Here is a 144179-nt window from a genome sequence, read left to right on the forward strand (position 1 = left end):
GCTTTCGAACTGCTAGGTTGGCAGAAGCTGGGATGAGTAACAGGCGCTCACTCTGCTACGCGGCACTCGGTATTCGACCTGCCAAACTGCCGATCTTCTGATCGACAACCATACACACAGACACACAGGGCTTTTTTTGTCATAGAACGCTCAGAACGGAGTTCCGGCACCTTATAGCAGTGTTTTTCAACCACTGTTCCGCGGCACACTAGTGTGCCGCGAGATGTTGCCTGGTGTGCCGTGGGAAAGATTTTAAAAAAAAATGTCAAAAGCTCCTCCCCACTTTCCCTCCCCCCGAGTTGGGGCCGAGTGAGGGAAGGGGCAGAGGAGACGTCGGCAAAGCGAACCGCGGCGGGAGACGGCGGAGGCCCCTTTGGAGCTGGCCGCTTGGTTTGCCTCCTCATTAGGTAAGGCACCCTCAGGCCCCTTTAGAAACGGCTGGCGTCGTAGTCGCCTGGATCCAACTGCCTCCATTCCCGTTCTGGCGGGCCCGGGGTCCACTTTCTCCACGCCTGATGCCCGCGAGGGGCTTCCCGGCCATCATTCAAGGACACATTTCGGAAGAAGCGGCCTCGGAGACCTGCTTTCCCCCCCTCCCCCGGTCTATTTGGGAGAAGGGCCGTCCGATTTTTCCAATATCTAAGATGCTGGAGGGGGAAATGATTAGTTTAAGGAGCAAGACCCTCTCCGCTCCGGGGTGGGGAAATTTGGGGTGGGGATTCCTTGCCTCGTCTATCATTAAGAGTTAGGGATTTGATTTTTTTCTCCATATTCGAAGGTCGTGGAAGGGGAGATAGTGGAAAAGAAAGGAAGGAAAATAATGTTCCGACTATGTAAAATCGAGATCGGTTTTGGAGTTTCTGCTTCTTGAAAGAGACCTCCTCTCTGGATGAGAGATGAAGGTCCTCCATGTTTAGATTTTGGTTTAAGATGCTGGCTGCATTTGCTTTCACAGTTGAAAAAGGCGGCTGTTTTTTAAAAAAAACCAAACCCAAACCCAAAAGGGGTCTTCTCTAACATTTTTCATGCAGAAGGAAGTGCAGAATTGGGGATCCTGCTCTTGCTTGCAAGATTTGGAAGTATCATTTGATATTGGGAAATACTGATCTGAGGGATCTGGGACTGGGCTTTGGAATAACAATTCATTTCATTCATAATTAAGGTTTTCTCAAATCTCTGAATCAAAATTTAGTAGAGCAGACTGTTATCTGCTCTACTGCAATAATTACAAAACATACCATTTACCTCATGCAGGGTTGGAATCCCAGTCAAAGGAATTTGTAAAATCTAACAAAATGATCAGCTAGCTATATTCCAAGGGCTGCTGTCTGTGATTTTTAAACTTACTGTATTATTATTTTTCTGTGTCTGTGTTTCCAGAATGTGGAAGAAACTGGTGCATCTTTGTACCTTAGGCCTATAGTCAATATAGGCACAGAGTTAAATTTTTTAACATTTTCTAATGGTGGAGTGCCTCGTGATTTTTTTCATGAAACAAGTGTGCCTTTGCCCAAAAAAGGTTGAAAAACACTGCCTTATAGGGTAGGCAAGGCGAGTTGTATGACGTGTGAGTTCCGGCACGTTTTTCTTTTACAAAAAAAGTGTGTATGTGTGTGTATGTTTCATCTCTTGTAAAACACAAAATGTGTGGTTGTTATGTGTGTGTATATACGACACACAGCCACCTTCACTCCAGGCAAGACTTAGGAGATTAAACTATGCTCTTCTGTTAAGGGAAGGATGGTTCTTTCGTACAGGAAGGGAATGCTGGGCAAACATGTTTAAAATCTCCTTTGGAGAGATTCCTAATCTTTTTAATTTTCCATGTAACAGTGTTGTTAAGACCTTTTCGAGAGGGCTTGAGAGCAGTTCCCCACCCTCCCAACGACCCTCCCAAAAGATGTTTACAATTATATGCTACAAGCAATGAGGAATAAAGGAAGATGGGATTAAAAAAAAATTACTATCACCAAATAATTTTTCTCTCTGTTCACATATCTGTCCGTAGATGTAATGCAGACAAACACGCGAGATAGTTCCTTTGTGATGTATCAAGTTTCTATTTTTACAGACTGGGTCATTTTTGGCTTTGGATCAAGCAACCACTTTCCTGTTTTTATTTTTACAATTCCCTTGCTGCAAAGGTTGGGGGAGACTACATACATGGGAGAGACCGTGAAGAAGGAAAACAACTTTGCTCTAATAAGAGCATTCTGAGACACCTGAAAGACTAACATAGAATGTTGTCACATACTGGTAGTCCTTGACTTAAGAGCACAATTGAGCCCAAGATTTCCATTGCTAAGCAAGACAAGTGTTAAGTGAGTTTTGCCTCCATTTAAAACCTTTCTTGCCCCAGGTGTTAAGTCAGTAACACGGTTGTTGAGTAAATCTGGCTACATGCCAGATACCAAGCGTCTGAATTTTGATCACATGACCATGGGGATGCTGCAACAGTCAGTGTGAAAAAAGTCACTTTTTTCAGTGCCGTTGTAACTTTGAACAGTCACTAAGTAAACGTTTGTAAATTGAGAACTACGGTACCTGTAATGATTACGCACCATCAAGTCATTGTTGACTCTTAGTAACCATTGAGGTTTTCTCCATGATGGTCTGTCCCTACTGAGTTGTCAGCTCTCATTACTACTCTAACTGGAACAATCTTTTTTTATTATTGAAAAGTTTTACAGTACATTTTAAGTATACTCCATCCCTAGTATTTCATTAGATGCATGGAATAGAGGCAAATGAAGGGTGTCCCGTAAGACAGAAGTTCCACTGCTAAAAGAAAGTGGTGGAGTTAGGCAATTCGGAGGACATGAATGAGATCTAGTTGCATAGCAGAAGCATAGGGAAAGCCAGCCGGGGTTGATCAGATCAAATCTTGAATAGGCCATTGCAAGCCTATATTCCCTTTGTTGCGACAATCAGATAAGAGAAGCCATAGCCCCTAGCTGCATAACGGGATCGAGAAAGGAACTGCCTTCTCAGGCTGTAAAGGTGACAGGAGAATTGTATTTTCAGATTTGTAAAATTCATGTCAACAACTTTCCCAGACAGGAAACGTGACCAGGTGAGTTACTTCTACTTTATTGCATCAGAGTCTTGCATTGTCTGACAGTACAAACCTCCCGCCATCTTTTTCACAGCCTGAGAAGTCAGGGATGTTCCCTTCTGGGTTTCTTTCTCTGCCCTTTATGCAGCTGGGGGCTATGCCGTCTCTTATCTGATTGTTCACTAGACAGCATCTCTTCCTTCCCTCCCTCCCCCTCCCCGAGGTCATTGCCATATACCAGGGGTAGGCAACCTTGGCTCTTTTATGACTCGTGGACTTCAATGCCATATACCATTACCATTACTTGAGGACAGAGAAAGTTTTGCCCCAATTCTGTCTTCTGTGCTTCTAGATAAAATATTAGGCACTGAAATTTGAATACAACTCCAAATCTAACTCTAGTTTTCAGCTGCTGCTGTCAGGCTCACGTTAGTCTCTGTCTGACTTATCATGCTCGTCCCTGTAGATGTATGTGTTCAGCACGCACAGCCCTCCAGGCATCAGTGGCCTTTTGTAACCTTAAGGTATGTCTCACATTGATGTAATAAAACTGCAGTCTCAAAGGGTCTTTACTCCTGGTGACTTCAAAGACTCTTTTCTGGAATCCTGGCAACAACAGGGAAGTGACTTGCTCCTAATTCCTTAACTTCACCAGCCGTCCTGCAATATCCATTTCCTGTTGGTTATTCTTCCATGTAACTAACAGGATTCAAGTCAAACTGGTAGCTGGGTCTAGATTAGGAAAGGAGACCAGCTAGTAGCAACACCTCTCCGTGGTTGGAGATATGCAAGCTATACGTCAAACTTGGGTCAAAGCCTCCCACTTCGTAGCTGGTCCATGCATATTTTTAGAACAGAGCCTGCTTCATTGCTGCGGAGAGGGTAATCCTTTAATGAATACACACCCACAAAGAAAGGCTGAAAGTGATAAAATAATTGCTCTTATTACTCAGAGCAACAGCATCCCCGTGGTATTAAGTGAGTTGTTTACTATTTCTCAGAGTCACAGTTGCAGTGGGAAAGTTACATGGCTAGTCCACATGAACTAGGAAGTCAAGCAAAGTAGTTATGTAAAAATAATTATAACAATATTAATTCAGCATCTGAAAGAATAAGCAGACTCCAAATAACTTCTGTGATGGGACCTTGTCAAAAGTTAGAATATGTTGTGGAAACCCCAGTTACAGTAAAAAGAAACGGAAACTTTCACACAGCACGTTTTTTGTTTTGTTTTTTTAAAACAAGGGACAATCACTGGCTACGTAAACTGTGCTAAGCCATAAATGGCATGGGGAATTTTAAGCAGAGCATGATGCGTGACTAACTGGACCAGTGTCTAAAACATCTAAACACAACTTTAGAAAATGCCTAATTTGACTCTACTGGTATTCCTCTCTCTCTCTCTCTCTTTCACATGTGTGCACACATGAGAAGCAATTCTCTATAAAGTAGAAACTCAGGCTTTGACCTCAGTCCCAGAGCCACCACAGCTACTCAAAAGGGCCTCCTTGCACCTTTCCGTTCCCCAAGTCGTGCAAGTTTTGGGGAATGGTACAATTGCCCCAATAACTTACCACTCCCCAGGATCTTTCTGTTGATAGCCCCCTGTGGCCTTGGTGAATGCTCTTCCAGAGCCTCTGAAAACTATGCAAAGCATGCCCCATTTTTGCCCAATTTTTAGAGACTCCAGGGGCAGGCCATTCAAGAGCACCTCCCATTCTCACACAGCCTCCACAGCCTAGAAAATCAGGCGAGGACGGGGCCTGCTTTTGAGAATAATTGTTGATGTTGGTGAAACGTTGGCACATCCTCAGAAATGTCCTGACACACGTATCATAGGTGGACCATTTCTGGCTTAGCAGGTGGACACAAAAGGAGCTATAGAGCTGATGGTTTGTGCTTCCTCTTGTTCTTTCTTTTTTTTTTTTTTTGAAAAACAAAACTCTGAGCAAGGTTGTAAATAATCCTCTGGAGAGTGGTACAAATCAACTTTTGAAAAAAAAGGGAGGGGGAAACAAAACAGGAGCTGACCAGCAAACCACAAAGCATGTAAGCGGGGTTCATTTGTAAAATGGATTTGGAATGCTTTGAACCTTTAATAAGCCATGTTCAAAACAAACCATGGCTTCTTAACAGTGTTTTTTTGTTTGTGTGTGTGTGTGTGTGTGAGAGAGAGAGAGAGAGAGAGAAATGAGACAATCAGTTGTTGGGCCCACTGTTGAGCCAAATCAACCAAGCTTCCCTGTTATTTAGTGCAAGATAGATCATTGACAACACACTCAATCCCTGCCAACAGAGTAAGTCAAATAAATAAATAAAATATATGGTACGAATGTCACCTGAAACCAAGATCAAGTCAACTTCAAGCCCAATATGGCTAACATTCTACTATATTAAATGATGATGGCTCATCCTCACGGCCAAACTGAATTTGGAAAAGGAAAAGACTACATATGAATGTCTATAGAGGTTTAAAGTAAAGCCTTAAACAGCTCTGATTTACAAGACAACCCTCAGCTGGAAGAAGCCAAAGGAAACCAGGGGTTTTTTTCCTCATAGAACGCTCAGAACGGAGTTCCAGCACCTTTTTTGGATGGAACCTTGTAGGGTAGGGCAAGGCGGGTTGTATGACGTGTGTGAGTTCCGGCACCTTTTTCTTTTACAAAAAGAGCACTGAAGGAAACCTTTCCTATGATGCTGTGGAGAAAAGCCACAGCAAGGTTTTTGCAGCTCATTTTATTTGTAAGTCCGTAATTATTTAAGCTCCATCTCTGCCTCCCTCCCTTTTCTTTACAAACACTTTTAACGTTTGCAGAAAAAAGAGGTTTAATCCACAACATGGCTGCCACCTTGTGACCAAAGTCACAATTACAATTACAAGTCTACGTCTCCTATCTAGGACTTAGGACCTAGGGCAGGGGTAGGCAACCTCGCTCTTTTATGACTCATGGACTTCAACTCCCAGAATTCCTGAGTCAGTAGCTGACTAGGGTACTTGTTTGCTAAAAAAAACGGAGGGGAAAAATACCGGATTCCTCTCCAACTCTCTTCATAGCCCCCTCCAAAATCTTTACCATTCTTTTAAAACATGGAACATACAAAAATTGTAGTGCAACCCCATTATTATTATTATACACAACATTGGTAAATCAGAGCTGCCAGTTCCTTAGATGGTGTTGGTCTTCATGGTTTGTCGCATAGTCAGCCAGATGTTCACATTGGATTTGTCATTTTAGTCCACCTATTAAGTCCTTTTTAAAGACCTGGATAGGCAGATATTGTTTAATTTTATGAAAGGGATCATCAAAGGTTTTAAGCGGGGGGGGGGGGGTTGTCTTCAAACTTGGCCTTTTATGACTTGTGGACTTCAACTCCCAGAATTCCTCAGCCAGCATACCTACCTGGCTGAGGAATTCTAGGAGTTGAAGTCCACAAGTCATAAAAGGGCCAAGTTTGAAGACCTCTGATTTAAGCTGTTCCAGTAAAGCTGCCTTTTGCAATTGACTGAGGGTGATTTTGTCAATACCAACGGTGTTCAATTAGTGCTCCAGTTGTTTTGGGACTGCATCCAAGGCGCCTATTACAGTACTATTGATACTATCTTTGTCTTCTTTTATCAGTTATTCTAATTCTATTTGTAGATCTTTGTATTTGATGACTATCTCCAGTTCTTTCTTTCTTTATTCTGCTGCTCCAGGTATTACAACCAGCCACTATCCAGACTGTTTTGTCTTTCTTATCATAATTATTAAGCATTGTTGCTACTTTGTGATGCTGTTGTTTGTAGTCAGTCTGTGTGATCTTGCAGCAGCTAACTGGGTGGTCCACTGTTTTTTCAGCTTCTTTGCAGAGGTGGCATTTTCTATTGCTTTCTTCTCAATTCTGGCTTTGTTCTTAAAGCTTGGTCTTGTGCAACCAGAATTAGGCCCTCTGACTCTTTCTTCAACTTCCCTGCTCTTAGCCATTGCCAGGTCTTGTTATCTGCTTTGCCAATTAAGGGGTTTTGTGTACCAGCCATGTAATACTTTGCCTTGCCATTTTTTAAAAGTTATTCTTAATTTATTAACTCTTGTAGGCTAATTTGGTCTCTCTGGTATTCAGTAAGCCTCCATGGTATACTAGCTTCAGTGCCCTTCAGTTATTCTTCCAGCGTTCTTTTTTCTTCTTCTTCAACTGTCTGGTGTACTTGCAACATTCCACACCCATGTGTGCTCCTTGTTGACAAACAATGCTGCACCAGTGAACGGCACGACTCATTGTCTTTTTCTTTCTAGTCTTGCTATCTTATTAGTTCTGCTTGAGTTCAATTCACTTTTCTAGCTGTGCATCTAATAATCGGAATTGCCCCAGTATTAATTTCCTTGAGGGTATTTCCTCCAGTGAGTTTGGATTTTAAGATCCTCTTCACTCTTCATGATGTATTCACGTCTAACCTTCTTCTTGACTTCAGTCTGCTTGATGTTGTCAACTTGAAGGGTGCCTAGGTATTTGTAGTCGTCTTCTTCATTCAGACTCTTTTATGTTATTTCCATTGGATATTTTCATTCTTTAAGCTCTCGCTATTTTTCCTCTGTTGATGGTAAGGGCACATTTGTCCAGACCAAATTGAATTGCAAAATCTTGGCTGCATATATAGACAGCATTGAGCAACTATTCTATTTCAGATTATTTTTTCTATACAGCTTCAGATTGTCCACGTAAAGAAGGTGGGATAGCCTGGCAGGGATTTTTGATGTTTGATAGTCATGGCCTAACTTGTTCGGTATTGTTGACAGAGGAATCAATGCAATGACAGACAGCAGTGATGATAATGAGTGTCCTCACATTGCTGTTTGCCATTGCATTGATTCCTCTATTAACAATACTGTTGTTATTTTTGTTGGTTGCACCGTCAGTCAGATGTTTAGACTGAGCTTGGTATTTTTATCCACCTATCGAGTCCTTCCCAAGGACCTGGGATAGGCAGATGTCGTAGTTTAAACATATAAACTTCCAAACCTCAGGAAAAACAACAGAAATCCAGTTTCGCCAGGACTCCACCAAAATTATAATTCCATACTTGACAGTTCCAGTGTTCCACCCTGAACGTTGTCTATCTACCTCTTGACCACTGAAAAGTTGTCTGCTCCTGAAATCATGTGTGTCAAAATGTTTTGCAACCATCATAAATATGAACCAGTAGTTAAGCATCTGATATTTTTGATGGCATGACCATGGGGATGCTGCAGTAGTTGTGTGAAAATAGTCGCCTCACTTTTTTCAAGTGTCCTTCTGCCTGTATGTTAGATTGGATTTGATTACAAGCACAGGAGCTGTTAGTCTCTCATCATGGTTAACCAATAAGCTCATCTAAAGTCAACAGATTTCTAATCGTCAAAGCTGATTAAAAAAAAGAATTAATAGATGATAGATGTGGCTGTTCCCAACAGCTCGTCATTCAGGGGAGAAGTTAAAAATGAATCTCGGGCATGCTATGGCTTTGAACAGCCTCATAGACCTGGATGTAGGTGGTAAGAAATAGTCATTCAATTTGCACTCCAAACAAATGTCAAGGACTGGAGTCACATCCAAAATAATTTCAACAAGGAGGGTGAAATGAGTCAGAAGAAAAAGGAAGCAAGCTAGCCATAAATGTAAAATTCTGCATTGAGGTAGGAGCAAATGAGATGCACAGATGTGAATCAGGTAAAAAATAAGTGTGAAAATAATTTAGGGACTTTCAATAGGCCACACATTAAGCTGAATCAACAGTGCGATGTGGTTGCTAAAAAAGATCAAATGCCATTCTAGTACAGCATAGTATAGTTTCCCCATTTTAAGATGTGTGGACTTCAATTCCCAGAACACCCCAGGCAGACTGCTCCATTGGGGTCCCAAAGCCAGCCAGTTTTCAGGCCCTTTTGGAAGGCCAAGAGGGGAGGTGGGTCCTCGAGGGCTACAATGTTCCAGAGAGTGAGAGCCATGGCAAAAAAGGCTCTTTTTCTGGATCCTGCCAGACAAAAGTCCTTGGTCAATGGGGTTTGCCGCATGCCCCTTCTGCAGGAGTTGGGAGGGGGGGCAATCCCATTGGGATTAGACGGTTCCTCAGTTAGTTTGGACTCAGGCTATAAAGGGCTTATTGTAGAAGAGCAGACAGAGCCGAGGGGTGGAATTAAACATGTTCATAAGCTTAGAGTCCTTACCTGGCCATAAATGATTCAAGTCCAGCTCCCCTTGAATTCCACTGACCCTTATCTAGCACTGATTCAAATTTATTTATTTATTTATTTATTGATTGATTTTTATTTTATCACATTTATATACCGCCCTTTCCCGAAGGACTCAGGGCGGTTTACAGGGTGAATTAATAAACAAAGATACAAAAGTTAAAAACAGATTAAAAAAATTATATTTGTCCCTGCATAAGTAAAACCCCAGTTAAAATTAAGATTAAAGCTAAAATTAGAATTCTCAGCCTGGGCCAGAGAGCTCGAAGAGCCAGGTCTTCAGGTCCCGTCGGAATGAATGGAGGTCGGGGGCAGTCCTCAGCTCCACTGGCAGCTGGTTCCAAAGGGCAGGCGCCCCCACTGAGAAGGCCCTATCCCTGGGTGTCGTCCGCCGGCAATCTCTTACCGGTGGCACCCTGAGAAGACCCTCCCTGTGGGAGCGCACTGGACGAAGGGAGCTTGATGCCGGCAGCAGGTGTTCCCTCAGATATCCCGGACCCAAGCCATTTAGGGCTTTATAAGTCATCACCAGCAATTTGAACTTTAGTTGACTAGGTTTATTGTTCAAGCCCATATTCAAGAATCTAGTCAACTGAAGTTCAAACTTGAATAAGCACCAGATAAGTGTCAATGCAATTCAAGGGTGGCTGGATTTGTATCAGTTGTGGCAGTGTAAGGACTCTAAGCTGACAATGCATTTAACTCCACCCTCAGCTCTGCCTGCTCTTCTCCTCCACTTTTGTCGTCTTTCCCACTGCTGCACTGAAGCATATCCCACTCACTTGGTTTGACAGAAAACTCTTAGCAACGTCCACATTATATCTATCTTGTGTCTGCTGCCTCTGTTCCCAGTCACCACAGCCCCCTGGAAACCCTCCAAGATCTTGGGTGACCATGCCCAATGCAGTTCACTTCACTGGAGGACACTTCTGGATGGTGCTGAACTCGGGAGGAACAGGCAGCTATAAAGCTGGAACAGTTGAGGGCAGCCTGAGCTTGAGTCACTCATGGGCTGGGGAGGAGATGAATAAGCTTCATGGGAACATAATAGGAAGAAGCAGGTTGCCAGTGCAGGCCTGCTTTGTGGTTAGGTTAATGCCCTCTAGGAATGACAGCTATGATTTTGGAATAACTGTGGGGCCATGGCTTCAAAATAAAATGTGCGCCACAATGGTTTGCTAATGCTTGACCTGGAACATGAGACTCAGCTAGTAGGTTCAGATTACAAGGAAGCGAATTTAGACTAAACATTAGGAAGAACTTTCAGCTGCCCTGGATAGGAGAATAAAGACTTTAGATGTCATCAGAAGATTGGATATAAGTCAGTTAACTGAATAGCAGAATAACAGAGTTGGAAGGGACCTTGAAGGTCTTCTAGTCCAACCCCCTGCCCCCATATTATTCTGGATAAAATGGCTGTCCAGTCTCTTCTTAAAAACCTCCGGTGTTGGAGCATTCACAGCTTCTGGAGGCAGGTTGTTCCACCGATGGTTTCTGTCAGGATATTTCTCCTTGATTTGTTTCCCTTGATTTTTTTCCAGTGCTGTTGAAATGTCGAACGCTCACTAAACAATGGTTGTTGAGGACTATCAATATTATTTCTTAGCCAAGCACCCAGGCAATGTTGCCATCTGAAAGGCTCCCTCTGTTCTGCTAACCTCCAAGTCAGCACCCAAAAAGCCAAGGACCACGACTTCATGCTATTGCTTTTATTGCATAGGGTGTTTTTGCTTTGCTGTTGTTTTACGGAGTTGTAGAATATTCACTTTAAACATTATTTAGCTGACAGGCAACACAGCAGAGGCAGCTGGAGACAAAATGTTTAAACTCTACAATACATTCAGACAGATAAAACACCCCAAATTACTCCCCCCCACCCCTCCATTTTCTTCAGTTGTTATGTGCTGAGGACAAGATTCCCACAGCTGGAGAATCAGAAAGATGCCTTGGCTAAAAAGGAAGGGGTGGGTGGGGCTGAGACTGGAACAGCCTCCATTACACAGTTGATGACTCTCTAGGAAGGAGACGGAGTAAGGCAGGAGGAACTAACAGGCAAGGCTGAATGAATTGAGGGACAAAAATACATAGATGCTGTGGAAAGAGAGAATTATGCCTGTAATTAAGATGTGCCTATCCTGACAGCGCCAGATTCTGGATTTTACAGTGAAAGTTTTACAGCGAAGGGCCAGAAACGCAAAAAGCAGCATTTGCTAATGGAAGGAGATGTATTGATGCCATTCACTCCTCCTCGTTTTTGCTCACAGTTTCTAAAGCAGCTTGGTACAAATTCTTGGCATCTTCAAAAGTTGGCCAAGCCACCTGGGAGCCAGAAAAACTTCTGTGGTTTTCTCCCCCCCCCCCCAGATAATGCAAACAACAAAGCCTTAACACAAACCAGGGCTAAAAAACAGGCAGTTTAAATGTCTGACCTAGAAAAAACATTACAACCCATAAACAAATAAGCAACCACTCTATTCAAAACGGGCAATAAGCAGTTTGCCAAACCCAGTTGGAAGTTTATTCTAGATCATGATTGAAAAACTGTGTTTTCCACTTGACCCTTCACATTGCTGAACCTCAAAGCCCCTTGAGTTTATCTTTCAGGCAGAAAAAAATAAAAATAGGGGCATCCTTTGCAACTGATGGGGTCTGAACATTGGCTAAAATTTGTAAGCCAAAACTAGTACTTAAAATTGAGCTACAAATGAAACAGCCACAATATGGAGGTTCTGTTTCCAGATTGTGTCTAAAGGCCGCTTCAGAAACAAGAATTATAGTAATCTAATCTCAGTGGGAGCATTGTATTCCAGAAACTAAGCAAAATTGGAGATGGGGGGGGGGGGGAATAAAAATCTTTTACCAATTGGAGATGAGGGCAAAATAAGTCTTTTGGGCTATGCTAACCAGACAGAATTGCATCAGAAAAGCAAGCTTTTTTCCACTGTCGAAAGGGTAAGATAAAAGAATAAGATTATATTTGTGACCATTTACAAAACCTCCGCAAACAGAAAGGGCACAAGCCAAGTTTTAATTCACACAAACCTAATAGGGCCATCCAAAATGGAAATGACACTGTCAGTGTGGAAATGTTTCCTAGGGTTGGCAGTGGGATTGCAAGAAAACAAAATTTCAAATGTCATCTACTGAGACAGCCAAAAGGAACTAAACCCACTTCCTACTCAAAAAAAAACTACATTTCCCAGCATACACTGCAACCATACAATTCTAGCAGCTGTCAGCAGAGCTATTTTATTCTTTTCACAATGTATTCTATTCCAACTGCAAAGTATAACATAACCAGCTAAGTATTTGGCCACCCTTTTAATCTATATTTCCTCTTTATTTCTTGGGAGTGGGGATGCAAAATTATTTCTAAGAGGTATCCTAGTCTTCCTCCTCCTTTTTCAGCTTTACTTAATTTCAGCAACCCTGGAACACAAAATCACACGTGGGAGGGGTCATACCAATGCTCCGGAGTGTGTGATAAACATGAACACCACCCCAAGTAATGAGACAGTCTGGGATAATTTGGGAAAGGAGACAAATAAAAACTTCAAAAAACAAAACAACAACAAAAAAAACACAAAAACCCACAGAGAACCAGTTTGGTGCACTGGTTAAAACATCAGGCTGGAAACTGGAAGATTGTTAAGTCCTGCCTTAGCCACAAAGCCGGCTGGGTAACCATGGGCAAATCATAGTCTCTCAGCGTTAGGAAGGAGGCAAGGGCTGAGAGAGAATAATTGCCCCAAAATCATGCCTAGAATTCAGTCTTCCGATAATTAGCCCAAAGTCACCCAGTTGGCTTTCATGCCTAAGGCAGGCCCTCCCTTTTTCTTTTTTTTTAAAATCCCACAACCATTTTATAAAATAGATGAGACAGAAGAAAAGAGTGAGGGGCAATGTTTATCCATTCAAATAATGAAATAATGAACTGGGATTTAATTCTCTCCAGTAGAATAGAGCCAACATCATTCGTTCTACATAACTGTTCTATTGTGGCTGCTAAAAAAAAAATCTATGTTGTTGAGCAACCAATCACTCAAGCCTTTCTAACTACATTCTTCTTAATGAATTAACATTTCCTTCAAATAACCAGGAGGAAAACAAACAATTCCCCGGAAGACTTGCTAAAGGATTCTGGAAGCCCCCTTTACAGAATTAGTTATCGGGGTCTTCTGATCAGAGGTCCTGACAGCTCAACTAGGGGAAAAACTGGTTTAAATGTGCCATGTAAATAAGCCTTGATTGTGTAAAATAAAGGTTTTAAATCAAATAATAAATTAATTTAAATTAAAAATAAGCCTTCAGATGGTCCCTATACCGTTACCAATTTGCAAGTGTTGCAGGATTTTTTTTTAAAAAAAAAATATGATTCACATTTTTGCCATTACCCAAAACGTCTGAAACTGCCAAGAGGCAGGAACATGAATAAGCTCCATGTTGAACTGTGTACCAATTTTCAAGTGGTCTAACAAGGGATCGGTCTCTGGGAAGAGAATTTGGCTGGGAAAACAAAAGATGGAAAGAGAGAGCTCAAAAAGAAAGAGAGGACGTATAAAATGAAAGAAAGGGATTATTGAAGAGAATGGTTGGAAGGAAAGGAGGGAGGGAAGGGGATGGAAGACATGGAGGAAGGAGGGATGGATGGACAGAAGAGGGAGGGAGGGACGGAGGAAAATGGGGTTTCACTGTGAAACCTTAAAAATAGCTTTCTTACAGCAAAGCACAGAGGAAGAAGGTACACAGCCTTGCCTGTTATCATCTTTATTTTGAACTGGGCTCCTACCCTGCCCCAAGACCCAGGAGGGGCTTATAAGGCTAGCAGCAGAGGTATTTTCACACATTCTGGACTTCCACAAAATTCTACATTAGGCTAGGGCAGGGGTAGGCAACCTTGGCTCTTTTATAATTAGTGGACTTCAATTCCCAGAATTCCTGAGTCAGCTTGTCTGACTCAGGAATTCTGGGAGTTGAAGTCCACGAGTCATAAAAGAGCCAAGGTTGTCTAACCCTGGGTTAGGGCAAGTGCCAGCACCCAAGCACAGAGAGCATGTCTAGGAAACTTCTCAAGACAGTTAACTGCCTTTAAGAGAATAAAGACAATACTGCTTGCACGAGGTGGGTCCAGGAAAAAAAAAGAGATCCCTTGATGGATCTTCCATGCCACCAGTGCCAAAATTATTCCTGAAGAGGTTAGAGCAGAAACACTCATTAATGCAGCAGAAGCAGAGCTGTATTTTAATGTACCTATCAAGGTCCATAACCCCAAAGGGTCCCATCATTGTCCTTCAAAGCTTCTCTGGCCCTCTTGCCTGGCTGTTGGTGGCCATCCTTTGCCATATGGACAAGCAAGACAAGCTCCAGCCTTCAGGACAACGCATGCACATTGAGAAGAGGGGCAGCCCGATCTAGACATCTGGATGAAAACATCTTTTTTTTTCTTTTTTTCAAAACACTACCGGAAAAACTTCATGTTCATGCTACCAGCTGGTCCTAGCTGTTTCCCAGTGGCCTGAATCAGGACTGTAATCCTGAACATTCACTGGACGTTCAAATGGGATAAGCTGTCTTCAAAGGATACCTTAGGGCAGGGGTCTTCAAACTTGGCCGTTTTATGACTTGTGGACTTCCAACTCCCAGAATTCCTTAGCCCAGCACCCTGGCTGAGGAATTCTGGGAGTTGAAGTCTACAAGTCATAAAAGGGCCAAGTTTAAAGACCCACGCCTTAGGGGAAAGCAGATTGCACGTTCCAGTTCAGTGTTTCTCAAATCTTGCCAATTTGAAGATGGGCGGACTTCAACTCCCAGAATTCTCCAGCCAGCCCTTCTGACTGGGGAATTCTGGAAGTAGAAGTCCACATGTTTTCAAGCTGCCAAGATCGAGAAACACTGCTCCAGCTCTGTCCCCAACCTCTCCATGCTGATGGGAAAGATTTCTAGTGATGGTGCAACCACATTCAGGAGAGTAGAGTTCCAATTGTCTCTGAAATCAAGAATCCCACGAAGTCTCATGGAGAGGTATACCTCAACTCAGCTAGCAGTTGCACGCCCATTTCAGATGTTTCTCCAACAAGAGAGAATAGGGATGAAGGGGCCAAACACCAGCACCCCATTATTCCTTCAGCAGGTTTTACCAATACTTTGTGGTAAGTATTCAACCCGTTTTCATAGCCAGGCTCTAGCTAAGGAACTTTTGTGCATTGTGCAATATTATTTATACATATTACTGCAGTTGCTAAAGAGCAGCAAGACTTCCGGTGGCGCCGCGGCGCCGAAGATAGCCGTTTCGGGCTGTCCGCTTCGCAGCTGTGTTTTTCCACCGAAAACAGCGCCGATCAGCTGTTTAGGTGGATTGGAAGCCCCCTCCTCGGGAGAAGAGGAGGGGGTGAGGCCCCAGGTAGGGGTTGAGTTCTCCGGGGCCGCCTGAGCTGAAAGCTTGGGCGGCTGAAGGATTGAGCTCCCCCGCAGCCTGGGTTGCTCCGAGCTGCTTAGCGTCTCTGTTCCGGGATTTTTGGAGCAGAGCCAGGCGTTTGCGACCACCCCTGCCAGAAGGAAAGACTTTGGAGTAAAAAGGAGCAGGCAGAGCGGTACAGGAGGTTAAGGTGAAGAGGATTTTTATTCTTACTCCCTAGCTCAATGGACTTTATAAACTTAAAGTGAAAGTACGCAACAAGTGAAAGTGGGGAAAGATGGCGGCTAAATCTTCCTCTAAAGTTCTTCGGAGTGCGGGAACTTCCCCGGTGCAACAGACATCGCTGCAAGCTTTGCTTCCTCCTGCACCTCCTGTGGCATTGACGCTTAAGGACTTACAAGATGCCTTTGCAAAGCAATCCCAGGTAATGTCAGAAATGATGGGTGATAAGATGGCAAAGTTGGAGGAGAAACTGGAGAAAATGGAGGAGAGGATGGAAGAGAAGTTTAATGTAATGGAGGAGAGGATGGAAGAGAAGTTTAGTGCAATGAGGGTAGACATCTTGTCTACAGTGGAAAGTGTGGCTGAATGTGTGCAACGTTTGGATGAAAAAGTGGAGGATCTTAGTCAAAAGAACTCTATATTAGAAGTAAAGGTACTGGAGAATGAAAATTTAAGGGATAAAATGGACAGAGAATTGAGCCTTGTTCAGTATCACCAGATGCAGTATGCTATTAGAATCAGGGGCTTAAAAGAGAATCCTAAAGAAGACTTAAAGCAGCTGATTTCTGAGGCTTTGGAAGCAGTATTGGGCCAGCCAGCATCTGAAATAGAGGGATGCATGGATAAAATTTTTCGTGTAAATTCATGGATTGCAAGGCAGAGGAAGCTACCTAGAGATGTGGTGGTTTATTTTACAAAGAGAGCAACTAGAGATGAAGTTATTCAAGCTGCTTATGATACTAAAGTTGTGGTCGCTGAGCAAGAAGTCCTGGTTCTAAAAGAGATTCCTCCAAAGATTTTAAGGAGAAGGAAAGATTTTGCATTTCTCGTACAGGAACTTAAGCAACGTGATATTAAGTTCAGATGGGAGATTCCAGTCGGATTGGTGGTGATTTATTTATTTATTTATTTATTAATATTTGTATACCGCCCTTCTCCCGAATGATGCACGAAGGTAAAAGATATCGTCTGGTTACTGTGACTCAGGCGCGTGATTTCTACAGCAATGTTTTAAAAGCAACCCCTCTATCACTCCTGGAAGCTGCAAAGGGATCTGGAGAGGGAAAACCTCAAGAGGCTGAAGGTGGACAGACAGAGGAGAATGGTGCTGGAGGGGATCAAATTATAGCTTCATCGGCTGCTGCTGGAGAGCAGAGGTTGACGCGTGCCGCTTTAAAACAAGCAAGACAAGTACAAGAGCAAGACCAGCAGAAGTTTATGGAACTTTCAAAGCGTACTTACAGTGAAGCTGTGGGAGGAGCGCGGCCCAAAGAAAATACAGGGGCTATTGAAGACGTGCTCCAAAAGCTTCGGGGCGCCACGCATGGTGACTAAATTTCTAACCTGGAATGTTAATGGATTAAACTCACCACAGAAGAGAAAGAAAGTTTTTCAATATTTAAAACAATTTAAGATTGATGTTATATGTTTGCAAGAAACGCATATCAGGGTTATGGACCAAAAGTATTTATCGAACTCAAGGTTGGGCACGCAATTTGTTGCTTCTGCGATGAATAAGAAAAATGGAGTGGTTGTCTACGTTAAAAGTACTCTAACAGCGGAATTAATTGAAGCAGATAAGCAAGGAAGATATGTTATGATAGATTTGCTGTTAGAAGGTAAAAAAACGCTTCTAGTTGGACTGTATGCTCCTAATCAACAACAAGCTGATTTTTTTAGTTTACTTCATACAAAGCTTACTCAATTGGATTACAAATCGTTTATTTTTATGGGGGACTGGAATGGTGTTTTGGACGTACAGATGGATAAGGCTGGTTCTTTTAAGCGTGTTCCGAGTCATGCCAGATTGCCTAAATCTTTTTTTGAAATGAAGGACGATTTGGAACTGCGAGATATTTGGCGTGACATACACCGACATGAAAAGGATTATACTTTTTTTTCTGACAGACATCAATCTTTTTCCAGGATTGATTTTATTTTGCTGACTAATGATTTTTTTTCTAGGATTAAGAAGGTAAAGATCTGTGCAAGAACTATTTCGGACCATAGTCCAGTTTGGTTAGAGATCAATAAGGACAATAGGGATAGGCGCTCGTGGCGCGTAAATGAGAATTTGTTTAGAAATCAGAGAAATGTGGAAGAATGTAAACAGCAGATGAAGGATTTTTTTGAAATTAATATGAATAAGGATACCTCTATGGACATGGTTTGGGATGCTAGCAAGGCCTACATGAGAGGGGTGTTGATATATATGAATAATAAATACAGACGTACTTTGGAAGCCAGAAGGAAAGAATTGGAGAATGAAATTAGGGAAAAAGAAAAGGCCTTAATTTTGAACCCATTGGATGTGAAGACTAAGGAGGTTATTAAGCTATTAAGAGGACAATTTGATAAATTGATGGCTGATCAAGTGGCAACCAATTTGCGGTTTGCCAGGCATAATACTTTTTGCAATGCTAATAAGCCAGGTAGATGGCTAGCTTACAGACTAAGGAAAAAGCAAAGGGCTTCTAATATAGATAAAATTGAACATAAGGGAAAGGTTGTGTTTCAACAGGATCTTATTAAGAAAGCCTTTGTGGATTTTTATTCTAAATTATATGCTAAGGAGAAGATTAATGAAAAAGACATTGATGTATATTTGGAGAATGCTAGCATCCCGGTTCTTACGCAAGCACAAAAAGAGGAGATTAACCAATTGATAACAGAAGAAGAAATTCTTATAGCAATTAAGGAATTGAAGATGGATAAAGCGCCAGGTACGGATGGTCTGACTGCGGTTTACTACAAAAATTTACAAATGGAGTTGATAAAGCCGTTAAAGGAACTGTTCCAGACAATTCAGAGAGGGGGAAAGGTGCCTCCGTCTTGGAGAACTGCTTTTATCTCTTTGATTCCGAAGGAAGATCAAGATGTTACTCAAGTAAAAAACTATAGACCGATATCACTTTTAAATACAGATTACAAGATATTTGCTAAGGTGTTGGCTAACAGATTGATGAGGGTTTTGCAACAGGTGATTCATGGGGATCAAACTGGGTTTATTAGTGGTAGGCAAATGAAAAATAATGTGAGGCATATAGTTGATGTGTTAGAGTTTTTGGAAAGGAACAACCAGATCCCTGCGGCGCTAATTTTTTTAGATGCTGAAAAAGCTTTTGATCAATTGAATTGGCAATTTTTGATGAAAGTTTTAGATAAAATGAATTTTGGGGATAAATTTTTGCAACCAATTAGGGCATTATATCAAAAACAAACTGCCCGAATAATAGTTAACAATAGTTTGACTGAAGCATGTAATATTGAGAAGGGCACAAGGCAAGGGTGTCCGTTATCGCCTTTACTATTTGTGTTAACATTGGAGATATTACTGGTAAAAATACGGAATTCGGAAAGAATTAAGGGTATACAAATTAGAGATCAGGATTATAGATTGAGAGCGTTCGCAGATGATCTGGTTGTTACGGTGACCCAGCCGGAGAACTCTGTTGTGGACCTGATGGAGATAATAATGCAATATGGGAGGGTTTCTGGATTTAAAGTTAATGCACAAAAAACTAAAATTCTGGCCAAAAATATGACAGTATCGCAAAAGGCTCTTTTAGAAGGATTAACTGGATTTGAGATTGCTAAAAGGGTCAAATATTTGGGGGTGTTTTTGTCACCCTCTAATACAAAGTTATATAAAAATAACTATGAAAAATTATGGGGAAAAATTCAAAAAGAAATGGAGAGTTGGGAAAAATTGCAATTGTCTTTGCTGGGAAGAATCGCAGCAGTGAAAATGAATGTCCTGCCTAAATTTTTATTCTTATTTCAAATGATACCGGTTCTTAAGAAAGATTCTAATTTGGAAGAATGGCAACGGGGTATCAATAAATTTGTTTGGGCAGGGAAAAGGCCACGAGTTAAACTTAAGATTATGCAGGATACTCGTGAAAGAGGTGGTCTCAAAATGCCCAATCTTAAATTATATTATGAAGCTGCTGCGTTAGCAGGAATAAGTGATTGGATTAATTTGACACAAGAGAGATTATTAAATCTTGAGGGCCATGACTTGTTATTTGGCTGGCATGCATATTTGTTGTATGATAAGAAGGTAGATAATGTGTTTAAAGTGCATATTTTAAGACAGGCATTGTTGAGAGTTTGGAAGAAGTATAGACATAAGTTAGACTGTAAGATGCCATTGTGGGCAATTCCAAAACACGCAATAGAAAACATAAATGTTGGCTTCAAACATGACGTGACTACGTATAAGGAGATCTTAAGCTTGGAAAGAAGTGTATGGTGTTTAAAATCGTATAACCTCTTGCGAGATGAGAAGATTGTTCAAACCTGGTTTCAATATACTCAGTTACGGGCCAGGTGGAAAGAAGATCAGAAAACTGGTTTTGCAATGACTGATGAAAATTTGATAAAGCAAATTAGAAATCAGGGTCCAGCACATATTAAACGGATATATCTTGCATTGATAGAAATCGACTCAGAAACAGAACTTGTTAAAGATTGTATGATAAAATGGGCCCAGAATATCCAAGAAGTTATTACAATGGACACGTGGGAAAAGATCTGGGTGAGGAACGTAAAATTTACACAAGCTCAAAATCTAAGAGAGAACTTTTATAAAATGTTTTATAGATGGCATTTAGATCCTAAAAAGCTTGCAAGTATGTATCCGAATTATCAGCCAAAATGCTGGAGGTGTGGTGGCGAAGATGCAACATATTTTCACATATGGTGGACCTGCAAAAAGGTCAAGGCTTTTTGGATAAAAATTTGGTGGAATATGCAGATCTTTAAGCAAAGGATAAAGTTTTGTCCGCAATTCTTTTTGTTGGGTATAATTACAGATGCTACTGTTGTGGACACTAAGTTGATGTTGAATTTAATTACAGCAGCAAGACTTTTAATAGGTCAATATTGGAAGAAGGAGGAACTGCCGACTATAGAAGAATGGACTTTAAAGGTTTCTGACCTGGCAGAAATGGCAAAGATCTCGGCTTATTTGAAAGATCATTCGCAAGATCGTTATATTATGGAGTGGAAAAAGTGGATTGAATATATCCAGAACAAATATGGGACTAAAAAGTTTTATTTAGCATTTGAATAAGTCTTCCTTTCTATTTTTTTTTCTATATGAAATATTAGTATTGCTTGTAGTTATCTTATATGAGCTAGAGAGTGATAGATTTAAGAATTTATTGTTGGTAGCATATGGATGCTTATGATTGTTCTTTGTTTTTATACCCTGTACTTAGCTCTGGGAAGTCGGGGGGGGGGGAGGGGGAAAGGGGGGGAGGGGTAGGGAGGGATAGGTAGGGGAGGGGGGATTGTTAAAGATAAAATGTATTTTAAAACTTTTCAATAAAAAAAAAGAGCAGCAAGCAGCTGAGGGGCAATTGTTCTTAATATGCTACACACACACACACACACACTTTGAGGTCCTCTCTATATAGTCCAGGAGAGTGAGGGATTCAGACTTGCATTACTCTTTCTTTCTCCTTCCATCAAGCATGGCTGTTAGCAGAAAATTCAAAGCACCCATTAGGATGCAACTTGAAAAGCAGGAATTTGTGATAGCATTCAGGAATGGATATACACGGAGTCCTCGACTTAAGACCAGTCACTTAGCGACTGTTGGAACTTACCACAGAGTTCGAAAAAGCTCATTGCAACCTGAATTTCAAGTTCTAACATCTGCCTCCCCCAAGATCATGTGACTGTATTATGGGCACTAACAACCAGCCTGCATGTAGTCATTTGCAAGCCCCTGCGGTCATGTGACCACAATTTATATCGTATTTGCTGAAAACCAGCCTTTATTTCTAGTTTCTGGCAAAAAAACAGCCATAGCAAACAATGGGTTTGCTTAACAACCGTGGCATTCACTTAACAATCTCCCCTCCGCAAAAAAAAGCTTGTAAAATTGTCCGTGATCATGTGGCAATCCAATTTATGACCATCACAACTGAAATTGCAGGCTCAAGTACGGTGCTAAGTCGAGGACTACCTGTATGGGTCACTCTCCACCCAAAATCTCCATATTACGCTGGGTTTGCTTCACTTCCAGCAAGCACTCCCTAAAATTAAGGAAGGGAAGTTGCTATTTTGTTCCTGTTGCCGTGCTGCCAACATTTAACAAGGACACACACACACACACACACACACACATCGCAACTACATTTAATCAATGGATCCAAATCTACTTTCTGCTCATCCTTGCTGTAGACCAGCCGCATCAGGATGCTTGCAACTGTGGCAAGTACAAAGCCACACCAGGTTTACTGCATGGTGGCGGTGGTGGGGATAGAAACTAACTCGTAAGAGTAAAGATTGAATTGGGAATACTGGGTCTTGAAAAGACAAGATGGAGCAGGGATCTAGTAGCTCTCTTCAAATGCCCCAAAGTATCACGCAGTATAAAGTCAAGACCGCCTTACTCGCTGGACGGGGGGGGGGGGGGAAATAAGATATAAGGTACAAGGAAGCAGATTTCAACTTAACATGAGAAAAAGGTTTCTTCTTAACAAGAAGAGATAAACAGTATTGCATGAAGCTCATGAGTAAGGAAGGTGATGGCTGTTCTTTGCTAGATGCTTTCAGCTGGACCGTACACAGCCTCCTGTCAGGGATGCTTAAATTTGGGTGTTTTGCACTATGGAAGGGTTGGACTTGGGAGGGCCTAAATATCTAAGCTTCTATGATCTGGTTAATGAAATACATCTCAAGGTATCAGCTTCTGGCCTTGTCCTCGTTTTTATGGGCCGGATTCTGTGCTTTCATAACTGGCCCCTCTTTTACTTTGTCGTGGTTTTTGCCTGTTCAGCCCTCTTCTTGCAACTCTCCCAGAAGGCAGGCAAACCACAAGGAACAGCCATCTCACATGCTTTCTTCCAGCCTGGAGCTAGATGACAGAGCCGAGGAAAGCTAGAGCAATAGGATATGTCCAAATTTGCACGGCACACGTCCCAAAACGTCCACACGAAGGCCTCTTGCCTTCACATTTATCTTTCCCAATGTTTACAGCATAACCCACGCTCAAATCAGGGAAGGCCAAAGAAAAAGGTTGATTCCTGGAGTGTTTATGTCCACAAAGTTTTCTTGGAAGCACTACAGAAGCAGTTTGCTGTTTTTCTCCCAGATTCAGGATATTTTCTCCAGCTTGCCTAAAGTTTTGGCTTTCCAAGGTGGTCTCTCACTGAAGTTATTAATCAGGCCCTCCTGCTCAGCTTTTTGAGACCAGCAAGTTTCTACTAAAGTTGGTATAGAAGCTGAAGTGAGTTGAGACTCAGTCTAAACGATTACTTGCTGTAGGGATTATCGCTGTATGAACTTGGGAAAAGTTGGACAAGAGAGATGTTAACCAACTTTGGTCTTCTGGTTTGAAATTAATTACAACAGAGAAAGAGAGGGAGAGCACATATTATCAGCTTTGTCTCATATGCAGACACTTATCTCTTAAAGTTTGGGATCATTTAATTAATTGGTTGTTAGCCCCCACATGGTGGGGAGGGGAAAAAACAACCACCTTAACACAATTCTTCCCACAAGAAAAATCCAGTTACATTCATCCAGTGTATTCCTAAAATGAAGTCACCTTCAAGCCATGATATGAAAGGGAGGCGGTATTTTAAGCTCCCTCTAGCATACCATAAGCTGGTTAGAAATCAACAGTTGTTAGGTTGCAGAAAACGGGGCCCTCCTCCTTTCCTTATATGGCTTTGGTCATCCATGGAGAGGAAGAATAGCAGGACCACCCAAATGCAACCCTCCTGTAAACTAGGAGAGAAGACAAAACAATTGGCCTTAATTAACTTATCTGAAAAAAAGAAAACAACAACAACAACCAAGAGATAAAACACTCCAACAAATAGTGTTTAGCAAGTTATCCCTATATTCAAAGTCCAGTTTCAGGGGCGTTCCCTTGGCTTGTATTTAGGCTGGGAAGCCAGGGAAACCTGCGGTCTTCCAATATTGTTCCTTTGCCCCAGCCCATTTGACCAGCAATCAGGGATGGGTTTTGTAGTCCAGCAATATTTGGAGGGACCCAAGCTTCCCAACACGTTTATATGGTGCAAGAGTGCATGTCAAGAGTGGAACCGTCATGGCCTCTACAGTAAATGAGTCTCCCTTGCTCAGTCCCCATCCTCTAGCACTTTTGAAATGTGAGCAAAAGGTGGGCAAGACCTTGGAATAGGAGACTGACTGGCCTCTTGGAGAAAGGGGACAGAGGAATCCCATTTCACCAGTGGAACATACAAGTTTTGCTTAAAGGCAAAGTCCAGTGTTTTAAATCAAGTGCTGAAAAATCAGGCTAATTTGAGTTTCAAGGACTAAAGGGCAGTGGGAGCCTTAGCGTTCAATTCCTCTGGAACGTCTTGAGCTAAACCACCATCCCAGCCCTACAGCTTTAAGTAAACCAGGATTTTTAAGGGACTGGCAAAAATATAGGGTAGATAGACAGCTGCTCACTGTCTCCAACCTTCAATAGTGGGAAAGGCTATTGGCAAGATGCCTCTAAGCCCTAGAGCAGGGGTAGGCATCCTTGGCTCTTTTATGACTCGTGGACTTCAACTCCCAGAATTCCTGAGCCAGCCATGCTGAGGGAAAAGGGAGAGGTTTCCAAGCTGAACCATGATGGCTCAAGAATTCTGGGAGTTGAAGTCGAGTCATAAAAGAGCCAAGGTTGCCTACCCCTGCCCCAGAGGAAGAGCTAACTTAGGGTTGGAAAATTATGACAGAAGCAAATGCTGGGTGGAATTATGGAAACCCCAGGTCAATAATTGAGATATTAAAAATATGTATGAGGGCACTACATATGTGTTCCACCTCACTCAAACCAAGAGACTTGGAGCCCAGTGGCTTCTGAGTGAGGGAAAATCTTGAGGCAGCCTGTCTAGGCAATGAGTTGAAGGAAGTAAGTCACCCTTAAGATTACTGCATGTCTTGGAAAGCAATGGTCAAAACAATCTATAGATGCATTAATAGCATACAAGATGTATGTGCTCAAATGCCTAGAAGGGTAATGAGTCATTTTAAGCATCTTGCCCTCTAGTGGCTGGAGAACAGACTGAAGGAAACAGAAGTCAAATTAGAACTGTTAGTCTCTGTAAGAGAATTAACACAACCCGTCAGAAGGTAGTCAATTTAGTCTGGTTGAGCCCAGTAACTAAGTTGGCAATCCCGTGATGGATTTGTCCCTGAATGGGCCCATATTCCACCTGTTCCCCATCAATGGTAATGATTCCCTTGTGAGTGAGAGGTTCTATGCGGAAAGCTCGGACAGGCAGGTGTGTAAAATAAGGACTCTCATGCTCAAAATGAGTGCCTTTCTCCATAGCTAAGAAGAGGCGAATCATGCTTGCCCGGGAGATACCTGCCCTGATAAAGCAAAGATGGATAAGACCATCGTTAAAGCCAGCGGTGGGCATGGTGAAGAGGTCTGCTCCTAAATGAGTCTGGTAAATGGCCAAAACCAGCACAAAATCGTCCTCCACGGTCACCCAGGACTTGGGCACCGGTTGTTCAAGCGGGGCCAGAAAGTCATCCAGAGGGCCATGCATTTGCCGGGCAGAAGGCAACTGGTTTGATAGAACTTTGGGCAGATCGGTGTGCTGGGACTCCTTGACAACCGTCACTTCTGTCAGGGTTTCAAAATTGAAGTTGGATGCTTGGAAGCTGGAAGAAGAAGAAGGCGGGGAGCTAGGGGAGGGGGTGGGCTCCTCAGCTGACTCCATCTCACGAGAGCAGAAGGCTTGGCGCTCCTCGCAAAGGCCCATGTCAGAGACCGTGCGGTGGAGGGGCAGGTGCTGGAAGGGAAGGCTCCCACTGGCGGCTACGGTGATACTGCGCAAAATCGGCCAGTGAGTTGCACAAGCAAGAGCAGGAAGGTAGGAGAGCCGGCCTCGGTAAGTAGTGAGGGAAACCAGGCGAACCATGGTCCCCAAGGTGAACCGGGCTGGGCCCATGTGCCGGTACTTCTCACTTTCAATGTCCACATCTGAAATGAAGCCCCAGGCCACACTCAGGAAAGAGAAGACACGAGCGCCTGAGGTGGTGGTGATGGAGACCAGGTCCAAGGGAGAAACTGCCCCGTGGCAGAGCAGAAGGGTGCAGTTTGTCAGCAGCTCCTGGCCCAAGACCTGTTCAAACCTGGCCAATGGGACAAAAAAAAAACACAGACAGAACAATGAAAACTGCTCAGAGTCATTTGCCAAGTGGATGGATGGCAGTCCGGTCCAGTCCAATCCAATCAGATCCATCTATCAACCTCCATCTCTTTGGAAGGACAGAAAGGGCAGGACAGCATCACTGAACAAGCATTTAGAAACAAGGTACAGGTAAGTCCTCGACCTACGACTACAACTGAGCCCAAAATTTCTGTTGCTGAGCGAGAAAGTTGTTAAGTGAGTTTTGCCCCATTTTGTGTTCTTTCTTGCCACAGTGAATCCCTGTAGTTGTTAAGTTAGTAACAACTACAGTTGTTAAGTGAATTTGGCTTCCCCCGTTGACTTTGCTTGTCAGAAGGTTGAAAAAGGGGATCACGGGACCCCAAGAAACTGGAACCGTCATAAATATGAGCCAGTTGTCAAGCATCTGCATTTTGAGCACGGGATTGCGGGGCCGCTGTGACAGTCACGGAAAAAGTGGTCACAAGTCACTTTTTTCAGTGACTTTGAACAATCACTAAGCAAACGGTTGTATGTCGAGGACTACCTGTACAGGAAATCTGCTTTTACCTGCAAATTTAGGAAGTAAACTAGGTGGAAAATTGTCTTACAGCTGGAGGATGCACTCGGGATTTTAATTTTTATTTTTTATCTCCGGGAGGGCTGCCTGCAGTAGTCATTGACCGGCATAATTCAATATTTGTCATAATATTTGATTCAGATGATATATCACTTGCTGTTACATCCCAAGACGTACATATCCCTACAGGGAGAGAAATCTGTCTTGAACAGTTCATTCCAGTCTCGCATGCATTGGGAAGTTGTTATTATTATTTATTATTAAATAAGAGGGGATTTTCAAAATTCTAGATCTCAGAAACAATTGCCATGCATGTGGGCTGAAAAGGTATATATCAGTTCTTAATCACAATATTTTCCTGGGGGGGGCACTTAAGCCTGTGTGAGCTTTTTCTATGCAAATCTAAAGGAACAATTTTTATTGTAAGCAGCCCAGAATCACAAGGTAAGATGGGTGGTGTAAAAATGTGATAAATACATAGATAAAGGTTCCCCTGCACATGCGTGCTAGTTGTTTCCAACTCTAGGGGCCGGTGCTCATCTCTGTTTCAAGGCTGAAGAGCCAGCGCTTGTCCGAGGACGTCTCCGTGGTCATGTGGCCGGCATGACTAGACGCCAAAGGCGCACAGAACGCTGTTACCTTCCCACCGTAGTGGTCCCTATTTTTCTACTTGCATTTTTTACGTGCTTTCGAACTGCTAGGTTGGCAGAAGCTGGGACGAGTAACAGGCACTCACTCTGCTACGCAGCACTCGGGATTCGACCCGCCAAACTGCCGACCTTCTGATCGACAAGCTCAGCGTCCTAACCCACTGAGCCACCGCGTCCCTTACAGGGAGGTTAGGACCAACATTTTCATCCGTTTTGGCTTGGGAGGAGAGTTGAGTAATTACAAGGAAAACATGAAAATGTTAAATTCTTATAGAGACTTACTTCATCTATTTTTTGTCCTTTTTCAAACTATTTAAAAAAAGGGGGGGGGAATCACATGTTTTTATAAGTATAGAATGAAAGGGAAAAATCTCTGGATCAAGCTCAACTTCTGGTAACACACTTTTTCTTAGTTACATTTCAGAAGTGGGTTGTTTACCGCCTTCATTCTGGATCCTGTTTGAACATTATACTCCAGCCCTGCTATTTGTTGGCAATCTCCCATCCAAGTAGGAGCCAGGCCTGGCCCTCCTTAGCTAAGGATCCAAGACATGATCACCCAGGTAGTACAAGGTCCTTACAAGTTACCAGTATTAGGAGGGTGAAACATGGGGCAGAGCAGGAGTTTTTGCAGGGTAAAAATTAGTTATGACGTTCATTACCTCACACCACAAAGAGGGCCCATTGATGCAAATGCTTTTCTTTGCCCTCCTAAATGCAAATGTACCTTCTCAAACAGGGCATTTATCTAATTAATTACAGGACTAGTTTCAAAGCCGCGTACTGCAAGCTTGGCTTGTGAAACGCAGGCACCCAGAAGCTGAAAGTTATTATTTGTGGGAGAAGAAAGAAGACTTTCTGTGCATGCTTCCTGATACTCATACATGGTTTAGCTTCTCCTATCCAAGGACTGAACCTTAAAGAACACAGGATTCAAATGCTGGCAATTTCTGGCTTGGGTCAGAAGTGCAAGGCAAGGATCATGGTGGGCAACGGCCACCCCTTCCCAGGATTTTAGAACAGAACAGAATAGCAGAGTTGGAAGGGACCTTGGAGGTCTTCTAGTCCAACCCTCTGTTCAGGCAGGAAACCCTATGCCATTTCAGACAAATGGTTCGCCAATCTCTTCTTAAAAACCTCCAGTGTTGGAGCATTCACAACTTCTGGAGGCAAGTCGTTCCACTCTCAGGAAATTTCTTCTTAGTTCTAGGTTGCTTCTCTCCTTGGTTAGTTTCCATCTGTTGCTTCTTGTCCTGCCTTCAGGCGCTTGGGAGAATAGCTTGACTTCCTCTTCTTTGTGACAGCCCTTGAGATATCGGAACACTGCTATCATGTCACCCCGAAGCCCATCTTTTCAATAAAGTAGACATACCCAATTCCAGCAACTGTGCCTTATATGTTTTAGCCCCCAGCCCGCTAATCATCTTTGTTGCTCTTCTCTGTACCCTTTCTAGAGTCTCAACATCTTTTTTACATCGTGGTGACCAAAACTGGATGCAGTATTCCAAGTGTGGCCTTACCAAGGCATTGTAAAGTGGTATTAACACTTCACGTGATCTTGGTTCTATCCCTCTGTTAATGCAGTCCTAGGCTGCGTTGGCTTTTTTGGCAGCTGCAGCTCATTGCTGGCTCATATTTGATTGTCCACTGGGACTCCAAGACCCCTCTCACAGTTACTATTATTGAGCCAGGTACCACCTATACCAGTGATGGCGAACCTTTTAGAGACCAAGTGCCCACACTGCAACCCAAAAACCACTTATGTATCACCGGGTGCCGGGTGGGCATGGCCCATCAGGTGGGTGTGGCCAATTGGGTGGGCGTAGTTGTGGTGGTAAGGGCAGAGTGAGTGGGACTAAAAAGTTCAATCAATTCCTACTTTGCAAGATCTTTTTTTTCCTGTGAGAAGTTGAAATTGATTGATTGAACCTTTTTTTTGCACATGGTGGCGAAGGCCTAAAGCGTAAAGGTTTTATAAAACCCAGCTGAAGGCCTAGGACTGGGGCAATGGCACGCGCACCCACAGAAAGGGCTCTGTGTGCCACCTGTGGCACGCGTGCCGTAGGTTTGCCACCACGGACCTATACTATACCTGTGCATTTGGGGGTTTTTTGCCTAAATGTAGAATCTTAACTTTTTTCACCACTGAATTTCATTTTGTTAGATAGGGCCCAATGTTCAAGTTTGTCAAGAGCCTTCTGTATGTTAGAATAGAATAATAACATTATTGTCACTTTGAATGTATCCTAATCGGCATACATTAAAATGAAATTTCGTTGCATTCAGCTCTCAAAGGGTCACCACCTACAATATACACTACATAAATATGCCATAAATATGCCGTATAAACAAATACGTACATACAGAAATATGTATATACCCACATATATTATATGACACAGAGAAATAACTGTCTACAGTAGTTTGGGTTATGTATACATGTTTATGGCAAGAAAAACAAATCTTGTGAGTTTACCAGACAGATGCCATAGGGCAAGGATAGGCAACCTTGGCTCTTTTGTAACTCGTGGGCTTCAACTCCCAGAATTCCTGAGCTAGTGGTCCACGAGTCATAAAAGAGCCAAAGTTGCCTACCCCTGGCATTGGGAACAAAGCTATTACAGAATCAGGTACTCCTGCTATAAATACTTTGAAACCTCCTCCCAGAGGGCAGCAACAGAAACAGACCATAAAGTGGATGTGTGGGGTCTCTAACAATGCTTTGAGCTCTAAGCACACGTTAAGCCTGTCTTCTGGAGTGTTGGCTACTCCTGCCAGCTTTGTGCCATCTGCAAATTTGATGAGTTCCCCATCTATCCCCTCATCCAAATCATAGATGAAGATATGGAAGAGTACTGGGCCTAAGCCCCACTGCATTATATACTGCTCAAAAAAATAAAGGGAACACTTAAACAACACAATATACTGTATTTAATAGTAGGATGTCTTATCTTGTGTTCCCTTTATTTTTTTGAGCAGTATATTTTAGAGAGGGTCTCCCACTTACCCAGCACTACAGTTAATAGCTGCTGCCATGGCATTCCCAGATCCGCAGGGAAGAATCCCAAGAGGCATTTTAACTGCTTCCTCCCAGTCAGGACGTTCCATCAAACCATTAATAACCTGAAAGGAAAACAGAGAAGGGTGAATATAGGTAGCCCTCGACTCATGACCAGTCCCTTAGTAACCGTTTGAAACTATGACCTACAGTATCTAGGGGTAGTTATGATCCAGATTCAAAATTACAATGGTTGCCCCTCCCAGGATCACATGACCACACTTTGGGGACTTAGCAACCGGGCCACATTTATAGTCAATTGCAGTGCTCTCTGATCATAGTGAGCAGATTTTACAATGGTTTTGTGAAAACCGGCCTTTATTTCTGGGTTTTCTGCAAATCCAGCCCATGAGGAACCCATTCAGAGTTAATGACAATGAAAGTGTTCATAAAATTGTGTGGCCATCATGACTTACAACCATAATGGGCAGGCTCCATTAACTTGAGGATTACTTCTACTTCTAGTGCAGCTCTTCATCCAAAAAAACCCCGAGACCACACAAGCGTAGTAGGAAATCCAGCACTGCTGTTTTATATCTTCTTCCAAGGAATCCTACAGGGTTGTGGTTTTTTTTGGTAAAACCCTCCTGATCAATCAACAGGATTCCAAAAAGCAACATTGTCCTCTGCTGCGGATATGCAAAAACACAGTGCATCTTTCCCTGATCTTATGCCCTTCCATTATGTGTAGTCCTTGACTTCTGACTATTTAACAGTCATTTGAAGTTAGCATGGTGCTGAAAAAAGTAAAACCTGTCCTCGCACTTATGACCGTTGCAATGTCTCCACGGTCACATGAACAAAAGTCACATGTTTAGTCACTGGCATGTAAAGGCAATCCCCGACTTATGACCACAATTGAGCCCAAAATTTATACTGCTAAGTTAGACACTTGTTAAGTGAGTTTTCCCCCATTTTATGACCTTTCTTGTTACAGTTGTTAAGCAAATCACTGCAGCTGTTAAGTTAGTAACACTGTTGTTAAGTGAATCTGGCTTCCCCATTGACTTTGCTTGTCAGAAAGTCGCAAAAGGGGAATCTCAGATGACCCCGAGACACTGCAACCGTCGTAAATGTGAGCCAGTTGCCAAGTGTCTGAATTTTGATCATGTGACCGTGGGGATGCTGCAACGGTCCTAAGTGTGAAAACGGTCATAGGTCACTTTTTTCCATGCTGTTGTAACTTTGAATGGTCACTAAATGAATGGTTGTAAGTCAAGGATAACCTGTATTTACAACAGTTACAGAGTCCCAAGACCCCATTATGCCATTTACGACCTTTTCAGGGGGACTTCCTGGCAGAGTAAAATCAACGGGGAGAAGCTGGATTCATTTGACCATGTGATTCACTTAATGACCACGGCAAAACAAAACCTGTGAAAATCAGGTGTGACTCCCTTAACGGTCGCACTGTTTAGAGATGGAAGTTCCAGTCCCAGCTGTGGCCGTTAAGCCGAGGACTTCTGCATACGGAAATTATAATCCAACATATCTGGAGGGAAAGGTTTGAGCTAATGTAGGCAAACACCCATTTCGGGAATATTTACATATGATCTCTCGGTAATATTTCTTTAGGAAAAAGATATAGGGAAGGGCATACAAAACAAAATTAAGGAAATTCCAGTGTTTTACAATTAGCCTCTTTTTTCCACTCCCATTTAGACAGAAGGTGGAAGGAGGCCTTCTGTTCTCCAAATCCCACCCAAACAGACCAGAAATTGTTTATTTTTTCCCCAGTTTTAAGGAAAGCAACAAAGGAGTTCTACAGGTAACTGGAAGTGAGTAGGAGCAGGTGAGAGATCTATGAATTGTCTTTTTGAACTTAGAACAGAATAGAACTGGAAGGGACCTTGGGGGTCTTCTAGCCCAGCCCCAGGGCTCAAGCAAGAGAACCTATACCAAGGGTAGGCAACCTTGGCTCTTTTATGACTCATGGACTTCAACTCCCAGAATTCCTGAGTCAGCTGACTCAGGAATTCTGGGAGTTGAAGTCCATGAGTCATAAAAGAGCCAAGGTTGCCTACCCCTGGCCTATACCATTTCAGTCAAGCGGCTGTCCAGTCTCTTAAAAATCTTGAGTGATGAAGCACCCACAAAATCTGAAGGCCAGCTGTTCCACTGGTTAATTCTGTTGTTGTTGTTGTTTGAACGATACCTCATGAAGAAGTCCATCTCCTGAAATGACCACAATACCATCCCATTCATCTAAAGTGAGGCTCTGCACCAGCTCCCGGGCGTGGTTCTGTCTCTCTGGGGGAAGACAAGGACAGGCACAAAATTAAGTAGCTGATCTCCAAGTCTCTTTCCTGACCTGACAGCTTGCTTCAGTGTCTGGTGTCTTGGAGACAACTGTGACTTGTTTTCTGTGAGAAGGAAGTGGCTATTTATAAGTATATGGAATGAAGACGTGGTTGCATTAATTGCTGAATGGTTGACGCTACTGCACAGTGTTTGTGACTGGCAGTGTGGATGAAAATCTGGGGCTATCAAGTAAATGGCTGTAATTTCCACATTTTGCTGGACCATTAATTCTAATCATATTTTAGTGATTATGCAAAGCTTTGGGTGAGGTGGTTTGCGTTGATGACTACATGCAATGTCAGCAGCAGGAAGCATAATTATTTTCTGTGGCGCTGAAAGCTGGAGAGAAGGACAGAAGTGGAGGGGAAATTGTGTGTGTGTGTTTTTTTTTAAAAGGTCTCCTAGGGAAGGCTTGGCTGGAGAAATATTTTCCACCCTCCCTCCAAAACCTCACAGCTCCCCCTCTCTTGTATGCTGTAAGTGTTCTTATGGACATGCCTGTTCTCAAGTGTTGCAAGACCTTCATGTTTAGTTGGTGAAAACTAGTATATCTAGATCAGGGGTAGGCAACCTTGGCTCTTTTATGACTCGTGGACTTCAACTCCCAGAATTCCTGAGCCAGCATGGCTCAGCTTGGAAACCTTTCCCTTTCCCCTCAGCATAGCTGGCTCAGGAATTCTGGGAGTTGAAGTCCACGAGTCATAAAAGAGCCAAGGCTGCCTAACCCTGAATTCTAGATCATTCTGCAGATGTTAGTCAATCCTGACCTCTGGAGAACCCTGAAGGAAAGGCAGATATAGCAAATTCTAATATCTAATCCTGAATTTTGACCTAATTCACAGATGTTTATGGATTATGCTCCACAGAACTATCTATCATGATAGTTTCCTTGTTTTCTACAAGAAACCACGATCCACCAAGCAGGTCGTCTTGTGAAAAAAACCTATTATAGCAAAATGTCACTGAATCCAATGGATCCTCCTGGCGGCCTCTATATCTTTTTTAAATATGTGGGTGGCTCTAGAAGGCTTTCAGTCCCCCTGGATGAAAACAGTGTTGAGTTTAGCAGCTGGATTTTGAGTTTTCAGAAAAGGGGCATCAAAACTTAGAGCCTTTATTTCTTTAGAGAACTGTTGGTTGCGGCCGCCACTTCTACACATAAAATGAACTAACTTTTGTTTGGAGATTGATTCCACTATCTTTCCAAGATTAACCTGGTGAAAGCATGAACAGTAAGCACACATCTATTCTTCTGTTTTGATGAATTTTGAAGCATCTTGGTTTAGTTTACCAATAAAGTAAGTGCACTAACCTGAACTCCCAAAAGAGAATGCAGGTAATCTCGATTTACAACAGCTCATTTAATGACTGTTCGAACTCACAATGGCACTTAAAAAAATGACATAACCATTTTTCACACTGATGATCGTTGTAGCAGCTTCATGGTTGCGTGATCAAAATTGATGCCTGGCAACTGACTCATATTTATGACGGTTGCAGTGTCCCAAGGTCATGTGATCACCTTTTGCGACCTTCTGACAAGCAAAGTCAATGGGGAAAGCCAGATTCACTTAACGATCGTCTTCTAACTTAACAACTGTGACAAAAAAAAGGTTGTAAAATTGAGCAAAATTCACTTAACAAACGTTTCGCTTAGCAGAAACGCTGGGCTGAAGTATGGACATAAGTCGAGGGCTACCCGTAATAAGATTTTATTTCAGTAATGTTGGGTTTTCCTCTCCACCTCATGGTCAACATAGGATGTTAAAAGTTAACTCAGTTCATATTACATTTTGCACAACCCACACTTAAGTTTTCCCTACTTCTAACTTTCTCCTTTCAGTAGTGTAATCCAGTCAAACCTGGAGCACTTCTGCTGTTCTCGTGGCTAAAAAAACTGGAAATGAGAAATCCCTACCACTTAACATCACCCGGATCACGGGTGTCAAACTCGCCACATCACGTGACGTATCACGACTTTTTTTTTTTGCATTGCTGGAGCTGGGGAAGACGCGGCCTCCGTATGATGCAACTGGCCCACGGGCCGGCAGTTTGACACCCCTGACCCAGATAAATCAATCAGAGATCTACTCCACAGATGGCCCAGGGTGAGAGCAGTAGAAATCCTGTTACTGTGGTCCAAGAATTTACGGTCACTCAACTATTTTCTTCAGTTCCTAGAGAGCTCTGTGACCATAATGTTATTTCTCACTACTTCGATATATAAAAGAAACAAACGCTGAACGGAGATTGTACTGAGAGCTTTGAAATAAGGAAAGGCACAAGGCAAGGATGCCCTTTATCCCCCCACCCCCGTTATTCATCTTCACTTTGGAAGTTTTAAATCGAAATATAAGACAAGATACAGAAATTAGAGGGTTGAGGATAAAGGGTGAAACATATAAACTACAAGCATTTCCTGATGACTTAGTATGGCATGGGTCCGGAGTACCTTAGGGAGCACCTGCGGCCGGCATCAACTTCCCTCCGCCCAGTGCGCTTCCACAGAGGGCCTCCTCAGGGTGCCACCGGTCAGAGAATGCCGTCTGGTGGCCCCCAGGGGGAGGGCCTTCTCTGTGGGTGCGCCGGATTTGTGGAACCGTTTACCGGTTGAGCTCCGGATGGCGCCCGACCTTCGCTCCTTCCGGCGTGATCTAAAGACCTACTTGTTTGAACAAGCCGGCCTGGTCTGATGGGTTTGGGTTTTATTATTGCTTTTAACGTATTGTATTTATTGTTGTATTGTATTGGGCATTCTGTTTAATCTTTTCTTAATTTTTGTATCTTTGTATTTTAGTATTTATTGCCCTGTTCACCGCCCTGAGTCCTTCGGGAGAAGGGCGGTATACAAATAAAATTATTATTATTATTATTATTATTATTATTATTATTATTATTATTATTATTATTATTATTATTATTATTATTTATTTTGGAAGAACCCTTGGAGATGATCCCAAAATTGTGGGGGAAAATAGAACAATATGGTGAAATAGCGGGATTAAAAATAAATAAAGAGAAAAACAAGATAATAGTTAAGAATCTTACGGATAAGCAAAAAAGCCAAATGTCAGAAGTAACAGAGGTACAGATAGTGAAAAAGGTAAAATATTTGGGTATATATTTATCAGCTAAGTGCTCAACAATAAAAGAAGATAATTACATAAGGTTATTGAAACAAATAAAGCTAGACTTGGAAAAGTGGAAGAATTTAAAACTGTCATTATTAGGAAGAATTGCTACAGTTAAAATGAATATATTGCCTAAGATTTTATTTTTGTTTCAAACAATTCCGACAAAACTTGGGAATTTTTTTTTTCAAGAGTTGAATTCATTATTTTTGAAGTTTGTATGGCAAGGAAAGAAAGCTAGAATAAAGATGAAAACCTTGCAAGATACTAAGGAAAATGGAGGCTTTGGCCTACCTGAGTGGGCTTTGTATTATCAAGCATCTGTATTAACATGGGTGAAAGAATGGATAATGCTTAGGAACAAAAGGTTGTTATACTTGGAGGGACATGACTTACAATTGGGGTGGCACGCTTTTTTGTGGTATGGGAAAAACAAAATCCATAAGTATTTTCAAAATCACTGTATTAGAAATGCTTTGATAACAGTATGGGGAAAAATTAAAAAGAAAATATACGTAAAAATTCCAGGGTGGTTATCAACAATTGAAGCTTTTTCACACACAAATTTGTTAGATTTTGAAAAAACTTGGACATATAGAGATATTTTAAATATTGATGGGACATTAAAATCGAAACAAGAGCTGGAAAATCAGGGTATCAACATGTCATGGTGGATACGCTTACAAATACAAAATAGATATGAAACTGTATGGATTCTATAAAGATTAAACTGTATTTGATAAGATATTATTAACTTCTGATGAGAAATTAATTAAGAAAATATATAATTTTTTGTTAATTTTAGAGATGGAAAGTGAACAAACTAAAGAGACAATGATAAGGTTGGCGAAAAACTTTGGTTATAATATAGAATTAGAAAAATGGCAAAAATTATGGGAGAGAAATAATAAATTGACAATGTCAACTGCGTATAAAGAAAATCTGTATAAAATGTTTTATAGATGGCACTTGCCTCCAGCAAGATTAGCAAAAATGTTTAAAAATGTATCAGGTAAATGTTGGAAACGTAAAACATAATTTAGGTACGTATTATCGTATCTGGTGGACATGTGACAAAGTAAAGGCCTATTGGAAAAAAATACATGCTTGGCTAGAAAAAATATTAGGAGAACATGTAGTATTTAATCCTGAATTTTTTTTATTAGGTATAGTACCAGAAAAGATTAATAAGCAAAACTTATATTTGGTTTTACATATTATAACCGCAGCAAGAATAAGTTATGCGCAATGCTGGAAGAATGAACGAATACCTTCAGAAGAAGAAGTAATAAAAAAAGATACTGGAATGCGCGGAGATGGACAGATTAACTATGAGGCTGAAAGATAAAGAAGAAACAGAATACTACCAAAGCTGGAATTTATTCTACAAATGGCTAGAGGAGAGAACCCAAGAGTAGGACTTGATTATGTATTAGCGTTTTATGAACCCAGATCACACGCTGTTTGAAAAAATAACATATGTATGTAGAGAAAAAAATAAAATAAAAAGCTTATACAAAAAAAGAAAAGAAACAAACACATTAAGATAAGCAGGATTTTGTATGTGTGTGTTTTTGAGACTTGACTTGACTTGATTCCTAGTGACTGCCTAGACAAGTCCCTGACATTTTCTTTGCAGAGTTTTTGGAAGTGGTTTACTGTTGCTTGCTTCCTAGGATAATCACCCACCCACGGTCACCCAGTTGGTTTCATGCTTAAGGTGGGACTAGAACTCACAGTCTCCTGATTTCCAGTCTGCTGCCTTAACCACTATAAGAAACTAGTTAAAGGCAGGATTACTAGTAGAGCAAAGGGTATCATTATCCTCACCACCACCACCACCGGTATCCTGGAAAATCGCAGTCATTGAATATATCCACAAATCAGCTTTGCATTCTTGTTCCACCCATGACGGCTTCAAAACATTAATTCCTTAAAAAATAGGTCATGGTTTGTTTCCTGGGCCAACATCTCCCATTCTGCTGGCCTTCTGATGCCTATGGACTGTGACTCTCAGAATTCCGCCTTGCAGGGCCAATGGGATTCAGGAGACCAGCATGGAGAAGGCTGTCAAGAGATAAAGTCATCCAGTCACCTTTTTTCCCCATTGGAGCTTTACCTGTTTGGATCAAGTTGAAGCTGACATCTGCCTCAGTGATCATGGGAAGGATGTGATTCTGACACCACTGTAGTGCGTTACCTTTGCCCCCAAAGGGGTTGAGCAAGAGGAGCAGGCGGCGGGAACGTGGCAGTAGATTACAGCTAATCTCTGAAGGGAGGAAAAGACAACAAGAAGATTAAGCATTTGCATTGAGCAAATTAGATAGATGATAGATAGATAGATAGATAGATAGATAGATAGATAGATAGATAGATATAGATAGATATAGACAGACAGACAGACAAGCTTTATTGTCATTTTTTACTATGAGCACACTGGCATACATTAAAAATGAAATTCTGCTGCCTGCTCTCAAAAAAAAAGTATGTATACATATACCCATACCCATATATATATTTCCTCCTCGGGAGGAAAGCAATGGCAAATCTAGACAGCACACTAAAAAGCAGAGACATCACCCTGTCAACCAAAGTGCATATAGTCAAGGCTATGGTCTTCCCAGTTGCAATGTATGGCAGTGAAAGCTGGACCGTAAGAAAGGCTGAGCACCAAAGAATTGAGGCCTTTGAGCTATGGTGCTGGAGAAGACTCCTGCGAGTCCCTTGGACTGCAAGGCGATCAAACCGGTCAGTCCTAGAGGAGATCAACTCTGACTGCTCTTTAGAAGGCCAGTGTTGTGATTTAAGGTCAGCCTGTGGGTTCGGCAGTTGGGTCGGACGACTCAGAGGAGGAGGAGGAGGGGGGTGTTGAAGAGCTTGCTGAGGGGGTTGGACAGCTTGATGAGAGCCCTCAGCCAGGCCCCTCTCACCTGGTCACGACGCAGACCCAGCTGTGTGAGCCTGACAGCGTGGATAATAATAATAATAATAATTTAATTTGTATACCGCCCTTCTCCCGAAGGACTCAGGGCAGTGAACAGGGCAATACATAATAAAAAACAGAATACAAAAATTAAAAAGCAATTAAACCATTATGCCCATAATAATTAATACATATTAAAATTAAAACTATTTATAAAAACCCAACCCCATCCCGTCAGACCAGGCCAGCTTGTTCGAAAAAGAAGGTTTTAAGATCGTGCCGGAAGGAGCGAAGGTCGGGGGCCATCCGGAGCTCAACCGGTAAGCGGTTCCAAAGGTCTGGCGCGCCCACAGAGAACGCTCTCCCCCTGGGGGCCACCAATCGGCATTCTTTGATCGGAGGCACCCTGAGGAAGCCCTCTCTGTGGGAGCGCACTGGATGGAGGGAAGTTGACGCTGGCCGCAGGTGTTGCCGTAGGTAATCCGGACCCATGCCATGAAGGGCTTTGTAAGTCATCACTAACACCTTGAACCTCACCCGGAGAGCAACCGGTAGCCAATGCAGCTTGCGGAGCAAAGGTGTAACATGGGAGTATCGGGAAACCCCCAAGACAACTCGCGCAGCTGCATTCTGCACCAGTTGGAGTCTCCGGGTGGACCTCAAGGGCAGCCCCATGTAGAGAGCATTACAGTAGTCTAGACGAGAGGTCACGAGCGCATGAGTGACTGTACGCAAGGCATCCCGGTCTAGATAGGGCCGCAACTGGCGCACCAGGCGAACCTGGGCAAAGGCCCCCCTAGTCACAGCTCCAATATGCTCTTCCAAAGAGAGCTGTGAATCTACAAGGACCCCCAAGCTGCGAGCCCTATCTACGGGGGGTAATAACTCACCCCCCATGGCCAAAGATGGAATAATCGGAATTTCCCGGGATGCCGGCACGAACAGCCACTCAGTCTTGTCAGGGTTGAGTCGAAGCGTGTTCCTCCCCATCCAGACCCGGACCGCCTCCAGGCAGCGGGACATCACGTCGAGGGCATCACTGGGGTGGTTTGGGGTCGAAATAAAGAGCTGGGTATCATCAGCATATTGATGATACCCAACTCCAAAACCACGAATGATCTCACCCAGCGGCTTCATATAGATGTTGAACAGGAGAGGCGAGAGAACCGATCCCTGAGGAACTCCACAAATGAGAGGTCTCAAGGTCGATCTCTGCCCCCCTGCCAACACCGACTGCGAACGTCCCAGAAGGTAAGAGGAGAACCACTGGAGAACCGTGCCTCCCACTCCTAACCTCCTGAGACGTCGCAGCAGGATACCATGGTCGATGGTATCAAAAGCCGCTGAGAGGTCTAAAAGGACTAGGACAGAGGAGCAGCCTCTGTCCCGAGCCCGCCAGAGATCATTCACCAGTGCAACCAATGCCGTCTCCGTGCTGTACCCGGGCCTGAAACCCGATTGGTACGGGATGAAGATGACCCACAGCTGGCCCTGTTCAAGGACGCCCGACGCAGGAGGCAGTCAATCAGGAGTAAACAGAGGAAGGCAATGGGGCTCCTCGGAAGGAGGCAGAGAGAAACCACACCCTGAACTGTATTTAAGGGGGAATGCGTGGGAGGGCTGGTTTGCTGAAGGCAACCGCTTGAAAATCTCCTGTTTCTTGGTTTGTGTCTTGTTCTATTTGTTTTTGTAGCAATAAATTTGGCAGGCGTAATTCCAGCCTCTTGCCTTCTTGTAAAAGGGGTTGTCCCTGCCTTTTCTGCAGGGCCGGTAGCAGGCTGGTACAGAACAGCCAGATCCTGAAGTTGAAACTCAAATACTTTGGCCACCTAATGAGAAGGAAGGACTCACTGGAGAAGAGCCTCATGCTGGGAAAGGTGGAGGGCAAGAGAAGAAGGGGAGGACAGAGAAGGAGGTGGCTGGGTGGAGTCACTGAAGCAGTGGGCGTGAGCTTAAATGGACTCCAGAAGATGGTAGAGGACAGGAAGGCCTGGAGGAACGTTGTCCATGGGGTCGCGATGGGTCGGACACGACTTCGCAGCTAACAACAACAACATGTATATATTAATCACCGTCAATTTTGAATACATAGCAGAAAAGAAACTTGAGAGTTCAAAGGATTGATACTATATGGAACAAAGCTGTGACTGAATCTAGATGTTCTGCTTCAGATACCATGCAGCCCTCTCCCAGAAGGTAACGAGAAAAACCGGTCAAGGAGAGGATGCGTAGCATCCCTAACAATACTGCGGACTGTACTCAAGCTCTCTCTCTCTCTCTCTCTCTGTGTATACTGCTCAAAAAAATAAAGGGAACACTTAAACAACACAATGTACTGTATTCAATAGTAGGATGTCTTATTTTCTGTTCCCTTTATTTTTTTGATATTATGGACTTACCAGGATAAGCAATTATGGTTTTAACAGGATAAGCAATTATGGACTTATCTTCAATCTAGTGCAAAGTACAAAAGTATAAAAGTATAAAATACAAGATCCAGTCCTATGATAAAATCAGCTTCGCATACTGTACAGATTAATGGACTATTAGCAAAAGCTCCTGATATTCTAATCTGTGCACACACCCAGGATAAGTCAAGTGGATCCCTCATAGAAGGGTGGGAAAGGGCAGAGAAACTAATTGCTATGAGAGAAGAACAGCAAGTTTCTAAAATTTGGTCACAGTCAACGTTTAAATTTTTAAGAAAGCACGGTGCACGTCTGAAAGGGAAAGAAATTTAGTCGGTTATGAGGACGAATTGATGAAAATCTGCATGCAGGCAGTCCTCCACTTAGGGACACAAACTCAGCCCAAAATTTCCAATGCTAAGCGAGACAGTTGTTAGGTGAGTCTGGCCCCAATTTACGACCTTTCTTGCCATAGTTGTTAAGGGAATCTCTGCACTGTTAAGTTAGTAACACAGTTGTTAAGGGAATCTGACTTCCCCGTTGACTTTATTTATTTATTTATTTATTTATTTATTTATTTATTTACTTACTTATTTATTGATGGGATTTATATCCCGCCCTATCTCCCGAAGGACTCAGGGCGGCTAACAACAAAACATATAATAAGTACAGAAAATAAGATAAAAATAAAATTAAAATCATCTGTGCAATAAATTAAAATTAAAAACTGAAAATAAATTAAAAATTGTAAATATAATTAATTAAAATGCCTGTCAGTCCAGGTCAGCCTGGTGGAAAAGGAGTGTTTTGAGGCCGCGGCGAAAGGATTGGCGATTTTGGGCCATCCGAAGCTCAGGGGGGAGCTGATTCCATAGGGCTGGCGCTCCCACAGAGAAGGCCCTCCCCCTGGGGGTCGCCAGCTGACATTGCCTAGCTGACGGTACCCTGAGGAGGCCTTCTCTGTGTGAGCGTACTGGGCGATGGGAATTTGTTCCCGGCAGCAGATGGTCCTGCAAGTATCCCGGGCCTAAGCCATGTAGGGCTTTAAAGGTAAGTACCAGCACCTTAAATCTCACCCGGAGGGCAACCGGTAGCCAATGCAGCTCAGGCAGGAGGGGTGTAATATGGGAGTATCGGGGTGCTCCCATCACAACCCGTGCAGCTGCACTCTGCACCAGCTGAAGCCTCTGGGCGGTCTTCAAGGGCAGCCCCATGTAGAGAGCATTACAGTAGTCTATACGGGAGGTAACGAGTGCGTGGGTGACTGTACGTAGGGCATCTCGGTCCGGAAAGGGGCTTTGCTTGTTGGAAGCTAGTTGGGAAGGTTATAAATGTTATCCCATGACCCCGGGACACTGCAACTGTTATAACATATGTGCTAGTTGCCAAGCAACCAAACTCCGATCACGTGACCATCGGGATGCTGCAACAGTTGTAAGGGTAAAAACCAGTCATAAGTCACTTTTTTCGGCACCACTGTAACTTTGAATGGTCACTAAACAAGCAGTTGTAAGTCAAGGACTCTCTGTACAGTATTACATTCACTATGGGATATCTTCCCGGAATGCAAGGAAAAGCATCACATCACTTCAGCGTTTGCTCTCAGGTAAACTTGCTAAATTCACATTTTGGGAAGCAGAACCTGCCGTCTGGTTCCCCATGAAGGCATCCAAAAATGCCAGCACAGTAGTTATAATAATCCTTCCACATCGTGCAAAACTTCCTGCTCAAATTCCACCCACGAGATAAAAGCAGCTTTTCCAAACCGCAGGCAAGAAGGAAATGCTGAAAAAGGAAGGCTGCAGTTCCAAATAACTGATTGATCTTCTCAGGATCTGCAGCTAATCTGCTAATTTTAAGGTCACAGACGCTCAGCGTTTTTTTTACAGCCCTAAAACCTCACAGCATTTGAAAGCTGTCTGAGTGGTATTTTTCAATACTTTGCCCTAAATAATGACCTTTCGTGCAGTGGGCTTGATCTCTGAGGATGCTACCAGGCTGGCTGTATGCACCGAATTGCATCGTATTTACACACATGGATCTATATATCTACATGTGCACTGGTGTATCTGTATGCGTATCTATTAAAAAAGTCAGCCTCTATCTATCCAGTGCAAAGTGAAGGCATCTCTACTGAGAATTGTGAACTTCAACTCCCAGAATTCCCCAGCCAGCATGGTTGGCTGGGGAATTCTGGGAGTTGAAGTTCACAGGTTTTAAAATGGACAAGGTTGGACACCTCTGCTCTAGAATCTGGGTTTCCCACATTCTTATTGTCCCCACATCCATTGCAACTGTTGGTTTAATTCTTCTGACTTTTATTATCATGACCTTGTATTAATCTATTATTGATTTTAGGGAGGAAGGCAAATCTCTTTATTTCTCCACTACACTATCCATTAGTATATATTCTTAAACCCAAGAAAACAAAACTAACCACCTTCAGTTCTTTGATGCCTAGTCTGAATTTGCTAAGAGCCAGTTGGGATAGTGGTTAGGTCATTATGCTAGTAACCAGGAAACTGTTCAGTTCAAGTCCTGCCCGAGGTAAAACTCTAATACTATTTTGATTTCAGCTGTCATCTATTCCAGTCCTGCCCTTTTAATATTATATTCAGTATACAGCTCAGTAAACATTAGGTTGGGGTGTGCCCTCATTTCATTCCCTTCCCTAAAACCATCCATTTCTCCAAATTCAGTTGTTAGCGTATGTTCTTTTTCCATAAAGAGCTTCTTCATAAGAACAATAATATCTCCCAATAAGTTCAATTAGCCTTACAATAGTTTACATTTTAATATGATCACAATTCTTTCTGTGCCAAGTTTACATCTTGGCTTTTGTATGTATATATCAGTTGTTTGTGGTTAAGTTTTGAAATTATTATTAACACTGATTTATTACTTTTAACTTGTAAATGTTAACGTTTTTTAATTTTGTTTTTAACTGTGCTTTTGGTCATGTTTTATACTTCTTTATTAACTTGTTTGTAAACCGTCCAGAGTCACTTAAGTGAGATGGGCGGTGTAGAAACTTGACAAATAAATAAAAATATTATTCTATGTTTATTATTGTATGTTGCCCAGTCACACTGCCTGAGTAAGGCAGACTTATCCATCCTCCTTATATAAAGAAACATCTTTGCTCTTGTGAAGAAAACAAAGATGAAACTTCTGTTTTATTTATCCTGCATTAGCTCTCTGTTCTAACATTTTTCTGAACCCTGTCTGGCTATTTGGCATTTCTTTCTCAGTACACTGTGTATTCTTCTTTGCGAGTTCTTCATTGAAACTTGACTTCCATGAGGAATTAGTTCAATAATGTGCATACTTTTTTCACATCTCATTTCTTTGGTATGGCTATGTAAGAGAGTATTGGTTGCATGGACTTAATTCACAATGGTTGATAGAGAGAGGTTAAAAATTTTAACTCTCTTTTGAACTGATGATGTTACCTAGTTTGGGTAAGGAAACGTCTGGGAGAAAACAATCAAGCTCAGAGCGCACCAAGGACTCCAAAACTCATTTCTTGCAACTTTACACATTCCATAGTAATTCATCTGAGCTTAGTGATTTATTATTTGATAATAATTTGATAATTTACTTAATTCTTATATGACAATAATTTGACATTAGAGCAATTGTCTATAGTAGCTTATTGTCTAAGAGTTGTCACTGCTTCAATATAACATCTCTCTGCATATGATTCTGTCGTTTCTTTCCTGAAGCATTTTATACTCTAGTACAGGTAGTCCTCAAGTTACAACCATAATGGAGCCTGCCATCATTGCTATAAGACTATGAAGGTTGTAAAATGGTCATGTGACCAATCTGACTTTATGGCCTTTTTTTGTGGAAGCCCTGACTGGATGGTGGGAAATGGAAGGATTTATACTCCTTGCAGACAGCTGGTCATTTGCATCCTTTGAGAAAGTCCACATTTTGGGAAAGAGAGGACCGCTGGTTTGAAAGAGGGGCCAAAGAGGCCATCTATGTCAAAATTTGAACAGCCCTTTCTCCACAGAGGGGGAGGGATCCCCCATCATCTATCTCCAGTCTGCAACACAGTCCTTTCAGCAGCTCCAAGAAGGCTCCACACCCATTTGAACCACTCAGGTGATCCTGAAGACACAGCTAAGCCTCCAGGTAGCTTTAACGACTCGCTAAAAGAAGGCAAATGACCAGCTGTCTGCAAGGAGTATAAATCCTTCCATTCCCCACCATCCAGTCAGAGCTGAAGAAGCTTCTTGGATGAGAAGCGAAATGTCTTCAAAGAAAAAGAAGAAAGTCTAGCTGTCTCATCTTTGGGAAAACTATTCATGTGTTTGTTTATAGATTGTCCTCAACTTATGTCATATCACCCCAGGCACTTGGTCACATTTATGGCCATTTAAAGCATTCTTTGGTTTTGTGACTGCATTTTACAACGGGTTTGCCAAAAACTGACATTTCCACTTTTTGGCAGCGAAGCATTGACTGCTGCAAGAAAAGGCAGTAAAATCAGATCAGTCATGTGACTGAACTGATTTGAGACCGTCACGATTTAAAACTGTGATGGGCAGGCACCATTAAGGTCGTAAGTTGAGGACTACCTGTATTATGACCATTAGTTATACTCCTGTCCCTCTTTTTTAAGACCCTGACTTCCTACAGTAGAGAGAAATGGCAATACGTGAGCAGAAATCTCAATGTAAGCAGCAGATAACATCCTTTAGCTGCCCTACAGAGGGAAGCCAACAGAAGACAGTTTTATGGAGCAGGGGGATTGTCCCGTCGCAAAAGGGGGGGTCCACATTTTCCCAATATTGGGGCCATTCCTGACAAAGGACTCTGGCTGCTGCTTTGAAGGGGAAGGAAAGACCTGAGGGATCACTAACAAGGAATCAAGTACTCCTAACTACATTTGCAGCTCCTTTGAGCAATAAACCGTGTAGCAATAGCACTTAGACTTATATACCACTTCACAGTGCTTGACAGCACTCTTTAAGCAGTTCACAGAGTCAGCCTATTGCCCCCAACAATCTGGGTCCTCATTTTACCGACCTCGGAAGGATGGAAGACTGAGTCAACCTTGAGCCAGTCAGAATTGAACTGCTGGCAGTTGGCAGAATTAGCCTGCAATATAGCATTCTAGCCACTGCGCCATCTGTCGTGGTATTATTTAATTCAAAATTTATTTACTATTTAATTCAAGATTTATTTGATATATTTGTAGGGCCTTTAAAGGCTATGCAACCTCAAAAGGTGGTTGACACGTTACTAGAATTAAGTCATAGGGCAATAGCCTAAAATACACAGTCCATAGAAAAGAACTGAACAACTGGACTCAAACTTCCAGATAAAGTTTGCCAGCTGATTCATGCAGATGTTCAAAAGCAGAGAAGCTACAATAGAGATCTGAGGCAAAGTTCAATGACTTTTCCTCAGTCACTGGTATCTCACCTTCTGGTTATCTGAGGAAATTTCATTAGATTTTTTATATTGATAATGATGATAACTTTATTGTCACTTTGAATGTACACCAATCGGCATACATATAGGGGTGAAAGAATCTCCAAAAGCCTGGTTCTGACTGAATGAGCTTTATTTTTATTGATTTAAAATCACATTTACGTGGCTGTCCCCCTCACAAGAAGCAACTCTGGGTAGCTTTGTCACAAGTTATAAGAAATATATGGGGTGGGGGTCCAGAAATAACCTGGATCCAGAAATAACCTGGATCAAAAATGAGGGTAAAATCCCACAGTAGGAACAATGATGAAAGGATTCACACACACCAGTACATCTGAACTAACCAGAAGAAGGATAGACAAAGCAGCTGTTTCCTGCAATAATTTTACTCCTTCCTTGGACATTCCTTATCATGGTACCTTACTAAACAGATAATAGAACTACAGAACTTGCTGAACTCACAAATCATATTAAATACTAAATCACATTAATGATTTGCATGTGAACCACAACCCACTGTGGTTTACAGCTTTAGTTACAGTATGCCATTAAATCCTACTAAAATCCCAGTGATTTAATAACCCCAGGTTAAAGTTTCCCACATCACATTTTGCAACCTACACTGCATGCCCAAAGAATGCCACTGAAATTGCAAAGCAATTTTCATGCAATGCAACTTTTTGTAGCTCTACCACAAGATCAGGAGACAGGTGCTTAATTCCTATACAGGGAGTCCTTGTCTTACCACCATTCGTTTAGTGTCCATTGGAAGTTACAAGGGCATTGGCTGAGGAATTCTGGGAGTTGAAGTCCACAAGTCATAAAAGGGCCAGGTTTGAAGACACCTAATTTATATCCTCCTCAACAGATCAGCAGTTTTACTTAATGAAGTGCAGTTATTACTCAGAAAAAAATTGTGTTTTTCTCCACCCTCCACCTAATATGATGTGCACAACCAACAACGTCTCCACTTCTGGTTTCTTTTCCCAAATGCCTGCTCCAAATAAATTGGCATCACCATCTCTTGCTTAGGCTGATAGGCCAATAGGTCTGAATAACGTTGCAGCCCAAACGTCATTGTCCCTGAACCCACCAATAAACTCAAGTCCCAATATACAAAGCAAGAGCAAAGAGTTTTATGGATCGATACCCACGGATTCAGCAATTCTTCCAAGGACAGAAGATGCACAATAGATGCAAACCCTTCAAACGTTGGCAGCAACTAGTAGCTCTTAATGGGACAGAAATGGAAGCTCTCCTGGAGACTCTGAGAATACCATGAATAATGCATTGGATTCAGGGCAAATCAATTTGATCACCCTCAAGTAACTGAACTATCCCCATGTATTATATAGAGACTATTTAATTATACTGATCCCCATAGACAATATGATTAAATACGATTGAATTTAAGTGCTGTTTCCTCTTCATTCTGGCACTGCCCACCTCTTTCCTGCTGGCCTCTGCTATTTTTCTGCATGCCACACAAAGATCAAGAACGATCCTTGTGGAGTGTGTTTGGAGACTAGAGAAAGAAGATGCAAACAGCCCTTCTTGCAGCATTCTTTCCACCCAAATTCTGCTTTATGCTCTATAAATACAGGTAGTCCTCATTTAATGACTATTAGTTCAGTGACTGCTCGAAGTTATGATGTTGCTGAACAAGTTGTAGCTATGAATAGTCTTCAAAGCTCCAATAAATCCAGTGGTCACATGATCGTCATCTGGCGTTGTGACTCAGTGTCAGCCTGTGGTTTCGGCAGCTGAGTTGGACAATTCTGAAGAGGAGGAGGGGTTTGGAGAGCCTTTGGTGTTAGAGGGAGGTTCTGATGCACCACAGAATTCTCAGCCAGGCCCCTCCCGTCTTGTTCCTCCTCAGACCCAGGTGTGTGAGCATGAAAGTTTGGAAAAAGACGATCCACAGCTAGCTCTGTTCAGGGACGCTAGAAGCAGGAGGCAATGTAGCAGAACTGAGCAGAGGAAAGCAATGAGGCAACTCAGGAGAAGGCAATGAGAAGCCACGCCTTGGGACTGCTGTTAAAAGGGGAATGCGTGGGAGGTGCTGGTTGCTGAAGGCAACCGTTTGAACAGCTTCTGATAAAGTCTTGGTCTGTATTTGTTTAACTTTTGTTTGAACTTTTTCGTTTAGCTTTTGCAAATAAATTTGGTTGGATTAGTTCCAGCCTATTGTTTATAAAAAGGGGTTGTCCCTGACATTCCAACAGGGCCGGTCGTAGGCTGGAACAGAACATCTGAGGACCCAGATTGTTGGGGGCAATAAGATGACTATGTAATAATGCCGCTTGGGGGGGGGGGGAAAGCCCTAATAAGCAGGCATATACATAGAATGAAGGCTATTGCTAAGCACATTGGTTTGTGCTTAAATTGTAAGCCGCCCTGAGTCTTCGGAGAAGGGCGGGATATAAATGGGATTAAAATAAATAAAAAAATAAATCTGGGCACTCGGCAACTGGCTTGCACTTATGACAGCTGCAGCATCCCAAAGCCAAAGGATTGCCATTTGGGCAACCTTTCCTCTCAACCAAAGTCAATGGGGAAGCCTGTGGGGAAAGTCACAGGTTGTTCCAGTAGGGTGCTCGCGCTCTCCCCAAGTCTTGCAGCACTTTGCTAGTTACCTAACATCCTCCCCTGCCTGACAGCAGCCATTACTTGTTTGCTGTCCAAACCATTTAAAGGTAAAGGTAAAGGTTCCCCCGCACATACGGGCTAGTCGTTTCCAACTCTAGGGGCCGGTGCTCATCTCCGTTTCAAAGCCAAAGAGCCAGTGCTTGTCCGAAGACGTCTCCGTGGTCATGTGGCCGGCATGACTAGACGCCAAAGGCGCACAGAACACTGTTACCTTCCCACCGTAGTGGTCCCTATTTTTCTACTTGCATTTTTTACGTGCTTTCGAACTGCTAGGTTGGCAGAAGCTGGGACGAGTAACAGGCGCTCACTCTGTTACGTGGCACTCGGGATTCGACCCGCCAAACTGCTGACCTTCTGATCAACAAGCTCAGTGTCCTAACCCACTGAGCCACTGCGTCCCTTCCATCATTATAATGCTATAATTATAAGCTGAGTTATTTGGCACTTTGTAAGTAACAATCGATAGCCCTTTTTTTTCTTTCAGCATGCACAGGTGTTGCTTTCCATCCAGCAAGCTTCAACACAGTTGTGTCTTCATGTAATTCAGTTCACATTCTTGACATATAAAATGTATCTACAATACAGCTTTTTCTGCTTTGCTGCACGGATTTTAGCTTAGAGGGGAGATCAGCCCCCAGGGTTTGTTTCTGTTTTGATTATATGTACAGGGGGAAAAAATACCAATTGACTATTATTAAACTATTGTTTTCTTCTCCTCGCTTCATCTTCCATGGACCTTTTCCAACTGGGCTGCTTAGTTTTTTCTTTTTCTTTTTTCTTCAGCTTTTTTCTTTGCTTCAGTTGAAAAACATAACATTGGTACAGAAGCAGGGCTGACAGATTTCCTGTCCATGGAAATGATAGACTGAAAGAGCCTGCAGGTTGAATTCCTGGTGCAACACAACCCTTTAGATTTTAACCGGTCCCACAGAATCTTCTGGATGAGGAGAACAGAGCAACACTGTCTAAGCCAGCAGTAGGCAACCTTGGCTCTTTTATGACTCATGGACTTCAACTCCCAGAATTCCTGAGTCAGCTATGCATAGCTGACTCAGGAATTCTGGGAGTTGAAGTCCATGAGTCATAAAAGAGCCGAGGTTGCCTACCCTTGGTCTAAGCAAACAAGTCTAAGAATCTGGAGAATGTATGAACATTCATAAGATAAACAATAAAAGTTGCTTAGCATCATTTAAAGCAGGGCTTTTCAACCAGTGGTACGGGTACCACCTGTGGTACATTGGCACCTGGCAGGTGGTACGCAACCATCCTAGAAAAGTGGTAGCGGGGGAGGGGAATGAGCTGAACCGGTGGCAGCCGCACAAGGCTGAGCGAGAGATGGCTGGAGCTGCAGGGCTGTCAGGGTTCAGCGGAAGCGCCAGGATCAGCGCTAGGATCCAGCTGTAGCTCGGCGCTGATCCTGGCGCTTCTGAGCCCAGAAGAAGCGCCGATCAGCTGCAATGTTGCAGCATCTCCAGGGTCTTGTGATTTACATTCAAATGATTGGCAACTGATTCATATTTATGATGGTCACAGTGTCCCAGGGTCATGTGAAATGACCAAACCTGCTGCAACCACCCAGCAGACGGGGGAATAAAAACCAAACACCCCCCACCCCACCCCTGCTGCCAATCTTCAACAGAAATGCTCACAACAATGAAAACCTCGGACAGGAAGAAGAGTGCTGCCGGGCGGGCAGGCAGGTGTCTTGCTCGGCTGTGGCTTGGGGGGCACTTTTTTCAGTGCCATTGTAACTTCGAACAGTCACTAAGCGAACTGTTGTAAGTCGAGGACTACCTGTTCTTCATCACTTTTTTTCCTTTTTTTTTGGTCATCAAGTTTTTGACCCCTTGCTAGGTGACTGGTGGTACTTGGATGTTGCCCAATCCTAAAAGTGGTACAATGGGTGAAAAGGTTGAACAGCCCTGATTTAAAGGAAGCACCCAAAGCACAAATCACACACTGAGGAGGAAACCTGCGTAGTGTGTTTTCCCTGCTAGTTCCATAAAACAACTAACCACTTCACGAAAACAATTAATCGTGTAAATCTTCTAGCAGTAAATGTATTCAGCCACCCCTCAGCAATGGGTAATGCATCATACAGAAATTCCTTGAACTGAAATGAACGAGGGAAACTGTGTGCTTTCAGACAAATTCCCTTTTAATACAGGCCCTCCTATGCAGTGTTCAGCACTTCCTCTGCAGTTTTTTAATTGCTGGTACAGCTGTCTGTGTTTAATGCATCATCATCATCATCATCATCATCATCATCCCTTAGAAAGCCTGCTCTTTTTCACGGTACACACAACTCTGAAAGCAAGCACTTCTGTTCCAAGGGGGCATATAGTTCTGTACAAAAAAAGTACTGCATCTTATGGTGCAGCCATTATTTTGACTTGGTTCTTGAGAATTTGTCTTACAATCAGCTAATTCCTGACTTCTTGTGTGCAAAGCCAGATGCAAAAGGAGGAGAGAATGCTGTATTTGTATGATGTTCTTTGTTAATAAATAAATAAATAAATCACCCACTAGTTTTAGCTAGTGCTGAATCAGGCACTCGTAGGCTAGAGCATGGTTGTGATTTGTGATGTCCCAGAGACCATTTGATCTTGCCGTGAATAGGCTCTGATTAGACCAGGGGTAGGCAACCTTGGTTCTTTTATGACTCGTGGACTTCAACTCCCAGAATTCCTGAGCCTGGCTGAGAGTTGAGGTCCACGAGTCATAAAAGAGCCAAGGTTGCCTACCCCTGGATTAGACAGAACTGGGCAAATTTGGCCCCTTTACAGCCTGTGGACTTCAACTCCAAGAATTCCTGAGCCAGCCACATTGGCTCAGGAATTCTGGGAGCTGAAGTCCACAGGTCATAAAAAGGGCCAAAGTTGTCTACTCCTGGGTTCGAGGTTAGACACTCAGCCACTTTGGGGACAATTTTCCCTACAATTGTCTATGGAGATTCTCAGTCATCCAGGTCATAGCTATCTCAAAGGTGTTTCCCCCCCCCCCCCCAAAAGGCAACTGGACTCTTTTTTCCCTTGAGGAAGTAGTTTTGCTTCTCATCCAAGAAGCTTCATCAGCTAGGACTGGGGGGTGGTGGTGTGGAAGGATAGGTTCTGACAGGATGGTGGGAGGGGGTTGGAAGGATTATATTACTTTGCAGTCATCTGGCCGTTAGCACTCTCTCTGAGAGCTGTTGAGGCCACTTGGGGGTTTATTGCATTTGATAAAGGTATTTAAAGCCTGCAATCTCCTCTTGGGAGTTAGAAGCTTTTGAATCTCCTTGAACTTTTGTAATTTCAGAGGCACAGCTCTAACTCAAGTAATCATTCAACTATTAGTATTGCCCCACATCATACTTTGATTCTGTAACCAATACTGAGGCCTTCATAGCTTTTAATTTTATGTGCTGTTTACAGGCAGGCCTTGACTTACTACCACAACTGAGTCTGCCAAATACAGTCATCATGGTTGCCAAGTGAGTTATCACACGACCAACCCCATTTTGCAACTTTTGCAATGATCATAAAGCAATTGCCATGGTTATTAAGCAAACCCATTGTTTGCTATGGGGTGATTTTGCTGGAAACCAAAAATAAATGTTGGATTTCAACAAAAAATGTAGTAAACTGCAGTCACATGACTGTGGAATGCCACAATTGGCAAAAACGTAGGCTGGTTGCCAAGTGGCCAAAACGTGGTCACGTGGACTGGATTGTAAGTATCTTTTAGGAGACCATCTTTAACTTCAAATGTTTCTTGACTGACAGGTCATAAATAAAAGACTACCTCTATTCTATTTGACTTTCCCTGCCCCTTTGTTATACATTGAATAAGCTGTTGTAAATTGTGCTGACAAATAAGAATACTCAGTGAAGAATCACTATTAGTCTGATATTCTTTAATCTAACACAATATATTTTGTATTCTTTAGAGTTGCTGTGCTGATTGGAAATTACAAAAGTGAATTCAACACAGTTGAATTCAGAGCTAGAGCTTGTAAGCAAGTTGCTCAACATAAACGGATCTTCTCCTTCAGGTTTCCATGTACACAAATTGCAAGTTAAACACATTTCAGTGTGGGACATGTAGCCATTGCAGCACTTGACTCCATACTTTCCAGGACATTTATGCTCACATTTTAAACAGAAAGTTCATTCGGTTGGCAAAATATACCCTTAGACTGTTAATAAGATAAAAGGATAAACAGACAGGTATATATTCTCTGGGACGCGGTGGCTCAGTGGATTAGGACGCTGAGCTTGTCAATCAGAAGGTCGGCAGTTTGGCGGGTCAAATCCCGAGTGCCGCGTAACAGAGTGAGCGCCTGTTACTCGTCCCAGCTTCTGTCAACCTAGCAGTTTGAAAGCACGTAAAAATGCAAGTAGAAAAATAGGGACCACTACGGTGGGAAGGTAACAGCGTTCCGTGCGCCTTTGGTGTCTAGTCATGCCAGCCACATGATCATGGAGACGTCCTTGGACAAGCGCTGGCTCTTCGGCTTTGAAACGGAGCACCGGCCCCTAGAGTTGGAAAAGACTAGCACGCATGTGCGGGGGAACCTTTACCTTTATATATTCTCTTCTAGCACAGGGGTCCCCAACCCCGTTCCGTGGACCGGCACCAATCCGCAGCATGCCAGCAACTGGGCTGCACAAACAAGTGAAGCCCCCACCCATGGGATGCAGGCAGTATGCAAAACCAAACCCCCTCTGGTTGGCAGAAAAACCTTTCCCCACGGCACCGATCCTTGGTGTCCAAAAGGTTGGAGGGCCTCTGTTCTAGCAGACAAGAGTAAAAATGGAAGGAGGGTTTTTTTAAAAAACAACAAAAACAAAACAAAACATGACATTTCCAGCACTCAAAAGTGGTCAGGGAGAAGAAAGATTTAATACAATGTAATCTGAGGAGGCCTTAGCTTCACTACTTTTGAATTCTGATGGGAGTTGCCTTCCATTATACAAAGGCAGGTCAACACAGCAATAATTTTATTCAAATGTGCTGTACTTATTAGGAAAGCCACAACTTGCTTCCATCTCAGTTACCACACACTTCAAAACCTAGCAACTCCTTGGAATGCAAGTCTGCATCTTTCCAGGGCATTCCAACATCATGGATTTGTAGATTGGGAGGTTAATCTACTCTGTAATCTCAGCAATGTGAAAGTAAGTTTGCAATAGCTGAAGACAACAGAGATAGGAGATTTATATTCTCTAGGTCAAGAGTTTATATTAATTTTGACTTTTTTAACTAAAGATTGACACCTCTGCCAGCAGGCATACTCTAAGCTGACGTTCAGTTTTTCAGATATCTCGTAAAATTATGTGGCAGGTCTGCACAATGCCGTATTTATTAAATTTATATGCCATCCATCTCACTGCTAAGCCATTCTGGGGGTTCTCCTACATTTAACCACCACCATCCCGACACTTTTATTCTTTACCATCCAGAAAATCATCCTATCAGGCTAAGGACTTGTTATGAACTCTCTCCCAATAAGTTGATTTCATTTTTTTTTAAAAAAACAGACCGATAAACACACCAGCACCCATTTGACTTGTAGCCCACAACAATACAGTTTAAGGAAGGCCATAGAAACAGATAGCATTTGCCATCTCTCCAGGTGAGAAGCAATGCTCCCCAATACAGGGCACCCCTTACCTGTTTCACTTGAAATTGGAATCCCCAACACTAGGCACTTGATGGCAGCTGCCCATTTTTCGGCAAGAGCCTGGTTTTCCTTGTAGCGCTCTGCTCCGTCCACTTGAAAGGTCTTTGCAATCCGCTGCCGGGCCCGTCCTGAGCCCACCGCCACCTTTTTTTTCTTCAGTGGATAGGCAAAGATGCAGAAGAATGCCGACTGGTTTGCTACTGTATGACTGCGCAGTGTGTGGCAACCAACCACATCTATCAGCCGTATCATGGTCCGTTGATCAGTGTCCGGCTTGGGTACTAGGCGCTGGATATGCAGTTCAGTCCGGGTGAGGCTGAGGGCATAGCGGATGCCCTTAGGGGGGTAGGCTCCAAACTCCCCATGGAGGATGGCCTCAGAACCTTCTTGACAAGGCTTTAGTACCAGGTTCATCTTGTCACGGAACCACACTTTGCAGTTGTGCTTTAATACCTGTCAAACAGCTGGTTCCAACCCATCACTACTTAACCTCCTTTTTCACCACTCCTCCCATCACCCAAGATGTGAAAAGCAGGATTTAAAACCTTTCCATTCACACAGATTTTCCTTAGGTCAGCTGAGTAGCTGACGCAACTTACTTTTACCAAGAAACTTGCTTCCTCACTAGAGCTTCTTAAGCATTTTCAAGACTTCATTGCTCTTTTATTGAGCAAGAACCTTTGTCTCAAGGAAATGAAATAAGAGGAAATTTACTGCCAGTACATACTCCCTAATTTTTCTGAAAAATGTCATCCAAATTCTAGAGGAATGAACACAGACCTGTCTGACCCTAACACTAGGGTTAATAAGTTTGAAGGGAGGTTTTTCTTCGCAAAACAAGTGCTTCTTCAGAAACATATGTAGAAAATCTTGTTTTCAGCATGATTTCACCTTTAGATAAAGTGTTTCAATATTTAACTAGGAAGCTGTCCAACCTGTAAAAATCTAATCAGACCCACCTGGCTACAAAAACATTCTATTTTTTTTACTAAACTCTTTTCCTTCCCTTTTACAAGTCTGCTTCCCAAAACTTCAGAGAAGGGAGAAGAACTTCAGTTAAAAATTAAACAATAAAAAAATATTGATCTATTTAGGGGACACTCAGGAATGAAAAATACCAAAAAAAAAGTGGGGTGTGTGTGTGTGTGTGGAGTTTGGAAAGAGAATGCAGACACCCTTCATTCTACCCTTCAACTAGCGGCAAGGAGAAATGAAAAACTTTTATTAAGCTTTGTCAACCTAACTCAACTGTTTTCACTCCCTAGGTTTAGAAAAAAAATAAGTTTCTCACAAATGTTCGCAAGAGCGTGTCATCATAAAAGGGGGGGAACAGGGAAAAGCTCTTTACTAAAAAAAAAGTGGAGGAGGGCAACAGAGCTGATCATTATTACACACACACACACACAAATATACATTTATACTGGGAGGGGGAGGACGTTTGAGATAACCCCCCCCCGAAAGGATCCTATTCCCCTCTCACCGGGCACGCTTTGTCCAAAAAGCCAGATGACCTTAGGAAGGAATCTGTGGGGAGGAGAGGGGGAAAGAAGGAGAAGCTCCCGGGCACTTCTGAAGGTCTGCCCACCCCTAACAACCTCCAATCTTCAGCATCTCTCCCCCATTTTTTTCCACGCCATCCCCCTCTTTGCTCGACCCCGGCTCTCCTTCTCGCTTTCCGAGCCCGGTTCTCGCCTCTGCTCTGAGCTGCACACTGCCTCGCATGTTAGATCGGGAAGTGTTCCTTTTCTACCTGGGGAAGAAGGATGAGCAATGGGGTGGGGAAAGCTTTCTCCCTCCCTATCAGAGGTCAGAAAATCGTGGTAGTCCCGCCCCTCAACGGCACTCTCCTCGGACATTGGTGAGTGGCTTTGCCGTATTGACGACAGCAAAGGTATAAAGTAACAAACCGGCCATCTTAATTAAGGGATAGGCGCCAGCGAAGGGGTTCAAGTTATGAAAGAATGTTGAGTCCTTAAAAGTGCTAACGAAAGAGGTTTCTTTCAGCGATGATAGGTTTTGCTGAGGGGAGAGGGACAATTTTGAGCTTTGGGCAAAATCAAGGGAGAGAGAAATTTCCAGCTTCCTCCATCTTTACTAAGTGAAATAAACGCAGACTCTTGTCTCGAGAAGAGGGACGTGGTGGCGGCCATTTTGGATCAGGGCAATCTCATCCTTCACAGCCCATTCCCTGGCCTAGAACATTAAAAGTTAGGGAAAGTTCTGTATGCGTCACGTAGTGTCATCCATTTTGGATATGGGCAAAACGTGGCACCTTCACCTCGAATTTTTCTTATGCAACGCAAGCCTTGATTGGCTGCTTTTCATCTTAGACACTAAAAAGAGCCACTTTATAGGCCACTATGGGAAGACTTTCACTCCACAATTGGCATATAATTAATTTAAATATACAATGTACAGTCTCTACACACCATACCTATTCATATTATTACACACTCAACAGAAAGAAAGTGGTATGCAGTAAATTTGCTTATATACATATACAAGTAGTGCTTTTTAGACATCAGAATTGGGACTTAGTCATTAAGCAGAGCAGTCACTAGACCTACGAAGATTATATATATATGAGGACAGATTGCAAAGTTACTTTTCATCAGTTATAACTAAATGAGGACTGCCTATATAAAAGTATTAAAGCCAAAAATAATCTGCTAAAAGCAATTTAAAAGATTTCGTAGTTTTTCTAGACGCACAGGGGTAGGCAACCTCGGCTCTTTTATGACTCATGGACTTCAACTCCCAGAATTCCTGAGCCAGCATAGCTCAGCATAGCTGGCTCAGGAATTCTGGGAGTTGAAGTCCATGAATTCACTACTCCAAAGGAAAATATATTCCACCCTTAAATATAATTCTATATATTTCTTTTATACCTAGTGTGGGAAGTCAGCTCCCCAGAGAAGGAAATATTAAAAGGGCAGGAAAATATATTTCCTAAAAGGATCTTAAAGAGACAGAAAAAGCATGCCCAGGTTTTCTTAATAGCCCCAAGTCTCCCTCCCCCAAGTGGAAACCAACTCTATAGAAATGCAGATGTAAACCATTCAGGAAGGTTGAAGCTAAGAAGACTTCAAACTTCTAAAATCTACATACCCCTGCCCCAGGGAGGTGGGCTGGGACAGACAACCAGCAAGAATCCTAGAGTGGCACACCTAGGCTCAGGACAGAATACGTGACAAAGGAAATGTTGTTGTTGTTAGCTGCGAAGTCGTGTCCGACCCATCGCGACCCTATGGACAACATTCCTCCAGGCCTTCCTGTCCTCTACCATCTTCTGGAGTCCATTTAAGCTCACGCCTACTGCTTCAGTAACTCCATCCAGCCACCTCATTCTCTGTCGTCCCCTTCTTCTATTGCCCTCGATCTTTCCCAGCATTAGGCTCTTCTCCAGCGAGTCCTTCCTTCTCATTAGGTGGCCAAAGTACTTGAGTTTTAGCTTCAGGATCTGGCCTTCTAAAGAGCAGTCAGGATTGATCTCCTCTAGGACTGACCGGTTTGATCGCCTTGCGGTCCAAGGGACTCGCAGGAGTCTTCTCCAGCACCACAGTTCAAAGGCCTCAATTCTTTGGCGCTCAGCCTTTCTTATGGTCCAACTTTCACTGCCATACATTGCAACTGGGAAGACCATAGCCTTGACTATACGCACTTTTGTTGACAGGGTGATGTCTCTGCTTTTTAGTGTGCTGTCTAGATTTGCCATGGCTTTCCTCCCCAGGAGCAAGCGTCTTTTAATTTCTTGGCTACAGTCCCCATCTGCAGTGATCTTGGAGCCCAGGAAAATAAAATCTGTCACTACCTCCATTTCTTCCCCATCTATTTGCCAGGAATTGAGAGGGCCAGATGCCATGATCTTGGTTTTCTTAATGTTAAGTTTCAACCCAAGTTTTGCACTCTCCTTCTTCACCTGCAACAAGAGGCTCTTTAGTTCTTCTTCACTTTCTGCCATTAGAGTGGTATCATCTGCGTATCTTAGGTTGTTGATATTTCTTCCGGCAATCTTAATTCCAACTTTTGATTCATCTAGCCCTGCCTTTCTCATGATGTGCTCTGCATATAAGTTAAATAGGCAGGGCGACAGTATACAGCCTTGCCGGACTCCTTTCCCAATTTTGAACCAATCAGTGGTTCCGTGTCCAGTTCTCACTGTTGCTTCTTGACCCGCATATAGGTTTCTCAAGAGACAAATAAGATGGTCTGGTACTCCCATCTCTTTAAGAACTTGCCACAGTTTGTTATGATCCACACAATCAAAGGCTTTAGCATAGTCAATGAAGCAGAAGTAGATGTTTTTCTGGAACTCCCTAGCTTTCTCCATGATCCAGCGTATGTTGGCAATTTGATCTCTAGTTCCTCTGCCTCTTCGAAATCCTGCCTGCACTTCTGGTAGTTCTCGATCCACATACTGCTGAAGTCTAGCTTGTAGGATTTTAAGCATGACTTTACTAGCATGAGAAATGAGTGCAATGGTGCGATAGTTTGAACATTCTTTGGCACTGCCTTTCTTTGGAATTGGAATGTAAACTGATCTTTTCCAATCCTGTGGCCATTGTTGAGTTTTCCAAATTTGCTGGCAAATTGAGTGTAGCACTTTTACTGCATTGGACAAAGGAAATACAAACCTTGAAACAGGAAATAACTCCAGACGATAGAGTCCAGGGGGTATAAAAACCCACTACCCACATGTGCTCAGTCTTTCTTTTCCTGTTGGATCCATCTTTCTGTCTGCCTTTCCTCTGCAGTAAGCTACAACCTTCTTCCCAAGCAGTTGCCATGTTTATTCCCCGCTTGGAGGAACCATGATGGAGACTTTTCTTCCTACACTAGTTAACAGGCTTCCATGAATAAAAAAGACACTATGATAGATTCTTCTTCTGTATTTAATGTATTAACAGATTTATACCATCAGATTGATGGGCTGGATGCCAAAACAAAGCAAAATTATGGCATACACTCAGTGGCGGGATTCAGCCAGTTTGCACCACTTCGGCAGAACCGGTAGCTATTTTTTTTATTGCCCAGGCCCAGAGTGTACTTCTGGAAGCGGCATCCACACAGAACTGGTTGTTCACATGTTTGAATCCCACCATTGCATACATTTGAAAGGAGATCAGGAAGACTGTAATTGAGGAGTTTGTCTGGCAAGAATATGCACAAAGCTTGTAACAATTCTGGATGGTTAGAAAGCTGATAAAAGTAACAGACTTAGGCACCTTGCAAGCTCAGAATAGGGATGGCTAGAGGCCAATAGAATAATTGTTAGATCATTATTGAAATGTTTATTAGATGATATCCCACCTTCTCCTTAGTGAAAATGTATAAAGCTTTCTTAATTCTGTGGTTCGAGGTTCCTTGGCATTTTGGCCAGGATCCCTTTTCTTGGAGAGCTTCAATAAAACAAAAACTACACCTCATGTCTGGTGTACTTCATTGGCCTCAGCACCAGGCTCAGACATGAATTGGGGACAAGAAGATAGTGTTTTTATTTTGCATATACCTATATAACTATGTTCAACACAAAATAAAAATACCTCAATAAAATTGATACATCACTTGTAAAACATCCAAAATTTGTACAATAATTACAGTGTAAGCTCACAACTAAAATATATAGACTTAGTAAACTGTAGGGCCCATATTCTTTTTTTCTTCTTCTGTTCAACTGTGCTCAATTCTCAGAAACTTCCTGGACAAGCCTCTTCATTTTTTTTGACAAAGTTTTTCAGAAGTCGCTTGCTCTTATCTATCTCATTATCTAGCCTGATGAATTCACAATCAAGTAATTCCGGATGGTAAATAAATCTTTTATTCACAGAAGTCAGTTATGCATGCACATAGCAACAAGGGCACCTAAAACAACACTGAGCACCTACGGAAAGATATATTGTTAACATAAACAGAAATTAGGCATATTAAGATCAGGTGATGGACCAGGTATCAGCTGACTAACAACTGTTCTTAAAGGCATAATCCTCATATATCACCACTAATACTTAAAGGACTGTGGTGGTAGAAAGGTTATGAGCATTATGTGCTCTGTGGCAAATAATCAGTGTTGAAAGAAAGGCAAATGGCTGTATCCAATGAACATGTCTAATGAGAGACAGTTTGGTCTAGCGCAGGGGTAGGCAACCTTGGCTCTTTTATAGCCATAGCTGACTCAGGAATTCTGGGAGTCAAAGTCCATGAGCCATAAAAGAGCCGAGGTTGCCTACGCCTGGTCTAGTGGTTAAGACACAAGCTAGAAACAAGAGTGTGAATTTTAGTCCCACCTTAGGCGTGAAAGCTGGCTAGGTGACATTGGACAAATCAGTAGGAGATGGTGAGTTCTAGTCTCACCTTAGGCATGAAAGCTGGCCAAATGACTGGGCAAATCACCAGGAAACTGAGTTCTAGTCCTGCCTTAGGCATGAAATGGGCTGGGTGGCTTTGGGCCAATCACCTTCTCTCAATCCAACTCACCTCACACAGTTGTGGGAAAAATAGGAATGGGGAGTATTGTGTTGGTTTGCTGCCTTGAGTTATTTATAAAAACAATAAAGGCAGAAATAAATATAAAAACATGCTTTTGCCTGCTTATCTGACAGGTGGGTATATCAGTACAAATATAAAAGTAAGTTGAAAGCCAGGTGAATGAGGTGTGTAAGAAAAGTATTTGAGAGTACAGTAGCCAGAATGAATGAATGTGAACTAAATAAAAAAAAGAGTACACCAAGTGGTTGGTGGTGGTAAAAAAGAGCATGAATGATGCAATCAATTGGAAAAATAATTTCTTCTTTCATGAAGATGAAAGAGAAGACTGAGGCCATTGTGATGGAATTAGAATTTATCCTATTCTGAAAAATTGCAGGAATGTGGATCTTTTTAGAAAATTTGTCTGAAAATTCATTTTGATTTTTGGCTATAGTAGCCTAATATTATTGTTCTCTTACAATGAAAATATAGGAGACAGAAAAAATAGATTTTAACTATTTATTCCTCTTTCCTTTTCTTGCTTTAATTGAGGGGAAGATGGGTTACTATATCTTTTATATTTTCTGCTTCTTTGTTGCTTTTCCAAAAGGTGTGATATGCATGTAGGTTCATCCCACAAAGCTTCAGTGAAAACAACACTTATCGGGTTGATCGGCCATAACCAAGTTTCAACCGATATCGAAGAGTTACTTATCTCTCTAACGAGATATAATTAATCAGAAAGTTAACCCGGAATCGTGCTTTCTTGACAAAGGAACGTCGCTCTACATCGCCTTTACATTACGTGCGCGGTCATAACATCACCAGAGAGAGAGAGAGAGAGACTTACCCGTTTCCCCTGCCTCATCCTTTCGTTCCCATAGTTCTTTGCGCGTCGGCGGCTTCTTCCGGTCTCTTTCTTCCGGCGGTTGTCGACGCCACCATGGTAAGAATTGAGAGGGAAGGGAACCGGGCTGTTGAATCGGTTGTAATCTTCTCCGGGGAAGCAGCCTGGACAGCAGGTTGTGTTGTGGTGGTAAAGTGGTAAACACACACGTTCTGGGGGGGGGGGCAGGATTGAACCCCGATACTAGGGAGGCCTGCACGCAGAGGGCGGCCGTTGTTTGCAGGTTGGGAGTTCGGGCCTAAGGAAGCTCCCAGTTTGCGGGCTCTCCTAAAGATCGGGCAGAGGAAGGCTCGAAGTTGAATTCATAGCCCGAGTTGAATTCATAAGTGTCATCTCGTTACTTTGGTGTGGTAAGAAAGTTAACATCAGATGAAAAACGGGCAGCCTGGGGTCGCAAAAATTTGTCCTCTAAAACATGACGTTATTTTGGGAAGAGTGTAGTTTTTGGTCCCATCTGACTGTTACAAAAGAGCGTTAGTAGAATAAAAGACTTGTCTTTTGTTGTTGCTTTGTGTCCGTCCTTTGTTTGAGCAAACTGAGAGGCGTAGGATCCAACGAGATCTGTTATGCACAGTGTAGTAGCAATAGGTAAAGCGACTTTTCTGCACATAGGAATAAATTACAGCATAGGACAAGGGAAAACTCTTTCAAAAATGGTGACTAAACCTGATACTGGTACTGTAGTGAAAACGGATGGGGATGGGTCTCTTCGTCATGAAATGTAGATAAACGTGAAGGGTGAACATAGAGAATACAGTCTATAATTTGAGAGGAACACCCAGCTAAACGAAGAAGATCAATCTAGGTTGAATGGCTTGGAGGATTGGAAGATGAACTTGTACTTATGTGTGTGTGTGTGTGTGTGTGTGTGTATATATATATATGTTTGGGGCCTTAGCAAGGTAATCTAATAGTTAACAAGCATTTGTATGTGTGTGTGTGTGTGTGTGTGTGTGTGTGTGTATATATATATATATATATATATATATATATATATATATATATATATATATATATATATATATATATATATATATATATATATATATATATATATAAAATGCTTGTTAACTATTTAGATTACCTTGCTAGGCCCCAAACATGGGACAAATCTTTATTTCCTGTTTCGGCCTAACCGAAGGCCATCGACAGGCAGTAGTCACAACAGTGACAGCTCATATTTGTGTAATCTAAAATTTACACACACACACACACACACACACACACACACACACACACACACACATATATATATATGTACAAGTTCATCTTCCAATCCTCCAAATATAAAAATATAAATATAAATATATTAATATATAATATATGAAATGTACTCAATTATTCACATGGTGTCTCGAACACTGTTTCAAACAGCACATTTCCCCCTATGAATTAGTTGATGCAAAGCTATAGGAATAGAATGGAATAGAACTGGAAGGGACCTTGGAGGTCTTCTAGTCCAACCTCCTACTCAAGCAGGAGACGAGTATACCATTTCAGACAAGTGGCTGTCCAGTCTCTTCAAAACCTCCAGTGATGGAGCAGCCACAAATTCTAGAGGCAAGCTGTTCCCCTGGTTAATTGTTCTCACTGTTGGTAAGTTTCTCCATAGTTCCAGGTTGCTTCTCTCCTTGATTACTTTTCATCCATTGCCTTGATTAGTTTCCATCCATTGTTCCATCCAACAGTAGTAGTATAATTCTAGCATAGTTCAGTTTGGTTTATTGTAGTCACCTATTTACCTGTGTGTGTGTTTCCTAGGGCTGAGAGAATGACAGGCCAAAGTCACCTGTCTTCCAGATTTCTATCCTAATGCCTGAACCGCTAAACAAAACTCAAGAGTAATTTCTAAAGAAATGCAATTATTAAATAGTATGTAAATCTATCAATACTAAATAGAATTGCGAAACTCAAAAAAACCCCTCCCCAAACCTCTTTTTTTTGTTGTGGTACCTGGCTGTATTCATTGGGACAGAGCAGATGAGTCAAATTGATGTTTCTCACACCCAACAATTTTAAGATTGGTGGACTTCAGATCTCAGAATTCCCCAGCCAGCATCTGATTGGGGAATTCTGGAAGTTGAAGTCCATGCATCTTAAAAGTTCTTGAGGTTGAGAAACACTGGGTCAGATAGTAATGGATATAGATAAAATAAGTCTGAATAACTCTGGCATTTATCTAAAAAAAAGGACTAATAGCTACTTATGTGACACAGCATAATAGGGATAGTATGGTGCAACGTGGCTGAATGTCTATTGCTGTTGTGCCGTGTATCATTCTAATGTCGTTTACATTTTGTTCATTTAGTTTTACATACATATCTGACCCTAACCCTACAGGAGAGAATGTCATTCACGGTGCAATTTTATATATGCTTACACAGATCTTATAGTTAAGGTAGTTCTTGACATACAGCGGTTTATTTATTGACCGTTCAAAAGTTACAACGGCACTGAAAAAATGGACTTACTACCATTTTCACACTTAACACCTTTGCAGAATCTTGATGGTCAAGTGATCAAAATTCAGACGCTTGGCAACTGACTCACATTTACGATGGTTGCAGTGTCCTGAGGTCATGTGATCCCCCTTTGCAACCTTCTGACAAAGACCACAGGGAAGTCGGATTCACTTAACAACCGTGTTACTAAACAGCAGTGATTCACTTAACAACTATGGCAGGAAAGATCGTAAAATGGGGCAAAGCTAACAACTATCTCACTTTGCAACAGAAATTTTGGTGGGCTCAATTATGGTCGTAAGCCTACCCGTATACGTAAGCAAAACTAATATTCTCCAGAGTCTTGAGATTTTTCATAGACTACCAGCTAATTGTACTAAACTTCCATATCGGAAGCACCAAAGTGCTTCTGATCAGGATGAGCCAGTGACATCAGCATTCCTGGGGGATGCCCAGTTGGGGACTCCTTTCATGAGCCCACCAAAGTGGCATCTCTTTATTTACTCGCATTTTCATGCTTTCAAAACTGCAAGGTTGGCAGGAGCTAGAGTGAATGATGGGAGCTTACCCTGTCACACAGCAACACTCAGGGCTTCAAATGTGGGCTTTCAAGTTGTCAGCCCAGTGTCCTTAACATGTGAGCCACTGCATTCCTTATAGACTTGATGATGTTGTACCTGGAGAGTAGATTTTGATGCAAACGTATCAGACGTTTTGGGGTATTGGGATTTCTGCTCTGGCAGCAGTCCCTGATTTTTTTGCAGATCCTGATTAGAGTCTTTTAGAGCAGGGATCCCCAACCCCCGGTCCATGGACTGGCACCGGGCCATGGCATGCCAGAATCCGGTCTGCACAAACAAGCAAAGCCCCATCCATGGGATGCAGGCAATACATGAAACCACACACCCCTCCGGTCCAAGGAAAAACCTCTCTCCACGGAAGCGGTCCCTGGTGCCCAAAAGGTTGGGGAAACCTCTGTTTTAGGGCACTTCGATCTTGTCCAAGCTAAACCCCTATTTGACACCAGAAGTTTATATAATAAACGTAATGCCAAAATATAAAAAAGATATTTTTTTGTTTATTTGTCAGGGAAAGGGCATATATATGATATTTCCATTAACCTGAACATTTCTCTTTATTTGTCACCAGGGAATTGACATTCGCCACAACAAGGACCGTAAGGTTCGGCGTAAGGAGCCCAAGAGTCAGGATATTTATCTTCGTCTCTTAGTAAAGGTGAGACCTAAGTTTTGCATTTACATGAAAAAATACAAATGCATGGGTATTGGGGGGCGGGTTACACTTGACAGCAATGTACTGTGTGTATAAAGATTCTAGGTGTCGTCATCGATCACTTTTGCATGATACGATCCTTAGTTGCTCGGAAATCTATTAGCAATATTTGGGTTTAATTTTAGACACTTCATTGGGCAATGCACCTCTTTCCTCACGATCCAGCTGATATTAGGAGACAATGGGCTCTTTGTGGTGATATTTGAGGAAAGCGTGGACTTCTGTTTCGTTTGCAAAGGTCATATATTGAATCAGGTTGCTATAAAATGCTCTAAATTTGAGGCTAATTTCTAGATACCTTGGGGCAGGGTGAGAGAATAATGGAGTCTGTTTGGAGGTTTAATTTCCACCCTCTCAGCTCTACAGATTCCTGGCTCGCCGGACCAATGCCAAATTCAACAAGGTGATACTCAAACGGCTATTCATGAGCCGCACCAACCGGCCTCCATTGTCTGTGTCGCGGTTGGTAAGTGCAGACTCTTCAATTCTCTTATCGCTTTTCTATTTCTTGGTCCTTCCGTTCCCCCCCTGCCAGTTTTAGTCTTTTCTCTTTGCTTTAACTATGCTTTGTTGTCGTCGTCCTTGTTCCTATCCTGTTGAAAGAATAAGTGATGCCACCTCTGCTGTGGCTTTAACCAAATAGAGAAAAAAAAGAAAAGAAGTTGGTATAGCGATGAGCTCAAAGAGGCGAATGCTGGTAATATTCCGATAGAAGGGAATGTTATTAACTCGGCGCGCTTGGTGCTCTCTGAGGCTCAGTTTTCCTGCAGACCTTTCATCATCCAACTAGAAATGTCTGCAGGAAAACAACGCAGCTCAGCACAGCGACATTCCCCTCCTGATTAGGGTGGATTTTAGCTAAAAAGCAACGCTGCTAAAGGACCATAAAGACAAATTGGTCAGGGCAGGCAGGCTAACTTGATCACTCTCTTATTCTCTAGATCCGTAAAATGAAGCTCCAAGGGCGGGAGAACAAAACAGCCGTCGTGGTGGGCACAGTGACGGATGATGTTCGCATCCAGGAAATTCCCAAACTGAAGGTATCCTGACTGGTGGCCGAGTAACTCTTCGGATGGGAAGGGACGTAGAGCAAGGGATGGGTGGATTTCTTAACAGCTCAAATATCATAAACTAGAGGAAAATACAATATACAGGAGAGTACAGTAAATACAGAACTATATGCCAGGGCTTTTCAACCTTTTCACCCATTGTGCCACTTTTAGGATATGGCAACATCCGAGTACCACCAGTCGCCCAGCAAGGTGTCGAAAACCTGATGACCAAAAAAAAAAGGGAAAAAGTGATGAAGTACAGGTAGTCGACTTACAACAGTTCACTTAGTGACTGTTTGAAGTTACAGTGGCATTGAAAAAAGTGCCCCCCAGGCCACAGCTGAGCAAGACACCTGCCTGCTCGGCAGGTACACTGCCCAGCCAGTGGTGCTCTTGCTCCTGTCGGAGGTTTTCATTGTTGTGAGCAATTCTGTTGAGGATTGGCAGTGGGTGGGTGGGGTGTGTGTGTGTGTGTGTGTGTGTGTGTGTGTTTGGTTTGGTTTTTATTCCCCCCATCTGCTGGGTGGTTGCAGCAAGGTTTGGTCACTTCACATGACCCTGGGACACTGTGACCGTCATGAATCAGTTGCCAAGCATCTGAATGTAAATCACAAGACCCTGGAGATGCTGCAACATTCCAGCTAATCGGTGCTTCTTCTGGGCTCAGCAGAAGCGGCAGGATCAGCACCGAGCTCCAGCTGGAGCCTGGCGCTGATCCTGGCGCTTCCGCTGAGCCCTGACAGCACTGCAGCTCCAGCCGTCTCTCGCTCAGGCTTGTGCGGTGCTTCCACTGCTTCAGCTCATTCCCCTCCCCCGCTACCACTTTTCTAGGATGGTCACGTACAACCTGCCAGGTGCCAATGTACCACAGGTGGTACCCATACCACTGGTTGAAAAGCCTTGCTATATGCAAAAAGGCGGCGTGTATGTTCAGTAAATACAGTGTTCCAGTTCTCCATCATAAGAACATCTGAATGGAGTTTGAATCATTGATGAAAGCGTTGCGCTTGAGAGATTGGAAGGCTTGTTTTTTTTTAGATAAATTGCTTTGCTGCTGATTCTACCCAAAGCAGAAATGCAATTTTTATGAGCACTTTCCTTTAAAATATTTTTAATATTCCGAACTTTGGCTTCCTGACTAATCATTGAGCTTCTCGTTGTAGTCAATTGATTAAATGTACTGAGATGTAGGTGAGATTGTAAATAGAAATGTCTTATATCGTTTGCGGGGGTTCAATTCCTATCTGTTACTATAATGGAAACAGTAAAAAATGTTTGTTACACATGTGCACAAGCTTGTTCCCATTTTATCCATATGCAAGATAATCTAAAATTAGGACTTCCGGTGGCGGCGCGGCGCCGAAGATAGCCGTTTCGGGCTGTCCGCTTCACAGCTGAGTTTTTCCACCTAAAACAGCGCCGATCAGCTGTTTAGGTGGATTTGAAGCCCCCTCCTCGGGAGAAGAGGAGGGGGTGAGGCCCCAGGTAGGGGTTGAGTTCTCCGGGGCCGCCTGAGCTGAAAGCTTGGGCGGCTGAAGGATTGAACTCCCCCGTAGCCTGGGTTGCTCCCAGCTGTTTAGCGTCTCTGCTCCGGGATTTTTGGAGCGGAGCCAGGCGTTTGCGACCACCCCTGCCAGAAGGAAAGACTTTGGAGTAAAAGGAGCAGGCAGAGCGGTACAGGAGGTTAAGGTGAAGAGGACTTTTATTCTTACTCTCTAGCTTAATGGACTTTATAAACTTAAAGTGAAAGTGCGCAACAAGTGAAAGTGAAGAAAGATGGCGGCTAAATCTTCCTCTAAAGTTCTTCGGAGTGCGGGAACTTCCCCGGTGCAACAGACATCGTTGCAAGCTCTGCTTCTTCCTGCACCTCCTGTGGCATTGACGCTTAAGGACTTACAAGATGCCTTTGCAAAGCAATCCCAGGTAATGTCAGAAATGCTGGATGATAAGATGGTAAAGTTGGAGGAGAAAATGGAGAAATTGGAGGAGAGGATGGAAGAGAAGCTTAACGAGAAGTTTAGTGCAATGAGGGTAGACATCTTGTCTACAGTGGAAAGCGTGGCTGAATGTGTGCAATGTTTGGAAGAAAAAATGGAGGATCTTAGTCAAAAGAACACTATATTAGAAGTAAAGGTACTGGAGAATGAAAATTTAAGGGATAAAATGGACGGAGAATTGAGTCTTGTCCAGTATCATCAGATGCAGTATGCTATTAGAATCAGGGGCTTAAAAGAGAATCCTAAAGAAGACCTAAAGCAGCTGATTTCTGAGGCTTTGGAAGCAGTATTGGGCCAGCCAGCATCTGAAATAGAGGGATGTATGGATAAAGTTTTTCGTGTAAATTCATGGATTGCAAGGCAGAGGAAGTTACCTAGAGATGTGGTGGTCTATTTTACAAAGAGAGCAACTAGAGATGAAGTTATTCAAGCTGCTTATGATACTAAAGTTGTTGCTGAGCAAGAAGTGCTGGTTCTAAAAGAAATTCCTCCAAAGATTTTAAGGAGAAGGAAGGATTTTGCATTTCTCGTACAGGAACTTAAGCAACGTGATATTAAGTTTAGATGGGAGATTCCAGTTGGATTGGTGGTGATGCACGAAGGTAAAAGATATCGTCTGGTTACTGTGATTCAGGCGCGTGATTTCTACAACGTTTTAAAAGCAACCCCTCTATCACTCCTGGAAGCTGCAAAGGGATCTGGAGAGGGAAAACCTCAAGAGGCTGAAGGTGGACAGACAGAGGAGAATGGTGCTGGAGGGGATCAAACTACAGCTTCATTGGCGGCTGCTGAAGAGCAGAGGTTGACGCGCGCCGCTGTAAAACGAGCAAGACAAGTACAAGAGCAAGACCAGCAGAAGTTTATGGAACTCTCAAAGCGTACTTATAGTGAAGCTGTGGGAGGAGCGCGGCCCAAAGAAAATATAGGGGCTATTAAAGATGTGCTCCAAAAGCTTCGGGATGCCACGCATGGCGACTAAATTCCTAACCTGGAATGTCAATGGATTAAACTCACCACAGAAGAGAAAGAAAGTTTTTCAATATTTAAAACAATTTAAGATTGATGTTATATGTTTGCAAGAAACGCATATTAGGGTTATGGACCAAAAGTATTTATCGAACTCAAGGTTGGGCACGCAATTTGTTGCTTCTGCGATGAATAAGAAAAATGGAGTGGTTGTCTACGTTAAAAGTACTCTAACAGCGGAATTAATTGAAGTAGATAAGCAAGGAAGATATGTCATGATAGATTTGTTGTTAGAAGGTAAAAAAACGCTTTTAGTTGGACTGTATGCTCCTAATCAACAACAAGCTGATTTTTTTAGTTCACTTCATACAAAGCTTACTCAATTGGATTACAAATCGTTTATTTTTATGGGGGACTGGAATGGTGTATTGGATGTACAGATGGACAAGGCTGGTTCTTTTAAGCGTGCTCCGAGTCATGCCAGATTGCCTAAATCTTTTTTTGAAATGAAGGACGACTTGGAATTGAGAGATATTTGGCGTGACATACACCTACATGAAAAGGATTATACTTTTTTTTCTGACAGACATCAATCTTTTTCTAGGATTGATTTTATTTTGCTGACTAATGATTTTTTTTCTAGGATTAAGAAGGTAAAGATTTGTGCAAGGACTATTTCGGACTATAGTCCAGTTTGGTTAGAGATCAATAAGGACAATAGGGATAGGCGCTCGTGGCGCGTAAATGAGAATTTGTTTAGAAATCAGAGAAATGTGGAAGAATGTAAACAGCGGATGAAGGATTTTTTTGAAATTAATATGAATAAGGATACTTCTATGGACATGGTTTGGGATGCTAGCAAGGCCTACATGAGAGGGGTGTTGATATATATGAATAATAAATACAGACGTACTTTGGAAGCCAGAAGGAAAGAATTGGAGAATGAAATTAGGGAAAAAGAAAAGGTCTTAATTTTGAACCCATCAGATGTGAAGACTAAGGAGGTTATTAAGCTATTAAGAGGACAATTCAATAAATTGATGGCTGATCAAGTGGCAACCAACTTGCGGTTTGCTAGGCATAATACTTTTTGCAATGCTAATAAGCCAGGTAGATGGCTAGCTTATAGACTAAGGAAAAAGCAAAGGGCTTCTAATATAGATAAAATTGAACATAAGGGAAAGGTTGTGTTTCAACAGGATCTTATTAAGGAAGCCTTTGTGGATTTTTATTCTAAATTATATGCTAAGGAAAAGATTAATGAAAAAGACATTGATGTATATTTGGAGAATGCTAGCATCCCGGTTCTTACGCAAGCACAAAAAGAGGAGATTAACCAGTTGATAACAGAAGAAGAAATTCTTATAGCAATTAAGGAATTGAAGTTGGATAAAGTGCCAGGTACGGATGGTTTGACTGCGGTTTACTATAAAAATTTACAAATGGAGTTGATAAAGCCGTTAAAGGAACTGTTTCAGACAATTCAGAGAGGGGGAAAGGTGCCTCCGTCTTGGAGAACTGCTTTTATCTCTTTGATTCCGAAGGAAGATCAAGATGTTACTCAAGTTAAAAACTATAGACCGATATCACTTTTAAATACAGATTATAAAATATTTGCTAAGGTGTTGGCTAACAGATTGATGAGGGTTCTGCAACAGGTGATTCATGGGGATCAAACTGGGTTTATTAGTGGTAGGCAAATGAAAAATAATGTGAGGCATATAGTTGATGTGTTAGAGTTTTTGGAAAGGAACAACCAGATCCCTGCGGCGCTAATTTTTTTAGATGCTGAAAAAGCTTTTGATCAATTGAATTGGCAATTTTTGATGAAAGTTTTAGATAAAATGAATTTTGGGGATAAATTTTTGCAACCAATTAGGGCATTATATCAAAAACAAACTGCCCGAATAATAGTTAACAATAGTTTGACTGAAGCATGTAATATTGAGAAGGGCACAAGGCAAGGGTGTCCGTTATCGCCTTTACTATTTGTGTTAACATTGGAGATATTATTAGTAAAAATACGGAGTTCGGAAAGAATTAAGGGTATACAAATTAGAGATCAGGATTATAGATTGAGGGCGTTCGCAGACGATCTGGTTGTTACAGTGACCCAGCCAGAAAATTCTGTTGTGGACCTGATGGAGATAATAATGCAATATGGGAGGGTTTCTGGATTTAAAGTTAATGCACAAAAAACTAAAATTCTGGCCAAAAATATGACAGTATCGCAAAAGGCTCTTTTAGAAGGATTAACTGGATTTGAGATTGCTAAAAGGGTCAAATATTTGGGGGTGTTTTTGTCACCCTCTAATACAAAGTTATATAAAAATAACTCTGAAAAACTATGGGGTAAAATTCAAAAAGAAATGGAGAGTTGGGAAAAATTGCAATTGTCTTTGTTGGGAAGAATCGCAGCAGTGAAAATGAATGTCCTGCCTAAATTTTTATTCTTATTTCAAATGATACCGGTTCTTAAGAAAGATTCTAATTTGGAAGAATGGCAACGGGGTATCAATAAATTTGTTTGGGCAGGGAAAAGGCCACGAGTTAAACTTAAGATTATGCAGGATACTCGTGAAAGAGGTGGTCTTAAAATGCCTAATTTTAAATTATATTATGAAGCTGCTGCGTTAGCAGGGATAAGTGATTGGATTAATTTGACACAAGAGAGATTATTAAATCTTGAGGGCCACGACTTGTTATTTGGCTGGCATGCATATTTGTTGTATGATAAGAAGGTAGATAATGTGTTTAAAGTGCATATTTTAAGACAGGCATTGTTGAGAGTTTGGAAGAAGTATAGATACAAGTTAGACTGTAAGATACCATTGTGGGCAATTCCAAAACACGCAATAGAAAACATAAATGTTGGTTTCAAACATGACGTGACCACGTATAAGGAGATTTTAAGCTTGGAAAGAAGTGTATGGTGTTTAAAATCGTATAATTTCTTGCAAGATGAGAAGATTGTTCAAACCTGGTTTCAATATACTCAATTACGGGCCAGGTGGAAAGAAGATCAGAAAACTGGTTTTACAATGACTGATGAAAATTTGATAAAGCAAATTAGAAATCAGGGTCCAGCACATATCAAACGGATATATCTTGCATTGATAGAAATTGATTCAGAAACAGAACTGGTTAAAGACTGTATGATAAAATGGGCCCAGAACATCCAAGAAGTTATTACAATGGATACGTGGGAAAAGATCTGGGTGAGGAACGTAAAATTTACACAAGCTCAAAACTTAAGAGAGAACTTTTATAAAATGTTTTATAGATGGCATTTAGATCCTAAAAAGCTTGCAAGTATGTATCCGAACTATCAGCCAAAATGCTGGAGGTGTGGTGGTGAAGATGCAACATATTTTCACATATGGTGGACTTGTAAAAAGGTCAAGGCTTTTTGGATAAAAATTTGGTGGAATATGCAGAAGATCTTCAAGCAAAAGATAAAGTTTTGTCCGCAATTCTTTTTGTTGGGTATAATTACAGATGCTACTGTTGTGGACACTAAGTTGATGTTAAATTTAGTTACAGCAGCAAGACTTTTAATAGGTCAGTATTGGAAGAAGGAGGAACTGCCGACTATAGAAGAATGGGCTTTAAAGGTTTCTGACCTGGCAGAAATGGCAAAGATTTCGGCTTATTTGAAAGATCATTCGCAAGAACGTTATATTATGGAGTGGAAAAAATGGATTGAATATATCCAGAAGAAATACGGGACTAAAAGGTTTCACTTAGCATTTGAATAAGTCTTCCTTTCTATTTTCTTTTTTTTTCTCTCTCTATATGAAATATTAGTATTGTTTGTAGTTATCTTACAGGGAGTGCAGAATTATTAGGCAAGTTGTATTTTTGAGGATTAATTTTATTATTGAACAACAACCATGTTCTCAATGAACCCAAAAAACTCATTAATATCAAAGCTGAATATTTTTGGAAGTAGTTTTTAGTTTGTTTTTAGTTATAGCTATTTTAGGGGGATATCTGTGTGTGCAGGTGACTATTACTGTGCATAATTATTAGGCAACTTAACAAAAAACAAATATATACCCATTTCAATTATTTATTTTTACCAGTGAAACCAATATAACATCTCAACATTCACAAATATACATTTCTGACATTCAAAAACATAACAAAAACAAATCAGTGACCAATATAGCCACCTTTCTTTGCAAGGACACTCAAAAGCCTGCCATCCATGGATTCTGTCAGTGTTTTGATCTGTTCACCATCAACATTGCGTGCAGCAGCAACCACAGCCTCCCAGACACTGTTCAGAGAGGTGTACTGTTTTCCCTCCTTGTAAATCTCACATTTGATGATGGACCACAGGTTCTCAATGGGGTTCAGATCAGGTGAACAAGGAGGCCATGTCATTAGATTTCCTTCTTTTATACCCTTTCTTGCCAGCCACGCTGTGGAGTACTTGGACGCGTGTGATGGAGCATTGTCCTGCATGAAAATCATGTTTTTCTTGAAGGATGCAGACTTCTTCCTGTACCACTGCTTGAAGAAGGTGTCTTCCAGAAACTGGCAGTAGGACTGGGAGTTGAGCTTGACTCCATCCTCAACCCGAAAAGGCCCCACAAGCTCATCTTTGATGATACCAGCCCAAACCAGTACTCCACCTCCACCTTGCTGGCGTCTGAGTCGGACTGGAGCTCTCTGCCCTTTACCAATCCAGCCACGGGCCCATCCATCTGGCCCATCAAGACTCACTCTCATTTCATCAGTCCATAAAACCTTAGAAAAATCAGTCTTGAGATATTTCTTGGCCCAGTCTTGACGTTTCAGCTTGTGTGTCTTGTTCAGTGGTGGTCGTCTTTCAGCCTTTCTTACCTTGGCCATGTCTCTGAGTATTGCACACCTTGTGCTTTTGGGCACTCCAGTGATGTTGCAGCTCTGAAATATGGCCAAACTGGTGGCAAGTGGCATCTTGGCAGCTGCACGCTTGACTTTTCTCAGTTCATGGGCAGTTATTTTGCGCCTTGGTTTCTCCACACGCTTCTTGCGACCCTGTTGACTATTTTGAATGAAACGCTTGATTGTTCGATGATCACGCTTCAGAAGCTTTGCAATTTTAAGAGTGCTGCATCCCTCTGCAAGATATTTCACTATTTTTGACTTTTCTGAGCCTGTCAAGTCCTTCTTTTGACCCATTTTGCCAAAGGAAAGGAAGTTGCCTAATAATTATGCACACCTGATACAGGGTGTTGATGTCATTAGACCACACCCCTTCTCATTACAGAGATGCACATCACCTAATATGCTTAATTGGTAGTAGGCTTTCGAGCCTATACAGCTTGGAGTAAGACAACATGCATAAAGAGGATGATGTGGTCAAAATACTCATTTGCCTAATAATTCTGCACTCCCTGTATATGAGCTAGAGAGTGATAGATTTAAGAATTTATTGTTGGTAGCATATGGATGTTTATGATTGTTCTTTGTTTTTATACCCTGTACTTAGCTCTGGGAAGTCGGGGGGGGGGGGGGGAGGGGGGAAAGGGGGGGAGGGGTAGGGAGGGATAGGTAGGGGAGGGGGAGGGGGGGATTGTTAAAGATAAAATGTATTTTAAAACTTTTCAATTAAAAAAAAAGATAATCTAAAATTAGGTAAAAGGTAAAGGTTCCCCTGCACATGTGTGCTAGTCGTTTCCGACTCTAGGGGCCGGTGCTCATCTCCGTTTCAAAGCTGAAGAGCCAGCGTTTGTCTGAGGACGTCTCCGTGGCCATGTGGCTGGCATGACTAGATGCCAAAGGCGCACGGAACGCTGTTACCTTCCCACCGTAGTGGTCCCTATTTTTCTACTTGCATTTTTACGTGCTTTCGAACTGCTAGGTTGGCAGAAGCTGGGACGAGTAACAGGCGCTCACTCTGCTACGCGGCACTCGGGATTCGACCCGCCAAACTGCCGACCTTCTGATCGACAAGCTCAGCGTCCTAACCCACTGAGCCACCGCGTCCCTTCAATCTAAAATTATGGATACGTAAAACCTTTTCCTGCGGGGAACAAGGTCTCATTTATAGTTTCTAAGTGTGGATAAGCCACTTAGGGGCAGCAGTTGAAGAAGCCAGGCTAGAAAGCAGAGGACTGTTGAGTTTTAGTCCTGCCTTAGGCACAAAAGCCAGCTGGGTCACTTTGAGCCACTCACTCACTCTCGGCCCAATCCACCTCACAAAGTAGGAGCCTTGGTGGAGCAGTGGGCTAATGCCTCCTTAAGTAACACCAGCTGCCTGCAATTAGTGCAGGTTCGCATCCCACCAGGCTCAAGGTTGACTCAGCCTTCCATCCTTCCGAGGTAGGTAAAATGAGGACCCAGATTGTTGGGGGCAATAAGCTGACTTTGTAATAATGCCACTTGGGGGGGGCGAAAGCCCTAATAAGCAGGCATATACATAGGATGAAGGCTATTGCTAAGCACATTGATTTGTGCTTAGATTGTAAACCGCCCTGAGTCTTCGGAGAAGGGCGGGATATAAATGGGATTAAAAAAAAAAAGTAGTAGTTGTGGGGAAAATAGGGAGGGAGGGAGGAGTATTAGGTACATTCGTGCCTTGAGTTATTATTAAAGTAATAAAGATGGGACAACAATCAAAAGAATGACCCCGTGGGTAATGATGGCTGCCTACACTTATATTTTTTTAATCGTTGGCTTTGAGGATTCTCATGTTGCAGACTTTTTTTTCCTTCTCCTCCCCAGATTTGTGCCCTCAGAGTCACACAGGGAGCCCGCCGACGCATCCTGAAATCTGGAGGCCAGATCATGACTTTTGACCAGTTAGCCATGGCTGCCCCTAAAGGCCAGGGAACTGTTTTGCTTTCTGGTGAGTCGGGAGGGGACATTAGACTTTCAAGAGTTTGGAAGCTTTTATTGGTCTTAGTGCTGTCGATCTCTCAGCCTGACTTGAAAGATCTCTCTGAACTTGCCTTCTGCAGGACCCAGAAAGGCCCGCCAGGTTTATCGGCATTTTGGCAAGGCTCCTGGTACCCCCCACAGCCACACTAAGTGAGTATTCCAGACCGTTAGGTTTTCTTCTGGGCATTTTGCCCTTAACCCTATTTTGTCTGATTTTCAAAGTCAAGAGAGGGTGGTTCAAAATCACGGCCACTTTGTGCTTTGGCTTAGTGCTTACTCTTCTGCAATAACACCTTTGGTTTCTAAATGTACGGGTAGTCCTCGACTTATGACCACAATTGAGCCCAACATTTCTTGTTGGCTAAGCAAAACAGTTGCTGAGTGAGTTTTGCCCCATTTTATGACCTTCCTTGCCACAGTTGTTAAGTGAATCACTGCAGTCGTTAAGTTAGTAACGCAGTTGCTAAGTGAATCTGGCTTCCCCATTGACTTTGCTTGTCAGAAGGTCAGAAAAGGGGATCACCTGACCCCGGGACACTGCAACCGTCATAAATATGAGTCACTTGCCAAGGGTCCAATTCTGATCATGTGACCATGGGGATGCTGCAAGGGTGATGCGAAAACTGTTCACAAGTCACTTTTTTCAATGCTGTTGTAACTGAATGGTCACTAAACAAATGGTTGTAAGTCAAGCGCTAGCTCTACTGCTTGCTTCTCCTAATCTGGCCCACTCTCTCTCTCTGATGCTTTGCGTGCACCTTGTTTGGAAAGCATTGAAAAGGGACACGCTGCAAAATGGGGAGGCAGAAGTAAAAAGTATCTTCCAGGCCATGCATGCAGCAGCAGCTGTGTTGAGCATTCTGAAAGGCATCATGGCTGTTTAAAGGACGGATGCTTTGTGAAGGGCTGTTTTCAGGTTTTCAAGGAAATCTGGGCTCATGTAACACTCCGAGTCCGATAGTTTGTCCTGAAAAGGTCGGTTAACTTAATGCTCCAGGATGACGCTTTGTAATTGGAAGGCATTTTCAAGTTTCCCTGAATGATTAAATATATTAGGAAGATTTGAGAACGTTGCTCGGTGGCCTTTCGAAAATACAAGTTTGTAAAGCATTTCTGGCTGTCGAAAAACGTTGGGCCAACACACACATCGGGTGATTGCACTTTAGGTGCTTGGCAATTGGCTTGCCTTTGCAGCTGGTTGCAGTGTCCCAGTTACACGATCATGATATGCTATTCAGAAGAGTGGTTTCACGCTTATGACCATGAGGTTGGCGTAACAGCTGCAGATTCGCCTAATGATATCACAAAAAAATGTTGTAAAATCATCTCCAGTCACATGGGCGCCTCAGCTTAACCATCCTAATGACTTCTGAGTGGAAATCCAGTCCGAATTGCAGCAATAAGTTGAGCGCCATAAATGCAGTCATGTGACTGTTGGCATGACATTTTATGACAGCCAGGAGTGCATTACAAACACATAATTTAAAATGGCCATTCAGCAACCGCTGTAAGTTGAGGATTACGTGTATAACAGTACTTTCCTCTTTAAGACTTTTACAATGTTATCAGCAAAAGATTTGCTCTTAGAATGAGAGCTGAGGATTTTTGCCCAGTTGGCATAAAAAAATAATAGGTACCAGAATGGAGGAGTCTGCTTTAAATTCCTGAGAAAACTTTATCAGGATCCATAATTTGCCAAACCAGATTATTAGATTAAAGCTTTTAATTCTCTGCTTACTTTTTTTCTTTGGGGAAAAAGTTTGTACTCGGTGAGATTAATACCTGAATAGGTATGCCTCAAATTCAATTGAAAGAGATATTTTTTTTCTCATCTTCCAATCTCACTATATTTTTAGATCACCTCAGAAAATATTAGTCCTTCTTCCAGCTTTGCCAGAAAGTAGGATGGAAACTTTATGTCATGTTTACATACATCACTGTTCCTGCATTTGTATGTTTTGCGGTAACTTTAAAAAAAGTGATGCTTAACATGAATTGAAGAGCTATGACTTGCAATTACTTGTTTCATGTTAATACGTGAAGGGATTTTTCCCCCCAAGCTTACCATGTGGAAAAAATGAATTGTGGTTTGTAATATCTGCAGCCATTGAACTATCTCAGCTTATTCACAGGTTTGACCTGCAATTCTTACATAATTTTCTGTTATCTACTGGCTGAGTATTTTAGGAATAAGGAAAGTCCCACTGAATACTTATTCTTGGAATTAGAGGACCTTTTAAAAGCTAAAAATTAAACAATTTGAAAGCTGGAAACTAGTTACTCCTTTTTCCGTTTAAGAGAGAATCCTGTTGGATTAGGGAGTGAAGAAAAGTGGCTAGAAATAGGAAGCCACATTTTGTGGCTTTTTTGAATTTCAGAACACTTACGTGTTTTCTGTCCTCTGCATAAAAGTGGGATATAACAATAGGCCATTTGTCTTACTTCTTCCCCCCCTCCCCAAATCCCTTCTCTCTTTTTCCAGGCCATATGTCCGATCCAAGGGGCGGAAATTTGAACGAGCTCGAGGTCGCCGTGCCAGTCGAGGCTACAAAAACTAGAATGTTTCATAAAAAATGTAAACCCCAGTATGACTATTAAAATTTTTTTTTGCCTCAAATTAATATTCTGACAGCGTCTGCCTGTGTGCTCAGAGTCCAGCATGGAAAGAAAGATCTGTTGAATCAAAACAGAGTTTGAGACTTGTCTTTAAAATACATTCTTCTCCCAAGAAATCTTTACCTCCTGTAATTAATAACTCACATTGTAAGCAGGGTTAAAAGCCAGTTACTGTAAGAACTTTAGTAGAAATGTTGGCTAGTTAAAGTTGAAGGACCATATAGTAGGATTTGGTCCTTACAGCGGCACTTTGGGAGTTGGGAAAAATATTCTGAAATTGCAATAAATTTCAGAGCAGAGAGAGACTTCCTTGGAAGATTTTTTTTTTAAAAAATTAGAAATAGTATGCCAACCTAGTCTTTAAGCACTAATTTGTTAGCCCTTGGTGAGCTAGAATTAGAGGCAGTAGTATCTGAGAACAGACTGAAAAAAAAAGGAATGAAATTTACCACACTTGAATCTGAGATCTACAACTGTTTGCTTTAAAAAGAACAAGATGATAAAAAGAGGCATGGAACCAGTTTGGAGTACTGGTTAAGATACCAGGCTAAAAACAAGAGGCTTAGTTCAAGTCCTGCCTTGGGTAGGATGCTAGCTGGTGACCTGGGGCCAACTACTCTCTCAGCCCTAGGAAAAAAAATGCAGTGTCAAACTACTGAAAACGTTGCAAAGAAAACCTTAGGGATTAGTCCAGGCAGTTACTAGTAGTTAAGGTTTGACAAAAAAAGGAAAAGGGGAGAAAAAAAAAGCCAAACCAGTCCCCAAAAATTTCTAGGAAGGAAACTGGAAAACAGGACAATGTTAACAATTCGGGAAAGGTTTTGAAATAAAATCACTGGATTGCCAGACTGTGCGGGTTAATACGTGAATGCTGCTTTTGTTTTATCCACGATCAAGGAAAGCAGAAAAGTATTAGCTCCGAGGAGGGGGTTCATCTTAACCGAACAGCCCTGTCGTCAAAACGTCAACAAGGCAGGCGGTTATTAAAACGAAAATCCTGAGGACGCTGGACTCCTTGCTCTAGATCAGACCCATGGGTTCATGCAGCAGGCAGGCCAAGTAACAGGAGATGACCCAGGCCCTCCTCACTTGCTCTTCCATATGCTGAGGGTGAACCAGGCGCAGGAAACAGAAGCCGAGAGCCTTGTCTGTCAGGCTACGCAAACTCAGTACCTGCCTCTTGGCAGCCTCTTGCTGAGCCGTCAGCTCCACGGCTCCCGCCTGCAGGAACGGAGGCAGTGAGGGCAACTCCCGGCTCTTTCCTGCGCCGAAGGTGAGGAAGCCGCTAGGCGCGGCCAGAGCTTGCCCATGGATTGAATAGTGGGCCCGAGGACTCCGGCAGCCACCTCGTTTGCCTCGCGTCGTTCCTTGGGCTTCGAAAAAAAGCTCTGCGCAGTCCAGAGCCACCAACACAACGTCGTGATGTCGAAGTTGCTGTTGTGGCTTGAAGGCATCTATGTAGCGCTGGCTGAAGGCGACGGGAACCTGCCAGTGGTGAGAAATACTCATTTGCTGTAGGCCCACAGACAATATAGGCATCTAATGACGGTTAGCAACAGGAGGCAATAGTTGGGATTCAACTAATAAGTCTAGCATCCTGTTCCCGCAATGGTGAAGCAAATGCTTTTGGGGGTGTGGTGGGGAACATAAGCAGGTAGCATAAGGCTACCCCTCCTATTTGTGTCCCCCAGAATGGGTGTTAAGCGGGCCACATAAACCCTTTTTTTTGCTGCCGCACCCTAAAAATTAATCCAGTGTTTTCCAAACTCGGCAACTTTTAAGACATGTGGACTTTGACTCTTTTTAACAGTTGAATTAAATTCAATAGTTGAAGCCCACACATCTCAAAAGTGCCAAGTTTGAAAAAACACTGATTTACTTTGATAAAGGGAGAAATGAACATACGGGAGTAATACATTTAATTAAAAGTTTGCTTTGGCCCTGCTTATTTCTTGGATATATATATAGTCCTTGGTTAAGCCAAGGCTTAGTGTACCTGGATCAGATGCAACCAAATAGTGGCAACTTTGCGAGCGATAGTGGATCATTAGTATGATTTGCGAATAGGAAAACTGTTCACAATTGGAATGAGATTTTGTCTTCACCCAATGTCTGTCCCAACTGCTGAGATGAGAGTCTTGTCGTCTGTCCTTTCTCAGTATAAATGCTTCTGGATAAATACGATGGAGACCGTGAACCAGGATAAAATGTTTGCTGTCCAGGAAAATATTCAGCGACGTTCAGAAAGTCACAGACTGACTTTCTGCGAAGACGTTATTGGGGAAGGTCTTGTTTTTATTTTGAAGGATCAAAGGAGGTTTGGAAAACTGGGGACATAAATGCATAAAAGAGTCCAGGCAAAGGGTTTAACTCATTAAAATCAATAGAAAAAGGTTTGTGGCAATTTAGTATATTTCATTAATTTTAAATGATAAAAGGTAAAGGTTCCCCCCCCACAGGCGTGCTAGTCGTTTCCGACTCTAGGGGCCGGTGCTCATCTCCGTTTCAAAGCCGAAGAGCCAGCGCTTGTCCGAGGACGTCTCCGTGGTCATGTGGCCGGCATGACTAGACGCCAAAGGCACACGGAACGCTGTTACCTTCCCTCCGTAGTGGTCCCTATTTTTCTACTTGCATTTTTACGTGCTTTCGAACTGCTAGGTTGGCAGAAGCTGGGACGAGTAACAGGCGCTCACTCTGTTACGCGGCACTCGGGATTCGACCCGCCAAACTGCCGATCTTCTGATCGACAAGCTCAGCATCCTAACCCACTGAGCCACAGCATCCCTTAATTTTAAAAGATACTCCAATGTAATTCCTGATTTGAGGCACCGTACAGATCAAACAGGAGAGCCAGTTTGAAGCAGTGGTTAAGCCACCGGATAAGAAACAAAGAGACTGGGAGTTCTAGTACCCAAGTTTTGGCTTGGGTACTAAGCCAGCTGGGTGACCTTGGGCCAGTCACTCATTCTCAGCCCGAGGAAGCTGGCAAGGGCAAAACACTTCTGGAAAAACTTTGACCAGAAAACTGCAAGGTCTTATCCAGGCAGTTGCCAGGAGTGAAAAACTGACTCAAAGGCACACACACAAACACAGATCAAACGAGAAACAATTTTTTTATTCATAATTCCAGGAGTGGGAGCATGAGGCAGCCTAAGGTTTGATCTTACAAGGAAAATACACAATAGATCTATATATGGGGTTGGGTTAAGTATGCTTTATAGCCTGATCCACTAGGGGGCACTGTATACTTAAAGTAATCCCTGCTCTCGTCATCCAGCTGCCCTGAAGCAAATAAAGCTTTGAGAGCTAAATGCAATTCTTAACCTCAGCTCACCTTCCATTACTGTTTCCCTCCCCCCCCCACACACACATTTATTCCTTGAATAAGCTTTTTTTTTTAATCGGGGAGCCGGAACAAGCGATTACCAGCTACCCCCCTTTGCAAAAATTATGCTTCCGAAATCTCTTGATAGCGATTCCGCACGGAAAGGAGCAAGCCGCAGCCACCCCTCTCCATGTGCTACTCACAGCAGAAGCCCTTTTTTGAATAAGCTTTTTTTTAATGGGATAAACTTCAACTCCCAGAATTCCCCAGCCATCCACGCTAGCTGGGGAATTTGGGGAGTTGAAGTCCACCGATCTTAGAAGTTGCCACGGTTGGAGAAATCTGCTTCAGAAACTGTCAGAGGAAAAATTAAAAGACCATCATATAGGAAAAAAACAACAACAGTTTTTGAAGGTGCACATAAAACAAATAATCCAAGTGCCATTTTAAGGATAGACTGTGGGTTGAGAGAAATGCAGATAAATACAATAAGCAGCCCCTGAGGAAGACTGAAATCATTTTTTCCCTGTACCGCTTCAGTTATCTGAACAGTTCCCATCATGTTCGGCTATGAGACCTTAGCTCAGTGATGGCGTACCTTTTAGAGACCGAGTGCCCAAACTGCAACCCCAAACCCACTTATGTATTGTCGGGTGCCAGGTGGGCGTGGCCCATTGGGTGGGCGTGGCTGCGGTGGTAACGGCAGACTGGGTGGGACTAAAAAGTTCAACTAATCAATTCCAACTTTGTGAGATCTCCCCCCCCCCCGCGAGAAGTTGAAATTGATTGAACCTTTTTTTTTTTTTTGCACATGGTGGCGGATGCTTCAAGCAAAAAGGTTTTATAAAACCCAGCTGAAAGCCTAGGACTGGGGCGAGGGCAGCCGTGCCACCACAGCCTTAGCTCAAGAAGCTTAGGACAGCTCATCTGGACTGGGATGAGGCAGGAAAGGAAAGAGAGAGAAGGAAAAAGAACAGCCACTCACTCACCTGTCGTAGTTTCTGTTCCATCAGCTCTGTCCAGCTCAGCCAGTAGCGGGAGGCTGTGGATTCAGAGATACGGAAGCGAAAAGCCAGATCTTGAAGAAGGAGCCCCAAGCGCAAGCGGACAAGCACCAAGAAGAGCTGGTTCTCGGGACTGAGGGCGCAGGGAGGACCATTCTCCAGACTCTCCCCCTCCTGGAGGAAGTCCAAGAAGGCCTTGAGGCGAGGGTATCCACCAAAGCCTGTGTAGAACCTCAACCACTTGCCGTGAGCCTTGACACCCTCCAGGGAGAAGACTTCACCTTGCGCTCGGACCTCAAGCTGCCCCCTCACTTGCTTGCTCAGCGAGAGGACGGTGGCATGGTTGGCATCCTGCTCCGCCTGCAAACGTTGCCCCCCAGGCTCCAGCTGGTACCGCCGGCAGCCCAGGTTCTGCTTCCCAGCTTTGAGTTGAGAAACATGGCCTTCAAGATCAGCGAGAACCTCACCTTCCTTGGCCTCTGCTTTTTCCTGGAAACAAAAGCCATACTGCCAGGGGGGCTTTTTTTTTCTCTCCTCACCATCCCACGGTTGGTATATTAACAGGCAGGGCTGGCCCTTACCTGAAGTTCCCGACACTGGAGTTCCTGGTCCTCTACAGTTTTCCGCAGGCTGAGGAGGAGCTCGCTCTGGTGGGACACAGTGTCCTTCAGTTTCCTCACCAGGTTCTTCAGAGCCGCTGCTTCCTCAGGGATGCAATACAGAGCATGATCGTGGAGAGCTGTCCGTTCCAATAGGCTGGGCTGGTGGTGGAGAGGCTGGCTGCCACAGTTTGTCCCCTCAGCTGCTACGGTCTGGTCCCCAAGACACGGGGCAGCTTCTGCTATGGACAGGTGGGGTTCCAAGGACTTAAAACCAGGGGTCCTCAAGCGTGGCCACTTCTAAGACTTGTGGACTTCAACTCCCAGAATTCCCCAGCCAGCATGGCTGTCTGGGGAATTCTGGGAGCTGAAGTCCACAAGTCTTAGAAGTGGCCACGTTTGAGGACCCCTGACTTACTGTCACACTGATGGCCCAGGACCTGAGCATCTCTCGGGATCTTGGGCAAACTCCGGGAGATGGTGGAGGACAGGGAGGCCCTGCCGTGCTCTGGTCCACGGGGTTGCAAAGAGTCAACTCAACTTAGCAACTGAACGCTGCCACCGCTACCTACAAATCCGCTGACATCCATCTCAATTACTAGCACAGGTAGCCCTTGAGTTGCAACCATTCATTTGGCAACTATTCAAAGTTATACCAGCATTGAAAAAAAGCGACTCACGATTGGTCCTCACCCTTAACACAGCAGTCCCAGCATCCTCTCGGCCACCTGATCAAAACTCCGGCGCTTGGCAACAGGCATGTGTTTACGACTGTTGCAGGATCACGTGACCGCCATTTGCGACCTTCCCAGCTGGCTTCCGGCAAGCAAAATCAACGGGGGGGGGGGGGGGGGGAAACCGGATTCCCTGAATGACGGCACGAGTCACTTCACAGTTACAAGTAGTCCTCAACTTTACAACAATTCATTTAGTGACCGTTCTAAGTTACGCCGGCACTGGAAAAAGTGAGCTTGACGGTTCATACTGATGACGGTTGCAGTGTGTCCCGGGGTCACGTGATCATCTTTTGCGACCTTCTGACAAGCAAAGTCAATGGGGAAGCCAGATTCAATTAACAACTGCGTTACTAATTTAACAAATGCAGTGATTCACTTAACAAAATGGCAAGAAAAGACATAAAAAGGGGGCAACACTCACTTAACAAAGGTCTCACTTAACAACATAAATTCTGGTCCCAATTGTGATTGTAAGTCGAGGACTTAACTATGCTATAGCGGGGAACTGTTTACACAATACGGTTCTTTTTGAGAATTATAGAGCTGAAGTGTTGAATTGGGACAAGGCAGAATCAAGAATGACAAAAAGCTATTTTCTCAAAGGCTTGACTTGGGTAAACATTATTAGGATAACCCTGCTTACCATAACTAGCCAGGCCCATTTTAGTCTAGTGTAGTGTTAATTTCCTATGTCACATAATGCCAGAAAATTGGATTAAAATGAGTAAGCACATGATGAAACTCACTCTCACCTTCAGAAATTGTGAAAATAAGACAAAGGAAGCATCCCTGCTTTGATATATATGCCACTCTGAGCTCTCAGGGGAAAAAAAGAATTTAAATGCATCCATTAATAATAAAAAAACAAGCCAGCTTGTTGTGACGTTTCTCAGTCAGATGAATGCTAAATTGCTGGAGGGAAGAAATAAACCTCTTTGAAACTCTATCCAAATGCATACGCGGTGAGCCATTGAGATCTTAGTGTACCATTTCCCAAATAACTCGTACTCTGTTCTTTTTAATTAACTAAAGCCCGTTATTTATACATCACTTCTAGAACTCTTTAAGAAATCTTAGGTGAAGGTTTTCTTTTAAAAAAAATGCTTAGGCCACTTAAGATTTATGATAAGGGTTGCACCTGAGCTTTTTTTATTGTGTTCCAGTATTTGCTTGATTTTTGTTATGTGGTTAAAAAAAGTAAAATAAATGTTATCTGTTTTTAATTGGTATTCTCCATAAATTTCTGTTTGATATCAGCAGGGTAGGAAGTTTGTTAAATCAGTTATGTTTCCCGGAGCAGGTAATTCTGCTGCATTCTGCAATGGGAGTGATGAATGTTATTTATTGGCTGGTAACCAATCTTCAGCAGCTGGTTTTGCAGCAGATGTGCAGAGAAATGAAATTTTGAGATGCACAAAGTTCTTGCTCAAAGCTTAGAGAAGGGAGTGAAAGCGGGAAGAACAGAGCTACCTTTCACAATTTGCGTCTTCAGAAGCCTTGGGCTCCAGTTCTCGTTGTCTCCCACTTGATGGCTCTGCTGGCTGATTTTAAAACATTGAAATCCGCTAGATTGAAATCCGCTGTGATGTCCCGTTGCCTGGAGGCGGTTCGGGTCTGGATGGGGAGGAACAGACTTCAACTCAACCCTGACAAGACTGAGTGGCTGTGCATCCCGGCATCCCGGGACATTCAAAATGTTCCATCTCTTTCTATGGGGGGTGAGCTCTTACCCCCCGTGGATAGGGCTCGCAACTTGGGAGTCCTCCTAGATTCACGGCTTACCCTGGAAGATCATATAGTGGCCGTGACTAGGGGGGCTTTCGCCCAGGTTCGCCTGGTGCGCCAGTTGCGGCCCTATCTGAACCGGGATGCCCTGTGTACGGTCACTCATGCGCTCGTGACCTCTCGCCTTGACTACTGTAATGCTCTCTACATGGGGCTTCCCTTGAAGACCACTCGGAGGCTCCAACTGGTACAGAATGCGGCCGCGAGAGTTGTCTTGGGAGTTTCCCGATACTCCCATGTTACACCTTTGCTCCGCGAGCTGCATTGGTTACCAGTTGTCTTTCGGGTGAGGTTCAAGGTTTTGGTTACGATCTTTAAGTCCCTACATGGCATGGGTCCGGGATACCTCAGGGACCACCTGCTGCCGGCATCAACTCCCCTCCGCCCTGTGCGTTCCCACAGAGAGGGCCTCCTCAGGGTGCCGCCAGTCAGGGAATGCCGACTGGTGGCCCCCAGGGGGAGGGCCTTCTCTGTGGGCGCTCCGGCATTATGGAACCAACTGCCGGTGGAGCTCCGGATGGCATCAGACCTCCGAACTTTCCGTCGGGGCCTGAAGACCCACCTGTTTGAAATAGCTGGTCTGGCCTGACGGGGGATTATGGGTTTTTACTGTTGTTTTAAATTTGTATTACTGTTTTAACTGGGCATGGGTTTAATCTTTTTTAATTTTTGTACTGTCTTTTTTTTTTTATATATGCCCTGTGAACCGCCCTGAGTCCCTACCAAGGAGAAGGGCGGTATATAAATCAAATAAAACTGAAACTGAAACTGAAACTAGATTGGCAGGGCACTGTGATGGGGTGGCCTGAAATAGAGGATGAGGGAAGAGAGTGCCAGAAAAAGGTAGGTTTTTTGGGGGGGGGGGGACAGCTTAATTTTTGTTCTTCGGATACAACTGGAATCCAGTTGCTTTCCTTTTGTCTTATTTCTGGAGGATCAACAAAATCAAGGTCAGGGGTGGGCAACTATGGCCCCTTTATGATCTATGGACTTCAACTCCCAGAATTCCTCAGTCAGGCCACAGTTGCCCACCCCTGATCAAGATGGAGCCACAACTCTGTAATCAAAGCCATTTGATTATATGGTTGCGGCTGCCATGTTAAATTTTTGGATGGATAGATTCCTCAGGCATGTCAAACTTGTGACGTCACATGATGTCTCGTAACCTTCCCCCCATTGCCGGCAATGGGGTGGGTGCGGTTTTGACGTGACACATCTGGCCCGGGGGCCGGCAGTTTGACACGCCTGCTCTAGATCCATCCAATCATGCTAATCCTGTGATCTTTTAATCTCTGCCCCCCTAGGTAAAGATAGCAGAAGGAACAGGTGCTCCAGTTTGTGCACCCCTTAACATATAAGTCAGGGCTCTTCAAACTTGGCCCTTTTATGACTTGTGGACTTCAACTCCCAGAATTCCTCAGCCAGCGTTGCAAATGTTGTAAATACGTGCCAATTGCAAAACACCCAAATTTTGATTTATGTGACCATTGGGATGCTGCAATGGTCATTAGTGCGTGGACTGGTTGTAAATCACTTTTCAGTGTCCTTGTAACTTCGAATGGTTGCTAAATGAACGGATGAAAGGTGAATATCTGTCACATGAATTTCAGAGCAGACTATAAATATCTCATCTTACTTGTCGTAAGATCTACACCTGATATTTGGCTATGTGCAATACACCGTGGTGCATTTGTTTGAGGCTTAGCGTTATGCTTTTACCCTGCCAATTGTGGTTTATTCAATATGCCATGGTTAAACTCAACATTTTATGTAAACCAGGTCAGGATAGGGACTGTAATCCATTCTCTGATCATGGAGCTGGCTCGGAAGCTGCTGCTTAGGCAGAGTGTGGCAGCAAATATGTGATGCTTCCCATTCTTTAGGCCAGTGGTCTTCAAACTTGACCCTTTTATGACTTGTGGACTTCAACTCACAGAATTCTTCAGCCAGGCATGCTGACTGAGGAATTCTGGGAGTTGAAGCCCACAAGTCATAAAAGGGCCACATTTGAAGACCCCTCACATTAGTTCTATGAAAACTACAGTAGTTCCCTAGGTGCTTCTGCTAGGCTTTTAATAGTAATTATGTTCAGAGCCTTAATACCTGACACATGTATACATATGTTGCTGAACTAGAAACTGGGGGCCATGGGTTCTAATCCTCCCTTAGAGATCAAAGCTGGCTGAGAGACTTTGGGCTAATCACTCCCTCTCAGGTCAACCCTGAGAACTAGTAGTTAAGGCCCTAGGCTAGATTGTGAGTTCAAGTTCTGCCTTAGCCATGAAAGATGTCTGGGTGACTTTGGGCTAGTCATTCTCCCTCAGCCCAACCCATCTCTCAGGATTGTTGTGGAAAAAATTGAAGGAGGAAGGTATACTGAATATGTTCATCCCCTCGAGTTATTTGTAAAAATAATAAAGGTGGCATACCAATAAATGTATAAACCCACCTCATAGGATTGTTGTGGAGAAGAGAGGTGGTGGGAGCATTTTGTATACAATACCGATAGTCCTCAACTTATGACCACAACTGAACCCCAAATTTCTGTTGTTAAGCAAAACATTTAAGTAAGTTTTGCCCCGTTTCATGACCTTTCTTGCCAGTTGTTAAATGAATCACTGCAGTCGTAGTCAGTAACATGGCTGTTAAGTGAATCTGGCTTCCCCATTGACTTTGCTTGTCAGAAGATCACAAAAGATGATCACATGGCCCCGAGACACTGCAACTGTTATAAATATAAGCCAGTTACCAAGCATCCGAATTTTGATCAGGTGACCATGGGGATGCTGCAACTGTCATAACTGTGAAAAACGGTCACAAGAGCCATGGTGGTGCAATGGCTGAAATACAGTACTGCAGGCTAACTCACCACTCACTCCAGGAGTTCGATTCTGAGCTGCTCAAGGTTGACTCAGCTTTCCATCTTTCGGAGGTCGATAAAGTGACCCAGATATTTCAGGGCAATATGCTGGCTTAGAGAAAGATAGCTGTAAAGCGGTATATAAGTCTAAGTCCTATTGCTATTGCTATAATCATTTTTTCACTGCCATTGTAACTTTGAATGGTCATTAAATGGACTGCTGTGAACTGAGGACTACCTGTAAGGGTGGGAATTGTAAGTGCCAGAGATTCTCACAGTAATCAAATCTGAAGGTTTGCAGAAAAGGGCTGCAAGGGTGTCCCATGTTAGAAGAAACAGGTGGGTACAAGCTGTGTCACCCTAATTTGGGAATCCTCCTTTCCTAGATGCTAGACGGGCATTGCCATGGCTGCCCTTTCAGTGCCAGTTAATGATTTGGCTTTTCATTCTGTTTTTGAGACTTAAGTGTCCAGGGCCTGAAAAAGCCTCTCTCTCCTTTGTATGTTTCAATCGGCATCACTGTGGTTATTATTCTGTGTGTTTAAAGTAAGTTATAATTGATCTTAATCTTTTTCACGAGATGCGAACTGACACTAGACCCCCCCACCCTAGCTAGGCCATAAATATTTTAAACGAAAAAATAAAATCAATGAGGATGGAAAAAACAGAACGTGTGGCTCCCAGAGAACCTTGGCAGATCAAAGTAGCTCAGGGATAGGAACGTTGGCCAAGCCTCTTGCCCAATGTTTCACAACCTTGGCAACTTGCAGATGTGTGGACCTCAACTCCCAGAATTCCCCAGCCAGCCATCTTCAAGTTGCAAAGCTCAAGAAACACTGTTCCTGCTTATTATTTCTTGCATAACTGTGCAAAAAAGATCAGAGGAGATACCAAAGCCATCTTGCAGCTCACAGTTCAGCTTTTTCTTCTTCCTTCTAGGCGAAGAGGATCTGGTAGACACCTTCATCTCTGGCCCAGAGTGTGCGTCACAACTGCAGGGTGTATCTGAGGGCACCTGGGGGATTCAGATATGAATTAAGAGTTAGATAGCACTAATCTGTCAGGTGGCAAAATTGCTCTAATGCTCAAGGTAACTTTGGATTTTGTGAATGGCTACTGTCAATTATCACGGTCGGAATGGGCTCCATTTTATTCCCTATTCCCACCTCCCACCACAGATCAAGGTGTTTAATATACACCTCTCTCTCATCCCAAGATGTCACGCCTCTGATGAAGAGGACTTGTATGGTAATAGATACATTGGTAATTTTTTTTAAGTGTCACAATTTTCTACCTCTCTCTTTGCAATTGCTTAATCTAGCTCACGTCCCGAGGAGTTGCTCTGAGAATCGGGCGGGTTATAAACCGAATACAAACGGCAGCAACTTCGAAAGATTCACAGGATCAACCAGTCTTCTCTCATCTGTGGCTGGACCACGACTTCAGTAACTGGCTAAGACTCGTGGGAAAATATAGTTAATGCATCAGGAGGGCCTTCTTATAAGGGAGACGATTGTGTTTAGAGAACTACAAACCCGATCACTGATGCAAAGGAAAAGACGAAAAAAAAATGCTTGGGGTTGTAAATATGAAACGGCATGCCTAGAGCGTGCTAGGACCCCATGCGCTCTTTGCCCATAAATACCTGCGAGAAAATGCGGCTGCTGCTGCTCTCCAATGGCTCCCGCAATTTCGTTTCCGATCCAAAATGGCGACAGACGTGAAACTGCCCTATCTCTTTTGGTGGCACGGTTAAAGTTGGAGCGGGTTGCAGCCGAGGTTCCCACAACCAAGATGGGGGATTGCGCTTGAAAGCCTTGAAACCGGAGGAATGTGGTAGGCGTTCCGCCAGAAGTCGGGTCCTAGTTGCTGCATATAAATACTTTTCCTTCAACAAGATCTGGAAGAAAGTCATAGTGGATAAAAACGCGTTTTAAAGTCAGCAGTTCTACTTTTCTTCCAGTATTGTAACAGAAAGGGACGGCATCGTTACGGCTAATATGTATATATATTTGCAAAGAATATTTGGCGGGGGGGCGGGAGAAGAATATTGATGCAATCTAACAGTACAATGTTTACATATGTCTCAAATAAAATTGTATGTCCGAAGTCACTTACTATTCATTAAAAGATGTTCAAAAGTCCTACTAACTGACGTTTTTCAAATTTCACACAGTTGAGGGAAAGAAAGAAGTAGACAGTTTACAAGGTAATAATATGTGAAAGCTTAAATGAGTGTTGTTTAGACAATCGAAAGTAATAATAAAAGGATACTAAAAAAACCTGAACCAATATTTTATTGTAACGCTATGCTTGTTAGACTTGGGATATGAGGACAAAAAGGAGGACATGTTTTGTTGTATGTCTGGTAACCCTAAATTTCCCCAGCCTGTTTTTTGTGGATTGTGGCTTTTAATGTCCAACACATCTGGAAGGTATCAAACTGAAATATGAGCATGAAAAAAGATAGTATTGATGCCCCATATTCGTACTTCTCCCTTCAGTGTTTGGCAAAACCCTTAAAGGACCTTGATTAAGAAATCTAATATATACAAAGAGGTTGTATGTGATCCAACCTTCCACACTCGTGTGTGAAGTTTGGTTCCTAGTGTAAAGAGGAAAGATGGTCTTCCTTCATCTCTCCAAAAGTTATTGCTGGAAAAGAAGAATAAGGTGGAATACTGGAAAAAAATAAAAAAAATCAAGTCCCAGTGAGTCACAAGCTTCATTGGTCATGAAATCCATGTTCAGATAATGTCTTTCTTTGGATAATTAAGTGGCTAGATTTGGTTCTGTCAAATTAAAATTGGGAACAATTAAAAAAGGTAAGCTCTGCAAAGCAGGGCCCTCTTGAGACTTAGCTACTGCATGTTCTGAGCCAGAAAAACAAAAAAACCTACCATAAACCCCCAATTTCATCAAAAATTGTACACAAAGTGTTTTTGAATGCTAGCTACAACTAAGGAGATCGGTAGGATTAGTAGACAGTAGGATTTTTTATCTCACAGCCTTTTCTCCCACCTTTTTCCAAATTACTATCAGCAAGATCATGTTTTCTCACCTTACAGAGAGGTGTGGCCTAGTACCTGAGTTGGGTTGAGCTCTAACTGTCTTCAGTCACATAAAATCTGGTTCTCCAATTTAGCTTTAGCATCTCCTTTTAAGTTCTTTGTTAAAGAATGGTAGCTTTCATTTCTTTGCTATTGGGTGACCTTGGAGGTGGAAACATTCCTTGCTGATTTCTGAATGTTGCCACTTTCAGTGTTGGAACTGTGTCCATTTATTTTACTTTGGCTGGGGGAATGACCCTAGGACTGACGTATCTTATGCAAAGGGCTGAAGGGGTAAGACATTTCATTCTGTAAGAGAGCAAAGAATTTGGGGGCACAGTGTGAATGTATATACAATCCAACCTTCTCATTTGCTTTGGCTGCTGACAGCACCCGGAATCAAGAACAGAGACAGCATGGAAATATGATGTGAAAGAGGAGTATCCATTATGACGTTTGAACCAAATTAAAGGTAAGAGCTGTTGGTTTTTTAGAATGAGATCATTCTTTTAAACAAGCATTCAAGTGCACTACAGTTCCACAGCTGGAACTGATGGATAGAATGGATATTATGGGGAATGTAATAGTTGTTGGGTGAGGTGAAGCCTCCATGTTGTACAGTTTCAAAACTTGTATCTTGCTTTCTGTATGGTTAGTTATCAGATGAAAAACTGGTGGGGAAAATGCTGGGTGTGATTCTGGAAGAAATTAAGAAGTCTTTTTTTTAATATAGATTTTAATAGTTTTTATAGGGTTAGGGATAGAGGAGTGGGGTCAGGATTAGGATTGGGGTTTGAGTTAGGGTTGGGGTTTTCCCAAGTAACATTTTCAATATTTAGCAAACAGCATATTATCTGGGTACATGTATTTAACTAACAGTAATAGCTATAGTTAATTGTCATAAACAATATGTTGATTAATATTCAATAGCCTTCTTCTTACTAATATATATTCAAAATTACATATCACATTCCTATCTCTCTGACTCATTTTTCTAGCCATTGATAAAAATTATCCCATGTTCTAAAGTACACTGAGTCTTCTTTCTCTTTAATTTTTAAAGTCAATCTATCCGTTTCTGCACACTCTAATTTTCTTAATTAGTACTATTTAAGTACTTACGGTAGTTAGTATTAAGAAGTCTTAATATCAGGATCAGACAACCATTTGTGGGCTGGTAGGGGAGGGCACACCTAATCTTTTGGGAGGAATGAAGACTACACTGGGTGGAGTGGGTACAAGGTTGCACGTGTAAATCGGACTAGGAGGTTTAATTTTGATGTTGATGGTGAGACGGCCTCAGAACGGCAGAAAACAAAGCCAAAATTCAGTAGTTATGTTTGAATGGATTCTATAAGGCTACCAGCTCAGTGCTATAAAACTTCGAAGAGGTTTATGTTTATGAGCTGCTATCTAGTGGAGATCTGGATTTTTGCAGTCCAGATGTACAGCAGACCTCGATTTATGACCTGTTAAAGTTGAGATAGATCAGAAAATAGGGACTTACAAACCCGATGCAAAGTTCTGATGTCCAGGCCCCCACCTGTGACTGCGTGGAACTGGCCCATGTTTACAGCAGTTTGCAGCATCCCGTGTTCATCTGACTGCAATTCACAACAATTCTTTTTTGGAAACCGGTGTTTACTTCCGGTTTCAGCCAAAATTGGCCCATAGTGAACAAGGGGTTTGCTTAACCATTGTGACATCTGCTTAATAAGCATGAAGTTCGCTTTATGACTCCTGCGTTCTCTTAAAAACAGCTGCAGAAAAGATCATGTGATGATCTGTTTTATGACCATCGTGACTTACAATCAAAATTGTGGGTTGTAAGCACTGGTGGATTCTAATATGTGAACAACCGGTTCTCTGCGTGGATGCTGCTTCTGGAGGTCCATTATGGGCCTGGGCAACAAAAAATTAGCTACTGGTCCTGCTGAAGGGGTACGAATCGGCTGAATCCCACCACTGGTTGTAAGTCAAAGAGTACCAGTACTTCTCTTAAGGTTTGAGGTACTACAAAAATTTGGTTTGGGAGCCAAATGCCGCCTTCTATAGCAGGGCTTTACTTTTGCATAAAATGTGATGAAGAAAGCATTGGGCAGGTTAGTCTCTGCTAAGTGCAAAATAATGTCAAGAAATATCGAGTCAATAAGTCATGCTGTCTTGTTGAAAAGAACAAGGTTAAAACATATATAGAAGCTATATGTATATATTTAAGAACTCCTTACTCAGACCTGTCGCTTGGTGAGAGAAAGCAGTAAAAGAAAACGTGAAAGCATCTTGAGATGTTGCAGTGACAATAAAGTCTCTCTTCCAGTAGCTTTGGTACAGCGTAAATTCTGTTTTGCACTTATTCAATTAATCTGATTCTTAAGACTTTTACAAGTCAGAGTCCCATTTCGAATGCTCTCCTGTTCCTGCCCTGCTAGTCTAGTCTGTTTTACAGAGGTTCTTCCTTTGTTTGAAAACAATCTTGTAGGGTCCAGAAAATATAAGAAGAAAACTGCCTCAAATCTGTCCATCCAAAGTCAGCCCCTGTGGAGAAGACATAGAATTTCAGTGTTTAGAGTGTTTTTTTTAAATGAAAATCTTTCTTCCTAAATGCATAGGTGCTCACTTCATACAAATGGGTCTCCTCTTTTTAGGGATGCCCTTCCAGGCCTTTGAGAGACTGAGAGAGGATCCAGTGGGGGTGGGAGAGAGTCTGTTGGAACATCTCCTCCCCCTTCTCTTTGCAATTTGTCCTAATGAATTCTTTTGCTCCATTGAAGTCAATGACCCATGGAAGGCTGGTGAACGCCCAAGCGTTTAAATCATTCTCGGTACTGTATTTCAGCTGATTATAGTAGTTGATCTGCTCTGAATGGGAATTATGGATTTGTATGGACAGGTTTGAACACGAAACCGGATGGATGAGTAATCCTTGACTTCCAAACTGTCATTTAGTGACTGTTCAAAGTTACCACAGCACTGGAAAAAGTGACTCACAACTTGTCCTCTCACATGTGCCCATCACAGCACACCCCCCCATGGTCACGTGATCAAAATTCAGATGCTTGGTAACTGACTCATATTTATGACGGTTGCAGTGTCCTGGGGTCACGTGATCAGCTTTTGCAAACTTTTGACAAGCAAAGTCAATAGGGAAACCAGATTCATTTAACAACTGTGTTATTAACTTAACAACTGCAGTGATTCACTTACCAATTGTGGCAAGAAAGCTTGTAAAATGGGGCAAAACTCATGTAACAACTGTTTTGCTTAGCAATAGCAATTTTAGGCTCAAGTGCAGTTGTAAGCTGAGGACTGCCTGTATTTTGGAGGATTGAACTACTTTTGTGACCTTCTGACTTTCAATATATTCAGCAATTTCAGGCCAGCATCTCCCTTTGATGTTCCTTCGTTGAAGAAGAGTTACTTTGACATCTGCAAATATCTGAAATCTTCTGGCACTGGTTCTTGAATGTTGCTATTTCTGATGTTGGTTTTGTATCCGTATATTATTCTCCAGCATAGAGATTTGCAATAAAAAGAGGGCAGTTGGGGTGAGAAATCTCATTTTATTTTTTTATTTTTATTTATTTTAATTCCATTTATATCCCGCCCTTCTCCGAAGACTCAGGGCGGCTTACAAGCTTAGCAGTAGCCTTCATTCTATGTAGTGGACTAGGAATTTTAGGGCATCTTTAAGCACATGCATTTATACTCTGACCTTGTGACTTTTTTTATCAGCTGCCTATCTTTCCTAGCATGGGTAGGAATTAAATCCTGGAGTCTGGGATACATGTCTGAATCAATCATGGATTTGAAAGTATGAGGATAAAAGGAAGTCTGCATGATGTTGCAAGATATCACTAGCAGTGCATCTGTGTAAATGAGACAGTTCACTTAACTTGGTGGCAAGTCTAAATTTAACCATCTATGTTGGCTCTATGTACTTTTTTTTTAAATCCCATTTATATCCCGCCCTTCTCTGAAGACTCAGGGCGGCTTACAATCTAAGCACAAATCATATGTGCTTAGCAATAGCCTTCATTCTATGTATATGCCTGCTTATTAGGGCTTTCGCCCCCCCCAAGCGGCATTATTATAAAGTCAGCTTATTGCCCCCAACAATCTGGGTCCTCATTTTACCTACCTCGGAAGGATGGAAGGCTGAGTCAACCTTGAGCCTGGTGGGATGCGAACCTGCAATAAATGCAGGCAGCTGGTGTTACTTAAGGAGGCATTAGCCCACTGCTCCACCAAGGCTCTTTGAAAGTCATAGAGAGATAAGGAGAGGCAGAGACTTCTTGGTAACCATTTGATATTCAGAAAGAAATGCATCATTCTGGTCTGATAGGAATCAGAAGCGATTAAATTCACACCAAATACAGCTTTGGAATTAAAGTTGGGAAATATGTTGACAGTGGTAAGAATCTTACATGCACAAAGATGGAAAGATTCACTAATTCCCACAGTGGAAGAATGGATGGTAAAGGGGATGGAGTTGCTGGAGATCGCAAAAATTAATTGTTTTATTAAGGATTATAATTTATCTAGTTCAGTTTCCATTTCAAAGCCACTTCCTGATTTTGTACTCAAAGTTGGGAAAAAAAATGAAATTCTAATTTTAGGCTTTGACGATTAGAATGACTTTGTTTTTTATAGAAATGGCTTGAAACATTTAGAAATGTAAAGCAAAAGGTTGAGGCTGTAACATTTTTGTATTCTATTGCACTGGAGAAAGTCGGAAGTCATTACTTTTTTTCTTTCTTTTTTTTACTTCTTTCTGCCCTTTTCTTCTCCTCTCTTTAACTTTCTTAATTTTTTGGTTTGTATTTGTATTTTATCTTATAATCCACTAATAAAAATTCAAAGAAAAGAAATCAAAATTGGGCATTTGCCCTGGTTTGCACTAGGCATTGTTACACTTCCCTTAAGACAGGGGTGTCAAACTGCCGACCCGCGGGCCAGATGCGTCATGCGGAAGCCACGCCCAGCCCATTGCTGGCAATGGCAAAATTGTCCCAATACGTTGCGCGACGTCACGTGACGTCACGAGTTTGACATGTCTGCCTTAAGATATGAGCCTCTCCTGAAGTTCCCTCCGCCAATACGTCAAAGAAAAAGGAGGAATTTAACTCAGGCCCAGTGTAATAAAAAGCTTTACAGGTAGTCCTCAACTTGCAACCATTCCTTTTGTGACTGTTAGAAGTTACAACAACACTGGAAAAAAGTTCACTTACGACCGTTGCAGCATCCCTGTGGTCATGTGATTAAAATTCAGACGCTTGGCAACTGGCATGTATTTATGACGGTTGCACTGTCCCGGGGTCATGTGATCACCTTTTGTGACTTCTGATAAGCAAAGTCAATGGGGGAGCCAGATTCCATTAAGAATCATGTTACTAATCTAATAGCTGCAGCGATTCGCTTAACAACAGCGGCAAGAAAGATTGTAAAATGGGGCAAAGCTCGTTTAACAACTGTCTTGCTTAGCTACAGAAATTTTATAATAATAATAATAATAATAATAATAATAATAATAATAATAATAATAATAATAATAATAATAATAATATGAGCCTTGGTGGAGCAGTGGGCTAATGCCTCCTTAAGTAACACCAGCTGCCTGCAATTATTGCAGGTTCGCATCCCACCAGGCTCAAGGTTGACTCAGCCTTCCATCCTTCCGAGGTAGGTAAAATGAGGACCCAGATTGTTGGGGGCAATTAAGCTGACTTTGTAATAATGTCGCTTGGGTGTGTGTGTGAAAGCCCTAATAAGCAGGCATATACATAGAATGAAGGCTACTGCTAAGCTTGTAAGCCGCCCTGAGTCTTCGGAGAAGGGCGGGATATAAATGGGATTAAAATAAATAAAAATAAATAAAAAATAAGTTGGAAGGGACCTTGGAGGTCATCTAGTCCAACCCCCTGCTCAGGCAGGAAACCCTATACCATTTCAGGCAAATGGCTGTCCAGTCTCCTCTTAAAAACTTCCAGTGTTGGAGCATTCACCACTTCTGGAGGCAGGTTGTTCCACTGGTTAATTGTTCTAACTGTCAGGAAGTTTCTCCTTAGTTCTAGGTTGCTTCTCTCCTTTTAGGCTTGATAATGGTTGTAAGGACTACCTGTACAGATTTTGTCCCTTGTTACTGTAAGAATTTAATCTCCTTTCAACATTACAAAACATTTCAGCAGGTTTTTTTTTTGCTTAATTCAGTGTGTTTCTGTGCATTAAAAACACACTATCTTCCTTTTTCATGTTTGGATCCTGCAGCTAAAGTGCTGGAGATGCTTTCATCTACCTGTTCATCTACCTGAATGGTATGGGATACTAACCGTCTTAATTTCTTTCCAAGAAGTCAACACACCCAGCACTGCAATAGTCTCTTGGTGCGAGCCTCTACAGTCGATCAACTGTATAACCTTGGGGAAAATGCTCGAACCATAAATATCTCCTAGGTATCAACTGGGCAAACAGTTGTGCACTAACCAGGTACGCACAAAAGAGAGCCTGTGGGTGGAATAGGCAATCTCACCAAAGCTTGAAACGAGTATAAAGAGAAAACGTCTGTCTTCGCTAGACCTGTTTGTGATTCGGACAGGTGAGTACCTGCAGGAAGTAGCAGAAGGCTGGATCAGGTTACGATGTTTATCAGGGGAAGCTTGTGGTGGGCTGACTGTCCCTGGGCGTGCAGCATCCAAGGCTTAGTGAAAAAGTTAGGGTATGTGTAAGAGGTAGGTGTGTGTAATTGCACTTAGAATGACTGCCAAAAGGACAATAGGCTCTTCTACATCTTCATCTCTTGCAGGTTGTATAGGAAGATGTAGAAAAGTTGCAGGCTCTGTTTCTTTGAGAGGGAAAGGAAGACGGAAACAAAGAATGAAAAAGAAGATGAGAAAAAGCAAGAGGAAAAGAGGGAGGGAAAAAAAGAAAAATAATGAAAAATGGAGAAGGGGAGAGAGAGAGAGAGAGAGAGAGAGAGAGAGAGAGAGAGAGAGAGATTTGGGGGAGGTAAGCCACAAATCCTGGCTTTTCTCACGACTAGCCAGATAGGATAGGAATCCTGAAAGGTTAGTTTGCAACAGCTGGAGGTGAAGATTGATTCTCAGTTTCCGTTATAAACAAAGGGGAGGAGGTTTTTCTTCACAAATGGACTGATGAAAGGAAATGACCATTTATATGCTATAGATAAATTGCTATAAATAAATTGGCATTTCTTCTGCATCCAGCTGTCCTTAAAAATCAGCAAGGAAGGATCCACACACCTGGGCAAAGAGTGGGTGGCAGCAAGGAGGAACACAACTTTTGAACTCTTTGCACAATCTCCCTGTTGCCTAAATTTTATAGCTCTGACAGCATAGCCTTTTTTCCAAGCATCGGTGGCAATTTGGGGCAATTTCTATATTTGTTTTTGGTATATAAAGACCAAGTATCGGTCATGGTATAGTAACCTCATCTGAAAGAAGATAGTTGAAGTTTTCAGCCTTGAATTTTCTGGGTTGGGAGAGGTAGTTTAGAAACATGAATACATATTATACCTATTGGAGTTTTAATTTAAACTGCTGTATCTTGGGCTCCAAGATCACCACAGATGGGAACTGTAGCCAAGAAATTAAAAGACACTTGCTCCTAGGGAGGAAACCCATGGCAAATCTAGACAGCACACTAAAAAGCAGAGACATCACCCTGCCAACAAAAGTGCGTATAGTCAAGGCTATGGTTTTCCCAGTTGCAATGTATGGCTGTGAAAGTTGGACCATAAGAAAGGCTGAGCGCCAAAGAATTGAAGCCTTTGAACTATGGTGCTGGAGAAGACTCCTGCAAGTCCCTTGGACTGCAAGGCATTCAAACCGGTCGATCCTAGAGGAGATCAACCCTGACTGCTCTTTAGAAGGCCAGATCCTGAAGTTGAAACTCAAATACTTTGGCCACCTAATGAGAAGGAAGGACTCACTGGAGAAGAGCCTAATGCTGGGAAAGGTCGAGGGCAAGAGAAGAAGGGGACGACAGAGAACGAGGTGGCTGGATGGAGCCACTGAAGCAGTGGGCGTGAGCTTAAATGGACTCCAGAAGATGGTAGAGGACAGGAAGGCCTGGAGGAACATTGTCCATGGGGTCGCGATGGGTCGGACACGACTTCGCAACTAACAACAACAACAATCTTGGTTGGATGGGAGGAGAGGATATCTTTGCACACCCACATTGGGTGAAAGGTCCAAAGATAGCTGTGCTGTACACGAATTATTTATAATCCTACCTTTATTATTTCTTATAAATAAATCAAGGTGGCAAACGCGCCTAATACTTGTTTGTCTTTCTATTTTCCTCACAACGACAACCCTGTGAGGTAAGTTCAACTGCGAGAGAGGGACCGGCCCAAAGTCACCCAACCGCCTTTTATGTCTAAGGTAGAACTAGAACTCACAGCTTCCTGGTAATTGGTCCAAAGACAGCCAGCTGGCTTTCATGTCTAAGGGTGGGATAAGAACTCACCCTCTCCTGGTTTTTAACCTGGTTACTTAACCACTGACCAAGCTGTCCTTTGATTAAGATCGCTTTTCATTCTGGGAAGGGAATTAAGATGGCCGCTGTAGCCTTGCCATATTGGGTGGAGATTTAACATAATTTTTCCTGAAACTGCTTCTGTGCGAGCTGTTTGGTATGCTGTTTTAATGGCCTGAACTTCTTCTCAGGACAGGGAGAAGGGACTATTTTGGTAGGAGCACTTGATTATCAAGGGGAGGGCAAACAGGTTGGAAATGTCCATTCCCTGGGACTACAGAGATTTGGGTTGTCAAGACATCTAGCCAGCTCACCAAATGCAAGGATCTCTTTCCCCAGGCAAGTAACTTTGGGGAATGCACTAATTGCTACACATTTAGAGCGGCAAAGCTGCTGGAGTGGCAAGGACAGAAATAGAGCTCTGAGTGTTTATTTTGACTTCTGAAAGTTCGCTCTTAATTTCTCCAGAGAATAGCCTGTGGGAGACAGGGCTCCCAGGTTGCTTGAGATTTGCAGCCTCTTTTAGGGGTGTCAGGATTGGGGGGGGGGGAGGGGATTGATGCTTTTGTCTCAAGAAATCTAGGGAGCTTTTTTTCCCCCCCAGAGGAAAAACTTCCAGTCCCCAAGTTATAGCAAAGAAAGGCGGATTGTCAATCAGAGGGCAAACAAATTAGCCAGGAAAAACAGCAGCAATAATGATACATACCAGTCATTGGTGCCTGCTGATATACCAATTCCTTTGTTTATCCTAGTGTCACCAGTGAAATATGTTGGATTGGATTCAGATTAAAGATGCTTCCTAAAGGCACTAGTAATCAAAAATCATCCTGCAGTTATTTTGTCTTTCCGCCTTTCTCTGCTTTTCTCTGCTAAAAAGAAAAGAGATCGGCTGAGCAATCCTGGCAGTTTAGGAATTGATCTGCTTGGGCTTTGGTTCAAGAGGCTTTCAGAGAAGGCTTTTAGTCTGAACAATGTAGCCCAGACATGTCAAACACAAGGCCCGGGGGCCGGATCTGGCCTGCGAAGTGGTTTCATGTGGCCCACGAAGCCATCCTGGAAACAGTGAGGGAACGGCCCCCACTGCCTTGGCCCTGGCCCAGAGACCCTCCTTCTGCCAGAGACCCTCAGATCTGTCCCACTCCTGCCCAGGCCCCCATAGGCACCCTTGATGCGAACGATGTAGAGTTGGCCATGCCCACCCAGTAGGCCATACGCACTCTAGCCACGCCCACCCAGGAGGCCACGCCCACCCTGGCCATACCCACCCGGCCCCCTGAGGGCAACCACAATGCTGATGCGGCCCTCAATGAAATTGAGTTTGACACCCCTGATGTAGCTGGTAAAATTATAGGGAGGAGATTGGGTGATGGTATAATAAAAAGTCACAGTGGTTTGCAGTAGTTGCTAGAGCGAGTCGTTCTTTTAATTCATTATAATAATGAAATAGGTTAATTGCATTAATCTTTTTTGAAGATGTATTTTGTTTGATACTTTGAGGCATACTTCCTCCTCTATATAATTTTGATTTTAAGAAATTATCAGAAAGATTAAAAACTAATGTAAAGTAATTAAAAGAAAAGAAAAAGTAAGAAAGAAATCAGAAAAGGCTAAACATGCAAGAAAGAAAAAAGAAAAACAAAAGAAAGAAAACAAGACGCAAAGAACGGGCATACTTCCTCCTTTATATAATTTTAATTTTAAGAAATTAGTAGGAAGATTAAAAACTGATGTAAAGTAATTAAAAGAAAATAAAAAGTAAGAAAGAAATCAGGAAAGGCTAAAAATGCGAGAAAGAAAAAAAGAAAAATAGAAAAGAAAAAAAAACAAGACACAAAGAAGGGGTTTCCAATCCTATTTACAGCAATTATAAGCTTACCTGTTACTCTGTGGTTTTAACGCACCTCTCTTCTTACTATAATGTAATCTAATTATCAAAATCATAAATCATAAATTCACTTTTTTTTTGCATTCCCAAAAACAGTCCATATAAGGATCTGTGACATAGTTCCTGAGATGGAAACAAATGAATTATCTGTTTTTCCAGGATTTACTTTATTTTATTTATATGCCCCTTTTATTATTTTTAGAAATAACTCATGGAGGAGAACCGCATAACAGAAATCCTGTAAAATTGCTTAGGCTGAAAGAGAGTGGCTGGCTCAAAGTCACCCAGCTGGCTTTCATGACTAAGGTGGGACTTGAAGTCCTAATGTCCCACTTTGTTCCCTGATGCCTTAACCTCTAGGCCAGGGATGCTCAACCTTGGCAACTTTAAGACTTGTGGACTTCAACTCCCAGAATTCCAGCTTTGCTGGCTGAGGAATTCTGGGAGTTGAAGTCCACAAATCTTAAAAGTTGCCAAGGTTGAGGACCCCCTGCACTAGGCCATGCGGATGAGTGTTTTTAAGGGAGTTGCCTCTGACTCAGTGACTCAGCTCTGCATTCCTCCCCTTGTGGGAGGCATTTTGGAAGTAGCCATGGACAGAACAGTGAATTGATCTAAGTACTTGGCCTATTGAAGCACCCAACTCCAGAGATGCAGTGGTTGGATCAGAAGATGACAACTTGAGGATCTTGGGGTGGGGGGCATTTTCAACATTTTGAGATAGGATGAGGATTGTGGTAAGTGGGTATGCATACAGATGATTCCAGTACAGGTACTCCTTGACTTACGACCAGTTGTTTAGTGAGCGTTTGAAGTTCAGACTGACCTGAAAAAGGGGACTTGCGACCTGGATTTGAAGTTCTCATGGTCAGACCCCTCCATGACCACATGACCGAACTTTGAACATTTGGTAACATGGCCACATTTATGGCCATTTGCAACATCCTATGGTCATGTGACTGTGTTTTATGGCAGTTTTGCCCCAAACTGCTACTTACTTCCAGTTTTTGACAAAACTGCGCCCACAGTGAACCATTGGTTCACTTAACAACTGCAGTGTTCATCTAACAACCTGCCTCCAGAAGCTGTGAATGATCCAACACAGGAAGTTTTTTAAGAAGAGATTGGACAACCATTTGTCTGAAATGTATAGGGTTTCCTGCCTGAGCAGGGGGTTGGACTACAAGATCTCCAAGGTCCCTTCCAACTCGATAATGATGATGATGATGATAATAATAATAATAATAATAATAAAAATCAACCACAGCTTCCACTTAACATCTGCAGTATTTGCTTTACGACCATGATAAGGTAGGTGGGCACGCTCTCTTATTGTTGTATGTCAAGGAGAAATGGGGTTTTTCTAGGTCTGCTTGTTTAAAAGTAGATTAAATCTTTTGGGAGATTTTCCTGAGTCAAAATGGGGAAAAAAAATCATTCCAACTATTTTCATCAGTGGTGGCTGGAAAAAGATCTGGAAGCCATGCAGAAGGAGTTGATGGTTAACCTTTTTGCCCACGTCTTGGTTAGAAAAGACCTGATTCAAATTCCCACACTACTCTAAATTTCACTAGCTTAACTACGATTGCTATGAAGATAAAAATTTTAATTTGGGAGAGGGGAATTTGTACTTTCCTCCAATATGTATTTACTGTACTTACAGTTGTTGATTGCTGTTTGATTGTTTGTCTGAGTTGATAGTTCCTTGATTGGTGCATTGTTTACTGCTTGATTATTGGTCTAGTATTAATCTGTATTAACAACAGTGTAAACATGAGCCATAGTGGCACAGTGGTTAAAATGCAGTATTGCAGGCTAATTCTGCTGACTGCCAGGGATTCAATCCTCATCGGCTCAAGGTTGACTCAGCCTTCCATCCTTCCAAAGTCAGTAAAATGAGAACCCAAATATCCTGACTCTGTAAACCACTTAGAGAGAGCTGTAAAGCACCGTGAAGCGGTATATAAGTCTAAGTGCTATTGCTAACCAAGGAATCACCAAGACCACGCCCACCAACAATGACAGGGCACGTCACTTGCATACAAACAGAGAGCAAACCCCACTCCCTTCTAGCACTGATGATGTTACCTATGAAATGTCTGCAAGAAAATAATCAAGCTCAGAGAACACCAAGGACTCCATAGTTCAACCTTGGACTACAATATATTCTTTTCTGTTGCTACGTGAATATTTAGCCACTCTTTTGAGTCCAGTGCTATACCTGAAAGCATTAAGGAGAAGTCAGGCTTTCAGATAAAACGGGATCATGCTTAAGGGAAGAAGATGGGAGGTTTTTTTAGAGGAAAGCCATGAGCTGGGAGGAAGATAGGTAGCTCTCGTTTAGGGCAGGGCTTTTCAACTGGTGGTATGCCTACCACTAGTGGTACGTTTGCACCTAGCAGGTGGTACGCATATGACGGGTTGAACAGCACTGTAAAAAAAAAAGTGTAAAAAAAAGTGTAAAAGTGGATGAGGTGAAGCGGCAACAGCAGCGTCGCACAGGCTTGTGGGAAAGTCAGCTGGAACTGCACGTTGCCTGGGTCCTACTGAGACCTCAGGATCAAAGCGCACAGCTCCAGCTGATTGGGGATGGCAGGTAGCCTCATGCAGTCTTCAGGCAGAGATCCAGTTGGGACTGCGCGAGGCGTTGCCTGGGTCCTTCTGAGGAGGAGAGAAGAGAGGATATAAAGGGGATGAGAGAAGAGAGGATATTAAAGGGGGTGAGAGAAGAGAGGATATAAAGGGGGATGAGGACTCCCTGTACTTTATCACTTTTTTCTGTTTTTGTTTTTGGTCATCAAATTCTTGACACCTTGCTAGGCGACTGGTGGTACTTGAATATTGCCACATTCTAAAAGTGGTTGTTGTTGTTAGCTGCAAAGTCATGGCTGACCCATCGCGACCCCATGGACAACGTTCCTCCAGGCCTTCCTGTCCTCTACCAACTTCTGGAGTCCATTTAAGCTCACGCCTACTGCTTCAGTGACTCCATCCAGCCACCTCATTCTCTGTCGTCCCATTCTTCTCTTGCCCTCCACCTTTCCCAGCATTAGGCTCTTCTCCAGTGAGTCCTTCCTTCTCATTAGGTGGCCAAAGTATTTGAGTTTCAACTTCAGGATCTGGCCTTCTAAAGAGCAGTCAGGGTTGATCTCCTCTAGGACTGACCGGTTTGATCGCCTTGCAGTCCAAGGGACCCGCAGGAGTCTGCTCCAGCACCATAGTTCAAAGGCCTCAATTCTTTGGCACTCAGCCTTTCTTATGGTCCAGCTTTCACTGCCATACATTGCAACTGGGAAGACCATAGCCTTGACTATACGCACTTTTGTTGGCAGGGTGATGTCTCTGCTTTTTAGTGTGCTGTCTAGATTTGTCATGGCTTTCCTCCCCAGGAGCAAGCGTCTTTTAATTTCTTGGCTACAGTCCCCATCTGCAGTGATCTTGGAGCCCAGGAAAATAAAATCTGTCACTACCTCCATTTCTTCCCCATCTATTTGCCAGGAATTGAGAGGGCCGGTACAAAAGTGGTACAATTGGTGCAGGGGTGTCAAACTCAATTTCATTGAGGGCTGCATCAGCATTGCAGTTGCCCTCAAGGGGCCGGGTGGGCGTGGCCTACTGGGTGGGTGTGGCTAGAGTGCGTATGGCCTACTGGGTGCGCATGGCCAACTCTACATCGTTCGTATCAAGGGTGCCTATGGGGGTCTGGGCAGGAGTGGGACAGATCTGGGGGTCTCTGGCAGAAGGAGGGTCTCTGGGCCAGGGCCAAGGCAGTGGGAGTCGTTCCCTCACTGTTTCCAGAATGGCTTCGCGGGCCACATGAAACCACTTCACGGGCCAGATCCGGCCTCCGGGCCTTGTGTTTGACATGTCTGAATTGGTGAAAAGGTCAAAAAGCCCTGGTTTAGGGGAGCTGTTTTCTGGGTCTTGTGTGACCTGTACATTTTGGCTCTTGTTCCTTAGCTGCTGAGCAGACTCCTCCTTTTGACCTCTTGTTCTTACGGTCCTAGAGGATGCTGCCATTGGCTCCTGAATGGGGTCAAGCTGGTTTCCCCTTGCTTTGATGGTATTCCCCAAAACAGAGAGGAGGCTTCTGATGGCTACAGATCTAGTCACCTCAGACATCCATTTTCCTTCTGCCTTCTATCCCAAGGCAAGTTGCAACTGAGCGAACAACAAGTGTTTACAAAAATGCTTTTTTTACTTTGATCCATTTACCTTATGCCTTATAACCACAAACCCGTTTTGGAAGGTAACCCGAGTTTTGAAAATGATGGCAATGCAAAAAAAATTATTATTATTATTATTTGCTCATACAAAGGAGAGCAGTCATAAACAGTCCAGCTCATATACTCTGCAGTAAACCAGGATGTGATTAGTCTAGGTTTGGTTTAAGTATTGGGCGAGCCTGGCCAATTGCAGTTTATTTGTTAAACCATATATATTTTTTAAAAAAGCACAGCTTAATGAAGTGAGTTAATCCAGTGAATAACTCATTAGTAGGTCAAAGCCTTGGGATTCAGAAAGAAAATGTGCCACATAGTAAGTTTGCCTGTTTTTCAACCAATCTCTGTAGCTCTGCTTCTAACAGCAGCCTTTTTTCCAGACAACATTTATTTACTCTCCTGTCATTGAAGGCTGGCAGATGATGGAGTTTCTCTTCCTACCAGGATAAGCTTTAGCTGCTGAGATTTACACTTTAAACACAGTTGCAGTCCCTGGAAGTGGCACATCTGGTTGTGACATTTCCCATCAGTTGATAATTCTGCCTGAATGTATATAATGCTCATAGCATTATATATTCTAGCTGAATTTCACATCCGGAAGCAAGCCCCAAAGAGACGTTTCGTGTCTCATCCAAGAACCTTCTCGAGTTCTGGTGATTAGATGTTTCTCAATGTTGATGGAGTTGATGCTGCTGACATTTGGTCTGAGTGGAGTTCCCTGTTTGTTGGATTTTGGAGAGTCCATATATCCTGGCTTCCCCAGGGTAAAGGTGGTAGTGCTGTGGCTTATCAATGGCATTGTCCTTTGGTAATTGTTGCAGAAAATCTTTTTCTTATAGCTGGTGGTGTGGGATCTCTCTTCAGAGTCTCATACATAGTGGTGTCCTTCGGAAAACTGTTCCCCTTGGCCTTGTAGTCTTCTGTGTGCAGGATAACTGTGCATCTTTCTTATCTGTCTCGGATGAGATGAGAATGGGGTGTCCTGGATAGGAAGCAAAACGTCTTCAGGGAAAAACAAAGGAAGTCCAGTTGCCTCTTGGAAAAGCACCTTTGGGACAACCATGACCTGAAGGACTGAGAATCTCCATAGACATCCAGGTGCAATAGCAATAGTACCAATAGACTTAGATACTGCTTTACAGCACTCTGTAAGTGGTTTACAGAGCCAGCATACTGCCCCCCAACAATCTGGGTCCTCATTTTACTGACCATGGAAGGATGGAAGGCTGAGTCAACCATGAGCCGGTCAGGATTGAACTCATGGCAGTGGAATGCAGAATTAGCCTGCAATACTGCACCACTGTGATGCAGCTGTTTGGAGCAAATTATTCTAATTAACCAAAGTGGATGAAAATCCCCAGCCACAATGGGGGCGGAGTAGTAGATTTCCTGCAGTGGCTGTAGGATGGATGGAGTAATTTCCTGCGCACCAGTGGAGCTGGGTTTGCACTTCACATTCAGTTAAAACAAGTTAAATTTGGTTTCAGTTGAATATATTGTATGGAATCAGCCTACTGGGGTTTATGGCGCCACCTCTTCTGTGAATCCAGCCAATTGTAATTTAATGTGATAAATCATAAATAACCAAACTGATTGTCTGTGGAGATTCACAATCATCCAGGTCGTGGTTGTCCCAAAGATGTTTTTTCCCCCGAAAGGCAACTGGTCTTTCTTTGTGTTTTCTTTGAAAACATTTTGCTTCTCATCCAAGAAGCTTCTTCAATTCTCTTCTTCAGAATTGAAGAAGCTTCTTGGATGAGAGGCAAAATGTTTTTAAAGAAAACACAGAGAAAGTCCAGTTGCCTTTTGGAAAAAAACACCCTTGAGACAATCAAACTGGTTGCTATGATTCTAGTTACATTTGGCTGATCTTATACAACAAGTTGATTAGTGCCTGATTTAGTTTAGTACTTGGATGGAAGATATGGCAGCAGTGTAATCTAATTTGGGAAGTTGGAAAGACACCTTAGAAAAAGACATGGGAAGCACTTCCATCTTACTGTTGAGAAAGCTACATGAGTTTCTCCATGAAGTTTAATTTGAGAAAGCAAAGATCTAATTACTATGTTCAAATGATTATTAATGCAAACTTCAAAGGATGATTAATATCAATTAGATAAGCGTGGAGCTTCCCTCTTTCTGATTCTTGCATCCTCTAATTTTTCTCAGCATATTTTTGCATCTCTCCATCTAAGGTCCACCTATAAATCCCTCACAACCTTGTTGTGTATTGACAGTGTGGCTGGTGGGTGGGAAGAAAAACAGAAGATAGCTTTGCTGAACAGCTGGATCTTGAGATACATCAAAACATCCTTCTATGTTCTGTGTTGTTAGTTACGAAGTCGTGTCCAACCCGTCGCGACCCCATGGACAACGTTCCTCCAGGCCTTCCTGTCCTCTACCATCTTCTGGAGTCCATTTAAGCTCACGCCCACTGCTTCAGTGACTCCATCCAGCCACCTCGTTCTCTGTCGTCCCCTTCTTCTCTTGCCCTCAACCTTTCCCAGCATGAGGCTCTTCTCCAGTGAGTCCTTCCTTCTCATTAGGTGGCCAAAGTATTTGAGTTTCAACTTAAGGATCTGGCCTTCTAAAGAGCAGTCAGGGTTGATCTCCTCTAGGACTGACCGGTTTGAACGCCTTGTAGTCCAAGGGACTCGCAGGAGTCTTCTCCAGCACCATAGTACAAAGGCCTCAATTCTTTGGCGCTCAGCCTTTCTTATGGTCCAACTTTCACAGCCATACATTGCAACTGGGAAGACCATAGCCTTGACTATACGCACTTTTGTTGGCAGGGTGATGTCTCTGCTTTTTAGTGTGCTGTCTAGATTTGCCATGGGTTTCCTCCCTAGGAGCAAGTGTCTTTTAATTTCTTGGCTGCAGTCCCCATCTGTGGTGATCTTGGAGCCCAGGAAAATAAAATCTGTCACCACCTCCATTTCTTCCCCATCTATTTGCCAGGAATTGAGAGGGCTGGATGCCATGATCTTGGTTTTCTTAAGTTTCAAGCCAACTTTTGCACTCTCCTTCTTCACCCACAAGAAGAGGCTCTTTAGTTCCTCTTCACTTTCTGCCATTAGAGTGGTATCATCTGCATATCTTAGGTTGTTGATATTTCTCCTGGCAATCTTAATTCCAACTTTTCTATGTTCTGTAGCCTCCTTATTGTATTGGGTGGCTTTCCACCCATTTTAATGGCATTATCACAGTGGCTGCTTCCTGGTTTGCTAAGAGCTGCCTTAACACCCCAGTTTGGGAAATTCAGATGCATCTCCCATGGAAGTCATCACTGTGTTGGTATTATTTTTGACAGTGTGTAGGAAGAGACATCTCCAGGTCAGGTTCAACTTGCAAGGCAGGTTTCTCCTAAGTCTTGCAGTATTGATGCCTGCTTTTTCCAATGTCACTTGAACGCTTATTTTAGGTGAGAAAGAGAGGTGTAACCCTTCAGAGAACCCTGGTTGATTACAATAAGTAGAAATCGAAAGCTTTTCCAGTGCTCGGTGTACTTTCATCCCACACCCTGTCTTTGGTGCTCATGGCAAAGGAGCTTCTCTCCCTCCCTCTCTCTCTCTCTCTCTCTCTCTCTCTCGTAACATTAACATTAGAGAAGATAAGGACAGTCAATGACACTGGTTGATGCTTGGATCCAAATAAGAAAAAAGTAAGTATTTCTTCATGTTCCGTCTAACCAGCATATGGAGCTTATTTGAGGTGGCTTTGGAGAAAAAGAATGAAGCAAAAAACATGGTTTTTAAGTGACTCCTCTTGACTCCCATTTTCAGAGCAAAATATCTTTATAAGACAAGGTGCTGGGGCAAACAAGGCATAAGTTAAAGCATTATTGTGGATGGATGCCTAATCAGCCAAATGTTTAGACTGGAATTGGCATTTTTATCCGTACTAAGGACCTGGGATAGGCAGATCTTGTTTGATGGTTGCAAGGTGTTAGCTGTTCCAAGCAAAGCTGCCTTTTGCGATTGACTGTCATTCTGTCAATGCCAATGGTGCTCCAGATGTTTGGGACTGCACACAAGAAGCCTTTTACTATTGGTGCTACTTTTGCTTTCTTTTGCCACAATCATTCTACTTCTGTTTGCAAGTCTTTGCATTTTCTGAACTTCTCTATTTCTTTCTCTTCTATTCTCCTGTTTCCAGCTACTGCCAGAAACAGGATGGTGTTAGACTTCCGGAGAAAAAGAGGAACCTGCCCCACTTTACATCGGGGAGGACTGTGTAGAGAGAGTTTCCTCCTTTAAATTTCTGGGAGTCTACCTCTGTGAAGATCTGACCTGGAAAGTTAACACAACCCAGGTGGCTAGAAAGGCCCAACAGAGGCTTCACTTTCTTAGGATCTTGCGGAAGAACAGGGTAGAACAACAGCTAATGACCCTCTTTTACCGGTCTACCATAGAGAGGGTCCTCTCGTATGGTATTGTGGTTTGGTATGCTGGTCTGACAGCCGCGGATAGGAAAGTATTACAGAGGGTAGTGAGCACAGCACAAGACATTGTGGGCTGTTCCCTGACACCACTGGATGACATCGCCAGGGCTCGTTGCCTTGGAAGAGTGAGGAAGATTCTCAGGGATGACTCACACCCTGGACGGTATCTCTTTACTCTCCTACCATCCGGTAGGAGATATAGGAATATAGCCAGCCGTACCAACAGGCTGAAAAATAGCTTTTATCCGTGGGCTGTTAGGCTTTTAAATGGGACATAATCTTATGCAGAATTGACTTGGGAGGCCGGTGTGTGGTGTAGTTGGTTCACATAGTGTGGTGGGATGGAGGGTTTGTTGTCACTGTGTGTTGGGGGGAGAGAGCACGGGGGGGGGGGAGGCTCAGCTAATCTCAATGTACACATGTTGTACTTTGACATTAAAGGTTTATTTATTTATTTATTTACTGCCGCATCCACTGTGTAGACGTTTTTTGTCTTTTCTTATCAACAATTGTTAAGTTGGGGGGGTGGGGGGTGGCGGCAGGGGCTTGTCTGTTTGTATTCTAAAGATGCAGAGTGCTGTAGTTTCTTTATTTTCCATGACTTTGTCTACTTCTTGGTCTGACCAGTTCTTGCTGGCAGCAAGGTGAAATTTTTGCTATTACATGACATTACCTTGTTGCTACTTTGTCATGCCATTGTTTGTAGTCAGTCTGTGCGATCTTCTTCCAGCAACTAACTAGGTCAGACATGTCAAACACAAGGCCCCGGGGGCCGGATCCAGCCCGCGAAGTGGTTTCATGCGGCCCACGAAGCCATCCTGGAAACAGTGAGGGAACGGCCCCCACTGCCTTGGCCCTGGCCAGAGACCCTCCTTCTGCCAGAGACCCTCAGATCTGTCCCACTCCTGCCCAGGCCCCCATAGGCACCCTTGACGCGAACGATGTAGAGCTGGCCACGCCCACCCAGTAGGCCATACGCACTCTAGCCACGCCCACCCAGTAGGCCATACACACTCTAGCCACGCCCACCCAGTAGGCCATATGCACTCTAGCCACGCCCACCCAGTAGGCCATACGCACTCTAGCCACGCCCACCCAGTAGGCCATACGCACTCTAGCCACGCCCACCCAGTAGGCCATACGCACTCTAGCCATGCCCACCCAGTAGGCCATGCCCACCCTGGCCATACCCACCCGGCCCCCTGAGGGCAACCGCAATGCTGATGCGGCCCTCAATGAAATTGAGTTTGACACCCCTGAACTAGGTGGTCCACTGTTTCTTCAGCTTCTTTGCAGAGACAGTATTTCCTGTCTGTTGCTGTTCCCTCAATTCTGGCTTTATATGCACTTGCTCTTAAGGCTTGGTGCAGTCAGAATTAGCCTCTCTCTTTCTTTCTTCAACTTTCCTCCTCTTAGCCATTGTTAAGTTTTGCAGTTAATTGCTTTGCCTGTTAGGGGTTGTTGTTTTTTTTTGGTATACTAGTTTGCCCTGCCATGTCCCTTTTCAAGCCTTCATTCATTCTTTCTTATAAGCCAGTCTGGTTTCCCTCTGCAATTTAATAAGTCTTCATGGTATACCGGCCTCACTGCATATTCCACACAATCCTTCAGATATTCTTCCAGTGTCCTTTTTATTTCTTCAGCTATCTGGTGTTCTTGCAACATTTCACGCCCGCATATACTCCTTGGGAAATAGACTGTCAACATCAATGCATGAATGAAGGGTATGATTTATTGTCATTATTTTTCTAGTCTTCTTATCCAGAGCCTTTAATTCTGCTTAGCTCCAGCCCACTATTCCAGCTGTGTACCTGATGACTGGAATTGCCCAGGTTTAACTGCCTTGATGGAACTTCTTGCACTGAATTTGGACTTTCAGACTTTCTTCATGATGTATTCACTTCTAACCTTTGTCTTGATTTCTGTGTGGTTGATGTCAGCTTGAAGGATTTCTGGATATTTGTAGTGAACTTCTTCACCTGCACTTTTAATGTTGTTATTGTTATGACAATTGTTATAATTATAGAGGGTTGCACCATCAGCCAGATGTTAAGATTGGATCTGGCATTTTTATTCACCTATTGTGACCTTCCCAAAGATTTGGGATAGGCAGAAGTTGTTGTTTGATGATGTTATATGTATTATTATTATTATTATTATTATTATTATTATTATTATTATTATTATTATTATTATTATTATTATTATTATTATTATTATTATTATTATTACAATTTATATTCTAATCTATTAAGCACCCAGTCAAGGCAATTCGTTTTTCTTGTGCTTTCTAGAACTATCAGCACCAGGCCTAGGAGACAAGTCATAACTAGTGTACTAGTGTAGTTTTTTGATCATAATGTTGGATCAGAATGGGGGAACCAATTCAATTTTCTACCTAGTGATGAAACTCACTGAGTAACTTTGGGTCAATTGCTACTTCTCAGTTTAACCTACCTCACAGGGTTGTTGTGAGGATAAAACAGGGAAGAGGGAATTAATTCCTTTCAGGAAAGGAAGGAAATACATACATACATACATACATACATACATACATACATACATACATACATACATACATACATACATATATATATATATATATATATATATATATATATATATATATATATATATATATATATATATATATATATATATTATTTTAATTCCATTTATATCCCGCCCTTCTCCGAAGACTCAGGGCAGCTTACAAGCTTAGCAGTAGCCTTCATTCTATGTATATGCCTGCTTATTAGGGCTTTCACACACACCCCAAAGTCAGCTTAATTGCCCCCAACAATCTGGGTCCTCATTTTACCTACCTCGGAAGGATGGAAGGCTGAGTCAACCTTGAGCCTGGTGGGATGCGAACCTGCAATAATTGCAGGCAGCTGGTGTTACTTAAGGAGGCATTAGCCCACTGCTCCACCAAGGCTCTTATAAATAAGTACAGGTATAAAAACAACTGAAGATGAATTAATCTATTAATTTTGCTTTCTCCTGTATTTTTTTTAAAAAATCTAGTATTTTCAATCTTGCATTGTAATGAAATATACATAAAACATTACTTTTGATCCTGCTTATACGTAAACTTGTGAATTTTTTTTGGAAGCACTTATCTTAAAAACAAACTTAGCAAAATTCTCAGTAATCTGCAACAGCCAAAATGCAATAGATCAATGTATTTCTAGCACAAAATATGGAGTATGTTGTATCTAACAGCTTCCTAATATGACCAGACACTGCTCGGAAAAAGCTTAGTATTTCCTTCCCACTTTTGAAAGGAGTTGCCAATTCTGTAATTCATTAAAACAACATCAACCATAACCCATGTATGAATGAAATTCTCATTCCATCCTAGATGAGATTTTAATTTGTTCCAGTAGGGATTTTTCTGCTATTTTTTTATGAAGCCTGAGAATTACACACAGCATCTGAGCTTGGTGAGAAGCTGTGTAAGTGTCCCACTGTCTGCGTTTGCTCGTGTGAGGGTGCTCAAACAAATTCTTACTGCCTCAAGACAGAACAAATAAAAAGAAAAAGAACTAATGAGGGAGAATAGATACTTTGCTATAGCCCGTCAGCTTTCCATAACCTCCAAATTGGAGCTCTGCCTGTTATAGCTGTAATTGGGCATTTCTGGAAGGTCTGGAGGGGTGTTTTTTTTTCTTCTTAAAGTAGCAAATAGATCGTGAACCAAGACGATTTGAGTTCCAATTTTCTCTCTGCCACTCCATGCCGCTGCTTTTTCTCTTCCTCATTGTCAAACATTCATAAATCTGTTCTCATTTTCAGAGGACACAACTAAATACTCCTGGCGGGAAGGAAGAATCCTTTGAATTTGGTTTTGCCACCAAGTTTCACACTTATTTTTCAAAACTTTCCTTGTCATCTGCTGGGCTCCAGGATGTTCCAAAAGTATTTCCAATATAAAGGGATCAGTTTTCCTCAAGTCATCTATGCAGAACCTGTGTTGCAGATGGTAGAAAAGGATTTCCAAGTTCGGGATGACGATATTTTCAATGTCACTTATCAGAAGTCAGGTAGAATTTCTTGGGCTACTTGTGGGGAGGGAAAATGCTTCAGATTAGTGCGTGAAAGCAAGTCGATTCTATTTGTGTGTGTCTGTGTGTGTTAAAGAAAAATAGAGTCGGTGTCCCATTCAGTTTCCAAATGGGATCTAATTCTTAGTAAAAGCATAAACAACTTTTACAAAACACTGCTTTTGGAAAAATCAGCAACAACAAAAAACAACAGCAGACAGCACTAGCAGTGAATATGTGACGTTTAAAAACAGCTAAAACTTTTAAATTTGTTTTAATTTTTTACTGTGTAAAATATTTTAACTTTTACCTTGGAAAGTTTTACCCTGATAAAGCACAGGATATGGAGGCAAATGGATGATGTTACATGGCTTGAGCTTAGGTAATAATATGCATGGCATCAGTGGTGGGATTCAAATATGTGAACCACCGGTTCTCTGTGTGGATGCCGCTTCCGGAAGTCCATTCTGGGCCTGGGCAACAAAAAATTAGCTACCGGTTCTTCCGAAGTGGTGCGAACCGGCTGAATCCCACCACTGCATAGCATCCTTTGGAAGCATTTGTGCCACTTTGTTAATAAATAGAAATAAATATTTGTAGTTTCAAAAAGTTCAAAGAAGCATTCAAGAAACTTCAGGTCAAACCAGGCTTTTTCAACCTTGACAACTTTAAGACGTCTGAACTTCAACTCCCAGAATTCTCTGAGAGAATTGGGTTGGGGAATTCTGGGACTTGAACTCTATGCATCTTAATTTTCCAAGATAGAGAAACACGGGATTAGACACCAAGAGAGGTCAGATGAGATGGGGTCTTTTGGCTTTCACAGACAGGAATTTTTTTAGTTCTCTCAAAGAACTATTAATATATGTACTCTACAAGCATGTCGATAATTACTGTATGTAATTGCTGAGATAAAAGGGAGATGTTCAATTATGTATAAACAAAAGTATTTTTTGTTGTTCAGAATTAAACTGAGCAATTGTACAATTGGGATTCAGTAGGTTTTTGGGAAGCCCTGTTTGGATGGCACCTAATAAAGCGAGGGAAGAACAGAAGGAAAATATTGAAAATAAGCTAATGGCCTTAGTTCACCACTGTCTTCCTCAGATGTGTGACTTCAATTACCTGAATTATATAGCTGGTGTGGTTATTGCTGCACACATCTGGAGAATTAACCATCTTGGGAAAGGCTGTTCTAATTTTGATTTTATTAGGCCTGGGCAATTCTATCCAGATGATTGGCCTGGTTTTGCTAAATATTAAGAGATCAGGTAGCTGTCAAAGCAGCTAAGCAAGGTTTTCTACCCGAGTTAAGAGATACTGTATATAGGTAGTTCTCAAATTACGACCGGAATGCCAACATGTTGTTAAGTAAACCAAAGGTCCAAGACTGATGCAATTTTGCTGAAAACCGGAAGTAAATGCTAGTATTCGGCAAAACTGTCATAAAACAACACATGAGAGCAGGATGCTGCAGACGGCCGATATAATGTGGTCCAGTTACTGAGCACCAAATTGTCTTTAAGTGAATGCAGGTTGTTACATAATCCTGGTTGTCAGTATCCCCCAGAGAGTCCTGTCAGAACTTCAAATGGTTGCTAAGCAACTCATCATAAGTTGAGGACTACCTGTAGACCAATTCAGTAGCATAAAGGCCGATGATGCAATTTTCTGGCTCAAACTAAACAGGCCTTGCTTAGGTCACAGCGTGTTTAGAGAAATACAGCAGTGATCTTCTCGATACAGGTAGTCCTCAACTTGCAACAGTTCATTTAGTGACTGTTCAAAGTTACAATTGCACTGAGAAAAAGTGACTTATGACCATTTTTCACACGATTGTTGCAGCATCCCCATGGTTATATGATCAAAATTCAGACGCTTGGCAACTGACTCATATTTATGATGGCTGCAGTGTCCCATTTGTGACCTTTCTGACAAGCAAAGTCAATGGGGAAGCCTGATTCACTTAACAACCGTGTTACTAACTTACCAAATGCAGTGATTCACTAACAACTGTGGCAAGGACGGTCATAAAATGGGGCAAAATTCACTTAACAAATGTCTCATTTAGCAACATAAATTTTGGGCTCAATTGAGGTTATAAGTTGAAGAGTACCTGTACATCATCCTGATTTTTATTCTAGAAAGGTGGGGCGTATATATAAAACTAAGAGCATAAAGTAACCAGGATTCAGATGGATTAAATACTGCTTTCTTGGAATGATGGGGACTTTTTTTTAGGAACAGTGTGGATGCTGGAGATTTTAAGTCTCATCCGTAGCAATGGAGACCCTACCTGGTGCCAAACCACGCCTAATTGGGATCGAGGTCCCTGGTTCGAGACAGTGATAGGATACAGGACAGCTTTGACCAACAAGTCGCCACGCATTATTAGCTCTCACCTGCCTGCACATCTTTTTGCCAAGTCTTTCTTCAAATCCAAAGCTAAGGTAAGAGGGAAATTATGATCATGACAGACTTCCATCTTACTGTAACTCTGACCATTGCTCCATTAGTAACCTTGGGTAATTAAGCACAGTCAGAACTGAGGCCCAGTGTGGTGTATTCTGTCATTGGTTTTTTTTTTAACTTTGGTTTGTAGACTGAATCAGAAACAAGCCAGAGTCAATCTTACAGATAAGCAGAGTTATCATGACTTGTTTAGCCAATTTCAGATTTCTTTTCTTTTAGTTTCTTGGCTGGTACCCTGTGAATTGATTGGAGGCTTGGATGGAATGTAAACTAAATCAGGAACAAGATATGAAAACACTAATAAATACTGCCTCTACGGCAAATTTCCATTTTTCTATGGAAAATTAAAATACTTTTAATTTTTTTTATAGGTTTTATTAATTTTTAAAAATTACAATCTTTAGAGCTCAGTAAACAACATGTTGTCTGGGTTCACATATTTAACATTAATTTCTTCAATATAAATCTATTAAGTACTGCATAATCCAGTATTTTTTCTTTGATCTTCCTGTCTTCCCCATATTTTTTTCCTTTTCCCCTCATTAAACAATTACAATTCTTAGTACTATTGATGTATACAAAATTAGATATAGACATCTTCATATTTTACTAATATTATAGAAATAACAATAATATCAATTCATAAGTCAATATCCTGTTTTTGTGCTCTTATTAAGTTTGATTTCCCATCAATTTGGGAAATCTTTGTCAGTTATGATTTTCTCAATATTAATTAGATTTATATAGCCAAAAATTTTATTCAGACCAATCCTCCTCCTATTTTCAAATTTCCCATATCAAAAGAAGAAAAAATGCCATTTTAATTCTAAATCATTTCTTCCATTATAAAAATCTAGTTATATCTAAGGATCATCCGTTCTTTTAATCATATTCAAACAGGTATATTAAACAGATAGTGCTCTGATAGATCAAATCCTCTGTTTTTTAAGTCTAACTTTTGCTTTCTTTCTTTGCCAAGAAGCTTTCCAGGCTAAGACAATTAAATCGCCCAAGAATTTTTCTATTTTTGTGAAAGCTGCTTGGCATGAAAAAGACAATTTAGGTGGAGTACTTTTAGGGAGGAACACCACCCATCCATATTCCTTAGACATTTCCTCTGCCCGCTCTATGCTCCATTTTCTAGAATCTTCTTCCTTGTCATCAGGTATATTTTGGAGAAAGGAGTAAAGGGTCTTTTGTATTTTCATTGTTATAGGTAGGTCTTGCAGTATTTTATTTGTGTATGGCAGTCCATTTTTCTCTTCTCCTATCTCCTCCATCTCTTAAGTCCATTTCTTCTGCTTCACCCTCTGATTTCTGGTTTATTTGTTCATACTTTGTAGTCATTGTCTGGGAGCTTTCCAATTGTAGCTTCAATTTGGAGATTTGGTCCTTTATATCATCTAGGTTATTTTTAGTCTCATTATGGTTTTTTTTAATGTCCTCTTTGTGTGCAAGAATTGTTTGAATTTGCTGTAGCAGAGAGAGTATTTCCTTCTGAAAGGTATTTGTTTTTTCTTGAGGCATCACTCCTAAAAATCCTCTAGTATTACCAGTCTCAGTAAGAGTGGAACAAAATTTCCTCTAGTTTTCTGCTCTTTGTATATAGCCTTTATAATCCGGTCCTAATAGCAATATTTTATAGTAATCCTTTGTCTCAAGTATCCTGAAAATTATCAAGTCAGGCAAGGTTGTAATCCACAATGTTCCCAGAGTTCATAATGTTCAACCTCCCTGCAGCCAGACTATTCAAAAGTCAGTTTTTTCTTTCTCTCCCACTGGCTCTTGAGATTAAAAGTCCAAGCCCAGTAGATATTTACAGTCCATGAAGGTCAGGATGCTAAATATGCCAAAATATTTTCCTTTATTGCCAGCTATTCTCTCTTAACCTGAAAGTCACCAAGTAGCCAAGGAGCTAGTTATAGTGCTGTACTCAAATCCACCACTAGCTTTCATTCAAAGTCCATTTTCCACTCTTAAAACAAAGGGTTAATTTCTTGTATTTCTTATATTTCACCTCAATAGGGTTTTTTTTTCCCCAAAGAGAAAATCTTAACAATTACCTCAGTTCTCAGATTTATCAAAACTGTAGCTTGTGTATTTCTGTCCCCCATAAAATTTTTAAAACGGCCGCTTCCATTCATATCCGGAGGTTTTAAGCTTCTTGGGACCTTTTCCCAGGAAATTCAGTTGTAAAATAGTAAAGAAAGGATCCATATTCTCACCCAGTCCAAACATGCTGTTTACGATGTGCTAATTAAAGTTATTGCTCTTCGGTTGTCAGCAGCTAGTGGCCCGCCCTGCAGAGGTGTGGCCGGTCTATCCCCTTCCAGTTTAGAGGGCTTTCCTTGGATCGAACAGAGAGACTGCCGACTCTCCATGATCCACAAGGCATCCCTCCTTCTTCATCGCCACAGTTTATTTGGTGGCCCCATTTAAATATGATGTCTAAGTTCAGCAAACCTGGGGGGTGGGGGGAAGCTTCTGATTAGGCTCACATTCCATTCCCAGTGGTCTCCTTTTAGATGTAAAAACAACAGGCCTATTACAGGTAGCCCTTGACATACAAACATTAGTGAGCATTCAGTGTTACAACAACACTGAAAAACCCATGACCAGTTCTCATTCTTATGACTATTGCAGCATCCCCATGGTCCTATGACCAAAATCTTGGCTCTTGGCAACCAGCATGTATTCATGATGGTTTCGGGCTCCCAGGGGGGGTCACGTGATCTCTATTTGGGACCTTCCCACCCAGCTTCTGACAAGCAAAATCAGTGGGGGAAAGCTAGATTTGCTTAACGATTGTGTGATTCACTGAACAGCAGCAGTGTTTCATTTAACAACCACGACAGAAATGGGGTGCGACTCACTTAACAACTGCCTTGCTTAGCAATGAAAAGTTTGGACTCAACCATGGTTTGTAAGTGGAGGCTACCTGTATTATAATTATTATTTTGCCCTGCCACACTTATCAATAGCTGACTTGCAGACCAGGGAAATCAGCTATTGGGAAAGGAATAAAAACTATTTTTAGGAGGGCATGTTTGCCTAGATGGGCTCTGCTATTTTCCGATTTTGCATCTAATTATTCTTCCAACCATCCCACTTTTTTATGTACATAGATAATCTACACAGTCAGAAACCCCAAAGATGTGTTGGTGTCCCTGTATCATTTTGCTTCAATGTTTCACCCCTATAAAGACCCTGGCACCTTGGATCAATTTCTCAAGGGCTTTCTAAAGGGAGATGGTAAGTGAATGAAGGAATGGGTGTAGAAAAACATTTTGGTCTTCTTCCCTCCCCATATGTCTTCTTTTCTCACAATCTTCACATTTAATTCCTCTTGCGGTTACAGTGCCTTTTGGATCCTGGTTTGACCACGTTAAAGGTTGGATGAACTTGAAGGACAAAGAGAACTTCTTCTTCATTACGTATGAGGAGTTGCAAGAGGTTGTTGCCTTTATGTTATTTTGCTTGTCAATTCAACTGGGTGTTAATACAACCACTAGGGGTAGCAGATTCCTGGATTTGACCGAGATGGTCAGATTCTGAAGGATATTAAACAGAGTGGGAATCCTCACACTATCCTTTTGGTGATGATCAGCAGGGATGACTGCCCTGCTTTCACAAATCCTTGGCTAGTTCAATGCTTTATGCTCTCCAAGGTGCAAAATGTGTGTGGAGGAGATCTTCCCACCTGTTTGTCCCATGAAGACATAGCTTATTCTTTGCTAGACCACTGAGAGAGTGATTATTTATTTACTCACTATCAACTGACTTTGGAAAAGCTTACAATGCCATAAATAACAGTATATTATTTGCTATGTTTCAAGCAAAATACATGTATGAGTCAGGTTTTCTTGTTTGCCCAGTAATCACAGTGCCTTTGAATGCCTATATTCTCACAGCACTCAAAACCATGGTTAATTCAACCACAGTGTAATCAGTTAACCTAATTTTCTTTATTCCTATAAAAGATTGAACCAAAAGCTGATCACACCACCTAGGTTGGGTGGTTTTTTTGATTAAATGAAAACATATTAGTTTATGATTAATTTTGTCGCAGAGGTATGTATACTGTGTATGGAGTTCTTGGTGTTCTCTGAACTTGGCTGTTTCCCTGGAAACATTTCATTACCTAACAAGGAAACATCTTCAGTACACGTTGTGTATGGAGTTTGCTGCTGATAACAATGATGATGTTACCTAGTTGGGCAACAAAACCGCAAGCAAACAACCAAGCTCAGAGAGCATCGAGACCTCCATAGTTCAACCCCGAGGTTTAGATATTCTCTTCTATTGTGCTGTGTATGTTTACACAGGCATGCTGTAGAATTGCCAAGTCTGAATACATGTACATGTCAATTCTCCATTTAACAAGATACCCTACCATTAAGAAGGGAATGAAGAAGATTGAATCTGTTGAGGTCCAAATGCCTCTCTGTATACAACAATGTTCAACGGTGGCCATAATAGTAAGCACTTTATGATCTAGGTTAGGAGTGAAGAAGAGAGGACTGTAAGTGGCCAGGTCCTCCAAGGTAGAAAGAGGGATTAAATAAGTTTATTGTATCCCAGGTTTTTTATGTCTAGGGTCTCTCAGGTTCAGGCAACACAATTCAAACCAGCTTTGAAAAAAAGAGAATGACTGAATTCTGACTTTCTACCAAACCCTCCACTTGTCTGGTCCTGGTTGGGCTCGTTGTGTTGACTTAATCCACTGAGGCTCCTTAAAAGACACCAAGCTAGACATTCCTAAGTGCTATATATGTCTGATGAATTTGGATGCTTTACTGAAGAAGCCTTCTGAAAGCAATATTGCTGTGAAGGCTTGGGGGTGCAATTGCAGGAATGGCTGGCTCAGGAATTCTGGGAGTTGAAGTCCACGAGTCATAAAAGAGCCGAGGTTGCCTACCCCTGGTGTAAGGGCATTGATGGTTTTGGAAGAAATATGCTAGCTAAAACTGAGTTTGAAACACTTTCTGTTTTGAGCAGAACTAACGATGCCAGATGTATGCTTTCCAGGGTGGTTTTCAGACCCTCTTGTCTGGTTGTCCTCCAGGATCTGCGAGGGAGTGTTGTTCGTATCAGCCAGTTCTTAGGCAAAGACTTAGATGATGCAGCCATTGAATCCGTGGTTGCGAATGCCTCCTTCGAATCCATGAAGAGCAATAAGATGTCCAACTTCTCACTCACGCCGAAGTTCATCATGAACCAAAAGAAAAGTGCTTTCCTTCGCAAAGGTGATGAAGGGAGGGAAAGGGGAAGGATTTGCCATCTGGAACAGCCTCAATCAGGGTGATGTTCTAGGACCGTGGTTTCCAACCTTGGCCATTTTTAGGGGTATGGATTTCAACATCAAGAATTCTTAGCGATGGCCATGCCGGCAGTGGAATGCTGGCTGCTAAAGTCCACCAACTCAGAAATAGTCAAGGTTGGGAAATATTGTTTCACAGGGGTGCCTCTAAACCCCGATCTCGTTGTTTTCCTTGCCAGCTGCAGGGTTTTTGAGCTGTAAGACTTGGCGGGACCCTCTTCGGTCCTTCCAGTTCCCTCAGCTCCTTTCTGAGGTTCTCATTTCATCTCTTTAGCATTTCTTTGGAAGCATTTATGCCACCTTGCTCATATCCTGGGTTGACATCCTGAGATTCAAGGTGCTGGTGATGACCTATAAAGCCCTAAATGGCTTGGGTCCAGGATATTTGAGGGAGCACCTGCTGCCGGCATCAAGCTCCCTTCATCCTGTGCACTTCCACAGGGAGGGTCTTCTCAGGGTGCCGCCGGTAAAAGATTGCCGGCGGACAATACCCAGGGGGAGGGCCTTCTCTGTGGGTGCGCCGGCCCTTTGGAACCAGCTGCCTGTAGAGCTTAGGACTGCCCCTGACCTTCGCTCATTCTGCCGGGACCTGAAGACCTGGCTCTTTGAGCTTTCTGGCCTGGACTGAGGGTATTAATTGGGGTTTTAATTGGATTTTAATTAGGATTTTTATATTCAAGGTTAATATAATCATTTTAATTGTTTTAATTTTTGTAATTGTGGTATTGTTTTCTTTTTAAAAACCTTGTGAACCGCCCTGAGTCCTATGGGAGAAGGGCGGTATATAAGTCTAATAAATAAATAAACTAAACTAAACATCAAGTGATTCTCAAGATTAGCTTTCCTCAGCCTGATTCACTTGCTTTGGACTACAGCTGTTAGGATTCACAGCACCGGTCTGAATTCGGGGGTTCAGTTTTGGCTTGTCTGCATGGGACCAGGTGCGTGGAAAACACTTAAAAATTGTGAATTAATTATAATGGGGCTCACACACATATTAACATCACACCGTCAAGCCTTCTGCCATTCTCTGGCTGAGAAATCAGTCGGAGGCATATTGTCTTCAGGACTGTAGTCACAGCTTTTCGGCTGGTGTTGATTGACAATTTGATCTACCTAGTGGGACAATGTTGTTCTTAGAAAATAGGGTTTCAACAGTTCCTGGTCTGTAGGAGTAGAAGGATGGAGACACTGATCCCTAGCTTCATAGTCCAAGGTTTGTTGTACTCTGTGGTGCCATGCTTAACAGGAATAGTTAAGAAAATTGACATATGAGTCTTTTCCTTTGCTGGTCTGATCATTTGGCTTCTTATATTTACATTGAAATCAGGGATGCGGTGGCTCAGTGGGTTAGGACGCTGAGCTTGTCGATCAGAAGGTCGGCAGTTTGGCGGGTCGAATCCTGAGTGCCGCGTAACAGAGTGAGCGCCTGTTACTCATCCCAGCTTCTGCCAACCTAGCAGTTCGAAAGCACGTAAAAATGCAAGTAGAAAAATAGGGGCCACTACGGTGGGAAGGTAACAGCGTTCCGTGCGCCTTTGGCATCTAGTCATGCCGGCCACATGACCACGGAGACGTCCTCGGACAAGCACTGGCTCTTCGGCTTTGAAATGGAGATGAGCACCGGCCCCTAGAGTTGGAAACGACTAGCACGCATGTGCGGGGGAACCTTTACCTTTACCTATTTACATTGAAACATAAAATCATAACTGTAAAAGACAGACTAGAAATAAAAATTAAAATAAGCAACAAAATATTAAGAGAACACCTGTCTGACCTTGATGAATATAAATTGCCAGGACCTGATGGATTACATCCCAGAGTTTTGAAGGAGCTGGCAGATGTTATCTCAGAACCATTGTATCATATCTTTAAAAAATCTTGGAGCACTGGGGAACTACCAGAGGATTGGAAAAGAATTGATGTGGTTCCCATTTTCCAAAAAAAACCCCCAAAAAACAGACCCAGGAAATTACAGACCAATCAGCCTAACATCAATACCTGTGAAAATACTGGAAAAAATAATCAAAAAACAGATCTGTGAACATCTAGAAACAAATTATTATTATTATTATTATTATTATTATTATTATTATTATTATTATTATTATTATTATTATTATTTTAGATTTATATACCGCCCTTTCCCGATAAAGATGTAAATAGAAGCCAGCACAGATTTGTTAAAAACTTCATGCCAAACCAATCTTACTTCATTCTTTGACCAAGCGACTAAATTAGTAAACCAGCGAAATGCTGTTTACATAGACTATTTAGACTTCAGCATGACATTTGACAAAGTAGACCACAACCTACTTCTTGGTAAGCTAGAAAAATGTGGGATAAACAGCATCACCATCAAATGGATTTGTAACTGGCTGACAAATCATACTCAATGAGTAGTCCTTAAGGGTACTGGATCTACATGAAGGGAAGTAAGCAGTACCACGAGGTTCTGTCTTAGGTCCAGTCCTCTACAATATTTTCCATAAATGATTTAGATGAGGGAAAAGAAGGGAAACTCAAGAAATTTGCAGATGACACTAAGCTGGCAGGAATAGCCAACACTCCAAAAGACAAGCTCAGGATCCAAAAAGATCTTGACAGACTTGAACAATGGGCCCTATCCTAGTAGACGATCACTTAAACATGAGCCAGCAGTGTGCAGCAGCCGCCAAAAAAGCTAATACAATCCTTCACTATATAAATAGAGGCAGAGAATCAAAATCACATGAAATATTAGTACTGCTTTATAAAGCCTTAGTAAGACTACAGCTGGAATAAGAGAATCCAGGTTTTGATCACCACATTACAAAAAAGATGTTGAGGCTTTGTAAAAAGTACAAAGAAGAGCAACTAAGATGATTAAAAGCCTGGAGACTAAAACATATGAAGAACAATTGCAGAATCTGGGTTTGGCTAGTCTAGAGAAAAGAAAGACTAGGGGCGACATGTTACTAGTATTCCAGTATTTGAGAGGCTGCCACAAAGAGGAGGGGGGTCAGTTTATTTCCCAAAGCACCAGAAGGCAAGACAAGAAACAATGGATGGAAACTAATCAAGGAGAGAAGCAACCTGGAATTAAGGAGAAACTTCCTAACAGCGGGGACAATTAACCAGTGGAACAGCTTTGCCTTCAGACATTGTGGGTGCTTCATCACTGGAGGAAGAGACTGGACAGCGACCTATCTGAAATGGTTATAGGATCTCCTGCTTGAGCAGCGGGCTGGATTAGAAGACCTCCAAGGTCCCTTTCAGCTCTATTCTGATTCTGATATCTGCATTGATAAAACACAGCAACAAAGTAATCTTGATGACATCGTTCTTAAGAATTCTATATCAAGGGCCGAGCGATAGCCCTGTATACAGAACTAGGATTCCCAAGTGCATTTCCTCCATGTGGAAGAAAAAATAATTTAGAAATCCAAACATTAAACTTTCAGAACAGTCCTAGTTGCTCAATTCTTCTTAAGAGCTGCAATAGATCTGCATTTATCCCAAAGGGGAACAACTCTGACTTTAAGATAATAATCTTCTCCAAAATTAAGATTAGACAGAAAACTATTTCCTATCTCTGTTTTTGTATTCTTAAGTCAATTTAAGATGATTTTCGTATATTTGAAGGCAAATTATTGGGAAAACCACCTATTTATTTTGGGTAAATACCATAGAACAGGTCTTTTCAACCTTTTCACAGATTGTACCACTTTTAGGACATGACAATATTCAAGTACTACCATGCTTAGCAAGGTGTCAAAAACTTGACTAAAAAAAATGGGGGGGGGAATTTTGGGCTTCACTGGTTAGATTCATCCATTGTTATAGAATTGGCTAGTTTATAATATTATGGAAAAGTAAAAAGTTGAGGTTCAGTGTTCATACTTCCTTCCTGCTGCAACAGTGGAACTCAGAAGTCAATGCCTTTTCTTTTTTCCTTCTCCCCCCTCACTTTTCCCTTTTTCTCTCACCCTTTGCTCACAATCCTCCCCTCACCTTTTGCTAGCAAAAGCCTCTCGCTTGCTCTCATTCACTCACATATTGCTCACACAAGCATTCACTTACACGTTGCTCGCACAAGCTTCTCGCTCATTCACTCACGTGTTGCTCGCACAAGCTTCTCTTGCTCATTCACTCACATTGCTTGCACAAGCTTCTTGCTCATTCACACACATTGCTTGCACAAGCTTCTCAGTCACTTACATGTTGCTCGCACAAGCTTCTTGCTCATTCACTCACACGTTGCTTGCACAATCTTCTCTCTTGCTCTCATTCACTCACACATTGCTTGGAAAAGCTTCTCTCTCACTCTTTCACTCATGTTGCTCGCAGAAGCCTCTCGCTCGCTCTTTCACTTACCCTTCACTCGCAAAGGCTTCTTGCGATCTCCTTCGCTAACAAAAGCTTCTTCTCTTTCTCCGTGTTTTTTTTTCCTCTCCTGCCAAAACCTGCTCTTTTTATAGCTCTCCTCTCTTCACCCTCCTCCTCCTTTTCTCTTCTGGGTGCATCAGAAGTTCCAAACAGCATTCAGCCGAGTGCGCAGATCCTGGCGCTTCTGCCGAGCCCTGCAACTCCAGCTGGTCTCCTCCAGGCTTGTGTGGCACCGCATTAGCTCATTCCCTCCCCCACTACACTTGGCTAGGGGTCGTGTACCATCTGCCAGGTGTTAAAATACCACCAGTGGTACCCATACCACCGGTTGAAAAGCCCTGCCATAGTATACTTTCCCCCACCATGTCTGGCTCTAATGAGTTATTATTTTATGTTTTGGTTTCTAGGGATTTCTGGAGATTGGAAGAATCACCTGACCAAGGCACAGAGTGAATGTTTTGACCAAATCTACCAGGAGCGTCTACAAGATTTAAGTGTCACTTTTCCCTGGAACAAGGACTAAATTTGCCTTTTTCCACTTGATTCCCTCCACTACTGGACCGAATAATGACTTATCAGGATACTTATTGTCTAGTGCAGGGGTAGGCAACCTTGGCTCTTTTATGACTCATGGACTTCAACTCCCACAATTCCTGAGCCAGCCATGCTGAGGATACTCATTGTCTAGTGCAGGGGTAGGCAACCTTGGCTCTTTTATGACTGGTGGACTTCAACTCCCAGAATTCCTGAGCCAGCCATGCTGAGGGGAAAGGGAGAGGTTTCCAAGCTGAGCCATGCTGGCTCAGGAATTTTGGGAGTTGAAGTCCACGAGTCATAAAAGAGCCAAGGTTGCCTACCCCTGGTCTAGTGTAAGACGTAGATTAGTGGGAACATCTATGGGAGGTACAGGAGATATTCAGAGGGTTCTTCTGAATTTCATGGGAAAAGAATGGGACTAGGTGAGGACAGTCATTAAGGCCAGGAAATCAGAGCTCAAGTGGTCTGTGGGACGGGATGGATTAGATTCCAGAGGTAACCAAACTATAGTGCTGGTATCTTAAGTCTCAAGATATGGTTTTGAACATACATGGTGCTGAACATCTGAATCTGGTTAGTGCCTAGATGCAAGACTAACCTACTATCTGTGAACCCCCTTATCCATGATGGAAACTGCATTGTAAATATAATATAATAAATAAAGTCAGGCAGCCAATGCTTCTTTCTTTTAAAGAAGCACAGATGGACATGTCTGCTCCTCAAACGCATCATTGGTTTCTGATTCCAGTTATCCTGGGGAGATAAGACTAACACCATTTTCTGAAGCTGCAGCCACCTGGGGTAGAACTTCAGGGAACAAGCAGAACATTTCCTGTTGCCATGACAGTTCTGCTCCTTTGTCATGGTAATAGGCCACCACATCTTGGCCCTACCCCAACAGGAGACCAAGAGCAGACCAAGTATTTACAGTAAAGCAGGGGTGCACCACTTTAATTAGGTCAAGGGTAACACTTGGCTGGTATTGGATTGGCATGCTGGAGTTAAGACTCAGAAAAGGGGGTGATGTCAGATAAAAGAACTGAGTTAATTGAGGGGGGAAACTTGAATGAATTTAAGTGCTATTAGAAATTAATGTCATGCAATTGAACTCCTTAGTTCTTATATGTTCAAGAATGTGGATTTTAGCTAAATAGGCTTTATAGTCCAAAGGTAAATTTTGAAAGGATTCGGGGGGGGGGGGGCAAACCCATGTTTTGGAAGATATCTCTGACCCTGGGGGTGACAGTGTTACACTCACTTGGACATAGATAGGCAACGCTGAGAAAGATTCCTGGGGTGTCAAGAGGTTGCAGTAGAGTAAGGAGCAGGAAAACTGAATTATCTCAACACAGGTGGTCCTCACCCTATGACCACAATTGAGCTCAACATTTCTGTTGTTGAGTGAAACGTTTGTTAAGTGAGCTTTGCCTGATTTTACGACCTTTCTTGTCACAGTCGTTAAATGAATCACCGCGGCTGGTAAGTTAGGAACATGTTGTTAAGTGAATCTGGCTTCCCCATTGACTTTGCTTGTGACAAGATCACAAAAACTGATCACATGACCTCGGGGCACACAGCAACGGTCGCAAATACGAGCCGGTTGCCAAGCGTTTGAATTTTGAATTTGAATTTTATTGAATTTATATACCGCCCTTTCCCGTAGGACTCACATGATCAAGGGGATGCTGCAAAGGTTGTGACTGTGAAAAAACGCTCCTACGTCATTTTTTTCAGTGCCGTTGTAACTTTGAACAGCCACTAAATGAACTCTTGTAAGTCGAGGACTGCCTGTGCTGGAGCTTACAGAGGTAGATGCCATTATATCACAACAGGCCAGCTTTTGATGCCTTCCTCTTTTCTCCTGCCACCTTGAGCATTTTTCCAAGGGGCAGTTGTGGTTGTGAGTTTCTGCATCTTAGACAACAGCACTTCCCCCCACTTGCAGAGTCCAGAGCTCTCACTAGGAAGAAGTTTCACAAGAGGGCAGTAGAATCTATCTTTACGGATTTTCCCATCGGCTAAATCTTAGGCTGATTCATACTTACTTCTTTTTTTCCTCAGGTAATTCTGTCTTACGGGGTAACAGCTTTACTCATAATTATTTCTGATGGCCCAGTTTCTCAGTTCTTGCTTTTTGCACCAGGAAATGACTAGCCCCATGGGAGCGGTAGTTAATAAGGTCACTCTAACCATTTATTTCTGTTCTGTAGAATGTAAATCTTGAAATCCACCCGGTGCTTCCTTTTCTAACGTTGGAAAAGCAGATCTTCATGAGGCAATTAATTTGCTGTGAATCCCGATGTGCTCGAAGGCTAGAGCATACTCTATAGATGGGCAGAACGAATAAGGAACAATCAAACCACAATTTCTCATCTCAGTCTTGCATTTGGGACCTGTTTACTTGACAGACTTACTTAGTTAAGCCTAGACACCCTCAAGAAGCTGTTTCCTGGCCTTCAGGAAATTCCTTATCTTTGTAGCTGAAAATCACTCTTTTGTACTACAATTGTACAACTGTACATAAAAACCTTGCTTTGTCCATTTGTCCATTCTTCTACCAAAGTCAAGGTGGTTTATCCTTCTTGTTTGAGGTAGGTTAGGTTGAGAAATGTGACTGGTCTGAAGTCACCAGTGAGATGGGATGGGATGAGAATTCAAACCTGGATCTTCAGATGCTCGTCCAACCCTATGTCTAATTCTGAGGCAGGAATGGAAAAAATTCTCCTTTGGATTAAAATCCGGTGAAACTTTTGTGACTTCTCAGGGACACCACTGGCTATTTATTCCTGAGTTATGGAATTTGCTTTGTCTGCTCTGTGCTTCCCCAAACTAGGAAACACAAACTCTAGATGGAACACCACATAGTCACTGGCTTTGATGGAGGTAAGATAAACGCTGAGATCACTGAGAAGTCATCCCAGCTCTTTGGTCTTTTGTTTCTTTTAAACACAGTCATGATATGTGGACTTGAGGATCAGATTTTCTTTTTAAGTATCACCATCAAGTGCCCGATATAAAATCGTCTACTGGTAAGTGTTCCAAGATTTATCTTCCCAGTACTATATCTCAACTAGCAAAGCTCAAGCCCTTCCATGCCAAAAATTATTTCTGAATTACCAAAACCATTTTTTTTGCAATTCTTTTGAGGAAAAGAAGTTCTGAATGAAAACGAATGAAAAACTAAGAGGCAGAAATCCTCGTGTGCTTGTTACCCAGAGATTGGTTTGCTAAACCAGTTCTGCCTTTAGCTCATCCTACTTTTAAAACAGAGGTGAAAGTTTGAAATTGCCTTGCTTCCAAAACAAGAGTTCTTAACCACTGCTTTGGCATTTAAAAATGTATGTAGTTGTGGATATTTGAGCTGCATCAAAAATTACCTCAGGAAGGCTCATTTTTACTTGCAGTGCTAAATTAGATGTGTGAACAGGGTATTTAACAGAGAGAGGGTTGTGTTGGAGTGACCAACAGATATGATTCTCAAAGAGGAGTGGGTTGTGGTGGAGAGTTGTGAGAAGATTGTGGTGGAGTGAACAGCAGATACAATTCTCACCCAAGTACTTGTGAACAGCAGGGCCAGTTTACTCATAAGGGAAGAAGAGGCAGTTGCAGAGAAGCAGCGAGAATGAAATGGAAAACACAGAATGGGTATCACACGGTCTGTCTGGCAATATATTAGTTAGTAAAAAAGGCTATCCTGTGGTTATGAAGTTGGGTTGATCTGCCAGTTCAATCAGATTCCAGATGTGTTATCTCAAGCAGCCCAAAACCCAGAGGGCCAAAGAGGGATCATTTCTATCTTTTTGATGCCAGATTATACCACATTGGTGAGTGGGTGGGTGTGAAATAATATTTTATCAATTGTTCCGGGAGACTAGTAGAAGGGCATTATATAACATTTTTTAAAGCAAAAAGCCTACGGCCGTAGAGCTGGTATATTAATTTTGTACTTGCAATGGTCCCCTTGAGTTTTGGTAGATTTTTTTTTATCAGGATCTCCAACACCCAGCATAGTTTGTGCATACGGTTTATCCATAAACAACTCTCCTTGGAGCTGTTATAAGGAATCTTAATTCTGAACTGAGTAGGGGTTGTCATTGAAAAACTATGTGAGTCTGCATAGCTGCTCAGAGTTCTATCTAGAAAGCATGAGTAGGCTTTGTATAGGGTAGGGGGAAGGCACACTTTTGCTTGTGTTCATGTAGTGCATGTGTGTGTGTGTGTGTGTGTGTGTGTGTGTGTGAGAGAGAGAGAGAGAGAGAGAGAGAGAGAGAGAGAGAGACAGTGGGGTCCTTGGTTTTCTCTGAGATTGGTTGTTTTCTTGCAGAAAACAAAGCCTAATTAAGCAACCACCTAGAGCACTCTCACTAATACTGACAGGACAAGCCACTTGTATATAAACAGACAATAAAACCTGCTTCCTTCTAACACTGATGATATTATCTAGTTGAGTAATGAAACATCTGTAAGGAAAAAAAACAAGTTCAGACAGCACCAAGGACCCCACAGTTCAACCCTCAGATTACAAATATTCTCTTCTATCGATATGTGAGAATTGCAGAGTTTCCTATGTATGCATGCATATGCATGATGTACAGTATATGGGTGCGCATGTAAATATAAATATATTCCTACTTTGGGCTTGCAGGCCCAGCCCACATACATCAAAAAAGGGGGCAGCACTTCAATCATGCAGTTGCAGCCACCAATTTTTCTTGGCCCTTCTTGAATATGTGTGTGACCATTCCAACATGGTGTGAATTGGGCTCTGCCACTTAAAAGTGACAGATTAAGTGCTTGCCTCAATGAAATAATCACTCCAAAGAAAACAAAGCTTGTTTGGAAAACCAGTGTTTTTCTTAAGTTAATAATACTCATCAATATTCAAAAGGTGGGTTCGTTTGGCAATAAAAATATTCCCTCTCCTGTTTTACAGTTAGGGCTGTTGAAGGCCATTTAGAATGAAGTGATAAGCACAGATCCCTTATTTTATTGGTTCTCTCAACCCTTCCCCCCCAGGATAGAGTAGGGAGGGAGATCACATTTGTTTTCCACCCCAGATTCTCTCAAGTTTTACCCAGATTAAAGTTCCAAGTTAACTCTACTTAAAAAGAACAATTGAAGCTTAGAGTTTGTGGGGTTACAGCCATGTAATGCAATTCCCCCCCTCTTAAACTTCCTGAGATTCATGGCATTTTAAAGCCTTGGAGAAAACTATCCCACTATAATTTTTCGTCCCAAGGCTCCTGTGGGTCTCAGAATGTCTCCCCAAACATATTGGGGTCTCACCAGGATATTATAAGGATGTTCCTCTGCATTTCTAAGGAAACATTCTAAGGTGCATTCAGTATTGGGAATACAACTGTCTGCCTGATACAGTTTAGTTCTGTATATAATTTGGGGTACATTGCCTCCACCTAACATTTATGACTGATAGAGATTTTGAATAAATTTGATCTCCAGAACAGACAGCCTTGCTTTAGCAGGGAGGCAATGCAAAGATTCTAGTCCTCACACTCCTGGATCCTCCCGCCTTCTTTAAATATTAGGCTATAGCATTGGGGGAGATGTGCCACATTCTGCAAATTAATAGCCCTCATTTCATTGTTTAAGCTTTTTTTTTGGCAACCCAACCCTATTGCGATCAAAGTTTTCCAAACACCCCAAGGCAAGAATTCCAGCCTGGTTCCCTGGTACCCCACATATTGCCTTTCCCACAATGGAAGCTATGGCAATCATTCAGAGATGGGAGGCTGTAGCTTCCTCAGTTGGACACTGCATTTTGAGCGACGGACACACTTAGACATCCAGGAGCTTGCAGCAAAACTACATGCCTGGTTTGGGAGGCTGTGTTCCATCAACTGCAAAAAAGAAGAAGAGAGATGAAGAAAAGAATTAGCAACCACTGTCTCCTTGGTTTCAGCTGCATTCTCTAGGGTTAATCTTTCCTGCTGCCTGCCCCAATCTTGGAAAAATCATTTCCTTTGCTCACCTGCCAGGGTGGCTTTAATCTCCATTCTCCCACAAAGCAGGAGAGTGGACTGAGTGACCTAAGGTGCTCCTTTTAATTTTGTAGGTGTATAATTTCTATTACAAAGATTACATTAAATGTGTTTGGGCCTTTACCCCTCTGCTGTGCCTCCCCCCCACCCATTTCACAGGTTTATGAAGCCTTGAAGAAGTGCAAATCTGTGCATACTGTATAGTGGTGACATTCGGAAGCAAGCAGATTTTGAGAATCATTTTTCAGGAGACTAGCAAGAGGGTCTTTTATTTATTTTAGGAAACCAAAACCCAGCCCAGTGGTAGTTCTTTGTGGGGCAGCCCCGCCCCAATCCTCAAGCTAACTGTTCTGACCTCTGAAGAGGCTGGAAGAATGACTGATTTATGTGTTATTCAAGAAAAAAAACTTCAGTAATCTAAAAAGGCTTGGATTGTTTGCAGTGCAGTGAGCTGTGAAAACCGAGCCATTGTCTTAGTGCAGCGGTACTCAACTTTAGCAACTTAAAAGATGTGTGGACTTCAACTCCCAGAATTCCCCAGCCAGCATAGCTATCTGGGGAATTCTGGGAGTTGAAGTCCATAGATCTTCAGGTTACTAAGGTTGAGAAACACGACCTTTATGCATTGGGTGACCAGGACAACACAATATTCTAAATGAGCTTCTTTATCAGAGCAACTCAACATCTGTGTTTTGTTAACTAAGGCTAAAAGCCTTAACAGGCTGGATGAGCCCAGACTAATAATAACAAAGAAAACGCTGACTCTTGACTTATTTGTTGATACGTTTGACTTTTCCAAAGCTGTGTCCTTCAGAGTGTACAGGTAGTCCCCAGCTTACCACAGTTTGTTTAGTGACCATTCAAAGTTACAACAGCACTGAAAGAAAAAAAAATGACTTACGACTGCTTTACACACATAACCTGTTGCAGCATCCCCACGGTCACGTGATCAAAAATTCAGATACATGGCAACCAACTCATCTTTATGAAAATTTGCAGTGATCCCCTTTTGCGACCCCTCTGATAAGCAAAGTCAATGGGGGAAGCCAGATTCGCTTAACAGCCGTGCCACTGACTTGACAGCTACAGTGATTCGCTGAACAGCTGTGGCAAGGAAGGTCATAAAGCGGGGCAAAATTCACTTCACAAATGTCTCACTTCGCAATAGAAACGGTGGGCTCAATTGCGGTGGTAGGTTCGAGGACTACTTGTATCACAAAGCAGGAGTTCCTTCCTGAAGTGAACATCTCACTGGTTCATCCCTTTCACTCTTCTTGCTCTGGCTTAAATAAGAAAGGAAAACTGACTAACTTGGGGTCCGTATATACTTGAGTATAAGCCGACTCGAGTATAAGCCGAGACCCCCAATTTCACCCCCCAAAACTGGAAAAAGTTATTGACTCGAGTATAAGCCGATCCGCCGTTCTGCAAGCCTCTGCCGCCAGCAGAGGCTCGATCCGCCATTTTGCAAGCCTGAATACACAGGAATACCCTGTGTGGCCACGGCTCTCGGGGAAGCCCTGGCTGTCCGCTTCCTCGCTCCACGCTGCCATTCGGGGCCCGCGCGTTCCCCGGGCAAATCGCGGCGCCCAGCAGGCGAGGAAACACGCCCGCTCCAGTCGCCCCCCCTTCCCTCAGGAGACGCGAAGCAAGTGACCGCCCGGAGCTTACCGAGGACTTGCGCGCGGCCGAGGCTTCGGTGCTTCCAGGATCGCGCGCACCTCTCCCAAGCCGCCGCCGTCCGGAGACCTGCCGAAGTTTGGGGAGGTTTGGGGAGGTGCGCGCGCACCTCCCCAAACCTCCCCAAACGTCGGCAGGTCTCTGGACCTCCGCGCCCTGCCTGCCTGCTTCTTTCCGCTGCGGAAAGAAGCAGGCAGGCAGGGCGCGGAAGTCCGGAGACCTGCCGACGTTTGGGGAGGTTTGGGGAGGTGCCCAAACCTCCCCAAACGTCGGCAGGTCTCCGGACCTCCGCGCCCTGCCTGCCTGCTTCTTTCCGCTGCGGAAAGAAGCAGGCAGGCAGGGCGCGGAGGTCCGGAGAACTGCCGACGTTTGGGGAGGTTTGGGGAGGCGCGCACCTCCCCAAACCTCCCCAAATGTCGGCAGGTCTCCGGACTTCCGCGCCCTGCCTGCCTGCTTCTTTCCGCTGCGGAAAGAAGCAGGCAGGCAGGGCGCGGAAGTCCGGAGACCTGCCGACGTTTGGGGAGGTGCCCAAACCTCCCCAAACGTCGGCAGGTCTCCGGACTTCCGCGCCCTGCCTGCCTGCTTCTTTCCGCAGCGGAAAGAAGCAGGCAGGCAGGGCGCGGAAGTCCGGAGACCTGCCGACATTTGGGGAGGTTTGGGGAGGTGCGCACCTCCCCAAATGTCGGCAGGTCTCCGGACTTCCGCGCCCTGCCTGCCTGCTTCTTTCCGCTGCGGAAAGAAGCAGGCAGGCAGGGCGCGGAGGTCCGGAGACCTGCCGACGTTTGGGGAACCTCCCCAAACGTCGGCAGGTCTCCGGACTTCCGCGCCCTGCCTGCCTGCTTCTTTCCGCTGCGGAAAGAAGCAGGCAGGCAGGGCGCGGAAGTCCGGAGACCTGCCGACGTTTGGGGAGGCGCGCACCTCCCCAAACCTCCCCAAACTTCGGCAGGTCTCCGGATGGCGGTGGCTTGGGAGAGGTGTGCGCGATCTCGGAAGCACCAAAGCCTCGGCCGCGCACAAGTCCTCGGTAAGTTTTTTTGTTGACTGGAGTATAAGCCGAAGTGGAATTTTTCAGCCCAAAAAGTGGGCTGAAAAATTCGGCTTATACTCAAGTATATACGGTAATTTCAGTCCAGCCCCTGCACTCAATCCTAGCTCTTATAAGCATGACAGGAAAGCTTCAGCAACCCAAAAACATCACGGTCTTTTAGTCCAGGAAAAATGGGAGATACATCCATACTGGGGTAAGGAAGGGGGTGGTGGTGGGAACTGGCCTTTCTTCCTTTTCTTTACAGTTGTCAAGAAGTTTAAAAGTTTGTTTGTTTTCTTGTGTTTTCACTCCCATGAGTGCAACCATATATGCACACAAACAGCCTACTTGCAGCCTCTTCTCCTACACCAGCCTCCCGTCTCTCTGCCATTTCCCTGCTTTGGGTCATTTTCCTAAGGCTGATTTAAAAAAGAAACAAAGCGAGTAAGTTAAAGAAAAAAAATCGATAAAAAGTAAATAAATCTCCAAACGGTTCATAATTTCCCCAGTATAGCAGCCTAGGATGAAATGGACATGGAGGATGATGATTAATGACTGGAGACATGGAGGTGCGCTTGCCACAGCACACACTAGGTGTGTGTTGGCCTACAATGAAATGAAGTACAGAAGGCAGATGACCGGTTGTCCCCCCCCAGCTTTTTGCACCAACAGGGGTTGGAGAATGCTGCTTTGTTATGTGGGTGAGGCCTTCCTGCTGGGCTCAGGATGGCTAGAGGAAGGTAGCCCTTCACGGCCTGGGTCCAGGCTACTTGTGGAACCATCTCACCCCACCGGGATTACCCCGTACCACTCGTGCCAGCAGATGAGGCCTGCTGTGGGTCCCATCAGACGGAATATTCCGGCTGGTGGGGTCCAGGTGGAAGGCCTTCTCTGTTGTTGCTCCTGCCCTCTGGAACATCTTGCCCCCCCAATGTGAGGCTGGCCCCAACCCTCCTATATTTTTGTAAGGGCCTAAAGACTTGGCTTTGCCAGACAGTTTGGGGCCCCAGTGGTGGAAACAATAGAGGTGGTTGATTCAGTAGTAACAGATCCCACTTCCTCCCCCCCACCCTCTCCACCTGTCTTTGTTTTAATGCTTGTTTTTAACTTTTTAATGTTTTAGCTTCTATGTAACTCTGAAGCCTCCCAGTGTTGGATCTATGACAATTCATTCGCCACAGCCATCTTGCTTCGGCCAACTTGCCACGGGACAACTCACTGTTATGCTAATATCAAAGAAACAGTGGAATAGAAGCATTAAAGAAAGAATGCCAGAAAGGGACAAAATGTACTGGAAATGACAAAAATTCAAAATGTGTTTTTAACTGTTTTAAATAATTGAAATTGAACTGTTGAATTGTCCCGCAGCGAGTTGTCCTGTGGTGAGTTGAGCAATGCGAGTGGTCTCCCAGTGACCTGACTGTGACAAGTTGCCCCATTCTGCCAGAGTTACCCTATGGCAGGGGTAGGCAACCTCAGCTCTTTTATGACTCATGGACTTCAACTCCTGGCTCAGGAATTCTGGGAGTTGAAGTCCATGAGTCATAAAAGAGCTGAGGTTGCCTACCCCTGCTCTATGGTAAGATGGGCAGCCAATAAATATAAACAAACAAACCAATATCATATTCTAGTGGTTGGTCTTTGCGCTAGGCAAGGACAGGTGGATAGGTCCTAGGCCTGTTGTCACGGCTCTCACAAAGGCTTTTGAAATCTGACAGGTTGAGTTCTTGATGGGGCAGAGTCATCAAAACATTCTATACTACAGGGGACCGCAAATTATTTCCCAATTGTTCTTATCTTCCAACTGGGATAAACCATTTTACTTCCCCAGTTAAAGGACAAAATAAGACTCCCCCCTTCCCAGTTGCAATTGGGTTGTCTTTTCAAGGTGACAACGTTGATGGTGACGTGGTGACATCTGAGAGCAGCAGTCTAGCTTATATGTTTCAGGGCATATCCCATAGTGTTATAGCTCAAGATCTGGTCTGCAAACATATGGATGACCACTAGGTCCTACTAAAGTGACGAGTTTTTGCATCTCTTTCCTGCCATTTGAACATTTACAGCCCAAATACAGTAGATATATTTGTATGAAAGCTGGGGGGAACTCAGATTGCCCAGCCCCGAAACTCCCAACTTATTTTGCATTAGCCCCTACCCACTCAACCAAATAAGGGAACTTGAGATGGTAAAAAGGAAAAAGATCTTCCAGTTTGAGCAACTTTAGGAAAACTTAAAAAAAGAAGAAAGACTCAAAATAAAGAAGTGGAATGGGAGTGTAGTGGAAGAGCTCCTAATATGGGATTCCTGGGTCGCATACCATGTAGCCTGTACGAGGCTCCTTTGCAACGTTTAGTGGGGCGCTGTGGGTCTCGGTTGCCCCGAAGGCTTCGGTGTAAAAGGGGCTGGAGAGGTCTCGAGTTGTCACTCATGCTCCGGAAAATTTGAGAAGGGAGATTCTGACTGAGAAGACGAAGGGAGTGAATCTGAAGAACAGAGGGATGGGAAACAAGTGCTCAGGAATGGTGGAGGACACCAGGACAGCAATGGGGAAGGCAGGGAAATGACAAAAGGGAGGTTAAAGAGTATTTGTCCAGCATTGATGGGTCCTAGGGACCTACCTGAACGGAGGTAATATTGATGGGACGGTCAATGAGAATCCAGGTGACTGTTTCGTAGCACGGAGGGGTTGACATGGATCCTTGGTAAGTGATAAAACCAAATGTCTCTGGATAAAGGTCTTCAAGGCTCAGATCGTGTAGAAGATAAGCATCATCTGTTGAAATAGGTATCATGGCTACTTTAAGAAGGCGGGCAGAATTCTGCTAAAAAATCCATTTAGTTACCAGTTGTAATCTTTCTGGTACTTCCAAAAAAACTAATGAATTGCTCAGACCTTGGTATTGTTGTGATTCAGGGTCAGCCTGTGGGTTCAGCAGTTGGGTCGGACGACTCAGAGGAGGAGGGGGGTGTTGAAGACCTTGCTGAGGGGGTTGAAGATCTTGCTGATGATAGCTCCCAGCAAGGCCCCTCTCATCTGGTCACGACGCAGACCCAGCTGTGTGAGCCTGACAGCGTGGATGAAGATGACCCACAGCTGGCCCTGTTCAAGGACGCCCGACGCAGGAGGCAGTCGGTTAGGAGTAGACAGAGGAAGGCAATGGGGCACCTCGGAAGGAGGCAGAGAGAGGCCATGCCCTGAACTGTATTTAAGGGGAATGTGTGGGAGGACTGGTTTGCTGAAGGCAACCGCTTGGATTGTTCCTGCGTCTTAGCTCGTGTTTTATGGTTGGTGTCTTGTCTTGCTCTTGTTTTATGTGAATAAATTTGGCAGGCTTTATTCCAGCCTCTTACCGTTTGTAAAGGGGTCATCCCTGCTTTTGCTGCAGGGCCGGTAGCAGGCTGGTACAGAACAGGTATCTGAATGTAGATCTTTTTAGCATTCATATTTAATTGTGTTTTTTTTAATCTCTAGGTGACATGTTAACATATTCTGCAAGTCCATGTATGATATGCCATATGCTAAATAAATAAATACTAATGAATAACCCATCAAAAGTAGCAGTTCTACTATTTGGCCACAGAAACATGTATTCCAAAACTTAAAGCTGTCATATTCCAACAGTCTTCTCCTCCCTAAATCTTTTGTTGAAGTAAAGAAGCTACTGGATACAGTCAAGCTTTGCTAACATCAATATTCCAAGAGGAATCCTTGTGTTATTAATTCCTACTTAGTCCCCTCCAGTCTTAAAAATATAAGTTTTCAACTCTCGGCCACTTTTGCAAACAGCTTCCTTATATGATCCACATCTTTCATACTCGCTCCACTTACTCTTATAGGAGATCCGGGTAATCGTTTCTCGGTTTAACAGCCTGGTCAGGAAAGAGTTAGGATTTGGTCCAATCTGCAAGTGGAAATCCATCCAAGGTATTGTACCTTGCTGCCTAAATTCCCATCTCCCCTTGCCTATTCAAGCCCCACCTGATGCCCCCTTGCAGTCGCAGCAATGCACTTACATTGGCAAAGATAGAAATGACAGCTAAACCATTGGGATTGCGTGAAGCCTCGGAAATATTGGGGTAGAGTTCTTGGTTGTAGTGGATCAATTGCACCTAAGGGAAAGGACAAAGGAAAAAGGGATTCTTTCCAGTTCAGTTTTGCTTAGTAAAAGTAATGTTACAAATGGCTTTGGAGTCAGGCTATTCAAAAGGCTGCATCTCCCCTATTATATCCACCCAGCTCACCAGGATGGAAAGTCAGGGTATGGTATAGGCCCCATCTAGTAGAGATGTACATCTGGTGAAACCATGAAAAAGGGCCTTCTTGGTGGTGGGCCTCTCTAGGGAACATCATTCTCCCCGAAGTATGATTGCCCCCCCCCGCCACCCTGTTCCTTTTCCAAAAGTTCCTGAAGTTGTGGTTTTGTCAGGGGGCTTGGGCACCACAAATGGAGATATAGCCCATCAAGAGGTTGATTTGATTCTGTTGTTGACACGGGTGAGGTGGGGTTTTGTGGGTTTTTATGTTGTGAAATTTTAATGTTGTGAACCACCCAACGTCACCTGTGTATGATCTGGCTGGCCATATACATTTGTTTAATAGGTAAATATTTGTAAATAAGTAAATCTTTATTTACTTTGTTTGGCTGTCAAATTCAATTCAATAAACTTCAGAACTGTCAAGAATTTATATCTCTTCTTAAAGCATACTTCTTGAAACATTTGTTTTTGTTTACAGTTTTGCTTAATACAGTTATTGCAGACAATTCTTCCTAATGTGGTGCATTTTTGTACTATCATGGTCTGGTATTAAAAAGTTCTCATTAGATGAAGACAAGGAGCAAGAGGAAACACACCACATGCAGCTAAGCCCAACAATAATTCTGAGGTGATTTGTGGTACCGCTTACCCAAAATTGTGAGATAAATTTGCATTCTAATACAAGCAAAACTAATTTTTACCTCAGTACCAGTATATATAAGCTGGGCCTGTTTGCATAACCTATTTAAATGACTGGGGCTAATGGGTAGCTGAACACTACAAAGCAGTCAACTGCAGAGCTACGGGAGATTAATTTTAGCCCAAGAAAGCCCTGAGGTTGTTTCAAACTAAACTAACTCTTCCTCAGCTGAGACACGCAAAGAAAAAAGAGGACTACCAGGAGGTAAGCTACCCTCTCTTCTTGCTCCCAACAGAGAGGCAAAGTCCTAGAGTGGCCAATGTAAAAAAGGGACTTTTCTAGGATTCTCCCTCCCTCCCTCTCTCTTTTCTTGCCACCCTTGCCATCTTGCGGATTTTGACCACCCTCCCCCTCCCATCAACACCCCTGACAAAGCTTTTAAGCAAATCTGCAGAGGACCCCTTCAGTGGTGTTACTCCTGTTTGAACAAGAGTTGTATTCACCTCAGCAGAAAAGCTGTCACCATCTATCTGGTGTTCTGAGCCAAATCCATCTTCACTGCCAAAATGCAGCCGTATTTCTTGGAGCCGGTGACTGTATGGCAGGGGTCCTCCTGAAACATTAACCAGTTGTACTGGATCTGGACGAAAAGAGACATGTCGGCCTGTGTTGTACATGGTTCCACTAATCTGCAGGAGGAGACAATAGTGACAATAGCGGCTATTTCCACACAGTATCACTTACAGGGTATTCCGATAACTTTCCAGTTGCCATCCCAGCATCTTCTGCAAAACTTTTCCTAAAAAAGGGAAGGTTGATGATTTGGAGAGACGTTCTTTACCAGTGCTGGATCAAAAAGGAGCATTGTCATCATCACCTATTTCAAGGAAGCAGACATCACCCTTTTCCTCAGGGGCATTACTCATCTTCCAAAATCCAACTGTTTATCCTACCTCTTAACAGTCTGAAGAAGCCAGGCAGCTGGTCAGCTGGCAGCTGGTCAGTCTCCAGCATCAATCTGCAAAGGTGAAGACTTCCAGATCAACTTGGAAGACCATGTCCTACTGTCTTCTACCAACATGGAATGAACACGAGCTGGTTTTGTCAGTGAAATGTTTAGCATACTTGTCGTGGCGCTCCCAGAGGGCATCTTCAGTCCTATCGTGCCCCCAAAGGTTGCCTTAAAGAGCGCCAGTTTAAGGCATAGCCAATTCACCGCGGCCAACTCGCCACAGGACAATTCACTGAGGACAATTCAACAATTCAATTATTTAAAATAATGGAAAAAATTATTTTAATTTTTGTCCTTCGCATTTTATTTTGTCTCTCCTTTGGCAGCCTCTCTTTACTAATTCTATTCATCTACGTCTTCGCTATTAGTGTAACTCTTGTCCTGCAGCGAATTGGTTGTGCCACTTGTATCACCATACGTGGCCCTGAGCACAACCTCGTTTTCTTGTTTTCTGCCACATGCACTTCAGCCATCATTTCTGCTGGTTCACCTCCCAGAGTTCCTTGATGACCATGGAGCCCTGCCAGGCTGTGACTGAAGAGAGGACTTGCTTATATAATACCCTCATCTCCTCCATATTCCAGACATTAATGAGGGACATGACTGAACTGCCCTCCATAGCACTGTTTGCAGGGGGGGAAAAGAAACTAAGTGCCTGTTGGAAGCAGAGTGGATCTACAATACAGCTGACAAAATCACGTCACGCGATGTACCATGACGTATTGCCACATTTTTTGCCTTTGCAGAGCCAGGGTGGGTGTGGCCTGCGTGTGACGCATCTGGCCTGTGGGCCACCAGTTTGACACCCCTGATCTACAATAATGATTATTACTATTACTGATGATGATGTCATCTATTAAAAATCAACTCCTTCCACATTGTTGAAGGCTAATGCTCCTTGCAACCTGTTTGCAACCTGTTTCATGGTCAGGGACATG

General features: G+C 42.8%; 5 protein-coding genes across 5 annotated transcripts in view; 2 read left to right on the forward strand and 3 right to left on the reverse strand.

The window, feature by feature from the left end:
• Positions 1-22935: 22935 nt before the first annotated feature.
• On the reverse strand, positions 22936-55462 carry LOC308676135 (sphingosine kinase 2-like). The gene is made up of 5 exons (XM_081341871.1): positions 54838-55462; positions 37874-38023; positions 32478-32572; positions 30272-30387; positions 22936-26017 (listed from the first exon to the last, which is right to left on the reverse strand). The coding sequence occupies exons 1-5, from the start codon at positions 55259-55261 to the stop codon at positions 24997-24999; spliced, it is 1806 nt and encodes a 601-aa protein (XP_081197997.1). The 5' UTR covers positions 55262-55462; the 3' UTR covers positions 22936-24996.
• A 6737-nt stretch (positions 55463-62199) lies between these two features.
• On the forward strand, positions 62200-80211 carry LOC308676705 (large ribosomal subunit protein eL18). Its single transcript, XM_081342696.1, has 7 exons — positions 62200-62258; positions 65831-65917; positions 66333-66440; positions 66916-67014; positions 76707-76830; positions 76943-77012; positions 79345-80211. The coding sequence occupies exons 1-7, from the start codon at positions 62256-62258 to the stop codon at positions 79418-79420; spliced, it is 567 nt and encodes a 188-aa protein (XP_081198822.1). The 5' UTR covers positions 62200-62255; the 3' UTR covers positions 79421-80211.
• Positions 80212-80438: 227 nt separating this feature from the next.
• On the reverse strand, positions 80439-91703 carry LOC308676290 (uncharacterized protein; the record flags this gene model as incomplete). Its single annotated transcript, XM_081342103.1, has 5 exons — positions 80439-80963; positions 83793-84296; positions 84389-84645; positions 90680-90803; positions 91434-91703. The coding sequence occupies 5 exons, from the start codon at positions 91701-91703 to the stop codon at positions 80499-80501; spliced, it is 1620 nt and encodes a 539-aa protein (XP_081198229.1). The 3' UTR covers positions 80439-80498.
• A 24087-nt stretch (positions 91704-115790) lies between these two features.
• On the forward strand, positions 115791-128722 carry LOC308675989 (sulfotransferase 2B1-like; the record flags this gene model as incomplete). Its single annotated transcript, XM_081341681.1, has 6 exons — positions 115791-115926; positions 118168-118376; positions 121524-121650; positions 121757-121851; positions 123464-123644; positions 128494-128722. The coding sequence occupies 6 exons, from the start codon at positions 115791-115793 to the stop codon at positions 128607-128609; spliced, it is 864 nt and encodes a 287-aa protein (XP_081197807.1). The 3' UTR covers positions 128610-128722.
• A 5724-nt stretch (positions 128723-134446) lies between these two features.
• Positions 134447-144179, reverse strand: part of LOC308675958 (carbonic anhydrase-related protein 11-like) — a gene marked incomplete at its 3' end in the record, with an annotated part of 16064 nt that continues 6331 nt past the window's right edge. Inside the window, exons 4-9 of the mRNA XM_081341639.1 lie at positions 142733-142918; positions 141347-141442; positions 141162-141234; positions 139951-140105; positions 139650-139815; positions 134447-134481 (exon numbers count right to left, since the gene is read on the reverse strand). Of these exons, the coding sequence (XP_081197765.1) occupies positions 134447-134481; positions 139650-139815; positions 139951-140105; positions 141162-141234; positions 141347-141442; positions 142733-142918 (711 nt within the window). The remainder of the gene's footprint in view (positions 134482-139649; positions 139816-139950; positions 140106-141161; positions 141235-141346; positions 141443-142732; positions 142919-144179) is intronic.

The sequence above is a fragment of the Vipera berus genome (assembly GCF_964194415.1).
Source record: "Vipera berus genome assembly, chromosome: W".
In the NCBI taxonomy this organism is placed as follows: domain Eukaryota; kingdom Metazoa; phylum Chordata; class Lepidosauria; order Squamata; family Viperidae; genus Vipera; species Vipera berus.

Bases quoted from the DNA above. Each gene is read 5' to 3' on its own strand.
- LOC308676135 (XM_081341871.1), bottom strand. From the start codon at position 55,261: ATGAACCTGGTACTAAAGCCTTGTCAAGAAGGTTCTGAGGCCATCCTC. The intron at 32,573-37,873 runs GTAAAGCTCCAA...GTCTTCCCCCAG, and splicing joins CTTCAACTTGATCCAAACAG to AGAGACAGAACCACGCCCGG. The intron at 30,388-32,477 runs GTATCGTTCAAA...TTTTCCTTTCAG, and splicing joins GAGATGGACTTCTTCATGAG to GTTATTAATGGTTTGATGGA.
- LOC308676705 (XM_081342696.1), top strand. The intron at 65,918-66,332 runs GTGAGACCTAAG...CCACCCTCTCAG, and splicing joins ATCTTCGTCTCTTAGTAAAG to CTCTACAGATTCCTGGCTCG. The intron at 67,015-76,706 runs GTATCCTGACTG...TCTCCTCCCCAG, and splicing joins AGGAAATTCCCAAACTGAAG to ATTTGTGCCCTCAGAGTCAC.